The 104,120-nt window shown below is 37.3% G+C and overlaps 7 protein-coding genes and 1 long non-coding RNA gene across 12 annotated transcripts; 3 read left to right on the top strand and 5 right to left on the bottom strand.

The window, feature by feature from the left end:
• Positions 1-1,059: 1,059 nt before the first annotated feature.
• LOC106091789 (myosin-2 essential light chain) lies at positions 1,060-10,458 on the top strand. 2 transcript variants are annotated; one of them, XM_013258459.2, is made up of 3 exons: positions 1,060-1,163; positions 1,227-1,254; positions 9,888-10,458. In XM_013258459.2, the coding sequence occupies exons 1-3, from the start codon at positions 1,161-1,163 to the stop codon at positions 10,298-10,300; spliced, it is 444 nt and encodes a 147-aa protein (XP_013113913.1). In that variant the 5' UTR covers positions 1,060-1,160; the 3' UTR covers positions 10,301-10,458. The 2 variants fall into 2 exon arrangements, with proteins under 2 accessions (XP_013113913.1, XP_013113905.1); XM_013258451.2 differs by lacking the exons at positions 1,060-1,163; positions 1,227-1,254 and adding an exon at positions 9,624-9,795.
• LOC131997846 (uncharacterized) lies at positions 1,191-5,468 on the bottom strand. Its single transcript, XR_009398470.1, has 2 exons — positions 4,960-5,468; positions 1,191-1,657 (listed from the first exon to the last, which is right to left on the bottom strand). It is a non-coding gene; the product is annotated as an uncharacterized LOC131997846 (long non-coding RNA).
• Positions 10,459-14,506: 4,048 nt separating the features above from the next.
• Positions 14,507-16,102, bottom strand: LOC106091816 (putative serine/threonine-protein kinase STE20-like). Its single transcript, XM_013258491.2, has 4 exons — positions 15,729-16,102; positions 15,228-15,665; positions 14,786-15,034; positions 14,507-14,693 (listed from the first exon to the last, which is right to left on the bottom strand). Exons 1-4 carry the CDS (start codon positions 16,036-16,038, stop codon positions 14,614-14,616), a joined length of 1,077 nt encoding a protein of 358 aa, XP_013113945.2. The 5' UTR covers positions 16,039-16,102; the 3' UTR covers positions 14,507-14,613.
• LOC106091810 (N6-adenosine-methyltransferase MT-A70-like protein) lies at positions 15,029-19,303 on the top strand. Of its 2 annotated transcripts, XM_059369596.1 has the most exons (8): positions 15,029-15,132; positions 16,814-17,025; positions 17,093-17,410; positions 17,472-17,584; positions 17,647-18,472; positions 18,526-18,649; positions 18,707-18,864; positions 18,929-19,303. In XM_059369596.1, the coding sequence occupies exons 1-8, from the start codon at positions 15,116-15,118 to the stop codon at positions 19,189-19,191; spliced, it is 2,031 nt and encodes a 676-aa protein (XP_059225579.1). In that variant the 5' UTR covers positions 15,029-15,115; the 3' UTR covers positions 19,192-19,303. The 2 variants fall into 2 exon arrangements, with proteins under 2 accessions (XP_059225579.1, XP_013113930.1); XM_013258476.2 differs by lacking the exon at positions 15,029-15,132 and having other exon boundaries at positions 16,025-17,025.
• A 3,876-nt stretch (positions 19,304-23,179) lies between these two features.
• On the bottom strand, positions 23,180-35,627 carry LOC106091742 (mitochondrial Rho GTPase). 3 transcript variants are annotated; one of them, XM_013258384.2, is made up of 8 exons: positions 35,431-35,627; positions 34,711-34,971; positions 32,463-32,674; positions 32,238-32,390; positions 31,314-32,168; positions 30,894-31,243; positions 25,150-25,212; positions 23,180-23,822 (listed from the first exon to the last, which is right to left on the bottom strand). In XM_013258384.2, the coding sequence occupies exons 2-8, from the start codon at positions 34,919-34,921 to the stop codon at positions 23,687-23,689; spliced, it is 1,980 nt and encodes a 659-aa protein (XP_013113838.1). In that variant the 5' UTR covers positions 34,922-34,971; positions 35,431-35,627; the 3' UTR covers positions 23,180-23,686. The 3 variants fall into 3 exon arrangements, with proteins under 3 accessions (XP_013113838.1, XP_013113846.1, XP_013113854.1); XM_013258392.2 differs by having other exon boundaries at positions 25,174-25,212; XM_013258400.2 differs by lacking the exon at positions 25,150-25,212 and having other exon boundaries at positions 35,431-35,626.
• Positions 35,628-41,055: 5,428 nt separating this feature from the next.
• Positions 41,056-41,978, top strand: LOC106091326 (uncharacterized). The gene is made up of 2 exons (XM_013257815.2): positions 41,056-41,374; positions 41,466-41,978. Exons 1-2 carry the CDS (start codon positions 41,171-41,173, stop codon positions 41,715-41,717), a joined length of 456 nt encoding a protein of 151 aa, XP_013113269.1. The 5' UTR covers positions 41,056-41,170; the 3' UTR covers positions 41,718-41,978.
• A 3,283-nt stretch (positions 41,979-45,261) lies between these two features.
• On the bottom strand, positions 45,262-55,885 carry LOC106091823 (uncharacterized). The gene is made up of 9 exons (XM_013258501.2): positions 54,084-55,885; positions 50,458-50,820; positions 50,178-50,388; positions 49,924-50,093; positions 49,717-49,857; positions 49,480-49,647; positions 49,188-49,417; positions 46,426-46,560; positions 45,262-46,356 (listed from the first exon to the last, which is right to left on the bottom strand). The coding sequence occupies exons 1-9, from the start codon at positions 54,972-54,974 to the stop codon at positions 46,008-46,010; spliced, it is 2,658 nt and encodes an 885-aa protein (XP_013113955.2). The 5' UTR covers positions 54,975-55,885; the 3' UTR covers positions 45,262-46,007.
• Positions 55,886-67,370: 11,485 nt separating this feature from the next.
• LOC106091851 (probable cytochrome P450 4aa1) lies at positions 67,371-85,040 on the bottom strand. The gene is made up of 5 exons (XM_013258536.2): positions 84,957-85,040; positions 72,306-72,477; positions 71,828-72,208; positions 71,688-71,751; positions 67,371-68,451 (listed from the first exon to the last, which is right to left on the bottom strand). The coding sequence occupies exons 1-5, from the start codon at positions 84,972-84,974 to the stop codon at positions 67,575-67,577; spliced, it is 1,512 nt and encodes a 503-aa protein (XP_013113990.2). The 5' UTR covers positions 84,975-85,040; the 3' UTR covers positions 67,371-67,574.
• Between the last annotated feature and the right edge of the window lie 19,080 nt (positions 85,041-104,120).

Raw genomic sequence — 104,120 nt, 5'->3', positions numbered from 1 at the left:
TACTGAATCGAAAATCGTTTAATTAAAAAGCGATAACAAAAAAGTAAACGATTTTGGTATTCAGAAGCCACTTTTAACGATAATCGTCATAATAAAAATCAGCTGTTTTCGTTAGCAAATTGTAAATCGTCAAATAAACGACGAAAAATTATTTCGTATTTACTTTATTGGCTGGTACTATGTTCGTTTTTCACGGTTGAGAACACATGTTTTTCGCGTTATGAAACAATACAAAAATCCCAATATTTTTAAGTTATGGGCGTATGTTCTAATGAATAAATGTTCAGCATTGTTTTTTTTTGCTTCAAAATCTATTATCTAAATAAGGTAATCATGGCGAAAGGCGAAACATAACGATATATGTATGTTAACGCTGCAGTTTTATCATAGAATTCAATACCAATTCTTTGGAATGTCTCTGAGTACTTTTCGTCACCATCTTTTTAGGGTTAGTTTTTATTGTGCTTTCGGAATAATTGTTGAAATGTTTAATTGCTTCGTTAGCGATATTTGACGGTAATCATATGTTTGTATTTTCATACCAAGATACGTTTTATACGTTGCCACTAAAACTTTTGTTTGCCATTTTCCTCCCTATGAGCAGAGTACTACTTCACCACTTATTTTTTTTCCCTACGTTTCCCCGACGTTATTTTATATTGAGTTTGACAGCACTTCGAGTGAAAAGCGGAACAGAATACCCTGATTTGTACTGAGTTTTGACAGTTGTTTGGGTGAAAATTCGAACTCAGTACTAGGCTTTAGGTTACACATTGCGATTCAAATCATTTGAAATAATAACCAATTTCTTTTGCTGATAAATTTTATTTTTTGTATTAAATTTTATTAAATGGTAAATTAAATTTATTTTGCTTGAAAATATAAAAATGAATCAAGAATGGTGATGTAATTGTTTGTATGTAAAAGCGATAACTTTGCGAAAGGTTCGTACCGGCCTAATAATGGAAAAACAAAGTCGTCAAAAGTCAATAGCTCGATTTTATAATCGATTAGTCGATTTTTTCCTCACACAAAAAAATCGAATTATCGATTAGTTGAAAATCGACTTTTAGATCACTAGGCCATAGGTGACACATTCCGAGTAAAATCATTTTGAAAAAGCCAATTTCTTTTGCTTGTAAACTCAAATAAAACCAAGAATGGTAAAGTATTTCTACGCTATATATATGTAAAGTATTAATTTACAATTTATATATTTATTTTAGGCCAATTATTCGGAAGATCAATTAGCTGGTGAGTAAAACGAAGTAAAAACATGAAACCCAGAAAAAAAATCAATTGTGTTGGAGGCATTATGAGTTTTTGGGAGTTGTCATAAACGAGTTTTTGCTTGCATCGATTGTTCAATGGGCAGTTAGTGTGATTCGTTAATGTTTTCTTTCTATTTGAAGTAATGTCGTGGGGGATGTGAGTCATATTTCCCAAGAAATACGCAAAGTAAACAAATCAAATTTCAAATTCACTTTGTCTTCAATTGGATTTTCGTCGTATGTGTGTACACTGGGTTCGCTTAGGTATGTAAATGGCAATTGATGGCTCTGTGCCAGCTCATCTCTTTGTCCGGGGCGCATACAATACAATTTAGTCATCGATTGCCCTTTTCCCTCAGGCGGCTCAAGATAAGAAATCATTTTAACTGATAATCCATTAATATAAGTATTGAGAAATGCGATTTCTACTTCAATAGCTGAAAAACGTCTAGCAAATGATTTTTATCACTATTGGAGAAGATAATTTATATGATTTTCCAGTGTATGACAGTTGTTTTTTGCATTGTGTCTATAAATGGCTTGGAAATCGCATTTTCGTATGTGCTTTGCTGCCATCAAATCACCTTAAAAGGCAATGTTTACATTCACGCATACGCTATGCTTTGTTTAGTCTTTCCCTTTCCTTTCCCCTCTGGGCAAACTGTCAGATCGTGGTTTTTTATATCTTCTAATTTATCTGTTGCATGTGTACGATAAGGCTTTTGTCTCATATCTCCTGCTTTTTTGCTGTTTGTTGCAAATATTACGCAATTACAGAAGGAGGGGTCTTATTTGAGAACATTCTGATTTCATTCTGATCACATCCACATTCCTGGATCACACAGCAACACATTCGTATCATGAACTATTTATAAAATATTATTTTGTAATCTAAAGTTTTATTGCCAAAGCAATAAGACATTGATAAGCCAAACTGGCTGGTTTAGAAATGATTCACATGATATTTGAGGGCCTTTGATTTGAAGGTTTGTTTTTTGCCTAAGCCATTTGCAGTTTGTTAACATAAATGTAGTGAATAGATTATAGAAAATCCTACTTAAATCATAGCAATTAACTAGCTGGGATATATTCAAATATCCATTTTTTGTTACACTACACTTCGTCAGTTAAAAAAAAAAAAATCCCAATCCATGGCAGCCGGTTCTACTTACCGGATTGACCCGATGAAGTCCTTCATCGGCAAGGGCTGCCGCCTCAGTGTTGGACACACTGCTACAATAACAACAACAACAATATGTTGTCTTGGCAAAGGCGAGGCCATCTTAATCAGGTACTTATGACTATCCTAGATGTCCGAATCATAGACATACAGATTAAGTATGAGTATTGAGGTGATGGAAAATTGGTTAGAAGAGACCATGTTTTACCCTCGAGGGATGTTTTATTCTGTGGGCGGATATGCGGGCGATCACAGATTGCGTTTGGTGGTTTGATTTTAAAGCAAGGACTTCGAGTGTGACATCATTACGGACAGCAAGAAGGCCATCATGGCTAAAACAATCAGAAGGAGGTTAACGCCTTTCCCGGGTTAAAGATGATATATCCACATTGTTTGCCGTGTCATATTGAAGTAATAAAAAACGAAAGGGCAGACGAATAGATAATTTTGGTGAATGTCAAGCCTTTCTGGGCAACGCAGTCCGTTTTAAAGCAGTGGGCATTTAGCACTGTAGTACATTTAAACGGTTGGTAGGATAACCAAATCCCTATGGGGAGATCCGGATCGTACGAAGGCGAGGTATTACTATGAGGAAGCACGTGAGCATCACGCTGGCTAGAACTTTGAGGTCCGATCTATGTGGTGCTGATCGTTGTCACGAGAAGCTTAGCAGCGAGCTACCAATGTGGATAGTGGAATGCTCCATACGGAATAGCAGCAACGGCAATCGCGAACACTCGAACGGTATCGAGCGGAGAGTCTCAGTGAGAGACCGGGCGGTACCGGCTCTTGCATAAATACTGAGTGCCGATGATGCCTTTAAATAACCCATGGCCAGCGAGTTCCCACAGCGATCGGTCCTTTGTAGGGGAACGAGCTTGCGTATCTACAGGAGCTTGAGGAGGATCAACACCTCCACATGCAAATGTGGCTACAACGACGACGACGACTAAGAGGATGCAGCAAAGGGGTCAGTATGACTTTTGGTATCCTTACCTCACAAATGAATAAGGGCACACTTTCGCAGTATAGGTGCGATAAGTGACAGCGTATGTAGGGTTTGAGGAGCATTTCCTATGTCATTGGTCAGTTTCCACGGCTAGCAGACTCCGACACTTAGGTAGGAACTCTATACCAGAATGGAACCAAATTAGTGTCGTGGAATTATTGGGATTTTGTGAGGCTGAAAAATTTGAATGCATGAGGTTCAGCGCTACAAGAGAGAACCTCTAGATTAAGCAGCATATCAAGCAGGTCTAGACCGATCTAGATCTAGATCGACCGTTGCACCTGAAAAAATTGACCACCGCCCGGCAAACCAGAGTAGTTCTGGCTCAATTACGTTCCGGCAGATGCAGCCGCCTCAACTCTTACAGTTCAAGGATTGATGAGTCGTGTGAGACATATGTCTCGATTGTAACCAGGGACCACACGATACACGTCACCTGTTTAACTGCCCACCCAGACCCATCGACTCAGACACTCAGACGCACCTCATCTTCATCGCAGAGTTTCTGGATCTTGACACTCAACAGAATCAAGCAGACGAAAGATAGAAGACAACAAACCGCTACAACAACAACAATGAACACCACACAGATCGGAAGTCATAGTTCCAGCTTCCATGCCGGGTAATAACTTCTTCTAGTACCAAGTGATAACAACCGCAAAATACTAGGCTGTTGCCCGGCACGGGATGGCTATGAGCACCACACGGAAAACTCAGAAAACACGAGAGCTACCGTGCGCGCCACAATTTGCGGATATTGGGATGCTTAGTACACAGAGTAGCTGCAATTGCTGTCGCGGTCAATCAGCGATATCGAGTGGAGAGTCTCAGCAAGAGGTCGGGCGGCAGCGGCTCTTGCTTAAATACTTAGCGCCTAAGATGCTCGATATGGTAAGGCGAGAAATTGGCACCTGTAAATAGTCAATGGCCATGATGTTCCCGCGGCAACCGGTCCATTGGATCGGAACGAGCTTACCCAACTATGGAGCTTGACGGGGATTACTACCTCTACATTCAAAAATGTGGCTAAAACAGTAACAACAAAAACACGAGGCTTATATCAGGCTTGTTAAAGATGAGGGACCTCATTTTTATAGCCGAGTCCGAACGGCTTGTAGCAATGCGACAGCTCTTGCTACAAGCCGAATGTCTGAATTGGACAGCACTTTGTGATAAGTGTTGCTGTTCCTCCATAAAGTGTTCGTGGCAAATTTGAAGACTTATTACCTGGGCACATCACTGCATTGGCAATATGTAAATGTAAATATACCACACACTTGCGCACTTTATATGTTTATACCTTACAAAAAGATGTATTTCGAAAGCCAAGTCCAGCAATATTCGTGATAATATGCAGCTGCTATACGTATAACAGCTGACTACGTTGACATATCATCGCTACGTAGACAATATAACTAATCTCCCAAATCAATGTCAGGCCAGAGCATGCTCAAAAGTGCATCCACTTCATGTATCAGGGACAACTAATGAAAATATACCGGTTACTAATTCGGTTCCAACCAACGGAATAGAACCAGGGTGCTGTGTTCTTTTCGATTCAGGCAAACTCCAATTGTAGCATATCGAGCCTTAATACCAACATGTGCCTGAGGGTCAATCCGACTGTCACGGTGGTGATTAGAATGGCTGCTGCATAACCTGTGGAGATACTGTTTCAAAAATAAATAGTTGTGTTTTTTTAACAGTAGGGTCATTGTCATCCCAAGGCCGCAATCTACCTCAACCTCAATTATTGATTTATTAAAACGTTTACCACTTTGAGGAATTTCTTCCAATACGTTTTAAGAGAATTTTTCTTTTCATTTTCTCTCAGATTTAAGTTCGAGACCAAGACCAGCATCTGTTTAAACATAATTCAATCGATCCTTTTCGTTTTTTTTTGTGTTTTACACATGCCTTTTGTGACTGCGAATTCTATTTTTTTCCAAATGTAGGCTTTCTTATTAAAAATACAAAAGCTTTTATCGCAGCAACTGTCTATAATGCATACTGTTCGCTAACTAAACATTACAGTGGTTTTGTGTTTTACAGTCCACATGCATTACAGTGCAAAAGCGTACATAACACATATTTCAATGGCAACATTTTGTTGTAGTTTTCCAAAAATGTCTATGCCTTAAAAGGTATGACATTTCAACCCAGTTTTTGTTTCTTTTTTTTTATGGACAATCTCAACAAACAATCGAATCTGCGAGCAGCGAACATATATATCAGACAAAACACATAATAAATCACAATATTTTGTTGTAGGCTCTTATATGTCAAGACGGTTGATAGTAAAAAAAAAACCATAGGCGTAGAACACATAAAAGACAAAGGGGACTTTTCCATTGTTATAAAAAAAAAACAGCTTAACAGGTGTTGCGTGTCGTGTGGTCCCTGGTCACAATCGGTACATACATCCCGCAAGTTGGCATCACCCCTTGCTCTATAGGAGTTGAGACGCCGGCATCTGCCGTATCGTGATTGAGTCAGAACTAGTGTGGTTTACCGGAAGAGGTCAATTCCTTCAAGTGCAATTGTAAGCGGTCGTTCTCCAAGGACCACATTCACCCGGTAGCTATTTACCACATCTGCTACAGTGTCTGCATGAATGTTGTGTAGACCCGCTTGATATGCCTCTTGATCTAGAGGTACTCTCTTGTAGTGCTGGACCTCGCGCTTTAGATTATGTAGATCTACCTTAGTACTTATGTCTTCCCACGGGTAGTATCGTTGCCTCCTGATGGAGGCGGTTAACGTGAGAACTGAGGAGATAACCAATCGCAGTTCAAAGAGCGGTATTCTGACGACAGATCTCAATATTATTCCAATGAGTGTAGCAGAGCTGACGAGACCACTCTGGCGCTGCATAACTTACCACAGATCGGCCAATTGCTTTATACGTGGTCAACAAGGTTTCTTTTTCAGCACCCCAAATGCTGTCGACAAGTGACTTGAGGAACTTGTTTCTTCTATTGACTTTATCGCAAATTGGTGTGGCATGTGGCCAAGTATTTTGGGACACTTGATAATCGGAATCATAACTCCATCGACCATCAGTTCATTTCTAGTTAACAATGTGGCTGAAGTTTTGGTGGCAGATATCTTGCAGCAAACTAAGAAGCAAGTTCGTTGAGGTAGACGTTCAACCTATCGCAGATGTCATCAATAGGTGGGGGCATGATGCCATGATTGTACAATCGTCCGCACATGATACGATCTCTTGCCGTCTGAAGGGAGTGGAATGGAGGATAGGTAGAGGTAAAACAGTGCGGAATATATCACCCCGCCTTGGGAACTCCCTTTGTATACCCTCCACCATAGGACGGGGGGTATACTAATTTCGTCATTCCGTTTATAACACCTCGAAATATGCATATAAGACCCCATAAATTATTTATATTCTTGATCGTCATGACATTTTTTCTCGATCTAGCCATGTCCGTCTGTCTAAAGCACGCTAACTTTCGAAGGTGTGAAGCTAGCCGCTTGAAATAGATTGTAAATGAGCCAAATCGGTTCATGTTTTGATATAGTTGCCATTAAACCCGATTTTGGGTCTTGACTTCTTGAGCCACTAGAGGGCGCAATTCTCATCCGATTGGGCTGAAATTTTGCCCCTGATGTTTTGGTATCACTTTGAACAACTGTGCTAAGTGTGGTTCAAATCGGTTCATAACCTGATATAGCTGCCATATAAACCTATCTTGGGTCTTGACTTCTTGAGCCACTAAAGGGCGCAATTCTCATCCGATTTGGCTGAAATTTTGTATGAAGTATTTTGTTATGACTTCCAACAACAGTGCTAAGTATGGTTGAAATTGGTCCATAACTTGACATAGCTGCCATTTAAACCGATCTTGGGTCTTGAATTCTTGAGCCACTAGAGGCCGCAATTCTCATCCGATTTTGCATTAAGTTGTTTGCTATGACTTCTAACAGCTGTACCAATCGGTCTATAGCCTGATATAGCTGCCGTATAAACCGATCTTGGATCTTGACTTCTTGAGCCAATAGAGGTTGAAATTATTATCCGATTTGGCTGAAATTTAGTATGAAGTATTTTGTTATGACTTCAAACAACTGCGATAAATATGATTTAAATCGATAAATAACCTGATAAAGCTGCCATATAAACCGATCTGGAATCTTGACTTCTAAAGCCTCTAGAGTTCGCAATTCTTATCCGATTTGGCTGAAATTTAGAACAACGGCCTTCAACATACATATCCAATATGCTCTTAATCGATTTATAGCCCCATACAGCTCCCATATTAACCGATTTCCCGAATATGCTTCTTGAGTCCCTACCAAGCTCATTCCTTATCTGAATGGACTGAAATATTACCCAATAACTTCTACTATGGTCTTCAACATTCAATTTACTTATGGTCCGAATCGGACTATAACTTGATATGTCTCCAAGAGCAAAACAATTCTTTTCCATTTTTCTTTGTTTGCCCAAAAAGAGAAACCGTGCAAAGAACTCGACAAATGCGATCCATGGTGGAGGGTATATAAGATTCGGCCCGGCCGAACTTACACACGCTCTTACTTGTTCACTCTACGATGCTTCGTCTTTATTGTCGTGTCGTTGTTATGCTGTGCATCTTCCTAAATCCATGATGGTGGTCCGCAGTTACGATTTTAATCTGGGTAGGAGTAGCGCCTTAAGTTTCTTTGCGACTTGGTATAGGTGAGAGATCGTTCTGTATGACTCTCCTTGTTTGGTATGTTTGCCTGGTTGAAGAAGAGAGACTACCCGTCCCATCTTACATTTCTCAGGCATTATGAGGGTATAGATAGATAAATTGAGGGTATCCGCAAGATATTTTACTCCTTATTCGCCTAGATAATTGAAAATTACCGTTGATATTCAGTCAAGCCCATAGTCTTTGAAGGCTAGGCAGACTTTGGCTCCGAATAGCTGTAGTTTTGCGCCATCTGGGAGCTCCCTTGACTTCTGTAGAATGCTCTTATTCGCTTCGTCACTCATTGGGTACTCGAAGAATATGGGTCTGACATCGATTCGGGTCTGGTATCTAATTTGAGTATGTTGAGTATGACCTGCGCTGACAATCGTGATGTCAGGCGAACTCGAGCAATCTCCCATAATCCTTGTTTTCGCATCTTCGTTAGTTGTACAGAAAGAGGAGTCGTCAATTTGCAACTGGCAGTGCAGAACCTCTCTGGTTCGCCTTTAGGCACAAGTCCTTGTTAAGCTTTAAAATCTCCCATGACCATTCAGTTTTCGCCTGCGAGCAGTGCTCTGATTTCAGGGTACGATCTATGCACATTGATGGGATCTAAATGTTATATACTTCAATCTCGGTGTGGCCTAATTTGACAGCGATGTCCTGCAACTCGAAGTAGTCATCTTAACACCTTGGCTGGGGAGTTGACGTGAGCCGTGCGGTGTCTGATTACCTATGGGTTACACATGCAACTCGAAGTAGTCATCTTGTAACCTTGGCTGGGGAGTTAACGTGAGCCGTGCGGTGTCTGATTACCTACGTCTTACACATGTAGTACAAATGCAAATTTTGCCCATGAACTTTCCACAAAAAACATCGGCAAACTTCTCACATATCAATGAGAGCAGTCCGATTCAAGTTTAAGCTCAATGATAATGGGCCTACTTTATATAGCCGAGTCCGAACGGCGAGCCGCAGAGCGACATCTCTTTGGAGAGAAGTTTAACATGGCATAGTACCTCACAAATGTTGCCAGAATTGGGAGGGGAAAACTACCGCTGAAAATTTTTTCTGATGGACTCGCCAGGATTCGAACCCAGGCGTTCAGCGTCATGGGCGGACATGCTAACCTCTGCGCCACGGTGGCCTCCATGTAGTACGTTTACGTTAAATCCAAACTATTAAATGAATGGAGGTTGTTTCAAACTTTTTCGCCCAGTTTACAAATTATTTGACTACGGAGCTGTCTTTGTATGGTTTTGCGCCTTACAAAACCACAACATTTTAGACAAATTTGGTGTAGAACTACTCTCAGTCAAACACAACAAACACGGCCATAATGAAATAATAAGCAATCAATAGATACGCACAAACTAATGAGCAAGAAAAAAAAACCACAAAACGTGAGGTGGCGCGACGAAGAGAGACAAAACCACAAGTTACTTTTTACGTCAACTTGCCACAATTTTGTGGGTTTGCCACAAGCAAATTATTTAGTCGTTATTAAATTATTAAGCAGTTACAAGCGAATTGTTTTAAGTGGAATCCCAAAAAAAATATTAAAGTGGAAATTTACTTGTATTTGAAAGATGTATCTGTATGAGCCTGTTACCAAATACACCTTTACCACAGTTGAAGGTTAAGCTATGATGGATGACCTTGGATTTTTCCCAATTTCATTGCTATAATTATGAGTTTTCTAACCTTTTTGTTTGTGTTTTCTCTTTCAGAATTCCAAGAAGCCTTCAACTTGTTTGACAATCGTGGCGATGGCAAAATTCATGTTGGCCAGGTGGGTGAGTGTTTAAGAGCCTTGGGTCAAAACCCCACCGAATCGGATGTCAAAAAGTGCACACATCAATTGAAACCCGATGAGCGTATATCCTTCGAAGTGTTTTTGCCCATATACCAGGCTATTTCCAAGGCAAGATCTGGTGATACAGCCGATGATTTCATCGAAGGTTTGCGTCACTTCGACAAAGATGCCAGCGGTTTTATATCCTGCGCCGAATTGAGACATTTGCTTACCACCCTGGGCGAGAAGCTGACCGATGAAGAAGTTGAACAGTTGTTGGCCAACCAAGAGGATTCCCAAGGCAATGTTAATTACGAAGAATTTGTGCGCTTGGTAATGAATGGTTAGATGTATGAATGAATGAATGGCGAGCAGTTAATTGAAAGCTGACGGCAAGGCTGCCAAAAATATTAATTATGTACTTTAAACAATTAAAAAAAAAACCGCCACACCCTAAACATACCAATTTTTTACATATATACATAGAATTTTTTAATAACACTTAAGTTGATAGTTTCTCTTTCTTTCCTTCTTTCACACAAACTAAAAAGATTTTCTTTTGAAAATTTTGGGCAACTTAAAAAACCCCCCATAGAGCATATTCTTTAAAATTAAAAAAAAAAATAAGAATTTTTTGTATTGATATCTAAAAAGTATCCAAAAGAAAGTATTCATTTGTCTATAATTTATTATAATTCGCATTTAAAAATTACCTACTAATCTAGATTTTTTTTCAACTTTTTTTTGTGTATCAATTGATTGTTTTTGTAAGATTATTTAAAAAATATACAAATCTAAATACAAGCAAGTGTTTTTTAGTTGAAATAACCTGAAATCGGATATAGACCAAAGACTCCACGGAACGTGATTAGACCAATTCAAACTTACGCCTCAAAAGTTTGGTGGACTGCGATGAAGAAAAAGCACAACATTAGTACAATTAGTTCAGAAAACACATTGTCTTTGAATAGGTGTGCCGCTAAGGAGCACGCCTACTAGGTCCCTGAAGACTGTTCGAGATGTCCGAGATTTGTTAAATTAGGCGCTGGGATTGAATGGAGGATAGGATCAGGTCATACCATTGAGGTCTAATCCCCTTTTGGTTAAAAAGGTGGACAAACCAGTTTATAGACAATATGAACGGTCAATCCTAAATCCAAAGGAGCTACAAACCCTTAGCGATTTTCTAACCTTTCTGGAAACTTATTTCAATACTCTCAAAGCAATGGTTCATAAAGAGAACCTGCTTTCAACAAAACTTGAACACTTACCACGCAACCCCAACTAGAAGGCCGATAATGCATTAGTAGCAAGAGAGACCATCACCCGTTATATAAATGCAAGGAGTTCATATTGCTCAACCCCGGCTGAACTTTGTACAAAAACAAAGGCTGTGTGTAAACTGCTTTAGCAGTAGGAATTCTTCAAAGCAGTGAACGGTTTAAGGCCGCTGCCAAAAATGTGGGAAAAGCACCACACGCTTGTTCACATCGAACATTATCCACAAGGTAGTGCCACATACACAAACCAAGATCAACCGCAACCAAAACAAGTCCTAAGCATCAGTCACCAGAACAAGCAACTTCTCTCGTCAATCCACCAGCAACTGTAGTAGAAAGCATGGCTGCAAATTCCACTACACATAGGCCTTACGTTTTACTTGGAACAGCACTGGTGAAGGTTAAGCCTTATGGTTTGGAAACCGAATGCAAGGCGATTCTCGACTCAGGATCACAAGTCTATACGGAGTAGCTGCAACGGCAGTCGCGGACCATCAGGGGTATCGAGCGGAGAGTCTCGGTGAGAGGTCGGGCGGCACCGGGTCTTATACAAATACTGAGTGCCTATGATGCTCGATATGACAAGGCGAGTTATTGGCGCCTGAATTTCGGTTTCAATATTTTAAGTAGCTTTGTTCAAATCCCAATATTTGTTGGCAATTCATTTCTCCTTGTTTGGTGATGAAAATTAAAAGCTGCATCTTATCTCATAAATTTTAATATTTGGAGTAACGTTCGGTATAAAAGTGACTCAGTTAGTTTGAAATGTATATAATCGGGCAGTATGTTTTTATACCCTACACCACCACTGTGGTACAGGGTATTAAAATTTTGTGCATTTGCTGGCAACGGTAAGAAGGAAGAGCGAGACCCATTGATAAGTATACCGATCGACTCAGAAACGCTTTCTTATTCGATTTAGCCATGTCCGTATGTCCGTCCTTGAGTCCATGTATTCTTGTAATCAAGGTATAAGTCTTATTTGTTGTCCAATCGTCACGACAAGGACGAACACTATTGATTTTGGAAAAAATCGATTCAAATTTAGATCTTGCTCCCATATATATGCATCGCCCGATTTGTACTTTAATAGCCCTAGTAACTACAATTTTCAACAGATCTGAACAAAATTTGGCACTGATTGTTTTGTTACTGATCTTAGCATATCTCCAAGCTTTCATCGGATCAATCGGTTCAGATTTGGATATAACCCCCATATATATGTATCGCCCGATTTCCACTTAAATGGCCGTAGTTACTACAAGGTTCAACCGATCTTTACAAAATTTGGCATGGATTTTTTTTGTTATTGATCTTAACGTATTTTTTAATTAAAAACGATTTTATTTTTAATTAAAAAATGTTTGCAATTATTTTTTTGTACATGAAAATTTTTTAAGATTTGATTAAAAAAATGGTTGAATCAATTTAATTTTTAATGATTGTGATTATGATTGAAAAAATTTTCAGATTCAGATTGTGGTTGAAAAAATTTTAAGATTCAATTAAAAAGTTAATTGAATCAATTAAGTTTTTAATTGAAAATAGTATTCAATTAAAAAATGATTGAGACGATTAATTTTTTAATTGACAATGTCCTTGCGATATTTTTCTGTGCACTTGAAAATGCATTCGTTTAAAAAAATAATTGATTAAATTAAATTTTTTAATTGAAAATTACCACATTTTCAATCACGATTGTGATTGGAAATTTTTCATTTTCAATCAAAAATCAATGAGTCAATTAATTTTTTAATTGAAAATGCAAAAATTTCAATCCCAACTGCAATTCAAAAAAAAAAATTGTATCCATTAAAAAATTAATTTTTTTATTAAAACGTTAATTTTTTTTTTTGCTATTTTTTTTCTGTGTTTAAAGGCCAAAACCATTTGTCGGGCGATCGCTCTTTACGAGCTATATAAAAAAACTATCCGGATGGGTACGCATTTGGCATAGGTGGGGAGAGGCTCATAAGAAGACTTTGTTTCAAATTTGATAGAAATCGGATAGAAAATGAGCATTTTATGGTCTCGGGAACTAAAATCGAAAGTTCGGTCTATATGGGACCTATTCCAAAACGTGGACCAGTATGGTATATTTTTGGTATGAAGTCTTCTATAATAATAAGAAATATATGTGTCAAATTTCATCTACCTGTCGATTCTTAACATATTTACGAAGAGTAAGATAGCCTTCAAGGCCATAACCACCAGGGCGGTGAGGTCACTGACGGTCTTGGAGTATAAAGGAGGATGGCACCACCTGCATCGTTTGATAGCGGAGTAAGGGGAATAGGAGGGCAAACGATTTGGCCGTGTAGGCCAAAGGTATACCATCAGTAAAATTGGTGAATCTGAACCCCTTCGGGGTGACGCAGTCCAGGTTAAGGAACAGTAAACAGGACGGTAGGGCGACGAAAATACTATGGGATGTCCAGAGCGTGGCAAGAAGTGGTTATTAGCGAAAGGAAGAAGGAATAAAGTCAGTATGGCTCTGCGAGTGCATTTGATACGTCAAGTGGCAGCGAGTCTAGTAAATATGTGCAGTGACTAATTTTTTACTCACTCTCAGGAGAAAAAAAATTATTCAAGCATACTCACGCAACACTCATGTCGTCTCACGTTCACGGACGCGCACGAAGAACTCAGAACTCACGAAAAAATCACAATTCAAGGGGCAATGGCGACATTAATCATGACTAACGAGAAAATCTAGACTCATGAGAAAATCTTGACTCACGAGAAAATCTCGACTCACGAGATAGTTACGACACTCGAGATAATCACGACTCACAGTTGAAAAAATATATTTCCGGAAGCGAATAATTTTCACTCGCCTTATCACATCGAGCTTCGCAGGCACTCAGTATTTAAGCATGAGCTGATGCCGCCCGGCTTCTCACTGAGACTCTTAACTCGATACCGCTGATTGTCTGCAACGAATTATTGGCGGCTTTAATAAAACAATGGTCGTCATTCATGTTCGCGTGGTCATCCATCCTATAGACCGGAACGAGCTTGCTTACCTATAGGAGCTTTACAAGTATCGCTACCTCTACATGCAGGCGCTTAAGGTGTTGAACTTTAAAATGAAATTTCCTAACATGGTATGTAAGGGGCCAACCTTTTTTCATTGAGAAATTGTATAAATTTTTGTTAACGTTATATTGCGCATGTGTTTGAAGTAGAAATCTTTAAATGTTATTTCAACCCATCTAACTTAAAGAGAATTCCACTATAAAACAAAATTCTTATAGTTTCTATAACATTTGACTAAATTTTTGGAATCTTGTTTGCAATTAAGGCTTAAAGTCTATAAATTTGAAAACCATGCTAAAATCTAATTAGCATTCATCCAACTTGATTGTTTGTACATCCCATTTATTCGAATTCCCATTGCCAGGCATTGTCGTCATTTAGATTTAGATCATTCAGCTCATTATTCAGCTGCAAACTTTCATCTGCATTGTGTTTGTTTGTTTTGTTTGTCAAAAAGAAGAAAAGACAGAGAAATACACGTTTTTACAAATTCTACACTATTTGCATTATTTACCTCTTAATTGTTCATAGTCGGATAATTGCATTCCAAAACGTTGGGTTACATCTAAAATACTGTTATGGCGGCATTGTTTAAAGAACGAATGCGACAAAAGCTTTAGGGCAGACCATCGATTGGCTGGTTTCTTTTCCATACATATTTCGGTGAATTGATGGAATTCATCGGAGAATGTTCGTTGTAAATAGATTTGTTGTGTTTCGGCAGCAATTGTGGAATCAGTTTTGTTGGCAGTGGCTATAATTTCTGAAAAAAATGAGAAATTGATTTTATTGAAAAAAATATATATCAAAAAAAATTAAAGAAAAAACAAAACTTTTAAACTATATGATATATTTAATTTGGTAATGAGATAAAGATGAAAATCATATATTCAAATATGTTTTTTTCGGATACCCCCTATTGTATAGCCTCAAAATACATTAAAGTTTGCACTTACCAATCATTTCATCGACTGCTGGACATGTGGTACGATCTAACAATGTGGGAACATTACCACGTATCTTTTCGGTGAACATAAATGTAGGCTGCGAATCGGCAAATGGCTCTACACCATTTGCCAGCTCACAACAGGTGATACCAATCGAATAAATATCAGATTTTTCTGTATAGCCAATAAGATTTTGTTCTAATACTTCCGGTGCCAACCAATTGAGGCTGCGTATACTTTGTGGAGGTAGTTGATGTAGCACCGTCACACGGCCACCGTGCGATAGAAAACTGGTGCAGTCGCGGAAACCCGTTAAAACTGCTTTGGTTTGATTCAACAATATGTGACTAGCTTTTATGGAACGATGAACATAGCCGCGGCGATGTAAATATTCAAGACCAGATAGAACATCTCGCATTATAAGGGCAATGAATATCTCAGGAAAACCTAAAAACAGAAAGTGGGGTATATCAAAAAGTAATTGCTCCATATATCAAAGTTATAGCTTACCGGTACCAAAACAATTGCGTATTGTATCCCGACAACTACCAAAACACATTAAGGGTGACACACAATACAAATCACTGCCTCTTACAAATGCCGTATAGAATGTATGTAAATTCGGATGGCTAAATAGTCTCATCATAAGCACATCATCTTGTATATTGTCCGTCACTTGTTTTCCATTTTTGTCCAAATTAAATTTCTTAACTGCCACATATTGTTGATTGGGCAAATATTTCGCCATATACACAATCCCATTGGAACAACGGGCTAATTCTAATTTAATATCATAGTTATTGATATTCCAACCAAACATTATAAAACTGGACGATTCCTTCTAAGCCAAACCCCGAGATAGAAAAAACAACATAAAAGTTCAATTTAAAACCATATGTTTGTCAACAAAGGGCTTGTCAAAAGTAAGGGCTAATTAGTGAAGCGTAACGTAGTGAAGAAATGTAATATCGATGTAATAACGGAATGGGGTATGGGGAAAATTGACGCATTTAAGGCCGTACTCAACCTATTTCAAAGCTTAATTAAGTTTAATAAATTAATATAAATTGCAAATAAAAATTTAATTTTGTAACATTTAAATGTGCCAGAAGTCCACTACAACTCATAAATTACTACTAAACTTTCCATGAACATTCTATTAAGATTAAGGAACAGGGCATACTTCTCTCATACCAATGAGTGCATTCCGATTCGATTTTAAGCTCCATAATAAGGGGCCTCCTTTTTATGCCGAGTATGATAGGCATGCCCCATTGCGACACCATTTAGAAGAAAACTTTTTAACATGGAAGGATACCTTTGATGTTCCCTCCGGGATTTGAACCCAGACATGCTAACCGCCTCCATTAGATAGGATAAATGAATAAATTTAACATATATGCTACATAACGTTTGCTTTTGCCTATGGGTTGTGAGTACACCACATTTCCCTGGAGTGAGTGTCTTTTTCATAGTCTGGCAACATCAAAGTCGATTAGTCGAAAATCGACTTTTAGTCCCTACCATATTCCGGCAAATTTCCAAAAGACCCAGAGCAGTGAGTGCGTTGAATTGTTGTTTACTATAAAAAAAAGGAAACCAGGAGTAGTAAGGACAATGACAGATGCTTGGGATGATATCAAGGCGTTGAAGAACAAACGAAACAATTTGCGAGAAAAGTTAGAGAAGCGTAAAAAAGAACGCCATGGTATTTTAACGTCTACCGGTTCGCCCTCCACTAAGCAGGAGGATGCCAATGAGGAAGAAATAGATGGAAATGCCGCTTTGGTTAGAAAAGGTGAAAGTGGTAAGTTTAATTAACGAATAGTGTAAACAAACATGTTATTAAATATTGTTTTCCCAACCATTGGCAGAAACCGACACAGCCGTTGAACAGGCCCTAATGGAGATTTTAAGTTCTCAGTCGCTGGTGTTGCCCGTAATATCCACTCAACTGCTGGAGAAAGTCTCAACGACTACGAAGACTGCAATAAGTAAGGACAGTGTAAATTATGTGCTTAATAAGCTGGCAAAGCAGGGGGCCATTTGCATAAAACGGGTGACCATAGGCGGGGAAGTTGGTTGTGAGGTTATTTCTGTTGAAACGAAAGTTCTTTTGGACCTATACAAAGCATTTATTAATGACAATTATGATCTTACCGAGGAGATTAAAAGGAAATATAAGATATTGTGTAAGTCATAAACCAAATCTATAGCCAGATTTGCTGTAAACATTGTAATTTGTTTTTTAAGTTGAAGAGGAAGGTCTGTTGGAGGACAGTATTAGCAACGATAAACCCGAGGACAATGATGAAAATGCCGATCGTAAAGATTCTGCAGCTAATGCAGATTCAGATGATATTATGGTTAGTTAATGCCGATTATATTTTTCATAAGCCTAACCTTTTCCATTATTTTTTGGTTTCAGTCGCTGCTGTCTATGCCCTCCACTCGTGAAAAGCAAAGTAAACAAGTTGGTGAAGAAATCCTAGAATTACTAACAAAACCCACTGCCAAGGAACGTTCTGTTGCGGAGAAGTTCAAATCTCATGGTGGCGCCCAAGTTATGGAATTTTGTCCTCATGGCACCAAGGTGGAGTGCATGAAAGCCCAACAGGCCACAGCTGAATTAGAGGCTAAAAAGCGAAGAGAGCAGAAGCTTCAAAAACAAAAGCTTAAACTTGTTAAGCAAAAACAACCTGTTGAATGCAATAACTCTCAGAATGTTGAGGGTAGCGAAGAATCTGCCAGTAAGCGCCTCAAACTCAACGAAGCTGGCGAAGCGGTCGAGATCGATGATAACGAGGTAAAAGCTACCGACTCCGGTGCCGAAGATGGCGAAATTATTACTGAAGTCACAAAAGATGAGGCTGATGAGGATGCCACAGAGGATGATACAAACGATGATAGTTGCAGCGAGACAAGTAAATGCACAAAGTTGCATTTCAAAAAAATTATTCAATCACACACCGACGAGTCGTTAGGAGATTGTAGTTTCTTAAACACCTGCTTTCACATGGCCACTTGCAAATATGTGCACTATGAGGTGGACACACTGCCCAATATTAACACAAATAAACCAGTAGATGTGAAGACTAACAGATGCATAAAGCGTAGTGTAGATCCCAATGTCACATTATATCCACCCCAATGGATACAATGCGATTTGCGTTATTTGGATATGACAGTTTTGGGAAAATTTGCTGTTGTCATGGCCGATCCACCATGGGATATTCATATGGAACTGCCTTATGGTAAGTATACCAGCGAATATTTTCGAAAACTGTTTTTAAGTCTAACATTTAAGGTACAATGTCTGATGATGAGATGAGACAGCTGGGTGTGCCAGCCTTACAAGATGATGGCTTAATATTTCTATGGGTTACCGGACGTGCCATGGAATTGGGTCGAGAATGTCTAATGCTGTGGGGGTTAGTATGATCTAACTGTGAGAACTATTTATCTCTTATTTCTTAATTTTCTTGAAGATATGAACGCGTTGACGAACTTATTTGGGTTAAAACCAATCAATTACAACGAATCATACGCACAGGACGCACCGGCCATTGGCTTAATCATGGAAAAGAACACTGTTTAGTAGGCATGAAGGGAAATCCTAAAAATCTAAACCGTGGTTTAGATGGCGGTATGTTTTTTGTTATAAACTTCTAGAGGTAGTTTGTTAAACATTTTTTTCTTTTATCTTTTAGATGTCATTGTGGCTGAAGTTCGCGCCACTTCTCATAAACCAGATGAAATTTATGGCATTATCGAACGTCTTAGTCCTGGCTCACGCAAAATTGAATTATTTGGCAGGCCGCACAATGTTCAACCGAATTGGATAACTTTGGGCAATCAATTGGATGGCATACGCTTGGTTGATCCCGAACTGATAACACAATTCCAGAAACGTTATCCTGATGGAAATTGTATGGCACCAGCTACAACGACTACCACAGTGGTTAAAAAATAGAAAGTGAAAACGCCGACGAATATCATTTAATGTCTTTTCTCCTATAACTTGTACATTATAGAACTAAAATAAAGACGAACAATTTTTTAAGGACACTACGAAAAGAAATTTAGGCTAAAGCCCATATAGGCTGTATATTCTTTTAAAATTTATTTAGGGATATTATACTAATAGTTTACCAAGAAAAGAAATGAGGCCGTTCATAGATGATTGGTGTTATGGAGTAGTCTGTTTTGGCATCCAGCACAGAGATTAAGAGGTCGATTATGGATAGTCGCGCAACTATAGTTGCGTTGCCAGGAGATACAACCATGAAATGAAAGTTAGTTCAAATTTGGAAACTTCTTCTTCATTCAATATAAGTGTTTTGAGCGTTCAGCTACTTTGCAAATTGTAAAAAAATACGCAATTGAACAAAGAAATGGAAATTTCTATGGCAAATTTGGCCCTTGGCAACTCAACTGAAGTTGCTTTGCAATCAATAATCGACCCATAAGAATATTGTCCAATCTCTATCGATACATGTCCATCCGTATCTCTGTAGTGCTAGAGTGACTCTAATACCTTTCTGCAATGGGGAACGGGGTGGTTACGATATTGACGACAAGTTCTAAGTGGTCGTTTTCACTTACACTTTAATTTGATATAAAAATTAGTATAACGTTGGAAATTGTGTCAAGTGCAGTCAATATCAGTGTTTTGAACTTCCAGCTAATAAGTTAATTGTAAAAAAATATGCAATTCAATAAAGAAATAGAAATTGTTATTAACAATTGGCCCGTTGTCAACGCAACTGAAGTTGGGTTGCTATCCATAATCGACCCCTTAGCTTCGAACTACCGTGCGCGTCCACAGATTGCGGATAGTGGAATGCTCCATATGGAGTATCTGCAACGACAGTCGTGGACAATCAGCGGTATTGAGCAGAGTGTCTCAGTGAAGGGCCGGTCGGTCATAAATACTGAGTGCCTATGATGTGGCCAATGGTTAACTTTAAATAACCATTGACCACGATGTTCCTGCGGCGATCGATAGTTTGGACCGAAACGAGCTTGCTCACCTATAGGACTTGCCCAGGATGGCCACCTCATCATGCAAATGTGGCTACACCAACAAAAACGAAAATGAAGGTAACAACATCACACAGAAGTTGTTTCCATTATGGTCCGCGGCTAACAACAACATTGTACCTTTATCCTGATAAAAAGGAACTATTCCGGTAGCACTCGAAGAATCCATCCGCTGTTCAAGCCGGGCATGTTCGTCAGCCACTTCCCCGACAACTTTTGGTTGCCCGGGACACAGCACAATCTGACAGCAGCTCTTAAACGATCGAAACACTTCTTGCAGCTCCGGATAAGCCTGGGCCTCTTATGATCCGCAACCAGGGCCTTCAGCAAGGCTCGCTGTTCACATCATACCCAAGGCCCTTAGCGTCTAGAAGTCTATGTGACTGCCTAACTAATAGGAATTCAACAAACATACCTACTCGGTGCTCACAATCCAGCTTGGACCCATCTGTCTGAACAGAGGGACCCGAGAAGGTCGAATATCCATAGCTCCCTCTCCGCTAGGGCAACCTCCAGGTTGCCATCGCCGAAATATCCGCCCGGCTCTTAATCCATCGTGCCGCCTATGCCACGTAGTCGTCCCAAGCCAGCTGCCTTTCGGAGAATAAACGAATGGTCGAAATCCTATGATCGCCATGTTCCTGACTCCCTCAGTCGAAGGGTAGTCCTCACTGCCACACGTTTCATCTACAAGTGCAAAAGTCTCAGGCCAAGTGTCGCAATCAAAGTTTCTCTCGGAGCACTCCTTCCCGCCCCCGATATCAGTATCGCCGCTATACCCTGAACCCACAACAAACCGCGAAGAATAACCCTCTTCAGGGCAGGTGGGAGTCGGTTTAACTCTCCAACTCCTTCCAATCGAGTTGCGTCAAGAGCAGAGCACATTCAACTCCCGTTTGATTTTCTCCTAAACGTTTCTTCTCCAGTTCAACTTCTTCGTTAGTTAAAAGTCGAAAATTTCTGTCCATTGACATCTAGTGAACAACGAATATATGGGGTAAGAGATTGCTCCTGTGCGTATAGAGAGAAGTCGAAAGAGTTACATAATTTGAAGACTGAGATGCCGAAGAGAACGACGATACTTATGACCGACGAGCTGAATGTGTTGTGACCCCACTCTGCAACGTACTCATATCACTATACTCCCGAAGAGTTGTAAGCAGGGGAATAATTCTCGCATCCGTTATTTAGCGAGTTTTTGTTTGAAAATTAATTTCGTTCCGGAAGTACAAATTGAATCTTGGCTTACGATCATAATCCATTTCTGTGAAGTGTGGTTCAAATCGCACTATATTTGGATATAGCTGCCCTTAGACCGGCCGCCCGATCTCCCGATATATGGTATTAAGGCCATAAAAGATCCATTGGCCCCTTGCGTTCCGGTAGGCCCCTACCCATCCCTGTCAAATGTGGTCCAGATCGGACCATATTTGGATATAGCTGCCATGTAGACCGATTTCCAGATATAGTATAATGAGCCTATAAAAGAAGCATTTTTCATCCGTTTAGAGAGGCATCAGAACTCGCTGTGCCAAATTTCATCAAAATCGGACTAAAAATTCCCCTTCTATGAGACCAACACTCCATATCGGGAGATCGGCAGCTAGATCCAAATATGGTCCGATCTGGACGATATTCAACGAAAAGGTTTAGAACTCGATGTTTCAAATTTCATCCAAATCTGATGAAAAATGCTATTTTATAGGCTCGTTACACTATATCGGGATATCGGTCCATACGGCAGCTATATCCAAATATGGTCCGATCTGGACCACATTTGACAGGAATGGGTTGGGGTCTATCAAAATAAACTTTGCCAAATTTCATCGAATTCGGTAATAAACATATCTTTTATGGTCTCAATACCATATATCGGGAGATTGGGCGGTCGGTCTAATGGAAGCTATATCCAAATATACTGCGATCTGAATCACACTTCCCAGAAATGCGTAGGGGTCTACCAGAACTCACTGTGGCAAATTTCATCGATAATCGGATGAAAAATTCCCAATTTATTGCCCCAAGACTTTCAGTCTGCAGATCGGTCTATATAGCGGCTATATATAACTAAAATCCGATTTTATTTTTATACCCAAAATATCTGCAAAATTACAAATACCCAGCTTTTGGGTATGAATGGGTAAATACCCAGGTATTTGCCTAATTTACCGGGTAAATTCCTTTTGGATATTTACCCATCGCCCATCTCTACTAATGGACCAGTTGCTCACAGAGGAAGCATATGCTTCTCCCACGCAAAAAAGAGGAGGCAAAATCACACACACACTGAACTCTGAGGCAGCATGCCCTAGCCGACGAAGAGTTTCATTGGGTCAACCCGGCACTAAATTTCATAAGTTCAGAAGATTTTATGAAAAATTTGCCTTATCAGCGAACCTAACTTTATATCGGCTCTTTCTTATTCTTTAAGATGCTATAAAAGCTATAGACTTTCATTTTTCATTCAAATGTTTTGTTTTATTATCTATACAATAAACGTAATTTTAGAATTAAATACATTATGATTTCTTGGTTTGGTATTGTTTTTGGGATTTTCTGGTGTTTTTCTTTTTTTTTGGGATTATATGGTTGTTGTTTTCTTAAGTTTTTTGCACCAGAGAACTTGTATTACATAAGGAAAGTTTTGATAAATTTTGGATTTGATGTCGTCAAAGGCTATTAACTTTGAAGCACTTCAAAAGATACTAAAAAATCAAAGCTCTGGCCGGAAGTTTGAGAAAATATTAGTAATACGGGGGAATTACTTAAACAATAGGTGTAAAAATATTGTATGTTTGTATGCATGTTGCATATGCACTTGAAACATATGTATGTATATAATTTTGATATTTGATAGTAAGGAAGCTACAAGAGAGGGGGAGATACAGAGACAGAGACAGAGAGAGGGAGAGATAGAAATAGAGATAGGGTTCATACAGATGTATATTTATATACAACAGAATGTGAGTTGAAGTAAAGTTTTTGTAAATTTACTTAGTTAATTATATAAAAATATATATGTATGTATGCATGTTTGTGAGGACAACTGTCCAGTTGTTTGGATTTTTTTCTTCTTTTTTTTAGTTATAAATTTTCCTTTGTTTTTTTTGCTATAAACTAAAAATAAGACAAATTTCGTATTGAATAGTTTGCGATTTATCATGAATCACCACCATGTAAACACCATCATTGTCTTATATTTATATAACATTGCTTGATCCTTGAGTAAAATTAATGAACCGTTATTTCCTTAGCTTTGCTTTGGGAGAGAGTAGTAGTATGTAGAGTAATGTGAGAGTGTAAAGTATAGATAAGAATATGTACACACACGCGCTTGTGAGAGGTGAAAGTTTTCAACTAAGAATGTTGTTTGCATTTGCATTTAGGGGGTACTGGGGGGAGGGGGAGACTAGAGCATAGAGGTTTCAACGTGAGGGCGAGGTTAAACCATGGACCGCCTTTAGCACCACAAAACCCAGAACTGTTGCGGCAGCCACTCCTAGGCTAGCTTTCCACCAGAGTGTGGGATCCTCTGTCATAAGTCCAAATTGACGTAAATGGCTGAGCAATGAAAATGGAAAAATATTGCAATTAAAAAATTTGCAAATATGTAATAAAAAAGAAAATAAATATTGAATAAATAATACCAAAGCGGTGAGATAAGATATGGGGAGGGTTTACACCCGGTGATATGGAAACATAAAAATCGTGAACTTATAATTAAATGAATAATAGCTTTGTTTTATTCTTTCAGTTTAGCAACTAACAGCCGATAACTGCATATATAGTATCTGTGTTTTATTTTAGCACTATATATTGCAAATCACGATTAATCGTTTATTATTATCTGTTATCACATGATTTCGATAGCTTACCAGAACATCTGACCTGCATTGGATAAGACTAAAATAAAACATAGTAATAGTTGCTGTGTTTCATTTCAGTTCTATCCAGTGCAAGCAAGATAAACTGGAAAGAATTCCAGTGCAAGTTGGAAAGTAATCAATCAAAGTAATAAATCTTGATTTGCACTGTATAGTAGAGCTGGCTTCGATATTCCAATAATAAATATCGATACTATCGTTAATTTCCCCATCACCTATATTTCAAACGAAAATGAGAAGTACAAATCAGCAGTCCGAATCAGCAATATCAATACACAGAGTTGGAAATCATGAGAGAAATCATTCTACAAAATTTTAGCCTAATCGGATGAAAAATGGCGGCCTCTATAGGGGCAACGTATTTTATAGGATACATTTAGTGTCGGATCGCTTATTTTTGTTCAATTTTGCAAAAAATTACTTTTTCGATAATTTCAATCGGAAAAATAAATAATATAATATAAAAAATAAAAATTAAATATCCATAATATCGATAGTGCCATCCATATTTTGCCAGCTCTACTGTATAGTCTTAAAAGAAAAACAAAAATTGTATCAAAATAAAACATTTTCTATAAGCTAGTTTTTGTTTATCCATAGAGGATAAACGTAAGTTAAAGGTCTTATCGCGAGTTAACAGACTACTGATAACCAACGATATAAACCCATAACTTATGTTTTCCCAAATATATGGAACACAACAGAACTAAAAACAAAATAAGTATTGTGAAAATAAAGGAAAACATGAAAATTGTGGGTGGTAAACATTTTGGTTAACACAAATAAACTAAAAAAAAATAAAACGTATATTGTTATGAAGGAAGCTTTTAGCGTAGGCATAAAAACGTTGCCATTTTGTTTTAATATAAATTTAGCAGTTGTGGCATTTTTGTTGATGTTAGAATGTTGCACACAAAATTTACAACGATAGAGTAGTAGAAAAAGAAAAAAACATTGATATTGGGTATTAATTACAACAGTTTTAGTAGATAAATTTAACTTACGCCGATTCCCACAGCTGTACCAACCTGTGCTTGTAAAATAGTATCCATGCGGCTTGAAAGCGTCTAAACAATTTTTAAATAATTTTTCGTATTCATTCGTAGCAAATTGGAAATGTCATATATGTTTGTTTTTTTTTTGAAAAAATGAATCAGTTTATAGTGTTTCATGTTTCATGAACCATTAACCACCAAAAAATGAGATTTGGTTTTACAAAACACACCACCAGAAACAAGGGAAAAAGAATAAAAAATAATGATGATTAATAAAAATTTCTGAATCCTAGCGAAACAAGTTTCGTTTTCGCTGTTTATGTATATGCTGTGTGTTAACCATGGGGAAATTTTGAAAATTAAAAAAACAAAACTTAGTCAATTCAGAAAAGATTTTTGCATTTACCGAGATCCTGAACTAAATTTTCAACTGTAAAGACAATCTCTTTCTTTCCTCTAAAGACAAATTTCTATGAAATTTTCTCTCAAGACAAGATTTCTATGAAATTTTCAGTCAAAACCAAATTTTTATGAAATTTTCTCTCAATACAAAATTTTTATAAAATATCCTCCCCATGAAATTTTCTCTCAAAAAAAAAAAAAAAATTTATAAAATTTTTTCTCAAGACAAAATTTCTACGAAATTTTCTCTCATGACAAAATTTCTATGAAATTTTCTCTCATGACAAAATTTCTATGAAATTTTCTCTCAAGACAAAATTTCTATGAAATTTTTTCTCATGAAAAAATTTCTGTGAAATTTTCTCTCATGAAAAAAATTCTTTGAAATTTTCTCTCATGAAAAAATTTGTATGAAATTTTCTCTCAAAAAAAGAAATTTTATAAAATTTTTTCTCAAGACAAAATTTTTATGAAATTTTCTCTCATGACAAAATTTCTATGAAATTTTCACTCAAGACAAAATTTCTTTGAAATTTTTTCTCAAGACAAAATTTCTATGAAATTTTCTCTCATGAAAAAATTTCTATGAAATTTTCTCTCAAAACAAAATTTCTATGAAATTTTCTCTCATGAAAAAATTTCTATGAAATTTTCTCTCAAAACAAATTTTCTATGAAATTTTCTCTCATGGAAAAATTTCTATGAAATTTTCTCTCAAGACAAATTTTCTATGAAATTTTCTCTCATGGAAAAATTTCTATGAAATTTTCTCTCACGGAAAAATTTCTATGAAATTTTCTCTCAAGACAAAATTTCTATGAAATTTTTTCTCATGACAAAATTTCTATGAAATTTTCTCTCTGTAGAGACGAAATTTCTATGAAATTTTCTGTTAAAACAAAATTTTTAAGAAATTTTTTCTTAAGAAAACATTTTTCAAAAACGCCAGATCTCGGAGACAGTTTTAAGCGAAATTTTGTATACCACCTTATGCTACCCGAAAAACACGAAAATGGTATACAACTTTGGGGTCAAATAACTAAGGGGGACGCCCCATCCCAAAACCCAGGACATATTTATCGATTGGGACAATATGGATATCAAATGAAAGATATTTTAAAGTAGAGTAAGAATCTGACATAAAAATTTATTCCTTGGAGTCTGAGGGGCCTCCTATAAACCCCTCAACAGGATACATTTACCGATTGAGACAATATAGGTATTAAATAAAAGGTATTTGGAAGTTGAGCACACATCTGTTATAAGAATTTGGTCCATGGTGTCTACGGGGCCTCCCCAATCTTAAAAGTCCCCAAAACGGGCATGAATGTTTAACGTCACAAAAGAGGTATCAACTGGAAGTTCTTTGGGAGTTGACTACGAATCTGGTTTACATATTTGGGACAGAGTATGGGACCGGAATGCAAATTGGTTCAGTTGATCAATATTTATGGCTCCCAGAAAGTTGGAGAAGTTAAAGGGGTTAATTTTGACAGACTGTACCTCAGCCTGTATTCTTTTCTTCAGTTGCTTTGGTATATTTAACTCCTACACAGTGGATAAAATATCAGAGCAAAGTTATCGATAGCAAGCAATAACAGTTTATAAGAAACAATTAGTAACGTTTTATTGACTCTATAATAGGTCTGTTCGTGTACTTTTTCAGTAAAAATTTCCAGAAGGGTAAGAACAGCTTTTAATATCTTTTGCTATTTAAGTAAAATTAAACTTCTGGTGTTGACAAAACAGCTGTAAATTTCTGCTGGAAAAAATCTTCTAATAGAAATTTGGAAGCCCTCTATTACCATAAATAAAATAAAGTAATAAAACAATTAAAGTATGCAAAAGACTTTCAGTATCAATTTATGTAAATTTAGACAAATTTTTGAGCACGCGAATGTCCCTGAAGATAACTGTGAAAATAACTTAGCCTAGAAACGAACCAGCCAACGGAGCTATGTTAAGAAGTTAAGTTAGGTTAGGATAGGTAAGAGTGGCAGTCCTTTACAGACTCTCTTAGACAATTTTAAGTCCATTGTGATATCACAGTAGCGACAGACCAAGGCTTCTGGCGGGAATCGAACCCACGACCCCTGCACTGGTAATCCAAGCACGCTACCAACTCGGCTACCGGGGCGCCCCATGTTAAGATGTTAACAGATCACTGTTAATGAATCTCTTATATTTTGAACACAAAAATAAATTTTAAACAATGTTTACTATAAACTTTCTAAAATCACTGGATACAGAATAACCACAATAAAATGCCAAATAAGCAAAAGAATTATCTTGACCACCTATATGACGCCTTTTGTGCAAATTTGCACAAATTTTTGAGCACGCGAACACTTTTATTGTCCTTGAAGATAAATGTCAAAATAACTTAGCCAAGAAACGAACCTGGCATTTTAACAGAGCTACGTTAATAAGGTAACAGAGCATTGTTATTTGAATCTCTTTTATATTTTTAATAAAAAAAAAGGAATAAGGAATAGGGGATACTTCTCTCATATCAATGAGTGTAGTCCGATTAGTCGACTTTTTGTGTAAAAAAGTCCAAAACAACTTTCAATGATTAAAAAGTCGAATAATCGATTTTAAAGTTGAATAGTCGAAAAGAAAACTGCACAGAAAAAAAGGTGCACAGAGGTAAGTATATTCCAATCCATGGATGAATCGAACAATATTTTCTAGTAACTCCCATATAAGGGTACTGGACTAAGGGGATGGACCATTTGAGGCGCAGTCACGGTCATCATTCGCATGAAATAATCTTCAAACATTCAAACAAAAATTTCATGTATTTTTCTGAATTTTATGTTTTTTTTTTTGAAAAATGTTTCTATAGCTCTTAACAAATCAACCTAATATTAAAATTTATCTTCACAGTCATAATGGGGCTAGCAAAGTTATCAACTGAAAAGGTATGTAGATGGAATGTGTACATCTAGAGTCCCCTGACGACGGAATTTTTTTCGATTCTCTTGTGACCTTCAGCTTTTACGTCAAGTATAGTCTATACCACTCCATAAACTAATATAGCCACCATATAAACCAATCTTCGGATTCTACTATTTTCACCTCAAGAGGGCGCAGTTTTTATCTGATTTGGCAAAATTTTTCAAAAATGACTTTTCCTATGATCCTTAACATCCGAGAAAATTGTGATCTAAATCAGTTTAGAACATGATAGAGCTCCCATGTGAACCAATTTTCGGATTTTAATATTCTAGCTCTAGAGGGCGCAATTTTAGTCCGATTGGGCTGATGATAATGACGTCTCCATGGCCCTCAAAATTTCCTGTCATGTATGGTCTGAGTCGGTTTATAACCTGATATAGCTCCCATGTAAACCGATCACCCGATGGGACTTCTAGATCCACTACAGGAAGCAATTCTTTTCCGATTTGGCTAAAAATTTTTAAATAACTTTTCCTACTACCCTTAACGTCCATGCCAAATGTGGTCTGAATCGGTCTATAACCCCATATACCTCCATATGATTCGGCCCGGGTGAATTCAGCACGTGTTAACTTGATTCGCTTTCGGTATTAAAAAGTTCAGTTGGCAACTTATCGATCTCAGCTGTCTTATTATTTTTTAGTTGGGTTTGTTGTTGTTGTAGCCACATGTCTATATGTGGAGGTCGCGATCCTCGTCTAGCTCCTATAGGTGAGCAAGCTCGATCCGGTTTAAAAGACCTACTGCCGCGGGGAAATGATGGCCATTGGTTATTTGAAGGCGCCAATAACTCGCATTGTCATATCGAGCATCATAGGCACTCATTACATTATGCAAGACCCGGTGCCGCCCAGCCTTCCACGGAGATTCTCCGCTCGATACCGCTGATTAGCCGCAACTGCAATTGCAGGTATTCCATATGGAGCATTCCACTATCCGCAACCTGTGGACACGGCCGTTAGTTCGCAGCTAACCTTCTCGTGATAACAATGAACACCATACAGATCAGAGCTCAAAGTTCCAGCCTGTGTGATGCTCATAGTAATCACGAGCCGGGTTGTTATTTGAGGTTGCCCGGGGATGGGTTTGTTATTTATTATTGCTGCTTTGGCATATTTTTTATCATTTTTACAATTTTACACATTTTTTACGCTTTTTGTTGGGTACCTTGCTCCCACAATCTTCAAAACAATTTTCGAACCAATCGACATACTGACATCCTCTGCAACTTCACTAATAGCTACTCAACTATCACCATGACAATTTTTTTCCTTTTCAATATATACGTCGAATTTTGATTTGGTGGTTATTTTAGGACAAAATGATCTCTAGCTTATTGAAAAGCTTGTATCAATTCTATGTCATTACCTTCAAACCCTTTGATGTTCACTTGAACACAAACGAATTCAATTGAGAACCCATGTTCGAATCAACATGAAAAAAAGCACGTAATCAGAAAATGTTTACAAACAATTAAAAACAATTTACCTTTTCTATTCAAGAGAACTTGTATATGTATGGGTCATGACTGTTTTTAATAAAAATCTATGGTGGCTATAATGCGGATTTAACCTATTAATGCTTTTATCGGAAGAAAGCGCATTGTTGAGATTAAAGCAGCTCAGATTGGCCTTCATGTGGCATTTATGTGTCAACGGTACAAAACGACAGCGAACCGGATTGGGTATATTTAGCCAATGGTTGTCATTATTCAAACTCACAGCGTAAATATGGTAATCAATTTGTGATTTCTGCTTAGATGTCAATGTCAGTGTCAATGGAAACCCCTACTACTATTTATTTGTACGAGAGACTTGCTAATGATAATTCCTATTTATATGGTTTAAAATTTTAGATAACCTTTTATCTTTTGACTAATCTTAACGGAAAATATAAAAAAGTTGCCTTATCAACGAAAAATATCTCAATTGATGTGCTTGTGAATTTCGCAGTTGTAATAGAATCGCTGGTATCTTATTGGCATTGTTTTGTTGATGTCTTGTTTTTTTTTTGTTAGAATCTGTTTACTAGGCTTTAAAATGTTAATGTTAAGCTGTCACTACAAATATTCTAAAACTAAAATAATTTGCTCAAACCTTCTCAGCTCTCCATGTAAAATGTTTATCGAAAAATGTTATAATGGTTTTACAAAACGATTCAATCAACATTACCCAAAACAAAACGAGTTGTTAGTAAGCAATGCTGAAGCCTATACAATAATGAAACTCAAACCAACATGTAACATACCTTTCGGTAACAGAGGGTAGGGGGCAAGGGACAAAAGATGAAATTATAAAAGACAATAGGACTTGAATACGATGCCAAATTGTTTAAGGGGAATAATGAGGTATGGGAGAGTCACAAACAGTTTGTTAACGGAGACTACTTACGGAAATGCCGCCATGGTTGCTAGTTTAACATAGATATCCTTCTTATTATGCTTCAGGCTAAATAGATGTGGTGGCAAAAGTTTATACTTTTGACAGAATTCATCCGGCTGCAACAGATAATCTTGGCGACGTTCCACTAAATCACTTTTGGTGCCCACAATCATGACGGGAATTTTGCTTTCGGCATAGTATTTAATGTAAATGCGTGCGATATACTCAAAAGAACGAGGATTGGAGGAATCGTAGACCAAACAAGCAACATCACAGTTGATTTCTTGAGGTTGTAGGGGATCTAGAGCATGTTTGACATCAATGTCGCGTAAAATTAAATGTTTTTCCTGGCCATAAACCTTTGAACAAAAAAAATTATAAAAATATTTAAACATACAATTTCTTTTTTGACAGCGTTTTCAAACTTACTTGTACTGTATTTACACAGTGAATGACATTGGTTTTAAACTCTTTGCCTATTAATGACTTTGTATCCTCTGCTAACAAGAAACCTCGACATAGACCCGTTTTGCCGGAGCCCTTTGGTCCAATAACATGACACATGTATACGGAACGTGAACTTTGGCGTTTAGCCAAATCGATACGTCTCTCTCTGGTCACATGTATAGCTGCCAACTGGGTATCATTTTCATGAACATTAAAGCCCATGTATGCCAAATATTCCAAGGTCTTACTAACATCGGTCAAAGTCATAAGGGCCCAACGACTTATCCAGCCATTAAGTGTTACCCAACCCTTATCATTTACTGTACAAGATTTGCGTATATCCGTCGAATACGACCAAGGAGCATGGGGACACGTGCTAAACAACATTTTATGTTCCTCAGGTGACAAAGCACCATCGCAATCCTTATCATAACGCTCAAATAGAGCCGTTAGAAATTGCTGACCTCTGTGCGATAGTTCTGTGCTGCTACCAGGTGGTATTTTTAACGTAGGCTTTAAATAGTCTTTGCTCATTTCCAATTGTTCATTATAGCCGAAACGTCGCAATACCGCCCAAGTAGTTTCATTGCGTCCTCGTTGTATGAAAAGACAATGCAAGAATAGGAATCCCTTCAAAGTGACCGAGTCATTGTAGATACCATCTTGAATGTTCTTTTGTATTACGGCCTTTACTTCGTCCAGAATCTGAGGTTGTAATGGGGTATTAAAGCAACGTCGCTGAAAGAGATTTAGCTCATAATCATTGAGCAGATTATCACCATCGATATCGCATATTTTGAATATGCGTACCAGGGACTTCTTGCAAGCAGGAGTAAGCTATGAAAAGTTGAGGGAAAACTATAATTAATACATATTAAGATCACAAATGAACTGTTTAACACTTACATCTTGTTCATCCATTACATAAAGTGGGGAAGTTGGATGCAACACCGCCTTTTGTGCATAGTAAAACATTTCGGAAATATTGTGCAATGTCTTTGCCGAACACTCTACACAACTCTCAACTTCGGGAAATTCTTCCATTATACCAAGAACACTCTGTTGTATGTGAAAATGGAACATTAATATGAAATATTGTGTTTACTAAAGACAAGATGTGTGAAAACTTACATTAATGGTCGAGTATTCGATCAGATCAACTTTATTTCCAACCAATACAATTGGTTTCTTTTGTTGGTCCTCGGGGACCGCCTTACGTATTAATGGTAGCCAATGTGATGTAATGCGATCCAAGGTATCATCGTCATCGACGGCATAGACAATGCAAACGACATCACTTTTGGTGATTTGTTCATTCAAAACCTCCTCGGACTGTTCGATGTCTGAAAAAGAGATAAAATAATGAGTAGATCATAGACCAAAAAAATTAAATAATGCCAAAGCGGCAAACGATTCCCCCCTGGCAGATAGATGGCATGCCCGTATCTGACGATAAAAAGGCTCACCGCTGTTAAACCCCAAACGCAATGAACATTTTCTTAACAATATTGGAAACAGTAAATTCTGTTGTTTATAGTTGTTGTTGTAGCAGTGTTATACACTGAGGCGGCAGTCTTTGCCGATGAAGGACTTCATGGGGTCTATCTGGTACGTACAACCGGCTGCCATGGGATTGTTTATAGTCACATTTCCATGTGGAGGTGGCGATCTTCGTTAAGATCCTGTAGGTGAGCAAGTACGTTGCAGTCCAAAGGACCAATCGCCGCACCAACATGTTGGCGATTGTTCATTTTAAGGCGCCAATATCTGGCCTTGTCTTATCGAGCAACATAGGCACTCAATATTTCAATATTGTCCGCGACTGGTGTTGCAGCTACTCTGTATGGAGCATTCCACTATACGCAATCTGTGGACGAGCCCGGTGAACACCACACAGATCGGACCTAAAATGTTCAGCCTATGTGCTGCTCACAGTTCACGCACCGGGAGGCGAAACTGTGTGCAGTGTTAACTTCTTCTGGTGATATTGGCCCCAGATTCTCTTTTAGGTCGGCACCCACAGTATGCGGTTAACAGCTTTTGCTACAGCATCTTCATGACTGCTATTTAGGCTTGCGTATACTTTGTTTGATGCAGATTCCTTATTTTTACAATGCTTCATCTTTTGCTCTGTGGTATGGTTTGATCACGGTATATGCAATTTTCCAAACATTGGAAATAATAAGAGTGTTCAGAGAAAGCATTATGTCCTTAGTGAGGTACTCAACGCTCAGTACATCCCAATTCTTCAGCATTAGTCGCCCAGCGCTTTGAACGAATTGAGGCCGGGGATGATATTTGCAACTTTGTTGGAGTTATGATGTTTGGTTATCGACTCGGTGATCGCGAATGCGACTAACGGACCTCTTTACTGTCATATAACCGTCGGAATGCTCAATCAATTGAAGGTTGAAGAGCGCATCACTTCGGTTCTGTCAGCTATCCCGGAACGAGAAGTTTAGCTGCGAGCGTCCACAGGATGCAGATAGTGGAATGCTCCATCCGGAGTAGCTGTAACTGCAGTCGCGTACAATCAGCGATATCGAGTGGAGTCTCAGTGAAAGGTCGGGTGGCCTGGCTCTTGCACAAATTCTGAGTGCCTATGATACTCGATATGACAAGCCGGTTATTGGCGCCTTTAAATAACCAATGGCCACTCTGTTCCCGCGGCGATCGGTCCTTTAGGCCGGAGCGAGTTTGCTCACCTACAGGAGTTTGACGAGGATCGCCACCTACACATGAAAATGTGGTTACAACAACAACAACAATTAAGTCGTCAAGAGTGACTAGGGTCCATCATCCTCTTTACGGGCGCTTCACTGCGGCTTGACAGCAATATAGACACTTAAGTTACACTTTTTCAAGTGCTTTACCAATAAATTTCGATTATGATGGTTAACCACGCAATTAATTTTTAGATTCAGTTCCTTGATTCCAGGGTCATAGAATCCCATGACGTCTTTAAAGCCGCTGTCCAGCTAATTGAAATCAAGCGGCTGCTACATTAATATTCTCTCATCAATACAACTTCTTTGTCTACAAAAACTTCGCCGTTAGTGCTTTAAATACCTGCATTGTGGGTAAGAATATTGCCTGTATAAGAACGAACCAGCAATGAAATGTGCCTGTTGGTATTTTAATTTAAGATAAGAACATGGGCCTACATTTGTTGTAATTTCCCAATTTGATTTAGCAGCAAAATGATGAAATGGTGTTGCAATCATCACAAACTATTATTTCGTTATGTCAATACGAGAATGTTGTAATTGGGGGCAATGGCCAATCACATTGGAAACGTTCCAAATGACTTAATCACAACAGTATTAATTTACTTAGACGCTATTTTATGTTTCAAAATCAAATCGTTTGTAATACTCACGAGAATAGTCAACAATATTTGTGGGCACCTGTTCAGGTGTTACATTTGCCGGTATGGTAATTTCTTCGGCTTTTGGGGGTACATCTTCCGGAAACTCTTCACTCACAAGGGAAAGTATAAGCGATGTTTTGCCAACTCCCGGATCACCAACCAATAATATGCGTACATTTTTCCTTTGTGATGTGCCAACTGTAGTACTGGATGATACCATAATGATCTTTATCGTATACTACTACTGTTACTACAAGAAATTCCGAAATTCTGTAAATGTAAAATAACAAAACAAGAAATGAGTAGGTATCTTATTTTTGAAGCCGGCTTTTTAGTGGAGTGGGCGAGGGGCACAACTCTTTTTATCGAACAAATCAATCGAACTTTATTATCTTGTTGACCAAAGCATTTGTTTTCTTTATCAATTATCAAATAACTCATTTTTATTAATAAATAAAAAATAATCTATTTTTTACCACATGCTCAAAACATTGGGGTGGGGGGGTCTTTTGTGTGGACCTAAGAGCACTTAGTCAATTGCAATACGTATTTTCACACACGCAAATTTTAACTAATAGCGTCACGAATTAACTCATCATCTCGCCATCACTTAATTCTTTGCTGGCTGGTGGCCATATAGCCTTTGTTCTGCAGTTCGCAGTTGGTTCTTTGAGTCGGCCCTTTTTAGCCTATGAATGTTGTAAATCAATACTTTTTCCTGGTACTTACAACTTTTTAATTCGCTTTTATTACTTTTATTTTCTAGGCCTGCACAGCTTTCTATACCGCAATTTTCACAATTGTGAGATCCACATTTTATTTATCCTTTTTCTCTTGCAAAACTAGAAAATTACATAAACTACTTTCTTTAGATGGAATGAAGAAAAAACCAACAAGAAATTCATCACATTACTCACACACAACATAACATACTGACTGAACTAGGGATGGATCAATCGATAAATCTAAAAGTTGAAAATTCGATTTATCGAAACGTCAATTTATCGAAAATTTGTGTTTGAAAAAATCGACCAATTCAGTTTAAAAAGCCGATTAGGTTACAGACAACTATTTTTAAAAATGGCAATAAAAGCCACACGATTTAAAAAAAATATAAACTCACATATAACAGAACACACAGGAAATTTGCTAAAATAAATAAGACCATGGTCGCAATTAGTCCGACCTTCGTAAGGTAAAGTAAATTATGGTATGTCAGCTGTTATGTTAAGAACGTAGGGAAGGCATTTTATTAACGGTTTCACAATAAGTGTGTTCATGTTCTCAAAAATTAGTGTAAATTTATACAAATTCTTTCTGGGACTTGAGACGTTGCAAATTTCTATTGGAGGTTTTTGCCCAGCAGAAATTTGCAACATTCAACAGCTGTTTGATGAAAACCAGCGGTTTAATTGAAATAAATAGCAAAAGAGTATAAAACCTCGCTTACACTGATCCTTAAATCTGGATTTAATGGATCGATCATCTGTTTTTTCTTTATGAAATCAGCTGACGAGAGCCTTAAATACGGATTTATTGAGCAGTGCAAATGGGGTTTAAAGGCTGTTCTTGTTCTCCTGCAAATTTTCATTGGTATGGTACGCGAATGGACCTTATAAAAAGTTGTAACGGTTTTATAAATTCAAAATATTTAAAAAACTACATGATATACAGCATATATATTTTTACACCGGCACAAGACTTTATGTAGATTTAAAATAGGTTTATTTAAAAGATTTCTTTACAGAACAGTCAAATAAACCAACTTAAGGCTTCATTAAGTTTTATGAATAAGGCCGTTAATGTGTTATAAAATTTCTTATTTATTTTAATTTTAACGCTTCATTTAATTTCAGGAATATAGATAAAATATTTTTACCAAAACATAGGAAGCTGAATTTTAAATTTTTAATTAATTAAAATTTCTTTATATACGTTGTTTAATTTCCGGCCCAGGATTTGTCGAATTAATTCACTAATTGAGCCATGTTTCCGGCCTAGAGCATTAACTTTTTTTGTCACTTGATTCGATCACCAATTTATTGAAAACAGCGGATTTTATAAAGCGAGAACAGCTATTTTCAGTTAATTGGCAAACGAGTCGAGTGATAAAAATTTAAAAAAAGTGAGTTGTCTAGAAAGTTAATATTTTTGCACAAGCTTTCGTCTCAACGCGTTACAACATGTATACGGCCCATTATATGGCAACAAAGTGCGAATTGTCACAAAGGGCAATGCTGTTGCAGTCTATCGGGTGATCGCGTCTTTTACGAATGTGTGTTGTTTTCGGCAAAAAAAAGTGCTGTGAAATCACAAATTATACCCAATATTCTTTGATTTCTTATTTTTAAAGCTGCAGAGATTAAAAGGCAATAATTATACAATGACAAATATCGTGTTTTTTTTATATATGTGCCGCGTACTTGTATAATTTTTTAAACAAAAACTTATGTTAACGTACCTGTTGGAAAACAAGCATGCCGGTTGGATGAGGATTCGGCTACAACCAACAAAAAAGTCCCGGAAATTGTAGCACAAAAGTTAAAATATTTAGATAAAAGTGAATCGAAATTTCAAGAGTGTTCGAGAAAAGCTAAACAACATGTGAACAAGTGGTATTGCAATTTCTACAAGTGACAGTTGTGGCTATATTTTCTAATTCTCCAGAAGCTATCAACGAAAAATGAAAATTTTCGAAAAAATAAATTCACTCTAATTGTGTGTAACAAATTATATTTAGTGCGTGTAACAAATTAACAAGTCTGGATTATAGATCAGATTTCAATCGAAAGCTTGCTGTCTCTTTAAGCAAGTCTTATTTCTGGTAAGTAACATTTTCACATGCATATAGATGTAACAAAAATGCTTAGCCAATCGTTCGACACAAGTGAGACGAGTTGTTGTTGTTGTTGTATCAGTTTGTTGTGTTTTATCTTTCGTTTGCTTAATTCTGTTGAGTGTCCAGATCCAGGAACCATGCGACTGAGATGGGATGCGTTCAAAGTGATCTGGGTCTGAGTAGAGTGGGTCTGACAGGGCAGTTAAACAGGTGACATGTGATTCCTGGTCACTATTGGGACATACATCCTGCACGTCGGCATCAATCCATACTCTGTAGGAGTTGAGGCGGTTGCATCTGCCGAATCGTAATTGAGCCAGAACTACTTTGGTTTGACGGGGGAGGTCAATTTCTTCAGGTGCAACGGTAGGCGGTCGTTGTCCTAGGACCACATTCACCCGGTAGCTATTTACCGCATCTGCTACCGTGTCTGCATGAATGTTTTCTAGACTCGCTTAATCTAGAGTTTCATTCTAGTAGCGCTGAACCTCACGCCCTAGATCATGTAGATCTACCTTAAGGTTTTTGGACGGTGGTTACCTATCCACAAGATGATGATTTGGATGGTCTCTGCGATAACATTCCAAAACGTATTGCTTTTGTCTCCTGATGGAGGTAGTCCACATGAAAACTGAGGAGATAGGACGTCGCAGTTCGATGGGATTCTGACAAATCTGAATATTATTCCAATGCGTATCACCGAGCTGACGAGACCAGACTGGCGCTGGATAACTTACCACATACCAGCCAATTGCTTTGTATACGTGGTCAACAAGGTTTCTCTGTCAGCACCTCAAGTGCTGCCGGCAAGTGACTTGAGGACCTTGTTTCTACTTTTGACCTTATCGAAAATTGCTGTGGCATGTTGTGAGAATGTGTAAGAACTGCCAAATGTGACGCCAAATATTTTGGGACACTTGATGGTCAGAATCATTTCTCCATCGATCATCAATTTCAGCTCAGTATTCACCTCAAGCGTATTTGTAGTTAACAATGTGGCTGGGGATTTGGTGACAGATATATTCAGATCTATTGCAGTATTGCAGTTCGTTGAGGTAGACGTTCAATCTGTCACAGATGTCATCAATGGGTTGGGGACCTGATGCCGTGATCGTAAAATCGTCCGCATATGATACGATCTCTGAAGGGGGTGAAATGGAGGATATGTAGAGGATAAACAGTGCCGGAGATATCAGAATGAGACGAGTATTGCAGTCGAGCGTTACACAGTGGAATAAGATCCTTACCTGTCAGGATGCTGCACCATAAACTGCGAATAGATGTCTCCTCTGTAGACAGTCATAAGTGAAATAAGTATTTATTTATATTTACTAAGCTGTTTGAATATAAACTATTGCAAACACCACTCCCTACATCCTAGAGCAAGATGAAACAGCGTTTCAGTCATGTTAAGTAGCATTTACGATTATACTGCACGGAAGCGTTATACAGCTACCAAGTGAACGCACTTCTTGGGAGACCATCTTCCGCTCCTAGCAACTGATAAGTCGACATTAGTTGTGAGCTAACGTCGGGGACACTGAATGTTTACGATAGTAAACTGATTTTCACATATGGATGTCCTTTGTCGAGCTTTGAACAATTGTCCCCTGGAGCAAAAAGATGAAACTGCGTTTCAGTCAGGTTAAGTAGCATTTATGATTATACTGAACGGAAGCGTTATAAAGCTACCAAGTGAATGCACTTCTGGGGAGACTATCCTCCGCTCATAGTAACTGATAAGTCGACATTAGTTGTGAGATAATGTCGGGGATACTGAATATTTACGATAGTAAACTGATTTTCACCTATGGATGTCTTGTGTTGAGCTTTGAACAATTGTCCTCTGGAGCAAAATTGAGAGCTCTGTGAAAGTCGCCGAATGCCTTGCTCAATCTTAGGCCCTTACACCTGTATATTTGGTGTATTGAGTTTTTCTGGCGGAAGTTTTGGTTATCTTGGGAGTATTGGATACGATTTCGATGCAGCTTTGCGAGACGCATGTCACGATGTAAGTGAACAGTCAGGTTGCGCTGGAAGAACTGGCGTCGGGCCATGTGAGGCCCACAATGGTTAGAAGACGGTGGGAAAGGCTGTCAGACTCTGCTTGCTTCCGGGCCAACCATCTAGAGATGATGGTGAACTATGCGGCCAAGAAGCTGGGCAGAATGGAATCGCAGAACTTCTTGACAGGATGGACACTTTCTACGATGACCGCGTTGAAAAAGTTGAACTGAGAGCTGTGTGTTGCAACAACAATAGACCCTATGGATTCCGTAATAGATAATAGCACATATAAACTATTCCCCGATTTGAATTTTTGAGTACCAGATTTCTTACTCGTTCATCGAACTGCTTCTTTTAAACCTATCCACACATTAACTGAACTTATGTCTGTAAAACTATAAAAGAATTCATATAAAATAGTTTATTTTTTCATTTCATTTTCTTGCATACAGCGTTTGCTTGGTCTTAAACCTAATCTTTCGTAAATGACTTGCCCTAAAATATCGTTTGGTACTGAATGGGTCTTCTCGATTATATTTTGTTTGCAATGAGTAGAAGATATATTGTTGTTGTCTTAGCAGTGTCTTGTACACTGAGGCGGCAGCCCTTGCCGATGAAGGACTCCATCGGGTCAATCCGGTACGTACAAGCAACTGCCATGGGATTTTCTAATTGTAATATAGTGTTTGCAATGGACATGCTAAGGTTTCATTCATGGTTTATGCGTTCATTTAGCCGGTTAGTGCCAATAAGTTGATATATAAGCCCTATCAAAAAATTACCTACGGTCTAAGATAGCTCAGCTGGCAATCCCTTCCTTTTTGTTTTTAAATTAGTTTGACTCCAATACTATCTCTATGTGCAGCAAACCCAATCAGCCTGATGTTTTAGCAACTGCCATGGGATTTTCTAATTGTAATATGGTGTTTGCAATGGACATGCTAAGGTTTCATTCATGGTTTATGCGTTCATTTAGCCGGTTAGTGCCAATAAATTGATATATAAGCCCTATCAAAAAATTACCTACGGTCTAAGATAGCTTAGCTGGCAATCCCTTGCTTTTTGTTTTTAAATTAGTTTGACTCCAATACTATCTCTATGTGCAGCAAACCCAATCAGCCTGATGTTTTACTTGTTGGTAAAGATTTTGGAATTAATTCTGGTCGCTTAGTGACTTGATACGCACGTCTCTTTATTTCTGCATCGTCCAATAGAGTAGATTTTTGCCTTCGCCTCATTTCATCACACTACGTTTTCTTACTGACCCCAGAGTTTCACTGTTTGTTACTTCTTAGCCATCCCTTTTCTTATTGAAATCGAACAATAGGTTCTGACATAATGAGCCTATTAAGTTTTCTGATTTTAATCTTTTTTAACTGCTTTCCTACCTTTTTATAAGTGCCTTCATTTTCGTTTTAACTTACTCAAGCTATAGCTGTTAAATTTTTGTCATCATTGACAACACTGAAACATCATTCCGGTTTGACAGCTAAAACAGCCGCTTTTTTACATAATAGCGCATAGAATCACAGCATTTTGCATTTTGTATCGAAGCAGTTGTGTCTGCAATTAATAATTCTCGAATTTTATTTGTTAATATCAAAATAATAATAGCAAGAAATAATGGCAGATAAAAATAAGGCATGCACTTTGTGCGATAAGATTGGATTGAAGCCATTCACCAAAGAAAACGTCTTTTACTATTACATTCCACTTCATGGGTTGGCAAGTTATGGTGGACTCTCCGTCAATGTGATGAATCCTTCGCTGGTGTCGAAGGTACTTAGCCCCAAAAAGGATTTGACAAATGTTTTGCTATTAAGCTCAGTAAGTTCAATCACCTGTTTTTTCGGCAAAATGTTTTATGCAATCATCTCTGTGTACCTATGCATTTCTTTCTTTTTTTGCTGTTGGATAGGTTGTGGGAGCGGCTTTCTATATATATGGACGACCCTCATTGGCAAGTGTGCCCAATGGAAAGCGTGGTCTCTATGCCATGTTGGGAGGCTCCTTGTGGGCCATGGGCAGTGTATTGGGCTGGGCCATCATGAAATCTGCATTGCCCCGTGATAATGCTGCTGTTGCTACCATTGCAGGTCTTGCAACAGGCGCTGTCATCGTTAAGGTGTCTATGGATTATTTCGAGCATACCGATAAGCTCGTAAAATAAAAGGAGATTACATGAAAACTATGAATTTTTCTATATACGCCGCACGCTAATAATGCGTAGTAGAATGGAATATCATACATTTATAAATGTTTGTTTCTAGCTACCAAAGTTAGTCACCTGCAAGTGCGGTATTTCGTCATCATATTTTTTTTTTCTACATCTATTGTTTGCTTGTTTTTCTTCTTTGTATTATTATGGGTGAAAAAATTGGGCATTATCTGTATAAGAATCCCATAGAAATAAAGTTGTTATAAAATATAAGTAATCTATTATCATTCTTTTCTAATTAGTATACACCAAAAAATTTGCATATGTTCCTGTTTTATCTGTACCTATGTATAGTGTTTTCTTTTTGTGGTAACAAGAAACAAACAAAAGGCAAATGCCTTATAGAAAATAATCACGTACACGCACATACCACCAATATTTCTAATGCTTAGCTTTTTGTGTGTTTGACACTCGACAGATGTTGTCCGGTTTATTTTTAGATGTGATGACATTTTCTGCATGCGAAGTGTAAATGAACTTGCAATGTACAAAATGTTTTTCGCCAAGCGACAAGAGTCAGGAAGGATTAGAATTTTGACCGGACGAATGGGACCACAATAAGTTTTCTTAACTTTAAGTTCCAGTTTTCTCAGTTAACTGCCCTACAACACTTATAACATGTCTTATCCAGTTAGGTCGACAAATAGATATAGCTCCCATATAAGTCTATACTTCACTTCGATTTCTCAAACCGATAAAAAAAAAACTCAATTTTATGTATGAGAAAATATATTATAATATAAAAATTCACGATAGAGCGCCACCTATATGTGAAATTTAAAATTATAATACAAAAAATCCTAATACAAAAGTAAATAAAAACCAAATACGAATATGGAAAAATCCTTATATATAAAAACACAATTCAAACACAAATATGACAAAAAATGAATAAAATTATAATAAACATCAAAATAAAATACAAGCCCTAAAACAAATATGCATGTCGAATTTAATTTATTACTTAATAGAAGAAATAGGCTCACTGTGGTCAATTGAGAAAAAGTGAGATACAACTGCTTACAGGAAATATAACAGGGACTACACACCTTCCGAATCTATTCAATTTAGAGTCCTAAGTATTAAAGAAATTAAGATATTGGCATTTTTTGCAAACTTTGGTAATTTTTCCATATGATGCCCCATTTTTCAGAGTAAATGTCCCTCTGGCCAACTGGGAAATAGTGGGCTAAAACCCTTTACGGGGTATATAAAAGGAACTACTTTCTTTTCGAATCTGTTCAATTTGGAATCTGTACTTAGGGCTCCAAATTGAATAGATTCGAAAAGATCGTGATCCGTATTATATTTTCTGTTATCGGTTTCAGCCCACTATTTCCCAGTTGGCCACAGTGGGCCATTTATTGCAAAAAATGGGGCATCATATGGAAAAATTACCAAATTTTGCCAAAAATGGCCAATATCTTGGTTTGTTTAATACTTAGGGCTCCAAATTGAATAGATTCGGAAAGAGCGTTGTCCATATCATATTTCCTTTAAACGGTTTCAGCCCACTCTGTCCCCGTTAGCGACAGTGAGCCATTTACTGTAAAAAATTGGACTTCATATGCAAAAATCACAAAATTTTGGCAAAAATGGTCATATCTTGGTTTCTTTAATACTTAGTGTGCCAAATTTAATAGATTCGAAAAGGTAGTGATCCATATTTTATTTTCTGTAAACGGTTTCAGCCCACAAATTTTCAGTTAGCCATAGTGGGCCATGTACTGTGAAAAATGGGGCATCATATGGAAAAATTACCAAATTTTGCAAAAAAAAAAAAAAATGGCCAAGAATTGGTTTCATTAATACTTAGGGCTTTAAATTAAATAGATTCGTAAAGAGCGTTTATATTTATATATCCCGAAAAGGGTTTTAGCCCACTATTTCCAAGTTGGCCACAGTGGGCCATTAACTCTGAAAAATGGGGCATCGTATGGAACAATTACCAAATTTTGCAAAAGATGCCTAATATCATGGTTTCTTTAATACTTAGGGCTCCAAATTGAATAGATTCGGAAAGAACGTAGTCCCTTCTATATTTGCTGTAAATATTTTTAGCTAACTATTTCCCAGTTTGCCACAGTGGGCCATTCACTTTGAAAAACAGGGCATCATATGGAAAATGACCAAATTTTACAAAAAATGGCCAATATCTTGGTTTCTTTAATACTTGGGGCTCTAAATTGAATAGTTGCGGAAGGATCGTAGTCATTATTATTTTTCTTGTAAAGTATTTTGGTCCACTATTTCCCAGTTGGCCACAGTAGACCATTTACTTCAAAAAAAGGGGCATCATATGGAAAAATTACCAAATTTTGCAAAAAATGGGAAATATCTTGGTTTCTTTAATACTAAGGGCTCTAAATTGAATAGATTCGGAAGGAGCGTAGTCCCTATTATATTTCCTGTAAAAAGTTGTATCCAACTTTTTCTCAGTTGACCACAGTGTGTCTATTTCTTCTATTGAGTGATATAAATTAAATTCGACATCCATATTTCTTTTACGATTTTTTGATTTTTATTATAATTCCATTTTTCGTCATATTTGTGTTTGATTTTTTTTTATATTAGGATTTTTCCATATTTGTATTTGGTTTTTATACTTTTGTATTAGGAATTTTTGTATTAGGTTTTTCTGTATTATAATTTTAAATTTCATATATAGGTGGCGCTCTATCGTTAATTATAATATATTGGGTTGCCCAAAAAGTAATTGCGGATTTTTTAAAAGAAAGTAAATGCATTTTTAATAAAACTTAGAATAAACTTTAATCAAATATATTTTTTTTACACTTTTTTTCTAAAGCAAGCTAAAAGTAACAGCTGATAACTGACAGAAGAAAGAATGCAATTACAGAGTCACAAGCCGTTGAAAAAATTTGTCAACGCCGACTATATGAAAATTCCGCAATTACTTTTGGACAACCCAATATTTTCACATACATGTACCATATTGCCTATATTCCATACAACTTCTCTTGATGGTGTCCCCCAAAACGGACTTCATATTCATGTTCCTGGGTAAACCCCCACCCTGAAAAACTTTTTCTGTGTTGAAATTTATTGAAATAAAAACTACTCGACCCGACTTCGTTTTTAAAAATATTTTTAATTTTTATTTTCCTTTTGAATGCAACAAAAAATATAATTTTCTTAAAAATTACATTGTTGGTTTTCGTTTTGTTTTCTTTTTTTTACTAAGTGATAGGATAAGGAAGGAAGAGGAAAGTCTACAAATTTGTCGAAGAGAGAACATAATAACATTAAAATAATTAAAAAAATATTTTGCACAAAAAAATGGAAATTAATAATGGTAGACAGACTGAGGGGGGAGTATATGTATAATTTGAATGTTTCTATGCAGTTAAACATCAAATAAAATTGCCTTATATAATATAATGATAAAAGTTAATATTAGAAAAAAAAACATACATATTTATTACGTTTCCTCAATAATTTTAAAATTTTAAAAATAAAAATTGCCATAAACAAATGAGTTAATGCTTTTGTTTTATTCTTATTATTGTGTTTGTTGTTGATCTCGTTTGTATGTGTTGTGATTAGGTTGAATTTGTTGTTGTTGTTATGTTTTCGGAGGAATTTAAGGAAGGATAGGAGGAGTGTGTCGTTTTATATTTTTGTATATTTGATAAAATTTTATTATTTTACACATCACTACTACACACACACACACACAAAAATCAAAATCAATCAATCATTATATGTCATATCAATCTGTAGAGCGAATTGCTTGTTACTTCTTTGCTTACAAGAAAGAAGTCCTTTAAAATTCAACAAATATTAAAACAAATTTTTAAAAACATTTTTGTTTTTTTTCATCTTTAAATTTAAGGGAAAATTACAAAAGAAATAGGTTACGCAATAGCGTAATTTATTGACTGGAAGATTGAGAGGGAAAAATTTCAACATTTGTTCCTAAAGTTCTAAGGGGTGAGAGACAATTTTTTAAACGATTTATTATAAATAAACCGCTTAGAAATAACCAAAAAAAGGAAGAGAAATGCAGGAGTACATCGAATTGCAATTATTGTGCTATGAATTGCTCCTGACTTTATGTTTTGCTTTATTTCATAATAAAGCGCGCCTGCAGTTAGACCGAGAGGGAGAGAGAGACATACATAGAAAATGTTCACAAACTAAAATTTAAATCAAATACAAAAATACAAACTACAGTTATTAAAAATTTACAATTTTTTATGTAAATTATTGTGTGGACTATTACGGGCTGGAGACCGTGCCATGCCCACCACCGCCTCCGCCACCACCATCATTGCTATTTGCACTTTTTGCTGTTGTTTTTGAGGGCTCCTTTGCCGCCGCCGCCGCCATCGTTGAGGATGAAGCTGCATCCGTTGTTTGCGTTATGATCTCTGGTAATTTGACTTTTAATTGAACTTTTAAAACATCACGCAATTCATTGAGCTCTTGGGGACCTTGCATTTGTCGTTTAACACCACGCGGCAAACCTCGACACGAGGCCAAATTGATGGTACTCATTAGAGGACAATTGGCCAAAATTTCCTTCACTGCTTCTTCGGATACGGAAGAACCACATAAATTAAGATGACTATAAGACAGAAAATTTTATGTCATGATAATTTCTTCAACTAATGAAAGTTATAAAGGGAAAACTTACGCTAAACGCGACTCGTCACCTTTATCGGCCAAGGCACGTAAGGCATTATCCAAAGGCTGTTGCACATTGGCCCAAGCGAGATCCAATTCAATAAGACTGTGAGCCCATTTTGATGCTATCAATTCTAGACCCGATCTGAAAAGGAAAATTAAGCATTAAAAAAATTTATCCAATTATTATTAGGATTTTTTTTGTTGATATTTTTCAAATGCTAATTCGAATTGTGTTTAAAATAGGGTCCAACCAAATTATAGTCTCTCCAACTTTTGCTAAACAATCATAATACACATGGAAATCTTGCTACGTTTCTTTTGTAGTGTGACAGATAAAATTTTATGGAACGTCTAGATTGACCATCTAATAATCTTATTTTATATATAAAAATGAATTTGTGTTTGTTTGTTTGTCTGTTTCGTTTAGACTCAAAAGCGGCAGCACCGATTTTCTTGCAATAGAAACCACAGATGGTGCATAATGATCCCGTGGTGAAAATAGTGTACTAAATTTTTTTGATATCTGAAGGGGGGCGGACCCTTCCCCTTACCCTAATTTTAAGCGAAATTTTTGTTTTTAGGTTACAATAAGACGGCACTATTGTAACATAAAAACAAAAATTTGGGATCTAAATTTCGGATGAGGTACCTAGGGGCCGTTCCAACCCCAAAACCTACCAAATATATATAAAGACCGATAACGACAATATGGGACTCAAATGAAAGCTATTTAAGATTAGAAAACTTATCTGATGTCCACTTGTCGGACCAAGTGTTTGAGGGACCATCCCAACCCCCAAAACACCCCTAAATAGGACATATTTACCGACCATGGCAATATGGGACTCAAATGAAGGGTATTTGCGAGTAGAATACGAATCTGGTATCCAAATGTGAGACCGACTATAAAATCCTGCAGAAAATCAGACAAATCGGGTAATAATTGCATCCTCTGGAGGCTCAAGAAGTTAATTCGGGAGATCGGTTTATATACGAGCTATAGCGGCTTGTAGACCGATTAAGAGCATACTCCACTCTTAATTACATTCAAATATACTTCTGTGCAAAATTTTAGAGCTCTATGTTAGCTCTGACTATTTTTGTCTAACGAATACGCTAAGGGGAACACTGTGCGGCGTCCAAACAATGCGGATCGTGCCATTCTAAGAGAATGTGTTAATCTTCTTGTCATACTCCATTATTCCATTCCCTCTCTTATCGCTTTATGCCTCTGAACATTGTGGCTACCCAAATTCCAGCGACCACTGCCGCGAGGATAAGGGAGCTTTCTCATTGGTCTTGTGGCTGTTACGGACACTGTGTTATACTTGTTACGATATCCGATGGTCCAGGCAGTGTGGATTACACCCTACCTGAGCCGCTTTTTGATAAAAATTACTGTACCACTATTCCTGATAGAACCTATTGGAACTACGATATCCCTGGTAACAGAAGTTACATAGACTTCTATACGGATGGTTCCAAACTAAACGACCAGGTGGGCTTCAGAAATGGTCATATCGAAAGGTTACCCGACCACTGCAGGGTGTATCAAGCAGAGATCCTTGCAATTAAGGAAGTGGTGGAATGGCTTAGATATAATGTCATTAAAAACCGCCATCGACTGTTGCAGATCTCTCAACGAGATTGCTGAAAAGTTTAAAATTCACCTGTTCCGGGTGCCGGGCCACAGATATTCCCAGGGAATTGTAAAGCGGATGAGCTTGCGAGACTAGGAACTACTATACACATTCTAGGGACACTGGAATCTGTGGGTATGCCTCTAGCGATATGTAAGCTAAGTTTTCAGGACCAGGCCCAAAGGACAACGAATGCTAGATGACTACAAAGAGGGGGCTGTGAGCATTCCAAAACTATGTGGCCTAATCTAGACTTGAAGAGGTGTACTAATTTGCTATCATTGGCTAGAACAGATGTCTCAGTCATTGTGTCCGTCGTGACAGGTCACTGTCTAATCGGAAAACATGGTGACAGACTGAAGGTTGCCAGCAACGATTTTTGCAGAAGCTATAGGGACATCGAAAAAGAAGAGACTATAGAACACCTAATGTGTGTGTGTCCCGCACTAGCAGTTAGAAGGAGTTCCACTTTAGCTTCTCACTTCTTTGAGAACCTGTCTGATTAAGCGGATGTGAACATTCACAAGTTATTGGGCTTTTTAAAGCGATATGGTTCAACGGTAGGAACTAGAAGGCATCTTCCTTCTTCTGTTGCTGTGCATCTTCCTTCTTCTCACAATGGACGAAAACGTCTGAGTGAGTCTCTCCTGTAGAGCCGGTGGACTTTCCTTGGATTCAGGATTATTTCGAGTGAATGTGACACTTCCAATTCAGTTTTCTGTCCTAAGATCACTCCTAAGTACTGGACCTTGTCAGATATCGAAATCGTTTTATTGAGGAAACGTGGTGCCTCAAATTGGCCCTCGTGAGCAGGCAGATTTTATTCTTTTCTGGATTAACATTATACCTTCAACACCTACATCTATTTCTCAGCCTAGGCTAGGTCGATTCCCCTTTCGTAGTCCCGAGTGAAGTGGGTATCTGAACCGTATTTGTTGTTGGTCTAGGAAGCCATATATGTATTTTACGTACTACATTTTAGGCCTGATTAAAGCTGTTGGAGCCTGCTTCAGAACAATAGGGATATCGGTTTATATATGAGCTACATCTATTTATAACTGCCTCATTTCCATAACTTGCTGTAAATTTTACTTTTTGCATAAAACACAATATGTCATCTTTGACTTACCCCATATCTCTGGTCACCGAACAACCGGATAAAAACAAATGTTTTATATCCCATGCCGGCAGACGTATAAGACTTTCATGTGTCAAACGGGCACAGCCGCGAACATCTAAGAGTTTTAATTTTGAAGATGATTTTAAGATGCGTTGTATATGTTCATCTCCTATGACACGAGACTCATCCATAACAGCAACGGAAAGTTCTTCAAGTTCGGGAAAACCGGGAGAATCCATCTGTTAACAAAAATAATTTGAAATAAAAAAATGCAGTTCAAGAAAAGCATGTAACTACTTACCATTTCTTGCAAGGAAGCAGTACTTAAAGTAATATGAGAATTGGTTATGCGTAAAACTTTCAGTTTAGGACAGCCTTGCTGCAATTTCTCTACATGCAAAATGCCATGGGATGTGGCTTGGGTGGTAACATTGGAGAGATCCAATAGAACTAAATTGGGACAATGAGTCTGAAAGCGAATATCAAGAGAGGTTTTACAATTCGATTTTTTCTTTAACATATCAATGAGCCAACTAACCGATAAAACATTGACTAATTGTGGTATACCAGCTAAGCGGTTGTGCGCCAAATAGAGATGCGTCAATTTGTCACCCATTACTTGCATAGAATTGCACAATGATTGTGCTCCCACAGCACTTTTACTAGCATTCATTTCCACCTGTAGCGAAAGACCAGCACATACTAATTATTGATTGTTTAAAGGAGGTGGTTTACAACAACTTACATTGACGGAACTTAAATCTATACGTTCGAGTTTTTTCATATTATCTACTAAATATGCCAAATGATCACATGTGAAACCTTTCCAGCCTGAAAGGGTAATGCTGGTTAAATTTGGTGCGCCTGCCACTAATTTTATTAGAAAACAATTAATGTCTGTGACTTTGAAATTTGCTGTAAAACAAAAAAACACAAACATCAGAATTAAAATCTCTATGGAAATGACTGTTCATAGGATCATTATTTCAAGATACTTACAAACATTTAATTCTGTGCAACATGTACAACGATTATCCACAAACCATTTCAATTTCAGTTCGGTACGATATTTCTCTTTTATCCAAGTGGTCAAGTCCATGGTTCGCCACAATGTTGGTGTTAAAGAGACTTGACGCCACAGTGAGCAAACTCTACCCAAACGGAATAGGGTGGGGAGACAACCCTCCCTTTCCACCACATTTTGGAATATCTTTAAATGAAAAAGGAAACACAATTGTTGTCTTTTTATCATCAGACTCTAGCAAATTTTCTATACTACCTTTAAAAGCACTGGTTCTGGTAACTCTCTGCCCCATATACTTTGATCGACGACTGGTCGTTGATTTTCATCAGCATCAGCAGCCGTCGCTGTGCCTGTTGCTGCGGCCGCGGACTGCCTTTTAGAACTGCGATCTTTTTTGCGCTTGGGCTCATAATTCAATTCATCAGCTTCATCATTACTTTCGGTTAGTTTGATGCGTTGCTTTGAGTTTCTCGAGCTTTTGCGATTTCTTCCAGCTGTTGATGTGGCCGATTTGTTGAGGCCTTTTGTAACGGCTGATATTGCGGCGGCAGTTGCAGCACTCAAAGAACTGTCCGATTTCTTAATACACAACTTAATACCAATTTTGTTTTCGCTTATCTAAAAGTAAAGAATAATATAAGAAAAATATTAATTTTATTTTGTATGAATTTTTTTGCTTAATTTTAAAATTTTCGCGAGTGAAGACGTTAACACAGTATAAAGACAAAGTAGATCAGTAATGTGGAAAAGCTAAACGAGAACTCTTTAATACCTGCAGCTCTGACAAATCCGCTCTCCGCACTCATTTATAAGTGAGAAGATTGCCACTGTTCCTTAATGGAATGTTTATATGAAAATTTGCATTTGCAGTCGTGGACAATTAGCTATTAGCAATATTGAGTGAAGTGTTTCAATGAGAGCCTGACCGGGACCAGCTCTTGCTTAAATACCGAATGCCTATAATATCCGATATGACAAGGCAGCTTGCTCACGAATGGCTACTTCCACATACAAATGTGGATGGGCGATCAATTGAAACGGCCCACACATAAAAGGTCTATTCAACTTGTAAGCCAGCATTCTTGGAAAAGCATGAAGTAAACTAATGACCCTAGGATTTTATAAAATGGCTTGGTTCAATTTTTGAAGGCCCCTTATGTTGGTGACTTGAGGAAATTACATAAAGCGGGCAGTGATCCCCCAGCGACCTTGTTCCCTAAGGGATTTTGACAAGGATTGCTAAACCAACATGGATGTAGTATGTGTCTAAAACAACACTTAAAAGAGCCGTATATTATTTAATTTATTAGCGCTGACGGTAATCCTGAGGAAGGCAAAGGAAGACTAATACGAGGATCTACGCTTTCTTCTAAAAACCAAACCACAATTGGATACACTTAAATACTTGGGAAAATTAGTAGCAAATATCCCATTAAGAAGTGATAAGGGTCACAGGTTAACTTCGGTTGAAGGGCTAACGACCCGTTCACTCAATGGACTTTAGGTCCATTTGTTCCCCTTAAAAGAGGAGAGAAGAGACTTTTGCCCAGTAATCACTTCAGACTTCTACAGCATAAGTCCAGTATGACCAGAGGGTTAAGTGTCGGTAGGGAATCCAAGCAAGAAAAGAGTTGTTCGTACATAATGCTTTGTATTTCGCTCGAAATTGCGCTGCAATAAAACAAATGGTACTCGAACTTATCCACCATCCCCTCGTAACCATAGATACCTCTCTTCCTATTCTTAGCACGACGTCCAAGGCCTTGCAATAACCAGTCAGGACCTCTAGCAGCACTCTGAGGTCATGCCTCCTTCGTGCGGTTTCCGGATTTCAGTCTACCGGACCAATTCTGACATACGCTTAACTAGTATGGTGGATCGTGGAAAAAAAGGAAGTGCGACATAACAATGTTACAACAGGTCTTAACAGATTTTTCTTTGCATCCGCTGATCTACAGAAACCAAGCCATCTAGGGCGCTGAAGATAATTTTAGACATCAGCTCCTATAGACATATCAGTAAAGTACGAGGCAGCGGTAGCGAAGAGGGGAAATGAATTGAAGGTAGGAGTATGTCACACCATCGTTGAAAAATTGAGGTGACGATCTTGGGGTCGGATACCCGAAACAACGATTGAAGTCAATAGTGGAATACGTAAAAACATGGATGCAGGAATATTCGAGAGGAGTAAGGGTTCCTGGTAGATGTTTCTACACGTCTGAAGTTAGTGGCGCCTACATGTATTGGTGTCTACATTTAAAATTCAGAAACTGAGTTGTTTGATCACTGAGCCTATCGTCTCGACTCACTGTTCTCAGTTTGCTTGTTTCTGGTACTGTGAGCCGGCAGACAAGAGGCTCAATGAACACGACGACACTGAACCAGGCACCCCAAAAGTCCGCTAATGGCATGTTGGACTGTGTTGTTGTTGTAGCAGTGTGTTGTACGCTGAGGCGGCGGCTCGATGAAGTACTGCGTCGGGTCAATACGGTACGTACAACCGGCCGCCATGGGATTGCCTGTGTCCATTCCGTTTCTATGTCTGGCAATTTTTGACCTGTAATCAATAAAAAATCCTTTTATTCTAGTCATTCTCAAGGACAAATAATCCGCATCTCTCCCCATAGGGGAAACCTTTTAGTAACCTAAAAACATAAATTTTGTATTTTGTACGTAGGGGCCTTTCCACTCACAAAACCGGCCGAAAGGATATATGGACCAAGCGTGACAATATGAGACTCAAATGAAACATATCTGAGAGTAGAAACCAAAATTGATATTGAATTGTGGGGCCAAGGGTTTGGGGGTATGGCCCCAGCCCTAAGGCACCGCCAAACAAGACAGATGAGTATTAACTGGCCAAGGCAATATGGGACTCAAAGAAAATGTATTTAAGAGAAGAGCATGAACCTGCTATCTATATTCAGTGCCAGGTAACTGAGCGTCCACAATCTTTCTTTTATTTCTGGAAAGAGTTTAACATTTTCCATACAAAATTGAATGCAGTTTGATCATTAAATTGCCAAAATATTTGCTTTATGATTTTCAAGTTTCCTCTTTAGCAGAGGTTAATAAGGAACTGAATAAGGAAATATGTTTTAAAATATAACAGTAAAGTTGGCAAAAATGCATTTAATAAGGCGCACCTTCGATTTCGCTGAAATTTGGTATTATTAGTTATTTACGAGTACATAATAATTGTGGATAATTGGCCTTGAAACTTTTTGGATCATCTAATGGTGAACATATTTATAAAAACAATATTTCGAAAAAATGTCCACCTTCGTCCCTTTTCCATTCATTTCCCATTAATAAACAATTTTTTTTGGCTTTTTCCATTTCACATTTCAAACCATATTGCTTAGTTGAGGAGGTTCACTACCTTAAGAACCTTTGGATGCATCCCGGGTTCAATTTTTGGCATATTTGTCATCTACTTGTTAATACATTTTGATTGACATCCATATTGCCTAGATTGCAGAACTCCCCATGGAGGCGGGAGCTGCACCCTATAAAGTGAATTTTTCCCGAAAAGTTTGCTTTGTTTTAAGAAATCTCTAAATTTGTTTTAAGTAATCTCCCTAATAAATATATGTCAACTGGCTTGTCAATTATTTAAACTATTTAAATAAAAGTGCACAGAATATGTTTTTATGATTGAATTAAGATGAAATATGGCATGACATAAAATCGCATCATATTGTCATTAAAGATAAGAAAATAGTAGTGTAGACATTTCTTTAAAAATGCTATAAACTATTTTATTATAAGATATTATGAAAAAGTATGTCAATTCGTATACTATAACCCTTGGGATATGCGAGGGGGTATACTAATTTCGCATATTCAAGTATTTATATATGAGTTATCGCGTTACCTACCTCACTTTCATACATGGCCACTGCGGTTGCTCTGGGTTTTCGGGAACGTCCCGACTTGGCTGACTTTTCCAATTTTTTACTAATTGTTGACATCAATGGTTTGCCCGCATTTGGTATGGTGCCATTGCGTACCACATTAATGGCCTGTTGAACAGGTGGCGGTGGCTGTAATTGTTGTTGGGTGTTGGGGGGACTTAGTTGTTGCTCTTTTGCGGGAGAGTTTTCGCCATTTCCACCAATGGGAGATGAATGGTCCCCCGTACTATTTGGATTTGAACCTGGCGGTGGTGAATAACCAGCCGTCGTTGAGGGAGGTGATGAATCGGGAGTGGAAGCTGCTGGTGATGGTAGAACTTGTGGTGATTGTTGCATCGTTTTACCACCCTTCCCACAGCCAACAACGGCACCAACAATGGACGAGGGTGATTGTGATGGTTCCTCTGTAGTGGATGGTGTTAATGTCAAAGTTGATTTTTCCATGTTGCTATTTGCCTGTTCGTCTTGAACCAAGTTGGTTGTTGTCGTGGGAGTACTACTGGTGGTCGTTTTAATTTTGTGTGTAGATTTTGCTGATTTTATGGCGTTTAAGGCTTTTTCCCTGTGAATGCCAGCATTCTTGGTTTCCACCTTATCCACTTCATCATCATTGTCGTCGTCCTCTGTCTCCATTTCGTAGTCATCCCTATCATAGGCATCGTCCATTGCAGTGGCAGCAGTAGGCACTTGTTTGCATTGTGATTTAGTTGAAGAATTTGAACTTTTTGTTGCCATACCGCCATCGATCGTGCCAAGCCCACCACTACCGCCGCCCTCTTCTTCTTCATCACCATTATTGCCTTTCCTCGAATTTCTCTCCATATTGCTGGAGTCTTCTTTATCGCTTACATCCATTATTGATTTCTTCTGCTCTAACGTTGTTTTCCTCTTCTGCTGCTGCTGCTGAAACTAGAGAAAGTTGGCCGCAAGGAGCACCTTTGGTCCATAAACTCCACCGTACTAATTCTTATCACTTGAGATAATTATACACTCTCCGATTGGGAAGTTGAAGTTTTCAGTTTGTTGTTTTCTGTTTTCCTATTATGCACCCTCTTCTCCTTTCCTTAGAGGAAGATGGATTAGCGGTGTTATCTATTTTTATTTATTTCTGTTTTTTGCGTTTTCTGAGAGTACAGTGTACACACAAACTACATGGAAGGCAATTTTCTTTCATTACCACTTGGACCAGCACACAAATACAGAGCACACACGTAAATAATAACAGTTATAGCCAATTTTTTTGTGAATTATTTATTACTTATATTTTCTATATTTTTATTAACTATGCACTTTATGTGTACACAGTGTACACATAGCTTGTTATTTTGTTATTTTTTTTTTCTTCCTTCGTGCTGATATTTATGAATGCTATTTCATTCGTTTGACGCGTTCTCTTTCTTGCATCGGTTACCAAATACTTTCATTGGTTAGCAAGATACCTGTCAGTGTCAGAGAGGGAGATGACCATATGCTGTATACACTGCAAGTACTTATAGTACTCAATGCAAGTATTCACATGGACCGAGTACAGTCCGTACTCGGTACAGTACGCACTCACAGATAAACAATTAAACAATTTTCGTTTATGCTTTTTTTGTAAGTTGTGCGAGATGCTCTTTGGACTCCCTCTCGTGGAGTTGATTTTTATTTAAAACATTTTTCAAGTCATTTATTTAAAGAATTTTAACAATTTTCGAATTTTGACTATTTTTTCACAACATTAAAGTCTTAGAAGCTTTTTCCCACCATTTATTTACGCGACAACGTCTAAAAACTGATGATGACGATTTTTAGTGTTAGCAAAATATGAAGTAGTTAATGGGTGTCGTGAATACCGAGTACTAAAAGCGGATTACCCGTAATTTTAACGGATGGTAAAAATGTACGTGTGGGGTAGACTTAATAGTATCTTTACACTTAAGGATTAGACATTCAATGTTTCAAGGGCAAAGTAGATTAACGCAGGTAATACTAATTGTCGATAGCGAAAAACGGAATGGAGCTGAAGCACATTTTCCGGCAAGAGATATTTTCGTAATCTCCAAGTTTGAGCTCGGCAACACGAATTTGAAGCCCATTTTGGGGGACAGATCTGGGCATTTCCTAGGACTAAATAATAATTCTTACCTTGTGCAAACGTGTCACAACCTATGCAATATGAGTATCAAATAAATGGTACTAACGTGTACAATATGCATCTCAAGTACGTTTTGGTGCACGGCCCCTTGCGTTCAACTAGATTCCAAATAGCAGCGGCATAAAATTAATACGTCATTTTTAATAGTGGTATTCAATGAGAGGCTACCGTAGCGCAGAGATTAGCATGTCCGTCTATGACGCCGAACGCCTGAGTTCAAATCCTTCCGTTAACACCAGAAAAATTTGCAGAAGTGGTTATCCCTTTACTAATGTTGGCCAAATTTATAAGGTATCCTGCGTGTTGAAACTTCTCTCCCAAGTTGTGTCACTATGGGGCAAGCCGTTTGAACTCGGCATAAAACAGGAGGCCCCTTATCAATGAGCTTAACCTTTAATCGGACTACATTCATAAAGAGATTAAGTACATGCATTAAAGACAATTTAAAAAGTGACCCGGAAAGTACCTATGGACCCCTGCAATTTTTATAACCTTGTGCAAACGTGTCACAACCTATGCAATATGAGTATCAAATAAATGGCACTAACGTGTAGAGTATGCATCTGAAGCACCTTTTTGGTGCAAGAATCCGTGGGTTTAACTAGATTCTAAACACCAGCGGCATAAAATTAATACGTCATTTTTAATAGTGGTATTCAATGAGAGGCCACCGTAGCGCAGAGATTAGCTTGTACGTCTATAACGCCGAACGCCTGGGTTCAAATCCCGCCGTGAACATCAGAAAAACTTGCTGAAGTGGTTATCCCCTTAGTAATGTTGGCTACATTTGTGAGGTATCCTGCTATGTTAAAACTTCTCTACCAAGCTGTGTCGCTATGCGGCACGCCGTTCGGACTTGGCATAAAAAAGGAGGCCCCTTATCAATGAGCTTAAACTTTATTCGGATTGCATTCATTGAGAGATTAAGTACATGCATTAAAGACAATTTAATAAGTGACCCGAAAAATACCCATGAAGGCCTGAAATTTTTAAAATTTTGAGCCGACTTAATACAAAATTTCCCATGAACATTCCAGGACATACTTCTCTCATATTAATTAGAGCAGTCCGATCAAAGTTTAAGGTCATTGATAAGGGGCCTCCTTTGTAACCACCTTTAAACACTTTTTCTTATCTTCAAGCCGGCATTTTAACCCAGATGTTCAGCGCCAAACTCTCTCCGCTGTACAATTTGAAATACCCCTTTGAATGTCAGGCCTCAGAAATAACCCAAGAACTGTATTTTTTCTACGAGAAAATGGCTCTAAAAGTTACAAGTAGCGATTTTTACATATGCTGATACTGACATTTCTATCAACCCCGCAATTTAATTGGGTTTAGACCACCTCTCAATAATTCTTTTCGTCAATCAGAAGAAAGCCGATTGGGAATGGTTTCACAGATTATCCCAATCGCCTGCCATCACCCTTCAGATTGTGTGTCTCTAAGAGAAAAATTCGAGACGAAAAACGTAGCTGATACCAGCTTGTCGAATGACTCAGGTGAGGCCTAATTTTCCGTCGCAGACGAAAGAAAGTGTATTCATCCCACGAATCCGATTAACTCTACAATCAGGGAACTAAATCTTGAAAATGGAGTAGTCAACGAATGTTAACGGAATTTATGGTTACAGAACTTGCTGTTGTATGTCCCACTAACTTTGTGCTACTGAAAATGAGCGGGTTTCGTTCGCTCTTATGTCATAACCAGCTGATTTCATAAAGTAACCAGTAAGGAAAGGCAAAAGTCGGGCGGTGCTGACTGTATAATACCCTACACCTCTTCTATAAGTACAATGTGGGAACTATATCCAATTCTGAAACAATTTTGATGGACCTCGGCGGATGTTTTCGGATGGGTTATTAAACAATCCGTATCAAATTTCGATCAAATATGTTCAAACTGTAATAAATGCGGCTGACAAATAATGACACTATTGCAAAGTACCTAAAATCAGATATTGTGGTAGTCCTTGAGAAAAGCGTTGAACAAAATTTTGGGAAGATTGGCCAATAAATGCGCTTGCAGTGGCTCTAGGAGTGAAAATCGGGCGATATACATATATGACAGCTATTGTATATCTTAATCTGTATCGATTTCTATTAAATTCACCAGTAATAGTAAGAGTCATAAAAAAATCCTTCCTGCCTAATTTGAGAGAAGCGGTTAACAAATGAGCACTTTATTGAAATATTCCTCAAAATCGGACGAACAAATATATGGGTGCTATATCAAAATATCTGAACCGATTTTGAGCAAACTTCTAAGATATTGTGGTAGTCGCCGAGGGAAGCGTTGGGCGATACACATATATCTTAATCTGTATCGATTTCTATGAAATTCACCAGTATTAGTAAGAGTCGTAAAAAATTCTTCCTGCCTAATTTCGAGAGAAGCGGTTAACAAATGAGCACTTTATTGAAATATTCCTCAAAATCGGACGAACAAATATATGGGTGCTTTATCCAAATATCTGAACCGATTTTGAGCAAATCTCTAAGATATTGTGGTAGTCGCCGAGGGAAGCGTTGTACAAAATTTTGGGTAGATTGGTCAATAAATGCGCTTGCAGTGGCTCTAGGAGTGAAAATCGGGCGATATATATCTTTGCGAGCTATATCTAATTCTGAACCCATTTCTATGAAATTCGCAAGTAATGTAGAGAGTTAGGAGAAAATCCTTCTTGCCAAATTCCAACAGAATCGGTTAATAAATGACCACATTATTGCAATATTAGTCTAAGTCGGGCAAACATATATGTATATGGGAGCTATATCCAAACTTGAACCGATTTTTTTCAATTTTAATAGACTTCGTCTCTAGGCTGAAAAACATACCTGTACCAAATTTGAAGAAGATCGGTCGAAAATTGCGACCCGTACATTGTACACAAGTTAACATGGAAAGACGGACATAACTAAATCGAATCAGAAACTGATTCTGAGCCGATCGATATACTTAACAATGAGTCCATCACTTTTCCTTCTGGGTGTTAAAAACAAATGCACAAAGTTATAATACCCTGTTCCACAGTGCTGGTAGGGTAGGGTATACGAAAAGATGTCTACAATTTGTGGGATAGGCAGACTGATCCGAATAGATGCTCTCAGGTATTCTCCGAGCTGATGATAAATTTTCACAGTTTACTATGGACGAAGTTAAAAATGTCATCTGCAACGTTTAATCAAACCATGAAATCTCTACGGGAGTCGTGGCATGTCAGTAGCTAAGATATTTGAGGCACTATTTCTGCCGAAACTTGTTTCCAAATTGTATAACAAGGCGAATGCTTTGTATGCCATTTTAGTTCGTATGGGACAATGAGGTATCAACCAGGGCTGAGTTACACAACTCCGATTTCGGAAATTGGGGCATTAAGCTGCCTCAACTTCGATTCCAGCTAAATTGCTCGACTTCGTCTTCATAACCTCGACTCCGCTGTCTGGTCTCAACCAGGTCAAACCTATCTACACAGTTAACCGTACCATAATTTTCTAAAATATTGACAACATGTCCCTTCAAGGCAGCATAGATAAATTATATATAGATAAAGAATTTGAACTTCGCTCATAGACTGGTTGGTGGCGCTTGTAAATATCGATCAATGAGAACTAACTAAGAACATGCCTCAAGCAGTATTCTGCCATCAATGGAATGCAGTTTGCTTCGTTTGCATTTTCTAAATATGCATTATTTCCTTTCCCGTGAAGAAAATGTTTGTCAGCTGACCCCTTTACACAGTCTTATTAAGTGAATCCTGACTTCCCCTCAGCCAAGACTAACTACTCCCGCTGGATGATTAAAGGAGTTTTTTAGTATCTCTGACACTGTTTAACTTGTATCTATACACTATTTGAATTCGTATTACACGCGGAAGAATGAACGATCATGGCGTCAGGCCACCACATTTGTAATATTTTCGATAGCGGCATGACTCCAATTTCATTTTATTATACCCATCATCATAGGATGGGGGTATACTAATCTAGTCATTCCGTTTGTAAAACCTCGAAATATTTGTCTAAGACCCCATAAAGTATATATATTCTTGATCAACTCGACATTCTGAGTTCATATAGCCATGTCCGTCCTTTTGTCGAAATCACGATAGCGGTTGAACGCTTGAAATTTTCCTAAATACTTACTATTGATGTGGTTCGTTGGGGATTGCAAATGGGCTATTTCGGTTCAGATTTGGATATAGCTCCTATATAAACCGATCTTCCGATTTGAAGACCCAATTTTGCCCGATTTGGCTGAAATTTTGCATGCAGTGTTCTGTTATGATTACCAACGTTCTAAATCGGTCTATAACCTGATATAGCTCTCATATAAACCGATCTCCCGATTTGACTTCTTTAGCCCTTGGAAACCGCAATTTTTGTCAGATTTGGCTAAAATGTTGCACATAGTGTTCTGATATGACGGTCCAAATCAGTCTATTACCTGATATAGCTCCCATATAAACCGCATGAAGTCTTCTGGTATGACTTCCAATAATTGTGCCAAGTACGGTCCAAATCGGTCTGTATCCTGATATAGCTCCCATATAAACCGATCTCCCGATTCCTAGAAGCTTTAATCATTGCTGGTTAGATAAAAGGTTGGTATGTAATATAAAATGATGCCATTTTTGTTTGTTTCTCTTTCGAGACGAGCTCAATGATCGGAGATGCAAATAGAAAAAGGAAAGCCAAAGATAGCTACACACACCAACCACTATGGGACGCGTTTCGTCTTTGGTTAGAAGACTTTTCAACCATATTAGGTGTGATGGCTTCAAGGGTCTTATGCCTTGAAATTAAATTTATTTTGTATAAATTGTTAGCAGAATCCATGGTGGTGGGTTTCCAAGATTCGGCCTGACCGAACTTAGCACGCTTTTACTTTAATATTAGTCTGAATTTGAATGTTGCTGTACGAGGGTTGCCTTTTATATTTCGGGATTGGACAACCCTTGTATTGCAATCTGCGAACTGATAGCTCTTTCGTAAATCTTAACATTTTTGAAATTATACGTTTTCAGAACGTTTTGACATACGAGCGCTATTTGTGTTGTTTACAGTAACTTAACAGATTCATCTCGCCCAAAAAATTTAATTAAATCGTGAACATTTTCGTGGGATTCTTTTCTAAAACTTTCGACGTGCATTAACTCAACAACAGTGCATTGATGAAGCTCCATCAAGGACGAGAGTTTATCGATGTATAGTGAATTCAATCGAGGTCGTAGTTCACCCCAAGACGAATTTCGTGAAAGTCGTCCAAAATCAGTTGTTGTTCCAAAAATCATTGATGCTGTGCGCCAACTGATATATATAGATCGTCATGTGACCTATCGTGTGATTGAGACACACTTTGGCATTAGTGGGACCAGCATACATTCAATATTGCATGACCGACCCACACAATTTACCAATTGCTCAAAAAAAGGCTTGTGTCGATTGGTCGTAAGAAATGCTCAAAAAATAGGATCGTGGTGCTTCGAAACACGTCTTTGACAGCATGACAGGTGATGAATGTGGGTTTACGCGTATGAGCCGGAAAGTAAATAGCAGTCGACTGTATGGGTGTTTTAAGATGAGCCAAATCCAACAAAAGTTGCGCGCACTTCCAAACAAATGATCGCCTGTTTTTTCGGAAAAACTGTACATGTTGCAATCGTACCAATAGAACAACGCAGAACAATCAATTCAGAGTGATACACAAGTATTTGTTTGCCTGTTGTCTTCCAAGAAATCAAGAAAATCAACCGCCGAAGACGGATAACTCTTCACCACGACAATGCTCTCATACATCGGCTCAAACAAGTACATTTTGACTACTCAAAACATCGATTTGATGAGTCATCGGCCGTATAGTCCTGACTTGGCACGGGAATAAAAAGAAGTCATTCTTTTTATTCCCGTACGTAAAAAATGAAATGAGAGGTCAACGTTTTTCGACAACTGAAGAAGAGGTTGATGCGTTCAGAATGCAAGTTTTGGATATACCTCCATCAGAGTGATAAAAGTTATTCGACAATTGGTCCAAACGCATGCGAAAGTGTATAGATCTTATTGGGGAACATATTGAAAAACAATAAAGCGATTTTCGATGATTAATATTTGTTTTTGTTCTCTTATCCCGAAATATTAAAGGCAACCCGCTAACTTGTGAACTCTAGACTTTTTTGGTTGGGTTGGAAAAGAGGATTTTTCATATAGTCGGCGTTGACAAATTTTTTCACAGCTTGTGACTGTAATTTCATTCTTTCTTCTGTCAGTTATCAGGTGTTACTTTTAGCTTGCTTTAGAAAAAAAGTGTAAAAAAGTATATTTGATTAAAGTTCATTCTAAGTTTTATTAAAAATGCATTTACTTTCTTTTAAAAAATCCGCAATTACTTTTTGGGCAACCCAATATAATCCACTGCATGCCACTATGGGCATACATCGTTTTGCACTCTAAATACCGAACAGGAATTTTGAAAATCTATCACAAATCCCATGCTGCTCATAAATTTTTTAATCGTTTTCCATTCTATGCCCTTGAGTTGGGTATCGTATCCATACCTCTAAGTTGGGTATCGTATCCATACCTAAGTTTTGGAATCTGTAAGCCACAAATGTCTGGCTTGACATAGAAAATGTTACAACGTCTCCTCATCGTCCCCATTTGCACTACAAACGCTGTTATTCCTTGCAACTATAGGAAGTACAATAGTTAAATAGGAAGACGCGCGCATGACTCTAGGCTGCAGTACTAAACTAAAACATCCAACTTTTTTCAATTTTTTTTTTAATTTAACATTTATTTAAAAAATTAACACTTACAAGTAGGCATAGTCAAAAACGAAACAAATGGAGTTATTGAAATTCACAGAACCATATCCATTCTAGGCTGGCAATAAGGGGCACTATTAAATAAATTAACGACACATTTGAATAGTAAGTAAATAATTGGAAAAAAATTCTCACACAGGTGATAATTTTTTTATGGTACAATAATTTCTGTGACGTATCGAGATTGTGTAAAATGTTATTTTATTATGTGTATTTATTTATAGTTGTACGGCATATTAACAAAACTTAATGTAGATTAGAAATTGTTTTATTTGACAGATTTCCTTTATAGAACTGTCGAATAAACCCATTTAAAGGCTTCACAAAGTTTTGTGAATAAGGCCGTTGTTGTTTAGAACGAAAATTTTAAATGACTATGAATAGGCTTAATAAGAGTTTAACATCGGTTAAGATGTGTTTATACTATCATGAAATAACGGCAATAATTAGTTATAAATTAGATAATATACTTATTAATAGATAAGCATGTACATTAGGCCGGGTTGATTTGTATGGATAAAAAGAAAGTGAAAAATCTTATAGCAAAAACGTATACTACATACAATTCTAAGAAGTTTCTCCGAAGAAACCATGTATCTAAATTAAAAACCTAATCCGCGTCTCTCGACTTCAAAAAGTTTTTTCCTTTTCTTTATATATTCGATATTTTTGTAATCAAAGTACAGGTCGTATTTGTTGTCCGATTATCGTAAAATTTTGCTTAAGTCACTTTTTTGGTCCAAGGACAAACGCTATTGATTTTGAACAAAATCGGTCCAGATTTACATATATCTCCCAAGTAATCAATAACAGATCGTATTTGTTGTCCGATTATCGTAAAATTTTGCTTAAGTCACTTTTTTGGTCCAAGGACAAACTCTATTGATTTTGAACAAAATCGGTCTTTCATCCGATACGGCCTTTTAATTCTCTAATAGTCATAATTTTAATCCGATCTTTACAAAATTTTGCTCAAGACGTTCTTTTTAATGTTCCAACATCTGCGCATAATCAATATCGTCCTTGAACCAAAAAAGTGACTTGTGCAAAATCTTACAACAAATGCGACCTGTACCTTGATCACAAAAATATCAAATATCGAAAGAACAGGAAATACATTTTGAAGTCGAGACGCGCGGATTAGGATTTTATTTTTGATACATGGTTTCTTCGGAGAAACTTCTTAGAATTATATGTAGTTTACGTCTGTGCCATAGGAAATTTTGAAAAATATTCAACCCGGACTAATGTACATATTAACAATAAAGACCCGTCGCCCCATCATCGTCCAAAATGCCGGGCTCCAAAATCAACTCAAATACCTTTTAAATTTCTGCAGAATTTCAACTAAGGTAATTGAAAGAGCTTGCCCTCAATAAATGGTGGAAACGAGGTGTGTGTCCCTATGTGCTACACGCCTTACTTTCCCAGCAGTCCAAACATCTGCCAGGACATTGTCTACAAAGACTTCTTTAAGACTCTTTTAATTTGTCACCGATATGGCAATTTTATTGACATGTCTTGCATAATATCTGTTACAAAATCACTACCCGTGTTCGCAAAAAAGTCAGAAAAGCTTTTTTTCATTCTCTCTTTATCTGGCATGAACTTTGAACAATTACTCTGTAGGGGCCATCTTAGCAGACCGTGTCACATAAACCGTCATCTGACAAAAAAAACTTTTGTTTTGTAGATTATGGAAAAGGTGGGGGATTATGCCATCTATATATTCATTGATGACATGTTCTTTCAAAATGTCATGTATGATTTTCGCGACAACTAAATGAAAACGTCATCAACGATTTGTATGGGCGGTCGACTATATGTCTTTAACGATTTGACGTCTTGACGACGAGGTCTGCTGGGTGATACCAGAATCTAAAAGTGGTATTACACGATTTGTATTACACGATATGTATTGCATAATATGTATAACACGATATGTATACTCATATGTTTTTTTTTAATGTGGCAATTCTAAGAGTTGTACAATACATGCCGATTGGAGCGCGCTTTATTCATACTTGACGTAGATAAAGACAGTCTTGTGTGGATACAGAAAGTGACTGCATATATGTAAAAACCTTGTCGTATAATATCCCAGCAGTCCAAACGTCTATCATGACATTGTCTTCAAAGACTTCTTTAAGATAATTAGAACTTCAGCCACCGATATGGCATAAAATTTTCTAGTCGACAAATTCACTAACCGTGTCCGCAAAAATGTCGACAAAGCTTTTTTCCATACTCTTTCTCTCGCTCTCATACAAAATTTAAACAATTTACTCTGTAGGGGACATCTTTGCAGATCGTGTCGCATAAACCGTCATCTGACAAAAAACTTTGTTTTGTAGATTAAGAAAAATATATCTGCCAATGCCAATTGGCCATGAACATTCCATTAAGGAACAGGGGCAAACTTCTCACAAATCAATGAGTGCTGTTCAAGTTTTAAGCTCAATGATAAGGGACCTCCATTTTATAGCCGAGTCCGAACGGCGTGCCGCAGTGCGACACCTCTTTTAGGAGAAGTTTTTACATGGCTGCCATACCAAATGGTACAGTACCATCCAAATGTTGCCAGCATTAGGAGGGGATAACCACCGCTGAAAATTTTCATGATGTTCTCGCCAGGATTCGAACCCAGGCGTTTAGCGTTATAGGCGGGCATGCTAATCTTTGTGCTACGGTGGCCTCCAAGTAAAAGATATCTAACTGTACCAAATAACAAAACAAAGAAAACTGTGATGGGACGAAAATGAAAACATATAGCCGTCAGCCCATACAAATCATTTATGAAATTTTCATACAGTTGTCTTGGAAATCATGCATGACATTTTAAGTGACATTATGAACGAACATGTCACCATGTACCATGACAATTCAAGTGACGGGTCTTTTACGATTTCCTTTGGGGAGTGTCCGTTTTTTCGAAGAAAAACTTACTCTAGTTGGAATGGTTGTAAAGTTAAAAACAAATAGCCGTCAGCCCATACAAATCATTAATGGAATTTTCATATAGTTGTCGTGGAAATCATGCATGACATTTCAAGTGACATTGTGAACGAACATGTCACCATGTATCATGACAATTCAAGTGACGGGTCTTTTACGATGTCCTTTAGGGAGTGACCGTTTTTCGAAGAAAAACTTACTCTAGTTGGAATGGCTGTAAAGCACCATGATCCATTTGACATCTCCTGCTGATGATTTTTCTTTTTTTGGTCGAAAATGAAATCGCGATACAGGAAACCAGTCAAATGCTTCTAGCAACAACACACTTTTTGCTGACTTTTTAAATGTTTTTTTTTGCTATCCTATTCTTTAAACAGAAAGCATTAAACAATGGTCTAAAGCTGGACAGTATCCTGCAATGGAATCTCGTGCCGCGGTGCGACACCTCTGCGGAGAGAAGTTTTACATGGCATATTACTTTACAAATGTTGACAGCATTAGGAGGGGAAAGGCACCCCTGAAAATGTTTTGTGATGGTCTCGCCAGGATTCGATGCTAACCTCTGCGCTACGGTTGTTGTTGTAGTAGCAGTGTGTGGTACACTGAGGCGGCAGCCCTTGCCGATGAAGGAATTCATCGGGTCAATCCGGTACATACAACCGGCTGCCACCAGCAGGAATGCCATATCGGTGACGAAATTCAAATTGTCTTTAAGAAGTCTTTGAAGACATTGTCATGATAGACGTTTGGACTACTGGGGCTGCATTAAGCCTAGTACTGACTTCATTCGCAGCGATAATGCTAAAATCCGACGGAATCTATTCTTCGCCAGAATACAAGGCGGATTAAAATTTCCCAATTTTGACGGTGGGAAAGAAGGCAACAAAGTTCGTCAAATTTATGAAGGAATGCTGAATTGTAGGGATTTTGGTATGATCGGAGAACCTTAGCAACAGCATAAGCTTAAGTTTGGTGGGTGTAGGACTAGATGAAGTTAATATACCAAAAACAAAGACCACCATCAATTGCGGCATTCAAAAAAGATTATTTTATAATAACGCCCTATAGAAGATATAGTTAAAACTACTAATAAAAATATAATAAAATATATTGTCAAATGAAGGGGCCAATATGGTCCATTGTTAATTAAATATGATTCGTTTTAAATGGAATGCATCATCAAAACTTGTCCATTAAAGGCTCTATTACACGGTGTGATCGTGTCCTATGACATGTCAAATTTAGCACATGTACATGTCGTGTGATACAAATGAAACTAACATATGAAAGTCACTTTTCGAAATAGTACATGTAATTTTTTGGTATAGAGCTTGATCCTATGTAAATTGTCAATTTTGACAAACATGTTAATACAAAAAGTGGCATGTCATAAGACAACTACATGCCGTGTAATACCGGCTTAACTATTCCAACCCAATTGTGTTATGTGAGGCTTAGCTTTTGGCCTCTTCTAGCGCTTGACTCAATAGTTAGCTTTCAATTCAAATTAAAATTTCTACTCTTACTACCTTCTAATGTCTTAACAGCTAAGATCGGTGAGTTTATGTTCTCGTGACTTGAAATGCACCCACAATCCTCCAGAAGCCCTCAGCGTTATACGGTACACCGGCAGAAATGCTGTCTTTCCAGCCACCGGCAGTATATGATAACTTCTTAAGAGTCTTGATATGACTGTTTTTATTTCCATTATGGCAAAACGATTGCCAATGCAATAGCGTGGTCCCGCACTAAAGGCCAAAAATGCATAAGAATTACGTTTCTCTGAATTTTCGGCACTAAAACGTTCTGGTATGAATTTTTCTGGTTCCGGATAGATGTCAGGCAAACGATGAGTGGCATAGGGGCATATGAAAACATTGCTACCAGCTGGTAAGGTATATTTCGAAAGACGCACCTCCTCTCCAAGTTTACGTGCTATGAGCGGAACACTGGGATACAGACGCAATGACTCTTTAATACACATTTCCAGGTAACGCATTTCCCTAAGATCTTGCATACTGGGAGCACGATTGTCATCTCCAAATATGCGCTCAATTTCCTCTTCGCACTTGCTCTGGCATTCGGGATTTTGGGCTAAGAGGAATATGGTAAAGGCCACAGCTGCTCCCACCGAATCTTGTCCAGCCAACATGAATGTACAAGCCTCATCTACAATGTCATCTTCTGTAAATTCACCGGGATTACTATCGGATATCTCGATCATATAGTCCAAGAGACATTTGTTTTGAATTTCATTTTTCTCTCGCATTTCACGACGAACTTTGATCATTTTTCTGGTGAATTCATTAAGGCGACGTTTTTGTTGCAGCTCATCGGAGGCCAATTGTGTCATCTGGTATATGCTGTCAAAGAGTAGCCAGGGTTTGAGAAAACGATGTGGTATAACCAGTTGACCTCTGTGAATTGGGAAAGAAAGAAAAAGGGGGTTGGTTGAGTTGTTAGAAGTCTAAAACTGGATAGTTTAGAATAGATAGTTAGATCCATTTAAAGCATTTTTTTGTGAGGACATTTTTGTATGATAACTAAATTTTAAAGAATAATCCATTATTCCATACGCCATTTTCGACTTTTTTGAGTTACATTTAGTTTTTGTGTCTTTAAAACACTACCTTTACGAATCTCCAAGAATTTCGCGCATCTTATATAGTTTACAAGATATTAAGATGTAACTATGGCAAATATGCCATATTTCAATGCATACTGCAAACTTCAAATGCCTAATGTTATCCATTTTGTGCAAATTTTATACCCTTTACCATAGAAATGGGGTATACTAAATTCGTCATACCGCTTTAACACATCGAAATATAGGTTTAAGACCCCATAAAGTACATACATGTCCGTCCGTCTGTCTTTTCTTCCGGCAGTCCTTCTGTCTGTCTGTGGAAATCACGCTAACTTCCGAAGAAATAAGGTTAGACGCTTGAAATTTGCACAAATACTTCATATTAGTGTAGGTCGGTGGGGTTTTGTAAGTGGGCCATATTGGTCCATGTTTTGATATAGCTCCCGTATAAAACGATTTCCCAATTATACTTCTTGAGGCTCTAGAGAGCGCAATTCACATCTGATTAGAAATTTTGCACAATAATTTTTGCTATGAACTTAAACATACGTGCCCAATATGGTCTGAATTGGTCCATAACCTGGTATAGCTACCATTTAAACCCATCTCCCGATTTGACTTCTTGAGCCCCTAATATGGCGTAAATCCTATCCGATTTTGTTGAAATTTTGCAAAATGATTTTTCCTATGACCCCCAAACATATTTGCCAAGTATAGTCTGAATCGTTCCATAACTTGACATAGCTGCAATATAAACCCATCTCCCGATTTTATTTCTTGAACCCCTAGGTAGCGCAATTCTCATCCGATTTAGCTGAAACTATGTACAATGACTGCTCCCTCCTATCACCTTCAACATACGTGCCAAATATGGTCTGAATTGGTTCATAATCTGTTATAGCTCCCATATAAACCGTCTATTCGATTTTACTTCTTGAGATCCTAGGGGGCGCATTTCCTATCCGATTTTACTGAAATTTAGCACAATGATTTTTTCTTCGACCTCCAACATTTGTGCAAAATATGGTCTGAATCGATTTAAAAACTGCATAGCTTCCATATAAACCCATCCCCCGATTTGATTTTTGAGCTCCTATAAGGCGGAATTCCTATCCGATTTTGCGGAATTTTTGCAAAATGATTTTTCCTATGACCCCTAACATAGGTACCAAGTATGGACTGAATCTTTCCATAACTTGGCATAGCTCCAATATAAACCCATCTCCCGATTTTAATTCTTGAGCCACTAGAGGGCGCAATTCTTATCCGATTTTGCTGAAACTTTGTACAGTGATTGCTCCTGTCACCTATATGGTCTAAATCGGTTAATAACCTGTTTTAGCTCCCATATAAACCGATCATCTGATGTAACTTATTGAGCCCCTAGAGGGCGCAATTGCTATCCGATTTTGCTGAAATTTTGTACAATGATTTTTTTCTATGGCCTCCAACATGCGTGACAAATATGGTCTGAATCGGTTCATATCCTGACATAGCTCCCTTATAAACCCTTGGTAGAAATTTTGCCAAGCCCGGCAAGGCAAGTTATGCGACACCAAAGGCCTACAGACCCATAAGCCTTACATCCTTTCTACGCAAAACTATGGAACGTATTGCGGACACCATGATACAACATCATGCCTATGTCAAGGGAAGGTCGGTGGAGCCTGCCCTGCACGAGGTTGTGCATAAAATAGAAGAATCCTTCGATGCCAAAACGTGTGCAGACCGACACACTGATCCAATCCTTAGACCAGTACCGGGTGGACCCGGTCCTTACAGACTGGGTTAATCCACTCCCATGAGTGACCACCATAAATGACCTATTACGGATGCTGACTCAGGGAAAGATGATGAGACGTTGGAGCATTTCCTTTGCCATTGCTCGGCTTTCGCGTCTAACAGATACCGGCACTTAAGTGGGGATACAATACCAGACATGAACCAACTTAGGGGCGTGGCATGGAAAACAATTAAGGATTTTGTAAGTAGCACGGAATTCCTAACTTAAAAGTTTCTTTTTAGAGGTTACTTTATTATTTTTAGAGCGCACAACGAGACGATTACCGGCATAGGTGTATGTCCATAGTGGCATGGGGCGAATTAATATCTGCACCCTCTTTTCAACTAGCCTAAGTTAAGTTTGAATTTTTTCTGCACAAGGCGCAGATCAACGACACCTCTTCGTAGAGAAGTCTTAAATGGCTGAATAAATAACCAATTTCATCAACATTTACGAAAGGAAAATTTCAACTGAACATGTTTTCTGAGTATTTGATTCTCGACGATCTGATGGGTCAACCAAATCAACAGCTGGACGGTAAAAATAAAAACATTCGATGAGGACGCCCAATTATTTTGCCCCATTTCGTTCACTTGCTGTGAGTTTTTGGGTTTTATTTACCTATTCCAAGCTACGATAGCAAATATTGATCGTTAAAATTACACACCTATACGCAAAAATCTCCAAAAATTTCCAAAATTTATATTAGTGCTTTTTTACTCTTTTTTTACGCTTTTTACAATTTTGGTTACGCTTTTTGCTGGTAAATTGTTGGCATCACTGCTCCTTATGCTAACGACATTTGTAAGGTACTGTACCATCTGGTATGGACCCCATGTAAAAACTTCTTCACAAAAAGGTGTCGCAGTGCGGCACGCCGTTCAGGCCCGGCTAAGGACCCAAGGAGGGTCCTTATCATTGAGCTTAAACTTGAATCGCACACCACTCAGTGATATGTGAGAAGTTTGCCCCTGTTCCTTAATGGAATGTGCATGGGCAAAAATGCATTTGCATATTTAAATAAGGAACTAATGGCCCATTTATAATCCTAACCGGCCTACACTAATAGGAAGTATTTGTGCAAAATTTCAGCGTGCTTGCCACAGACGGACGGACTTGGCAAGATCACTTTAAAATGTACCTTATGAGGTCTAAGGCCAATGTTTCGAGTTGTTTCAAACATAATGACAAAGTTAGTACACCCCCATACTACGGTAGAGGGTATAAAAATGAGATATTCTTACAACAAGAAAGTGAATTGGTAGGTTGTACTTCCTACTTACTTTCTAAATGGAGAGGGTTCCATTTGCACAGTGGTTTTCTTAACCGGTACACCTAAGACAGCTTCTGCAATATACAAAAAATTAAAACAAATAATTAATAATTTAAAATTTTTCCCAAACATCCCTCCGCGACCGCTTACCATTCAATATATCGATAATACAATTATTAACATAATGTGTAATGTTTATATCCTGATCTGCCAATGGATCTAACATTTCGTATAATGCCTGTGAGGCATCAGCAAATGTTCCTATAAAACGCTCCAATATATTCAAATGGAATGTGGGTTGTATAAGGCGACGATGTGAATGCCATTTATCGCCACTATTTGTTATAAGGCCATTTCCAAGGAAATTATGCATAAAACGATAGAAGAACACCTTGTTGGTGTGCTTCTTTGAGGACAATATGAGTTGCAAATCATCCGGTTGTAAAACCACAAAAAAGGGAAACAAGAGTACCCATATGCGCACCAAGGAACCATAAAGACTAAAGGCTTTGGCAGCATGAAAACGCAGTACTAAAGGCAAAGGGTGAGGATATAAAAAAGGAAAAGGAATTTTAAATTACTATCGACAGCTTTGTTAAATCTTGAAAGTTTTTGTAGAAAATCTCACAATTCTTTTCCTTTATCAACATGCAATTGCCCATAATAGGTATAGCGGTGGGTCCCGACAATTTCAATGACAGCAATACTGTCTTCATGTAGTCGCGCAATGTGTACATGACGAATATCACCAATGATAAACTGACAAAACTCCATAGCTCAGATTGCGATGCTTTTTCAAACTGCAAAATATACAAAGAAAAAAAATAGAAAAAATTAGCAATAATATAACAAATAAATATACTCATGTATACTGTATTTATTTAGTGTTCTCACACGTTTGCTTGTTATATACAGACATTTTTGACATACAGCCAGCCATAAGTATGTATGTATGTAAATATATTCTAATTAATTTAGCTCTTCCTTAGGCATTTTTATGTGCATTTCCGTTGGCAAACATTTAGTGGAATTATTGCCTTTGCCTATGAAATGCTAATGAAATTTATGAGCTGTGTAATATAGCGGCGAGAAAAGATTTTTATTTGTATTAAAAAACAAACAACAAAAATAGTAAAAATATTTTTTTTATATACAAACATAAATAAATAAAAGAAGGCGTCTATATATCTGGTGAGAGATTTAGCACAACTGATGGAACTGCAAATGACAAAATGAATTGGAATTCATCTTACAAAAACAACGAAGTTCCCTTTTATATGTCATACCATGCCTCCACAGTAGTCATGAACTGCGAGTGGACTATGAGTCTTTAGAGAATTCAGATATAGCAATTAAAAGAGTACTAGGTTCGGCCGGCCCGCATCTTATATACCATCCACCATAGATCGGATTTATAAGTTCTTTGCCAAATACTTCTTTATAGGAAAACAAAGAATAATCGATAAGAATTGCTATGCTATTCTTCGAGCTATACCAAGTTATGTTCTGATTGAAACCGATTGATGTTTACTTGCTATAGCTGTTGGTGACTAAAGTGGAAACCATTGTGCAAATTTTCAGTTGTTGGGGGTTGAAACGAAACACTTCATGCAAAATTTCAGTCAAATCTGAGCCAAATTCTATTGGCTCAAGATGTCAAGATCCGAGAATGGTTTATATGGGAGCTATATCAGTTTATGAACCGATTTGGTCCATACTGCGCACTGTTGTTGGAAGTTAAAATAAAACACTTCATGCGAAAATTCAACCCGATCGGATAACAATTGCGCCCTCTAGCGGCTCAAGATTTCAAGATCCGCGATCGGTTTATATGGGAGCTATACCAGCTTATGTACCGATTTGGACCATACTGGGCATTGTTGTTAGAAGTTAAAACAACACACTTCATGCAAAATGCCCAAGAAGTCAAGATACAAGATCAGTTTATATGGGAGCTCTATCAGGTTATAAACCGATTTGAACAGCAATTGACACAGTTGTTTGAAGTTAAAACAAAACACTTCATGCAAAATTTCAGCCAAATCGGATAATGATTGCGCCCTCTAGCGGCTCAAGAAGTCAAGATACCAGATCAGTTTATATGGGAGCTATATCAGGTTATAAACCGAGGTTATAAACAGCAATTGACACAGTTGTTTGAAGTTAAAACGAAACACTTCATGCTAAATTTCAGCCAAATCGGATAATAATTGCGTCCTCTGGCGGCTCAAGAAGTCAAGATCCGAGATAGGTTTATATGTTGGATGCTTTATAAGATGATGAACCGATTTGTACTATACTTTACACAGTTGTTGGAAGTTAAAGCAAAACACTTCATGCAAAATTTCAGCCAAATCAGATAATAATTGCGCCCTCTTGCGACTCAAGAAGTCAAGATACGAGATTATTTTATATAGGTGCTATATAAGGTGATGAACCGATTTGTACTATACTTTACACAGTTGTTGGAAGTTAAAGCAAAACACTTCATGCAAAATTTCAGCCAAATCAGATAATAATTGCGCCCTCTTGCGGCTCAAGAAGTCAAGATCCGCGATCGATTTACTCTATATAAGTTTATGAACCTATTTCGACCGGAAGTGAAAATGAAAAACTTCATGCTAAATTTCATCTAAATCGGTTTATAAATACGCCCTCTAGCGACTCAAGAAGCTAAGATCCGAGATCGGTTTATGCAAATTGCAAAAATGCAAATTTTGCCATGAACATTCCACTAAGGAACAGGGGCAAACTTCTCGCATATCAATGAGTGCAGTCCGATTCAAGTTTAAGCTCAATGATATGGGGCCTCCTTTTTATAGCCGAGTCCGAACGGCGTGCCGCAGTGCGACACCTCTTTGGAGAGAAGTTTTACATGGCATAGTACCTCACAAATATTGCCAGCATTAGGAGGAGAAAACCACCGCTGAAAATTTTTTCTCTGATGGTCTCGCCAGAATTCGAACCCAGGCGTTCAGCGCCATAAGCGGACATGCTAACCTCTGCGCTACGGTGACCTCCTGAGATCGGTTTATATGATGGATGCTATATAAGGTGATGAACCGATTTGAACCACACTTGACACAGTTGTTGGAATTTTTTTTTTTATTTAATTGCAACAAAGGTTCGCACACGATCTGACACTGCACGGAAGCTTAACGTCGGAAAGCTGCAAACATAACAGGTGGCAGCGGCATACCCCACTAGGCTGATCCAATTGCTTGAAGAAAGCACTCCCTGCGCCGATAGTATAGCAGCGCAATGGCAAACCATTGCCCACTCAATCGAAAAAGCCGTTACGTCCGTACTTGGGTACCAAAAGCCTCCACCAAGGAACCCATGGTACGACCAGGGGTGCCAAAAAGCAGCTGAAGCCTAGAATGCGACATACAGTCAGTAGCAACACGCTGGATGAAGAAGAGGTATCGGGAAAGAAGGAGAGAGGAGAAACATCTCTTCCGCAAGAAGAAAAAGGAAATGGAAAGACGTCAGTGTGAGCGAATCGAGAGGTTCGGGAGCCAGAATGAAGTCTGGAAAGAATTACACATCAAACCGATGGTTTTGGTACAGGCACATCCTCTTGCGGAGACAAAAAAACAATCAGGTAAAATATACAGATAGTGTATTAAAGGTATGGAAATAACACTCTTCCCAGCTTCTGGTATCCAATGATGGTGGGTATGAGTATACCGCAGAAGCAATCCTTGATGATGGTATAGAATGTGTACCACCAAGTCAGAACGAGGTCCACGTAGCAGCTGAAAAACAATAAGGCAGCGGGAGTCGATGGGTTGCCGGCTGAACTGTTTAAGACCGGAGGGGACATGTTGATAAGGTGTATGCGTTAGCTCGTCTGCAAAATCTGGCTTAAAGAACGCATACCCGATGAGGAGGAATAAGTCTCCTCCCCATTGCATACAAGATACTATCGAGCGTACTTTGTGAAAGATTAAAGTATAAAGTCAACTAAATAATTGGGCCCTATCAGTGTGGCTTTAATCCTGGTAAATCCTGCATAGACCAGATATTTACACTGTGCCACATCGTGGAAAAGACCCGAGAAGGACAAATCAACGTCAACAATCTTTTCGTTGACTACAAAGCCGCCTTCGACAGCCCAACGAAAATGGGTTTGGCAGTAAATGGAGATAATACAAAGTGGATGGAATCATCCACAAAACCCTGTACACACGAGCAGACAAAGAAAATGGAGAAAGTTGGGAACTACAACTTTGAGATAGTCAGCAACATTATCTACCTCGTCAGCGCCGTAACCGAAACAAATGACATCAGTTTTGAAATAAAACAAAGGATAATATTGGCTAACGGATGCTATTTTGGATTGAGCAAGCAGCTGTGGGGCTAAGCCACCTCTCGACAGACGTAAATTACTCTATACAAGACACTGATACTACTCGTGCTGTTGTATAGCTCCGAAGCGAGGGTACTTACGAAAGCAGAAAAGGAGGTACTTGGAGTGTTTGCTTGGGTACTTGCGAAGGCAGAAAAGATAGTTCTTGAAGTGTTTGAGAGAAAAATTCTTCGTAAAATATATGGACCAGTTTGCGCTAATGGAAAATATAGGCGTCGTATGAACCACGAGCTGTATGACGACGATAGCATAGATAAATAGTAATACAACGATTGCGTTGACAAGGTCATGTTGTCAGAATGGATGACAAAGCTCCAGCAAAGATGTCTTGAAGGCGATCACGGTGGTACACGCAAGCCGGAACGACCAAGAGCCCAATGGAAAGATCAAGTGGTGGGAAACACCGCGAAACTAGGTCTCCGAGATTTTAGAAGGAGCGCAGAAGATCGAGGCGCTTGGAACGCTATTCTACGTTCGGTTAATGGGACATATGTTCTGTCGTAGCCAATTTAAGTAAGTAATATCGGGTTATTGACCGATTTGGATTGTACTTGACACAGTTGCCGTAACAGAATACCACATGCAAAATGTCAGCCAAATCGGAAAACAATTGCGGCTTCTAGGGTCTCAAGATGTTAAATCGGGAGAGCGGTTGGTGTGGGAGCTTTATCAGGTTGTAGACCTATTTGGACCATACTTACCACGAATGTTGATGGTCATGAAAAAACATTACATGCCAAATTTAAGCTGGATTCTTGTTTCTGGGCAACATGGAGTCAACTCGAAAAACCATTTTGAATGGGAGCTATTTCAAAATCTGAATCGATATAAACCATTTTCCCAATCTCCAACAACCTACATCAATAAGAAGAATCTGTGCAAAATTTGAAGCGGTTATCATTATTCGATCGCCCGCTATTGTGATTTCGACATACGTAGACTCAGACATGGCTAAATCGACTTAAAATGTCAAAACGATTAAGAATTTGTATTTCAATTCACCGACTTATTCTATTGAACGGTGCTCAATTATACGGATTCGGAAGTATAGACTTTATGGCCGCGCAGATCAATATTTTGAGGTGTTACAAACGGAATAACTAGATTAGTAAACCTTCGATCCAATGGGATTAAAAGTAGCGCATTGGTTGAAAATACTTAGTAATGATATCAAAGACTTAAGAGACAAACTTTTTTTTTAGGCCATTGATCAAAAGACTTAAGAGACAAACTTGCCAATGTATTCAAAACGAACGACAATTGACAATGTTATTACGACAATTAAAAATTCCAAATAAATGCTACGCAAAGGGCAAAAAGCGCATCAAGTGATAACCGAGTCAATGATTTAAGAAGTAAATTCGTTCCAATAGCCTTTTCAAACAAAATACTAAAGAACAAACTTGCCAATGCATTAACTTCTCAACCCAATTACTTATCGGTTTGGAATTTTTACCATCAAATAAAGGTGATTATAAAATTGAAATTATTATTGCGAAAAAACATTAACCGGCCTGGTTAGGTTTTGCCTATATTTTCGAAGTTTTTATACCCTCCACCATAAGATGGGGGGTATACTAATTTCGTCATTCTGTTTGTAACTACTCGAAATATTCGTCTGAGACCCCATAAAGTATATATATTCTTGATGGTGACATTTTATGTCAATCTAGCCATATCCGTCTGTCCGTCCGTCTGTCTGTCGAAAGCACGCTAACTTCCGAAGGAGTAAAGCTAGCCGCTTGAAATTTTGCACAAATACTTCTTATTAAAGTAGGTCGGTTGGTATTGTAAATGGGCCATATCGGTCCATGTTTTGATATAGCTGCCATATAAACCGATCTTGGGTCTTGACTTCTTGAGCCTCTAAAATGCGCAATTCTTATCCGATTGGAATGAAATTTTGCACGACGTGCTTTGTTATGATATCCAACAACTGTACAAGGTATGGTTCAAATCGGTCCATAACCTGATATAGCTGCCATATAAACCGATCTTGGGTCTTGACTTCTTGAGCCTCTAGAGTGCGCAATTTTTATCCGATTGGAATGAAATTTTGCACGACGTGTTTTGTTTTGACATCCAACAACTGTGCCAAGTATGGTTCAAATCGGTCCATAACCTGGTATAGCTGTCATATAAACCGATCTTGGGTCTTGACTTTTTTGGCCTCTAGAGGTCGCAATTCTTATCCGATTTGTCTGAAATTTTGTACGACGGATCCTCTTATGGCTATCAACATACGTGTTTATTATGATCTGAATCGGTCTATAGCCCGATAATGCTCCCATATAAATCCAAAAGGGCGCAATTCTTATTCGAATTGGCTGACATTTTACACAGGTCTCCAACAAATAATTTAATTGTGGTCCAAACCGGACCATATCTTGATATCGCTCTAATAGCAGAGCAAATCTTTTCTTATATCCTTTTCTGCCTAAGAAGAGATGCCGGGAAAAGAACTCGAAAAATGCGTTCCATGGTGGAGGGTATATAAGATTCGGCCCGGCCGAACTTAGCACGCTTTTAAAGGGTGATTTTTTTGAGGTTAGGATTTTCATGCATTAGTATTTGACAGATCACGTGGGATTTCAGACATGGTGTCAAAGAGAAAGATGCTCAGTATGCTTTGACATTTCATCATGAATAGACTTACTAACGAGCAACGCTTGCAAATCATTGAATTTTATTACCAAAATCAGTGTTCGGTTCGAAATGTGTTCATTCACCGTTCAGCGATGAGGCTCATTTCTGGTTGAATGGCTACGTAAATAAGCAAAATTGCCGCATTTGGAGTGAAGAGCAACCAGAAGCCGTTCAAGAACTGCCCATGCATCCCGAAAAATGCACTGTTTGGTGTGGTTTGTACGCTGGTGGAATCATTGGACCGTATTTTTTCAAAGATGCTGTTGGACGCAACATTACGGTGAATGAACACATTTCGAACCGAACACTGATTTTGGTAATAAAATTCAATGATTTGCAAGCGTTGCTCGTTAGTAAGTCTATTCATGATGAAATGTCAAAGCATACTGAGCATCTTTCTCTTTGACACCATGTCTGAAATCCCATGTGATCTGTCGAATACTAATGCATGAAAATCCTAACCTCAAAAAAATCACCCTTTACTTGTTTTCTTTTATGATTTGATATCACCTGAGGATCCTTTTACTATATAGACATTTTGATTTTAGCAGGCATTTTAACGTAGATATGACAAGGCTTGCAAGATATAAGACAATGAAAATCTTTTGTTTTGCGTCTTCGAAAACTGGAACAGGTCTGTAAGTGTACCAAGTTGCTTTTTAGAAGATTGATGCATTGTATATGCATTTCTTTAATGTGTTAATCTTTAAAGATTAGCAATACCTAAAAATAGCCATTCAATTAAAATATAAATTTTAAAAAGTTATTGAGATTGAATAAATTTTAATGAACGAATTAAAAAATTGTTGCGTCGCATAAAAATGTCGGTATGAAATATCTGAAGAAACAAACTTGTTTTCTAACGACGTTACACAAAAGATTTAAGACACAAACCTGCAAATGCATTCAATCTCTCAAAACAATTGCTAACTTTTCTTTAAATGATAAATAAAATCGAAAAAAAATTGTATCTGTACCAAATTAAAAATTCTTAACAAATGTCACCAAAACATGTTTTTGGTTTATTATATTTTTTTTTATATTAACCCAAGAAAACAAATTTTTGGTATTTCAATTTAATTATGTCTGGATCATTCGTTTGTCACACCTTTTAAATGAAATATGATAACAGTTTATTTGACTTGTATATAATAGATAGAGATTGTGGTTATTTCGCTTCGAAATCTGAGAGACGTGATGCTGTTTTCGTTTATTTGGAGTATTGTTACTTCAAACTTGACAATGAATAGAGTAAGTGCGTGACAAATGCAAGAAATGGAGTATGACTGTATGAAATGTATTGGACATTGTGGGAAAATATTTTTTTCCGGTGATTTTTCAGCTATGTATTCTAGTTTTATGTATGGGTCAAAGTAGTCTAGAAACGATAGTTTGTAGCCAAATATCCAAAACGAAGTTCTATGGTGAGTTTTATAGTTAAGTTAAGGAAAACTGATAGTAGGGAATAAGAAAAAAGAAAATTTAACTTGCTTAATGGCCAATAATCATATAAATAACAAGTAAAAGCGTGCTAAGTTCGGCCGGGCCGAATCTTATATACCCTCCACCATGGATCGCATTTGTCGAGTTCTTTTCCCGGCATCTCTTCTTAGGCAAAAAAAACAATTTAAGAAAAGTTTGCTCTGCTATTAGAGCGATGTCAAGATATGGTCCAGTTTGGACCACAATTAAATTATATTGGGTTGCCCAAAAAGTAATTGCGGATTTTTTAAAAGAAAGTAAATGCATTTTTAATAAAACTTAGAATGAACTTTAATCAAATATACTTTTTTTACACCTTTTTTCTAAAGCAAACTAAAAGTCACAGCTGACAGAAGAAAGAATGCAATTACAGAGTCACAAGCTGTGAACAAATTTGTAAACGCAGACTATATGAAAAAATACTTTTTGGGCAACCCAATATGTTGGAGACCTGTGTAAAAAGTCAGCCAATTCGAAGAAGAATTGCACCCTTTGTGGGCTCAAGAAGTATAATAGAGAGATCGATTTGTATGGGAGCTGTATCGGGCTATAGACAGATTCAGACCATAAAAACACGTATGTTGATGGTAATGAGAGCATCCGTCGTACAAAATTTCAGGCAAATCGGATAATAATTGCGACCTCTAGAGGCTCAAGAAGTCAAGATCACAGATCGGTTTATATGGCAGCTATATCAGGTTATGGACCGATTTGAACCATACTTGGCACAGTTATTGGATATCATAACGATATTACAATACCAACCGACCTACACTAATAAGAAGTATTTGTGCAAAATTTCAAGCGGCTAGCTTTACTCCTTCGGAGCTTAGCGTCCTTTCGACAGACAGACGGACGGACATGGCTAAGAATGGACAAGAATATATATACTTTATGGGGACTCAGACGAATATTTCGAGTAGTTACAAGCAGAATGACGAAATTAGTATATCCCCATCCTATGGTGGAGGGTATAAAAATCAATTTGTGTTTGTTTGTAAATTTGTTTGTTTGTATGTTTGTGTGTTCCTTATAGACTCAGAAACGGCTGAAACGATTTTCTTGAAATTTTCACAGATGGTGTATAATGACCCCGTGGTGAAAATAGGATACTAATTTTTAGGGTAAGGGGGAGGGGAAGAGTTCTGACGAATCTTGTGAGGATGAACTCCTGGTGGAATCAGAAGACGTAGCTAACACAACAGTGGTGGAAGTTCTGAATCTTGACTATGGTCCGGTTTCTATAGATAAATCTCCACTATTCTAAAACCGCTTCGGCGGCACTAAAGGTCCTCCTGATGGCATGGGGATTTGATGTGGTTCTTATCCAGGAACCATGGGTGTGTGGAGGAATGGTTCGTGGATTAAGAATTCCGGGATTTAAACTTCTCAAGGGTACGAGGAATGGGAGACACAGAGCCTGTATTCTTGCAAAGATTAGTCTTAATGTTGTTCTTTTACGGGTGTTGGTCGGCAGACATTAAGTTTTATATTAAACCACTAGACTTGCCTGTCAAGTCTGCCTCTCCTAATCCAATTAGTCAATTTTTTCCAAAACTATGAAAGTGCATTAATTCAGACCTTTCCCCATATCGATTTCAACAACTAGCAACCTACAAAAATATGGTAATATGTGTGTGTGTTAAAATTTGTTCATGGTTTATTTAACTTAAATCTTAGAAAATCAATAGAAGAAATTCTAGAACTTCAAACCAATGCCATATGTTGATGTGAGTGTATAGGTGGCGACGGCGTCGATGCACGTTCTTAGAAGAGACATTTGTTTTATTCATTTCTTAGTATCCACCTCAACATTTTTTTTCTTGTTGCGGTCGATGTTGCGAATTTTTGGGGTTTAATTTATCAGCCGCCTAATATTTACTATGGTCATTATCACAAGATCTCTAATTGAAATAAGTAACTACATTTCGTTCATACATACACAACTATTACGTTGAACCATAAATACTTGTATATGGCAAAATTATTCTGTATCATTTGCGGATGTATACATGATGTGCATAATGAAACACTAAGCATAATGTGGTAAGTAAGGGTTTTTGTTTTTGTTTATTTGTAGGAAATCCCATTGAAAAATAAAAGTAAATCAATTGATTATTGAGAATTGTTTAACGTTGAGAAAAATAAAACGGAAATGAAAGAATCCGCAACAAATTTGTCTTTATTTGACATCTTTTTATACCCTCCAACATAGGATGGGGGTATACTAATCTAGTCATTCGGTTTGTAACACCTCTGAGTCGATTTAACTACGTCCGTTCATCCGTCCCATAGCGGTCGAACGAGTGAAGCTAACTATTTAAAAATTTCCACAGATACTTCTTATTGATGTGTGTTATTGGGGATTGCAAATGGGTCATTTCGGTTCAGATTTGGATATCTTCTATTATATAACCAGTAAGAAGAGGCAAAAGTCGGGCGGAGCCGACTATTTAATATCCTAAACCACCTGGTCTACATACTAATTTTAATATATAGAACTCATCTCCAAGTCTAGTCAGACTTGAATTTTGCACACCGCTTGAAATATCGAATAAAACCTTGTACGATTATCTTATGATAGAAAAAAAATTTTGCGCATGTATTGGGACGCCAAATAAAACAACTCGTGTTAAATTTTGTAAAGATTGGACCAAAATTGTGGCTGCTACAGTCCTAAAATTCCATATCGGATGAAAGATATATATGAGAGTTATATCTAAATCTGAATCGATTTTCATGAAATTTTGCACACATATGTAGACGCCAAATAAAGCACTTCGTGCCAAATTTGGTAAAGATTGGAACAAAATTGTGACTTCTACAGCCTTACAATTCCATATCGGATGAAAGATATATGGCAGCTATATCTAAATCTGAATCGATTTTCATGAAATTTTGCACACATATGTAGACGCCAAATAAAACACTTCGTGCCAAATTTGGTAAAGATTGGAACAAAATTGTGGCTGCTACAGCCTTAAAATTCCATATTGGATGAAAGATATATGGCAGCTATATCTAAATCTGAATCGATTTTCATGAAATTTTGCACACATATGTAAAGGCCAAATAAAACACTTCGTGCCAAATTTGGTAAAGATCGGACCAAAATTGTAGCTTCTACAGCCTTAAAATGCCATATCGGATGAAAGATATATATGGGAGCTTTATCTAAATGTGAATCGATTTTCATGAAATTTTGCACACATATGAAGACACCAAATAAAACATTTCGTGCCAAATTTGGTAAAGATTGCATCAAAATCGTGGCTTCTACAGCCTTAAAAGGCCATATCAGATGAAAGATATATATGAGAGCTATATCTAAATCTGAACCAATTTTTTTCAAAATCCATAGTGTTCGTCCTTGGGGCAAAAAAGTGACATGCAAAATTTCATGAGTAAATTGCGACCTGTACCTTGATCACAAGAATACATGGACAGACAGACGGACATTGCGAAATCGAATTAGGAAGTGATTTTAAACCGATCGGTATAATAGACTCAAATAGACTCAGCTGAACCGATTTTAATGAAATTTTCACAGATGGTAGGGTCTTGTTTTATCGAATTTAGCACAGTGACTTTTTCTATGACCTTAAACGTACGTGCCGTGAATTGGTCTATTGTATAACCTGTAGAGGGCTTATTCTTTCACCATTTGGCTGAAATTTTAAACACTTCCTTTTTAAATAAACTCTAACATATGTGCTAAAAATGGTTTAAATCGGTCCATAATCTGATATGGCTCCCATATAAACCGATCTCCCGATTAGATTCTTTTAGAGGGTGCAATTCTTATAGGATTTGGCTGAAATTTTGCATAGTGACTTTTTCTAAGTGGCTGACCTACATATACGTGCCAAAAATGATCTGATTTGGTCTATAACCTGATAAAGCTCCCATATAAACCAATCTCCCGATTTTATTTCTTTATTCGTGCAAAATATGGTCTGAATAGCTCCATAACCTGATATAGATCTCATATAAACCGATCTCCCGATTATTCTTCTTAAGCCTCTAGAGGGCTCAATTCTTGTCGGATTTGGGTGAAATTTTGTACAGTGAATTTCTTTTTGACCTTAAACATACGTGCCAAAAATGATCTGAATTAGTCTATAACCTGATATAGCTCCCATATTAACCGTTTTCCCGATTTTATTTCTTGAACTTCTAAAGGGCTAATTCTTACGCGATTTGGCTTAAATTTTCTACAATTCCTTTTTTATGACCTCTAACATACGTGCCATATATGGTTCAATCGATTCATAACCTGATATAGGTCCCATATAAACCGATCTCCCGATTTTACTTCTTGAGCCTCTATAGGGCGCAATTCTTATCCGATTTGCATGGTCTCGAACACCCACACAAAGTATGGAGCGTATGGCATAGCAATTCTTAACCGTTATATTTTGTTTACCTATAAAGAGATACCGGGAAAATAACTTGACTAATGTGGTCCACGAGGGAGGGTATATAAGATTCGGTTCAGCCGAACTTAGCACGCTTTTACTTGTACCTCTTTCGACTTATTTCACTTTAGTAATAAATTTCCAAAGTTCATATTTCTTCATTTGAAGTTGTTCTCACTAAAAAAAAGGATAATATTTATGTTCTCTTCAGATTTACTTATTTAACTTTCTTAATTCATTTATTGTTTTATCAACTACTTATTTTTGTGATTTTGGTATATTCTTTGAATATTTTTTTTTTATTTTTTGAATATTTTTTTTTTATTTTTTGATTGTTTTTGTTTTTGTATCTTTAACTCACCACTTTTTGCACAAACATTTTTTCATATATAACTCCAATTTAAAAAAATTGTTTATGAAACTTTTTCTCAAAATAATGTTATAAATATTTCTTTTTGTCACTTAAAATATTTTTATATTTTGCTTTTCTTTCACTAAAAACAATTTTTGACAATTATTTATGCGTAGGTAATACACCGCTGTACTGTTTTATCTCAAATGATGAATTTCTAATCTCTTCGCTTGTATTTATAAAAAAATTCGTTTCAAATCTGGAAGCCGAATTGAGAAAAGGGAGCATAGCTTTACGTTGTTGTTTTCGTTTGTCGCTGTGCGTTATGAGCGCCTTATTGGCTAGAGTATGTTAGTCGCCCTCAACACAAGGTGAAAAGCAAAAGTGTTTATCACATATATTGGGTAAATGCTTGAAATGAAAAAAAAAACAAAAAGGATTTTTTTTTACCCATCACCGAAGAATAGGGGCATATTTATTTTTTCAATCCATTTGTAACGCAAAGAAATATCCATTTGCGACCATATAATGTATATATTGGGTTGCCCAAAAAGTAATTGCGGATTTTTTAAAAGAAAGTAAATGCATTTTTAATAAAACTTAGAATGAACTTTAATCAAATATACTTTTTTTACACTTTTTTTCTAAAGCAAGCTAAAAGTAACAGCTGATAACTGACAGAAGAAAGAATGATATTACAGAGTCACAAGCTGTGACAAAATTTGTCAATGCCGACTATATGAAAAATCCGCAATTACTTTTTGAGCAACCCAATATATTCGCAATCGTCGTAAAAGTCCAGTACGATTTAGCCATGTCCGTCCGTCTATCCCTCCGTCCATCTGTTTGTTGAAATCACGCTACAGTCTCTAAAAATAAAGATATTGAGCTGAAATTATTTTTTTTGTCAATAGGCAGCTCTAGGTCGAAGATGGCCTATTTCAGACTATATCTTGATATAGCCCCCATATGAGCCGATCTGCCGATTTACGCTATTAGGACAGTGAGTTGTGTTTGGCATATAAACATCCTTGTTCAATACGTCCCAGATTAGTGATGACGTAGAGCGGAAAAAAATGAAAAATTAGTAAAAAATATTCCATTTGAGAAGGTATAGAGATAACTTTTTAAAATGAGAGCTGAAGTGTTATCGAGATATGTGCAAAATTTCGAGGCCAAAGGTGTACCAGGCGCATCTTGGCAGGGAAACAGCATGACACTTATCCTATGGTTGTCTGAACTGGTCATTGCGATACCAGATCTGCCATGTCGGACAGTGGAAAAGAATCGAAAAAAGAAATAATAAAAGATATTTTATTTGAGAACGGATAGAGATAACTCTAAAACGACTGGAGTTGAGGTGTTATCGAGATCATGTGCAACATTTCGAAGCCCTAGGTGTGCCGGCCGCCTTTTGGAAGGGCCCTAAAATTGTTATCGTAAAACCTCGGTATTTCGAAAACTTTTTCGGGCTGCTAAAACTTCATTTGTTGTCCGATTTCCAAAATTCTTTGCGCTTGCTGGATAGTGCTCAAAAAAATCTGCTTTAAAATACCTCCACGGGTTTAATATGTACTTCAAAATAATATATACTTCAAAATACCCTACAACATCATTGTGGTACAGTGTATTATAACTAAGTGCATTTGTTTGTAACACCCAGAAGGAAGGAAGATAGATCCATTGATAAGTATACCGATCGACTCAGAATGACTTTCCGATTCGATTTTGCTATGTCCGTCTATCTATGTGTCCTTCTGTCTGTTTGTCTGTCTGTCTGTCCTTCTGTCCATGTTAATTTGTGTACAAACTACAGGTCGCAATTTTCATCCGATCTTTTTAAAATATGGTACATACTTTTTTTAACATAGAGGCGAGCTATATACAAATCAGATCAGAATTGTATATAGCTCCCATATATATGTTCGTCCGATTTGCACTAATATTGCAATAATGTGGTCATTTGTTAACTGATGGTATCGAAATTTGACAGGAAGGATTTTTTTCTCTCTCGACATTACTGATGAATTTAATAGATATCGGTTTAGATTAAGATATAACTCATATATATATATATATATATATATATATATATATATATATATATATATATATATATATATATGTATATATATATATATATATATATATATATATATATATATATATATATATATATATATATCCCCCGATTTTCTCCCCTAAAGTCACTACAAGCACACTTATTGACAAATTTTGCACAACGCTTTCCACAGTATGTAAAAAGTTTGGTCGAATTCGGTCCAGATTTATATATAGCTCCCACCTATATGTTCGTCAGATTTTGGGTATTTTGCAATAATGTTGTCATTTGTCAACCGTAGTTATTACACTTTAATAACCCATCTGAAAACATCTGCCGATGTCAATCAAACGACCTACATCAATAGTAAGTATCTGTGCAAAATTTCAAGCGGCTAGCTTTGCGCGTTCGACCACTATTGTGATTTCGACAGACGGACGGACGGACATGGCTAGATCGACTCGGAATATATGGGGTCGCAGATCAATATTTCGAGGTGTTACAAACGGAATGACTAGATAAGTTAACCCCATCCTATGGATACAAAAAAGAAAATCGAACCATAAATGCCTTCGCAAATTGCAAACTACGAATCCAATCTTGGCCAAAAAATCGACAAATAAAAATAAAAACTCATTTATCCCCGAAACCAGTGGAGATATTCACCCTTATTATGTATGTCGTAGTCGAATTTTCGACTACTGGAAATTAAAGTTTATATATCATAGGCACTATGTGCAAAATTGAGTTTGGTTTTTGTAATATATGACTCTTTCAAGTAGCTCATCTGTCAAGAAATCAATCACCTCGATTTTGTTCGTAATACCGACAAAATGAAACCGCGAATTTTCGGCAGTCGTAGTCCAATATTCAAATTCGACCTACATAATAAGGGCCATTGTATACCTCAAGTGGTCTTCTTTGTAGGGATTTTTGAGCACTATCCAGCAAAAACGAATTTTGAAAGTCAGACCACAAATAAAGATTTGGCAGTCCGAATAATTGTTTGAAATACCAAGGTGACCAAATTTAGGGGCTTGCCAAGAGGCGCCCGGAAAATTTTGCACACTATCTCGCTAACACCTCAGCTCTAACCATTCCTAATATCAAAAAAATATCTCTAGCCGTTCTTACACGGCATATTTTTTACTATTTTTTTTTCGATTTTCTCCCACTGTGCGGCGGACGGACAGACATGTCTACATCGCCATAAAATTTGACGAGGATCAAGAACATGTATACTTCATAGAGCCGGATATCGATACTTCAATGTGTTACAAACGAAATGACCAAATGAATATACCGTCCTTCTGTGGTAGGTAGGTAATGAAGAGCATTTTAGAGGCCATGTAAACCTTACAACCCCTATTCACATTTGATACTAAGTATAAACTAGGCTACCAGGAAACCCATGTGGCAGGTCATAAAACACTGTAACTTATCGTCATTTGACATATTGTTACGTTTTATAGGCTTATAATTGGCAAGAATTGTATGTCACGTATCAAAATGCAAGTGTAGTCATGTATTGAATCAAGAGTACGTGATGGGAGCAGAACAACAAATAAGAACCTGCCAAGTTAGGCCAGGCCGAATTATGTATATCCTCCATCATATAACACATTTGCCAAGTTCTTTACATTTTTTAAGCAAAAACTAAAAATTTATCGGAAAAGAATTGCACACTGCAAGTTCCCAAGAAGTCATATCGTGGGGTCGGTATAAAATCCGAAATTTTGGTTGGCTTACTTTATTTCGCTCGAATCTTAGCATGCCTTTCAAAGTCAAATAGACCACCATCAAGGCTAGGTAGGTGTAACGAACAGAATGACGAAAGAACTATACCTTCGTACACTATCGTGGAGTGTATAATAAGTGCAGTGAACAATCTATTGCATCATAAATAAATGTTTTTAAATAATACGAATAGGCTTTTTGGTGCATATGAATTTTAAAATAAATAAAACAAAATATAATAATATAAAAAGGAAAAAAAAAATAAAACTGAAAAATAAAACTAAAAGAACGGAATGAAAAAATCATGGAAATAAATATAAAAACAAAAATTTTAAATAATATAAAAGAAAAATCAGAATCAGATTTAGCCAGTAAGGAAAGGCAAATGTCGGGCGGTGCCGACATTATAATACCCTACACCTACACTAAGGTACAAAATGGGAGCTATATCTAATTCTGATCCAATTTTGATAGATCTCGGCGGATGTTTTCAGATGGGTTATTAAACAATCCGTATCCGTTCAGGTTAGGTTAGGTTGAAAAGAGGGTGCAGATATTCATTCGCCCCATGCCACTATGGCCATACACCTAAGTCAGTGATCGGCTTGTTGTGCGCTCCAAAAACTATAAAGTAAGCTCCAAAAAGAAAATTTTAAGTAAGCAATTCCGTGCTACTTACAAAATCCTTAATTGTTTTCCATGCCACGCCCCTAAGTTGGTTCATGTTTGGTTTTGTGTCCCCACCAAAGTGGCGGTGAGTGCTTGTTAGACGCGAAAGCCGGGCAATGACAAAAGAAATGCTACAACCTCCTCATCATCTTTCCCGTATGCCCTAAACGTGCTATCACTTGCCACACCGATTTTACATAAGTGAGCTCGTAGTCCTATATATCACGTTTTGATACCAATAGCTATACTGACCTCTTTCCTACATCCTTTCAGTAATAGCCTTGTCTTCTCACTATCTGCATCCCTCCATAGGATTTTCGTCGCTCACGCCCTTAACTCGGACTGCGTCGACCCGAAAGGCTTCGGGTTAACCATGTTAATTGACGGCAGTCCTCTGGCCTTAACCGCCAAATCATCTGCCCTTTTATTTCCCCTTACTCCGTTAGGGCCCGGCACCCGAACGATGCGGATTTTGCCATCCTCAGAGAAGGAGTTAATCTTCTTCTTACACTGCAAGACTGTTGGTGACCAATTTTACTGTCGGTAAAGATGTTCATACTCGACGTCCTCGCGTTAGCACCACACCACTTCAAGCATTTCGTGACCGCCCGGATCTCCGCCTGCAGGATCGTATTATGGTCAGGCAGTCTAAAACAGTTCAGTTAGTCTCCTAGGCGCCCTGTGTCCTCTAGCTTTGATCCAACCGTGTAACATGATCTTTCAGATGACAATACTAGGGGTCCGTTAGTCTAAAACAGGGCCGATGGCAACAGTGCCTCGCACTCGACTTCAAAATTCATCTCAGGTATGCAATCGAAAACCTCTTCCCTTCCTTCTAGGTTTCCTATCGTCACTTCGATTATACCGCGATGGTATGAGCTGCTCCCATCCTCAATCCATCCTCCCATCGTCTTAAATGCAATAACTACGGTTGACAAATGACAACATTACTGCAAATTAGCCAAAATCTCACGAACATATATATGGGGGCTATATCTAAATCTGAATCCATTTTGACCTAACTTCTTAGATGTTGTGGTAGGCATCGAGGAAAACTGTGTTGTGCACAGTCTCTAGGAGTGAAAATCGAGCGATATATAGATATGAGAGTTATATGAAAATCTAAACCGATTTCTATGAAATTCACCAATAATGTCGAGAGTCATAAGAAAATCCTTCCTGCGCAATTTCGAGGGAATCGGTTAACAAATTACCATTTTATTGCATTATTACTACAAATCGAAGGAACATGTATATGGGAGCTATATCTAAATCTGAACCGATTTCAGCTAAATTTTGTAGATATTGTAGAAGTCGTCAAGGAAAGCGTTGTACAAAATTTTGGGAAGATTGGTCAATAAATGCGCTTGCAGTGTCTCTAGGAGTGAAAATCGGGCGATATATAGATATTAGAGCTTTATAAAAATCTGGACCGATTTCTATGAAATTCAACAATAATGTCGAGAGTCATTAGAAAATCCTTCCTGCCCAATTTCGAGGGAATCGGTTAACAAATTACCATTTTATTGCATTATTACTGCAAATTGGAGGAACATATATATGGTAGCTATATCTAAATCTAAACCGATTTCGATCAGACTTTATAGATATTGTAAAAACCCTCGAGGAAAGTTTGTACAAAGTTTTGGGAAGATTGGTCAAAAAATGCGCTTGCAATGTCTCTAGGAGTGAAATCGGGCGATATATAGATATGAGAGCTATGTAAAAATCTTAACCGATTTTTAGCAAATTTCTAGGATTTCTAGAAGAGTCATTAGAAAATCCTTCCTGCGAAATTTCGAGAGAATCGGTTAATAAATTACCATTTTATTGCGTTATTACTGCAAATCTGATGAACATATATATGGGAGCTATTGGGTTGCCCAAAAAGTAATTGCGGATTTTTTAAAAGAAAGTAAATGCATTTTTAATAAAATTTAGAATGAACTTTAATCAAATATACTTTTTTTACACTTTTTTCTAAAGCAAGCTAAAAGTAACAGCTGATAACTAACAGAAGAAAAAATGCAATTATAGAGTCACAAGCTGTGAAAAAATTTGTCAACGCCGACTACATGAAAAATCCGCAATTACTTTTTGGGCAACCCATACTATACTATATCTTGATAAAGCCCCCATATAGACCGATCCGCTGATTTAAGGTCTTTGGTCCATAAAAACCACATTTACTATCCTATTTTGCTGAAATTTGGGACGAAAGTCATTAAAAAAATCCTTCTTGCCAAATTTCGAGAGAATTGGTTGACGAATGACCATTTTATTGCATTAATACTGCAAATCGGACGAACATATATATGGGAGCTATATCTAAATCTGAACCGATTTTTTCCAATTTCTATAGACTTCCTCTATAGACCGAAAAACATGCCTGTACCAAATTTTAAGACAATCGGTTGAAAACTGCGACCTGTAGTTTGTACACAAATTAACATGGACAGACGGGCAGATAGAGAGGCAGACGGACAGACGTACATAGCTAAATCGAATCAGAAAGTGATTCTGAGTTGATCGGTATACTTATCAATGGGTCTATATCTCTTCCTTCTGGGTGTTACAAACAAATGCACTAATTTATAATACCATGTACCACAGTAGTGGCGTAGGGTATAAAAAATAAAAATAAGCAAATATCGTGAACATTAGTTTGAACGGACACTACACAACATATCGTTCACCAAAGAAAATGTGTTCTTGAAAAGTTGGAAAATTGGACATCTTTGAATTAGGTTTATAAAATTTCGCTTATTTGACTAACCGATTATTGGTCGTTAGTTTCACCTACTCGAAAAAAAAGGTTTGTTTCTTAAGTCTTTTGTTTTTTTTTTAATTACACTAGCTAACCCGGGCTCGCTCCGCTGCGCCTTCTTTTACTTTATATGGAACAAAAGTTTCTTTGGAATATTTATTTTCGACAATAAAAGATCTTTTAGTAAAATACCATGCAAACTTGACTAACAGTTTGACAATATAAGTGCCTTTATCTGAACCCCACATAATCTTTATTGGTCTACGAATTTAAGTTTGGATGTAAGGTGTACTCCATTCTTTAAATACTTCATTTCAGCCCGATAGTCTCATGATGTCTGATTTAGTGGTGTTTTTGGGGGAGACGTGGTCGCCCAGATACTTGGCCCTGAAAAAAAATCAGCAAATACCATTTGAGAGAAGAGCACAATAAAGGTATTTGCCATTGGCTTAATATTGCCATTGGCTTAAGAGGAGTTTACAGGATAAGGCGTCCCCCAAACACATGGCCCCAAAGGAGGTTATCAAATTCGTTTTCTAATCTCAAATACCTTTCATTTGAGCCACATATTGGCATGGTCGAAAAATGTTTACCCTTTGGGGGGTGTTTGGGGAAAGGGTGATGACCTCAATACATGGTCCTACATTTGGATATCAATTTCGTATTCTACTCCCAAATACCTTTATTTTGAGCCCCATATTGCGATGGTCGTCAGTAAAAAGATGCTATTTGTGGGGTATTTTGGGAAAGGGGTAGGCCCCCAGAAAATTGGTCCCGAAAATTCCTTTTATTTAAGCTCCTCATTAACATTTAAGCTCAAATTCGTTTTCTCATCTCATTCAAACTCCTTATTGCAAAAGTCAGCAAATATGTCCGGTATGGGGTATTGGCCCTAAAACTATGAATATTTAGTCCCACTCTCTTTAAGACCCAAATTGTCTTGGTAAGCAAATATGTTATATTTGGGGGTTGTTATGGTAGTGGGACGTCCGCTAGACAGTTGGCCCCTAATGTTGATATCAGATACGTAGTCTACTCCCACATACCTTTAATTTCAGCCCCATATTTCCATAGTCGGCAAACATGACCGGTTTTGGGGGGTGTTTTGTGGGATGGGCGGCCGCCTCAGTGAGTTGGCCTTGGAAATATATATCGGATTCGTGTTCCACTTTAAAAACCCTCTTATTTGAGCCTTATATTGCAATAGTCAGCAAAAATTTACTATTTGGATGTTGTTGTGGGGGTGGGGTGGTCCCATATACACTTTTCCCGAATATTGATATCAGATTCGTGCTTTACTCCCAAAGACCTTTCATTTAAGCCCCATGTTGCTATGGTCGTAAATTTGTCCCCTTTGGGGGATGTTTTTGGGGAGCGGCGGACCCCCAAACACCTGGTCCCATATTTGGATATCAGATTCGAATTCTACACTCAAATACCTTTTATTTAAGCCCCATATTCCCATAGTCAATAAATAAGTCCCGTTTGGGGGGTTTTTTGGGGAGGGGTTGGACCCCCAGAAACGTGGTCCCACATTTGGATATTAGATTCGTATTCTACTCGCAAATACCTTTCATTTGAGTACCATATTGTAATGGTCGGTAAATATGTACGATTTAGGGGTGTTTTGGGGCTTGGGGTGGTCCCCCTAGCACTTTGTCCGACAATTGGATATGATATACGTTTTCTTATCCTAATTACCTTTCATTTGAGTCCCATATTGTCGTGATTGGTCTAAATATATGTTTGATAGGTTTTAGGGTGGGACAGCCCCCCTAGGTACCCCATCCGAAATTTGGATACCAAATTTTTATTTTTAGGGTACTATATGAGAGCACACAAAATTTCGCTTAAATCGCACCACCCATCTCCAAGATCTGGCATTTCTGAAAATTAGGGTAAGGGGGAAGGTCCGCCCCCCCTTTAGATATCAAAAAATGTAGTAGCCTATTTGCACCACGGGGTCATTATGCACCATCTGTAAAAATTTCAAGAAAATCGGTTCAGCCGTTTCTGAGTCTATAAGGAACACACAAACATACAAACAAGCAAACAAACACAAATTGATTTTTTATATATAAGATTTCATAATATTCTTGGCTACTTTAAAATTCTAATAAAAATTTTTTAAGAAGCTCAATCTGAAGATGACATTTAAAAGATAAAATTTAAAGGTTTATAATTTAGTGTCTTGACTGTTTTATTTGTGGCATATATGTGCGGTGGCAAAAAAATAGCTTTAAAACAATAAACTTTGAACTTATTCAAGTGTGCGTAACGATAAATAAAAAAAATATCATTGCGTCATTTGCCTAGATACCCTTCCCTTTTATTTATCGACATATCGTCCTCGGTTTTTATTGCCAGCGAAAAAAAAAACAACATTTTCGGCCTAAATGTTTTTTACATAAACAAATCTGCCATTTATCATGGAATTGCTCACCAACACCTCTACCTCTACCTAATCAAGTGATAGATGTGTATGAGACATTTTTCTTCAAACACACACGTAGCAATGAAGATAGATAGATGATGATGATGATGGGATCTAAGTGTTTGTCATATTTGAGAAGTTATCACCACAAGTTCACTTATGTTTGAAAACAAAAATTTTAAATTAGCCAAAAATTAAAACAAAAAATATTAAACCAGTAAGAAAAGCAAAAGTCGGCCGGTGCCGACTGCATAATAGTCTACACCAACACTATAAGTACAAAGTAGGAGCTATATATTGGGTTGCCCAAAAAGTAATTGCGGATTTTTTAAAAGAAAGTAAATGCATTTTTAATAAAGCTTAGAATGAACTTTAATCAAATATACTTTTTTTTACACATTTTTTCTAAAGCAAGCTAAAAGTAGCAGCTGATAACTGACCGAAGAAAGAATGCAATTACAGAGTCACAAGCTGTGAAAAAATTTGTCAACGCCGACTATATGAAAAATCCGCAATTACTTTTTGGGCAACCCAATATAATTTTGAACCAATTTTGATGGAACTTGGCGGATGTTTTCAGATGGGTTATTAAACAATCCGCATTAAATTACCAACAAATATGTTCAAACTGTAATAACTACGGTTGACAAATGACAACATTATAGCAAATTACCAAAAATCTTACGAACATATGTATGGGAGCTATATCTAAATTTGAACCGATTTCAACCAAACTTCGAAGATATTGTGGTAGCCGTGGAGGAAAGCGTTGTACAAAATTTTGGGAAAATTGGTCAGTAAATGCGTTTACAGTAGCTCTGGGAGTGAAAATCGGGTGATATATTGGGTTGCCAAAAGTAATTGCGGATTTTTTAAAAGAAAGTAAATGTATTTTTAATAAAACTATCTATGATATCGATGTCGTCGGCATTAGCGAGTAGCATGTGTTCTCTTGTGATTGGTGTGCCATATCTTTTCACATCTGCATCGCGTATAATCTTCTCCAGCAATATATTGGGTTGCTCAAAAAGTAATTGCAGATTTTTTAAAAGAAAGTAAATGCATTTTTTAATAAAACTAAGAATGAACTTTAATCAAATATATAATTGCCATTTTGTTCGATAAACTTTTGCCATCTTCCTGGCAGATTTAGTATTCCACGCTCATAGAACTTCTGGCCTTTATCTGCAAAAAACTGAACCAAGAGCGATTTTATAGCCTCATCATAGCCAAAAGTTTTACCATTTAAGGAGTTCTGCAAAGATCGAAATAAATGGTAGTCTGATGGTGCAAGGTCAGGGCTATATGGTGGATGCATCAAAAGTTCCCAGCCAAGCTCACTCAGTTTTTGGCGAGTGACTAAAGATGTGTGCGGTCTAGCGTTGTCCTGGTGGAATATGACACCTTTACGATTGACCAATTCTGGTCGCTTCTCCTTGATGGCTGTATTCAATTTGTCCAATTGTTGACAGTAAACATCCGAATTAATCGTTTGGTTCCTTGGAAGCAGCTCAAAATATACCACACCCTTCCAATCCCACCAAACAGACAGCATAACCTTCTTTTGGTGGATATCAGCCTTTGAAGTGGTTTGAGCTGGTTCACCATGCTTGGACCATGATCGTTTTCGACTAACAAATGTTGTTAGTTATAAACAATCCATTTTTCATCTCCAGTTATGATTCGTTTTAAAAACGGATCGAATTCATTGCGTTTAAGGTGCATATCACAAGCATTGATTCGGTTTGTTAAATGAATTTCTTTCAATATATGTGGTACCCAAATATCAAGCTTTTTCACCAGTCCAAGACTTTTTATGTGATAATGAATGGTTGATTTTGGTATATTTAACTTCTCTCCTATCTCACGCTCAGTTACATGACGATCCAATTCGATTAATGCTTTGATTTGGTCATCATCAACTTCATTTGGCCGACCGAAAAATCCGCATTTACTTTTTGGGCAACCCAATATAAAGGGAGATTTTTTATGAGCTATAGGAAAGTTTAAAACAAGTAAAAGCGTGCTAAATTCGGCTAGGCCGAATCATGGCAACCCACCACCATGGATTCTGCTTAAAATATATATTAAAATATATTTAATTGAAGGGCATCATTTTATTCTACAAACCAAACTTCTGTCAAACCAGTAAAACTTAAAGCTTCTAGGAATAGAACAAGGATGATCGAGAGACCAGTCTACATGGGAGCTATATAAGGTATAGGTTGATTTTGACCGTATTTGACACAGTTGTTAGAAGTCGTAAAAATACATCGCATGCAAAATATCAGCCTAATCGAACAAAAATTGCGGCTTGTAAGGACTCAAGAAGTCAAATCGGGAGATCGACTTATATGGGAGCTATATCAGGTTAACTATCGATTTGGACCGTACCTAGCACAGTTGTTGGAAGTCATAACAAAACACTACATGCAAAATTTCAGCCATATCGAGTAAAAATTGCGGCTTCCAGGGGCTCAAGAAGTCATATCGGGAGATCGGTTTATATGGGAGCTATATCTAAATCTGAACCGATATGGTCCATTTACAATCCCCAACGACCTACATCGACACTAAGTATCTATGCAAAATTTCAAGTGATTTCGACAGACGGACGGACATGGCTAGATCGATTCAGAATGTCAAGACGATCAAGAATATATATACTTTTTGGGGTCTTAGATGAATATTTCGATGTGTTACAAACGGTATGACTAGATTAGTATACCCCCATTCTATGATGGTGGGTATAAAAAAAAACCACTTGAAATTCAGAAAAATGTATGATAGTACGGTCCATACAATTTTATGTTTGATGATTATTTCATGCAAATGTTGACCGTGACTGCGCCCTAACTGGTCCATCCGCTTAGTCCGATTTTGGCATACTCTTTCCAACATTTCCCCCGGTATCTCACGATGTTCAATGCTTCAATATAGTCTTCCAATGCGTCAACTGAAGCGGGCTTGTCCGTATAGACATAAGCTTTAACATAGCCCCACAAAAAATAGTCTAAAGGTGTTAAATCGCAAGTTATAGGCGGCCAATTGACCGGCCCCGAACGTGAAATAAAATATTCACCAAACTCGCCTCTCAAGAAGTCCATTGTTACGCATTCTGTGTGGTATGTGGCAACGTCTTGTTGAAACCACATGTCATGCAAGTTAAGCTCTTGCATTTTGGGCAAAAAAAGTTGAAAATCATCTCACGATAGCTTTCACCATTCACAGTTTCTTTTCGCTTCGCATCATCTTTGAAGAAGTACGATTCAATGATGCCACCAGCCCATAAACCGCAACAAACTGTGAGTTTTTCTGGATGCATTGGTAGCTTTTGCAATGCTTCGGGCTGATCTTCACTCCAAAATCGATAATTCTGCTTAGTTACGTATCCATTAAGCCAAAAATGAGTTTCGTCGTAAAATGGAAGAAGCTCGCGATGAACTCTCTTAACAGAGCTCATTTTGATAATAAAATTCAATGATTTGCAAGCGTTGTTCGCTTGTAAGACGATTCATAGTTAAATTATAGACCAAACTGAAGATGTTTGAGAGCAAAAAACAAAACACGAAACGTTCGTGAGCTGTTTAAACTAGTGTTGCCATAAAGATAATAGCTAAAAAACCACCCTTTATAAAAATAGAGTTTCGACAATATACTCTATAAAAATAAAATTTTTACAAATTTTTCTATATAAATAAAATTTTGACCAAAATTTCTGTAAATATAAAATTTTGACAAAAAATTCTATAGAAATAAAATTTTGACAAAATTTTCTATAAAAATAAAATGCTGGCATTTTTCTATAAAAAAGTGACAACAATTTTCTATAAATCTATAAAAATAAAAGTTAGACAACATTTTTTATTGAAATAAAATTTTTACAAATTTTTCTATATAAATAAAATTTTGACCAAAATTTCTGTATATATAAAATTTTGGCAAAATTTTCTGTAAAAATAAATTTTTCACAAAAATTTCAATAAAATATGTTTGAATAATTTTCCTAAAAAAAATGTGAATAAATTTTTTAAAAAAATAAAATGTTGGCAAATCTTTTTATAAAAATAAAAATTCTTTATAAAAATTAAATTTTAACAATTTTTTTTTATGATAAAATTTTAACAAAATTTTGTATAAAAATACAATTTTAACAAAATTTTGTATAAAAATAAAATTTTAACAAAATTTTGTATAAAAATAAAATTTTAATAAAATTTTCTATTAAAATACATTTTTTACAAAATTTTCTACAAAAATAAATTTTTTACAAAATTTTCTACAAAAATAAAATTTTCACAAAATTTTCTACGAATATAAAATTTTTACAAAGTTTTCTATAAAAATAAAACGTTGACAAAATTTTTCTATAAAAATAAAATTTGGACAAAATCTTATATACAAAAATCAATTTGTGTTTGTTTGTAGGTTTGTTTGTTTGTTTGTTTGCATGTTTGTGTGTTCCTTATAGACTCAGAAACGGCTGAACCGATTTTCTTGAAATTTTCACAGATGGTGCATAATGATCCCGTGGTGAAAATAGGCTACTACATTTTTTGACATCTGAAGGGGGGTGGGGGGGGGGGGGGGGGGGGGGCGGACCCTCCCCCTTACCCTAATTTTCAGAAACGCCAGATCTCGGAGATGGGTGGTGCGATTTAAGCGAAATTTTGTGTGCTCTCATATAGTACCCCAAAAATAAAAAATTGTATCCAAATTTCGGATGGGGTACCTAGGGGGGCTGTCCCACCCTAAAACCTACCAAACATATATTTAGACCAATCACGACAATATGGGACTCAAATGAAAGGTATTTAGGATAAGAAAACGTAGCTGATATCCAATTGTCGGATCAAGTGCTAGGGGGACCACCCCAAGCCCCAAAACACTCCTAAATCGGACATATTTACCGACCATTACAATATGGGACTCAAATGAAAGGTATTTGCGAGTAGAATACGAATCTAATATCCAAATGTGGACCACGTTTCTGGGGGTCCACTCCCTCCACAAAAAACCGCCCAAACAAGACTTATTTATTGACTTCGAATCTGATATCCAAATATGGTACCAGGTGTTTGGGGGTCCGCCGCTCCCCAAAAACATCCCCCAAATGGGACAAATTGGCGACCATAGCAACATGGGGCTCAAATGAAAGGTCTTTGGGAGTAAAGCACAAATCTGATATCAATATTCGGGAAAAGTGTAAATGGGACCACCCCACAACACCACCCAAATAGTAAATATTTGCTGACTATTGCAATATGAGGCTTAAATAAGAGGGTTTTTAAAGTGGAACACGAATCCGATATATATATTTTCAAGGCCAACTCACTGAGTGGCCGCCCATCCCACAAAACACCCCCCAAAGCCGGTCATGTTTGCCGACTATGGAAATATGGGGCTGAAATTAAAAGTATGTGGCAGTAGACCACGTATGTGATATCAACATTAGGGAACAACTGTCTAGGGGACGTCCCACCACCATAACAACCCCCAAATAGGACGTATTTGCTAACCAAGACAATTTGGGTCTTAAAGAGAATGGGACTAAATATTCATAGTTTTAGGGTTTTACATACCCCTCAAAGTGGACTTATTTGTGGATTATGGCAAAAAGGGGCTTAACTCTGATATATGTTTTATGACCAAGTGTTTCAGGGACGACTCATCTCATAAACCCCCTTTGAACCACACCTATATACCGTCTATAGCAATATGTAGATTAAATTTGGTTTTTGGCAGTGGAGTATGAATCTGATATCCACTTTCGGGGCAAAGGGGGTTGGCTACTCCAATTCACCACCAAAGCCACAAGAATGATGTAGATCTAACATCCAAACTTTAGTGGGCGGACCCTCCCCTTACCCTATTTTCAAAAACGCCAGCTCTCGAAGATGGGTTGCGCGATTTACGCGAAATTTAGTTTGTTTATAATAACACGAAAACAGAAAATTTGTATACTTATTTAAAGTGAGATGTCTAGGGAGGCCGCCCCAGCTCCAAAGCCCACCAAATGGAAATATAGGCCAATAATGACAATATTAGGCTCACATACAAAAACACCCCTATACTGGACATATTCTCCGGTCATTGGGGCGAAATATCTGAAAGGCCGTACCAGCACCCCCAAACAGGACTTATTTCCTGACGGTGCCCCAATATAGGGCTCAGATAAAATAAGAGAGTGAGTAGCATTATTTTTATTGTGTTTTTATTTGAGTTAAAGGAAAGTTTTGGCATTCTATTGAAAATTTTATAAATAATGCTTTGAACAGCGCCCATTGAACTTAGAAATCTTTCATATGTTTGATTGGGTTTACTGCAGGTAAAGATTTATTCAATGCATTTTAAATTGAATACTTTTATATTGTCATTAAATACTGCATAGAATTTTATTTAGATATACACACACGCTCTTACATAGGCAAAAACCCTTAGAAATTTGCAAAATTCTCATAAACCGAAGTTATTGCGCCTAATGACTACTCAAATACACTTGACTTTGATTGTGGGCTAATATTGATTTTAACGGCTACTATGTCAAATGTGGTTAATTTGTTTATTTGTTACTGTTTAGCTGACGTTTACTATCAACAAGCACTAATGGGTATCTATTAAAGTACGACAAGAAGGGTTGTAAAAATTATATTCTCCATAAATACAAAATTAATGAAATCGTTTAAAAATCAAAATTTGAAGTTTTTTTTATTTAAAGAAAATATTTGTTATCTACAGAATGAAGAAACTACATCGAAATCAAATATCGACGAAATTAAATGGCTTTAAAATACGAAATTTAAAAAAAAATTGAGTGAATTTTTTACGAGAATCATAAAAATCTAATTGTATTGAAATTTTCTAAGAAAATGTAATTTCGACAAAAATTACCTTACCTAACTAAAAACTTATTTGGAAAATTTTTATTTTAAAATCAGATTTCACGATACTGTCTATGAGAAATAAATTTTTAGAAAAATTCAATTTCGGCTAAGTTTTCTTTGGCAAATTGTCTATGTTATTTTGACAAAATTTTTACAGAAATACAAATTTTGACATCATTTTTATACTATTTTGTCTACAAAAAATGTTGTCCAAATTTCTTTACAAAAAGTTTTGCTAAAAACCTGAATTATTTTTTTTTTTAAATAAAATTTTGAAATAATTTTCTATAAAATTTTTTTTCTTAAATTTTCAATACAAATAAGTTTCTTTTTGAATTTTGAAAAAAACTTCTATAAAAAGAAAATTTTGAAAAAAAATTTCTTAAAAAAATAATTTATAAGAAAAATTTCTATAGAAGTCCTTTTCAACTTTCCTTTTTCTTTTTCTTTTTCATTTTCTTCTTCATCTTGTGTCCAGATATACTTTAAATGCAAGTTCGATTCGCCACTATTATTTCTAAAAAAAATTAAAGTATAAGAGAAATTTCTGTAGAAGTCCTTTTCAACTTTCCTTTTTCACCTTCTACTTGATCTTGTGTCAAAAATTTCTATAAATGAAAGTTCGGTTCGCCACTATTCTGACAACGCTATTGTGAATAACAAACGAAAATAGTATCACTTTGAAAATATTTAGCATACTTTTAGGTGCTTAGTTATGACATCAACGAACAACGTAGAGTTAAATAGGTATGTTGCTAAAGTCTTTCCGCATGATGGGTTCTTGCGGTTCGTGTACTATCATTCAAATTTCGATATTTTGTGTTGTCTACTTTTAGGCTTCAATTAAATGTTACTGCATTACCGATATATGTTGATACAACAGTTACATATTACAAAATAAAGGGTTATGCCAATCGCAACTGACTTTTCCACGATGAAATTTAAAAATTGTTTGATGCAATTTCGAAGATAGAAAAAAACTAGTAAAAACTAAGTTCGGCCGGGCCGAATCTTTGGAACCCACAACTATGTATTCTTCTAAAAATTTAAACAAACTAAATTTAGTTGAAAGGCATTATTTTATTCTATTTACCAAACTTGTGTCAACCCAGCAAAATTAAAGCTTATAGGAATCGAACAAAGATGATCGACAGACCGCTTTATATGGAAGCTATATCCGGTTATAGACTTATTTGATGGAAGTCGTAACCGAACACCACATGCAAAATTTCAACCAAATCAGACGAAAATTGTGGATTGTAAGGGCTCAAGAAGTCAAAACGGGAGATCGGTTTATATGGGAGCTATATCAGGTTATAGACCGATTTGGACCGTATTAAGCACAGTAGTTGAAAGTCGTAACAAAACACCGCATGCAAAATTTCAACAAAATCAGACGAAAATTGCGGCTTGTAAGGTTTCAAGAAGTCAAATCGTGGGATCGGTTTATATGAGAGCTATGTCAGGTTATAGACCGATTTTGACCTTACTAGACAATGTTGTTAGTAGTCATAACAACACCAATTTAAGCCAAATCGGATAAAAATTGCGACTTGTAAGGGCTGAAGAAGTCAAATCGGGAGATCGGTTGAAATGGGGACCTATATCAGATTATAGACTAATTTGGACCATACTTGGCACAGTTCTTTTAAGTCATAAAAGAACACTACATGCAAAATTTTAGTCAAATCGGACAAAAATGCGGCATACATATGGTCATACACCTAAGCCAGTAATCGGCTTGTTGTGCGCTTTGAGAAGAAAATTTTAAGTTAGGAATTCCATGCTACTTACAAAATCCTTAATTGTTTTCATTACCATTCCCCTAAGTAGGTTCATGTCTGGTATTGTGTCTCCACCTAAGTGGCGTTGTCTGTTAGACGCGAAAGCCGGGCAATCTCCAACGCCTCATCATCTTCCTCGCATGCCATACACATGCTATCACTTGCCGCACCGATTTTAAATAATTGAGCTGGTAGTCCTATGTGTCCCGCTATGATACCAATAACTATACTGGCTTCCTTCTTTCTTCCTTTCAGTAATAGTCTCGTCTTCTCACAATCTGGATCCCCACTCACCCATCACCCACTCTCTTAACTCGGACTGCGTCGACCTATAGGCTTCGGGTTAACCAAGTTAATTGAAGGCATTCCTCTGGTCTTCACCGCCAAATCGTGTGCCCTTTCATTTTCCTCTTACTCCGTTATGGCCTTGCATCCAAACGATGCGGATTTTGCCATCCTCAGAGAAGGCGTTAATCTCCTTCTTACACTGCCCTTATGGCAATTTTAGTGTCGGTAACCAATTACCAATTTACGCATTCCGCGACCACCCGGATCTCTGTCTGCATGACCGTATTATGGTCAGGCAGTCTAAAACAGATCTCAGTCCCTGGGTTCTCAATGTAGACTCTCAGGCCCACTCTGTCCTCTAGCTTTGATCCATCCGTGATACATGATCTTCCAGATGGCAATACTAGGGTTCTGTCAATCCAAGACTGTGCCGATGGCAGCAGTGCCTCACACTCGACTTCAAGGTTCATCTCAGGTATCCTATTGGAAACCTCTTCCCTTCTTTCCATGTTTCGTCTATCGTCGCCTCAATTACACCGCGATGGTAT

The sequence above is a fragment of the Stomoxys calcitrans genome, chromosome 5 (assembly GCF_963082655.1).
Source record: "Stomoxys calcitrans chromosome 5, idStoCalc2.1, whole genome shotgun sequence".
In the NCBI taxonomy this organism is placed as follows: domain Eukaryota; kingdom Metazoa; phylum Arthropoda; class Insecta; order Diptera; family Muscidae; genus Stomoxys; species Stomoxys calcitrans.
The sequence above is the reverse complement of the archived record's forward strand: the minus strand, read 5'-3'. Positions and strand labels throughout refer to the sequence as shown.

What these genes read in the sequence shown, in the direction of transcription:
- LOC106091789 (XM_013258451.2), top strand. Translation starts at nt 9,747, where the DNA reads ATGTATCTGTATGAGCCTGTTACCAAATACACCTTTACCACAGTTGAA. An exon ending in CACCTTTACCACAGTTGAAG is followed by an intron (nt 9,796 to 9,887) that starts GTTAAGCTATGA and finishes TTTCTCTTTCAG; the next exon opens with AATTCCAAGAAGCCTTCAAC.
- LOC106091816 (XM_013258491.2), bottom strand. Translation starts at nt 16,038, where the DNA reads ATGTTTGGTTGGAATATCAATAACTATGATATTAAATTAGAATTAGCC. An exon ending in ACGCAATTGTTTTGGTACCG is followed by an intron (nt 15,666 to 15,728) that starts GTAAGCTATAAC and finishes TTCTGTTTTTAG; the next exon opens with GTTTTCCTGAGATATTCATT. An exon ending in AGCAGTCGATGAAATGATTG is followed by an intron (nt 15,035 to 15,227) that starts GTAAGTGCAAAC and finishes CATTTTTTTCAG; the next exon opens with AAATTATAGCCACTGCCAAC.
- LOC106091810 (XM_013258476.2), top strand. Translation starts at nt 16,644, where the DNA reads ATGGGTTGTGAGTACACCACATTTCCCTGGAGTGAGTGTCTTTTTCAT. An exon ending in TCATATGGAACTGCCTTATG is followed by an intron (nt 18,473 to 18,525) that starts GTAAGTATACCA and finishes CTAACATTTAAG; the next exon opens with GTACAATGTCTGATGATGAG. An exon ending in GAATGTCTAATGCTGTGGGG is followed by an intron (nt 18,650 to 18,706) that starts GTTAGTATGATC and finishes ATTTTCTTGAAG; the next exon opens with ATATGAACGCGTTGACGAAC.
- LOC106091742 (XM_013258384.2), bottom strand. Translation starts at nt 34,921, where the DNA reads ATGGTATCATCCAGTACTACAGTTGGCACATCACAAAGGAAAAATGTA. An exon ending in TCGAATACTCGACCATTAAT is followed by an intron (nt 32,391 to 32,462) that starts GTAAGTTTTCAC and finishes CACATACAACAG; the next exon opens with AGTGTTCTTGGTATAATGGA. An exon ending in ACTGTGTAAATACAGTACAA is followed by an intron (nt 31,244 to 31,313) that starts GTAAGTTTGAAA and finishes TTTTGTTCAAAG; the next exon opens with GTTTATGGCCAGGAAAAACA.
- LOC106091326 (XM_013257815.2), top strand. Translation starts at nt 41,171, where the DNA reads ATGGCAGATAAAAATAAGGCATGCACTTTGTGCGATAAGATTGGATTG. An exon ending in ATGTTTTGCTATTAAGCTCA is followed by an intron (nt 41,375 to 41,465) that starts GTAAGTTCAATC and finishes GCTGTTGGATAG; the next exon opens with GTTGTGGGAGCGGCTTTCTA.
- LOC106091823 (XM_013258501.2), bottom strand. Translation starts at nt 54,974, where the DNA reads ATGGATGTAAGCGATAAAGAAGACTCCAGCAATATGGAGAGAAATTCG. An exon ending in AATTAGTCAATGTTTTATCG is followed by an intron (nt 49,648 to 49,716) that starts GTTAGTTGGCTC and finishes ATTCGCTTTCAG; the next exon opens with ACTCATTGTCCCAATTTAGT. An exon ending in GGTGACGAGTCGCGTTTAGC is followed by an intron (nt 46,357 to 46,425) that starts GTAAGTTTTCCC and finishes TCTGTCTTATAG; the next exon opens with TCATCTTAATTTATGTGGTT.
- LOC106091851 (XM_013258536.2), bottom strand. An exon ending in GTTGATAAAGGAAAAGAATT is followed by an intron (nt 72,209 to 72,305) that starts GTGAGATTTTCT and finishes CTTTGCCTTTAG; the next exon opens with TACTGCGTTTTCATGCTGCC. An exon ending in TATTATCGATATATTGAATG is followed by an intron (nt 71,752 to 71,827) that starts GTAAGCGGTCGC and finishes TGTATATTGCAG; the next exon opens with AAGCTGTCTTAGGTGTACCG.